Source organism: Cryptomeria japonica, chromosome 4, assembly GCF_030272615.1.
Source record: "Cryptomeria japonica chromosome 4, Sugi_1.0, whole genome shotgun sequence".
In the NCBI taxonomy this organism is placed as follows: domain Eukaryota; kingdom Viridiplantae; phylum Streptophyta; class Pinopsida; order Cupressales; family Cupressaceae; genus Cryptomeria; species Cryptomeria japonica.
Genome location: NC_081408.1, coordinates 488907948 through 489052126, shown reverse-complemented (window position 1 = coordinate 489052126; position 144179 = coordinate 488907948).

Here is a 144179-nt window from a genome sequence, read left to right as displayed (position 1 = left end):
TTCGGGTTAGGGCAACACCCAGTCAAGTTTTTTTTTAAAAAAAAGAGTGGGTGTGTGTGTGGGGGGGGGTGGGAAAATATATGTATATAAAAAGCAAAAGGGGGTTTCATTACCTAGGGAGGGACAAAATTTGAAAATGGTATAATAAAGAATGGTTATATATATATATGTATGTATGTATAAGTATATATATATATATATATATATATATGTATATATATATATATATGTATATATATATATATGTATATATATATTTTTACATATATATGTATATATATATATATATATATATGTATATATATATATATACATATATATATATATATATATATATATATATATATATATATATATATATATACATACTATGTGTAAGCATTTACAAGAAAATTATATTTGTATGGATGGCTAAACAAGCAAAGTGGTTAATGGTAACAAAAAAATAATAATATAAAAAAAAAAGAGATATATACTTATATGTATTTATATATATACATACCAATATGTAGGTATATAAATATATATATATATAGGTAATTTTAAATTTGTTGTAGGCGTTTGATAACTCAAATTGGTAGTTGGAACATTACCTAGAGTTCATTTAAATTAAGAAGCATTTTAAATTATGGAGGTCTCAATTAAATAAGGTGTTTTAAATTATGATGATAATTGACTTAGGAATCCTAGCAGGATAAGAAAGATAAGATAAAATTTAGAACGTCTAAATGGAGATTAAGCGTCATATTTATTTATGAAGATTAGAGTTAATCCATTTGGGAGAGATTTTAGCTCGTAGATGACTTAGTAAACCTTGTCGCCCAACTGAGTTTAATTACCCGTTTTATACAAAATAGTTATGACCTAACCCAAAATGCATTATTTATTTAAGTTAATCGCACTCAGTTGATTATTCTAATTAAGTGAGTCGCTAATTAGTAAGTATTTTAACAAAAAAAAAATTTCCGTTCATGCCCAAAAGTTGGGCATGACATTTTGGTATCAGAGCAAGGTTGCCAACACTAGGGAACCTTACTCCATTACGTTTCGCTATAATTATTTAATTAATTAAATTGTATTTAATTTTATTTTTAATTTAGCTAAAATATTTTCTCCTAAAATAGATATTTATTTCATTTTATTTTATTTTCTTAAAAGGATGCCTCCGACTACGCGACAAGCTCGCAAACGTGGTAGAGGCCCTAGGCGTGCACGCATGGTACGTGAAGAGGTCATTAGGGAGGAATCGGTTCAGGAAGCGGACCCAGCAGCTCCTCCTGAGCAATCAGTTGACCCAAACCGAGACATCTTGGTAGCTCTTCAGAACCTGATTGGCTTAGTTCAGGATAGGCTTCCAGCAGTAGATCACAATGTTGAGAACCAGAACTCAGGAAGTCATAGAACAGTAGAACGGGAACGGAGTAGGAGTCCACCTCCTAACCCCGTAGAGAGTCAGGCTGTGCATGAGCCCGAACCCATTCACCTACCAGCACCACCTCCAGCCGTAGCACCAGTGTATATTGAGAGGGCACGTCGAGACCCAGGGGATCTAATCAGAGAGGTTATGCGTCTTCAGCCACCATCATTTGGGGGATCTACCAATGGGGTAGAGGCAGAGGCATGGCTTTTAAGCCTAGATAGGTGCTTTGCATTGCGCTCTTATGAGAGCAATCTAAAAGCACGTGCAGCGGTCCACCTATTGCGAGGAACAGCCTCCACATGGTGGAGACAGGAAGAATATAAGTGTGGCTTAGAGATAGAGACCCTCACTTGGGAGATTTTCACAGAGAGATTCAGGGAGAGGTATTTGTCAGAGCATTTCAGACAGCGTAGGGTGGATGAGTTTCATGACCTCCAGCAGAAGGGTCTCACAGTGACACAGTACGAGAACAAGTTCTTTGAACTCTTACCTTATGTAGACTACCTGAAAGATGAAAAGCTTCTTGTCAACCGATTTATCAGAGGATTGAACTCCGACATAGCAGGACCAGTGAGAATGGCCGCTCCAGGGAGCCTCCGGGTTGCCGTGGAGAAGGCTTTGATAGCCGAGGAGATTCAGGCCAGACCACATGACTCGAAGGATCAGTTCCAGAACTGTAACCCTTCACCACAGACTTATGGGTTTCAGAAACCCCATTGGAAAGGTAACAACAGGCACTCATAGGGGTTCTCCAAACCCCCTCCTCCGCAGCAGTCACAGCAAAACCAGAGGCAAAAGCCTCCGCAGAATCAGTAGGGCACAAAGCCCAAGTAGTGGTAGTCACAGGGTCAGAGGCGAGATCAGAAATCTCAGGCTCCTTACACACCTCCGGCTAGGACTCAACAATCCTCTAGAGGTGAGTACAGTGGTTCTAGTAGGACAGGGGGACAGTCTTTCTCCAGACCACAGGGAGTACAGTTTCAGGCACGAGGCCCTTGCTTCACATGTGGAGCCATGGGAAACATAGCGAGAGAGTGTCCTCAGGGTCAGATGATAGGGAATCAGAGGATGGTAGCGTCAGAGCCGACAGTTGGGGACATGGGCAAGTCCCACCGAGTTTTCGCAGCGGTTGACAACCGCCAGGCAGAGCATCAGGCCACGGTTATTGAGGTAGCAGGTATGATCAGAGGTAGCAGTGTATCTATATTATTTGATTCAGGAGCTACTGATTCTTTTATATCTCCATTGGTTGTGGAGCGTTGCGGGCTAGTGGCAACTAGGCAAGAGGTCAGTTGGGAAGTGGAATTAGCTTCAGGGGCTAGAGTGTCAGTGGAATCAGAGGTTAAGGGATGTCAGCTTCAGATTGGCAACACCACCACCTTAGTGGACCTTAGAGTTACACCACTTGGATCATATGGTGTTGTACTTGGCATGGATTGGCTTTATGCCCACAGAGCCAAGATGGATTATCGCCTGAAAAAGATCGAGTGTGAGGATGATCATGGCTCTCCTATAGTGATCACTGGAATTCAGAGACCCGTGTCTCTTCGTATGATCTCCGCCATGCAGCTTAAGCGGAGCATGCGAAAGGGATGTCAGTTATTTGCCATCACCATTAGTGATAGAGAAGAAGAAGAGGAGAAGGAACCATCTATTGACGATCATCCTATCCTTAGAGAATTTGCAGATGTTTTTCCTTCAGAGTTACCTGGTATGCCGCCCCATAGAGAGATTGATTTTCATATAGACCTTGTTCCAGGAGCCGAACCAATTTCAAGAGCACCATATAGAATGACTACAAATGAGCTTAATGAGCTCAAGATTCAGCTTGAGGAACTCCTAGAGAAGGGCCACATTCGCCCTAGTGTATCCCCTTGGGGTGCACCAGTCATCTTCGTGAAGAAGAAAGATGGATCTCTCCGATTATGCATGGACTACTGTCAGTTGAACAAAGTGACCATCAAGAACCAATATCCATTGCCCAGGATCGACGATTTGTTTGACCAACTTCAAGGTGCCAAAGTATTTTCCAAGATTGATCTAAAATCAGGGTACCATCAGTTGAGAATAGTGGAAAGTGATATCCACAAGACCGCATTTCGCACCAGATATGGCCACTATGAGTTCACCGTGGTTCCATTCGGTCTTACGAATGCTCCAGCAGTCTTTATGAGTCTCATGAATGGAGTGTTCCGTACATTCCTCGACCGCTTTGTGATTGTGTTTCTTGATGACATTTTGATATATTCACGGAATGAGGAGGAACATGAGGAGCACTTGAGACAGGTTTTGCAGTGTTTGAGGGAAAATCAGTTGTATGGCAGTTTGTCGAAGTGTGCTTTCTTTAAAACTGAGATCAAGTACCTTGGTCATGTTATATCCGGTGATGGGATCTCAGTAGACCCATCAAAGATCAGAGCCATTATGGATTGGCCAGCACCTACCAGTGTGACAGAGGTCAGGAGCTTCATGGGCTTAGCAGGTTATTACCGACGTTTTGTTGAGGGATTCTCTAGAATTGCCCATCCTATCACTTCTCTTCAGTGCAAAGGGAAGAAGTTTGAATGGACAGAGAAGTGCGAGAAGGCCTTTCAGGAACTTAAAAAGGCACTTACTACCGCACCTATCCTTGTAGTACCAGATCCATCAGCTGATTTCATGGTTTGCATAGATGCTTCCCTAGATGGTTTAGGAGCAGTACTTATGCAGAATGGCAGAGCTATAGCTTTTGAGTCTAGGAAAATCAAGACTCACGAGCTCAATTACCCCACTCATGACCTTGAGCTTGCAGCCGTAGTGCATGCACTTGTGAGATGGAGACATTTCCTTTTGGGTCATCATTTTGAGTTGCACTCAGATCATCAGAGCCTTCAGTACATATTCACTCAGCCGAATCTTAATGCACGACAAAGGAGATGGATGGAATTCTTGTGTGAGTATGATTTTGACGTTCACTACATCAAAGGGAAAGAAAATGTAGTTGCAGATGCTTTGAGTAGGAGACGTCACGAGGTATTCACCATGTCTATGAGCACAGATTTGAGAGATCGGATCATGCAGCGACTGCCAGAGGACAGATGGTATTTAGAGGTTTGCCAGGCTATTCGATCTCAGGAAACCTTAGAAGGGAAATATGTGGATTATTCCTTAGAGCCCGATGGTTTATTACGCCATAGAGGGCGCATCTATGTACCTTCTTCCGGGGGATTGCGGGAGTTCATTATCACAGAGGCACATAGAGCTCCTTATGCAGCGCATCCTGGGGTCAAGAAGTTGCATGCAGACTTGAGAGAACTATACCATTGGCCAGGAATGCGACAGCTTATTGCCGAGTTGGTAGCCCGATGCCTTGAGTGTCAGAGAGTCAAGGCGAAGCACTGCCATCCAGGTGGGTTGCTCCAATCTCATGCTATACCAGAGTGGAAGTGGGACACTATATCTATGGATTTCATCATTGGTCTCCCTATGTCATCTCGCCGCCATGATGCCATCTTGGTGACGGTTGACAAGTTGACCAAAGTGGCTCACTTTTCACCGGTTCGCACCACCTTCACAGCACCAGTAGTAGCACAGGTGTTTTTGCGAGACATTGTCAGACTTCATGGTGTTCCATGTAAGATCATTTCCGACAGGGATTCCCTCTTCACTTCCTCTTTTTGGAAGGCGTTACAGGCAGCTATGGGTACCAAACTCAATTTCAGTACAGCCTATCATCCGGAGACAGATGGCCAGACAGAGAGAGTTAATTAGGTGTTAGAGGATATGCTTCGCATGTATGTCATGGATCACCAGACCAGATGGGAAGAGTATCTTCCCTTAGTGGAGTTTGCCTATAACAATGGGCATCACACGTCCTTGGGGATGCCACCCTATCAGGCATTATATGGCAGGCCTTGTAGGACACCATTGAGTTGGGACCGCATAGAGGACAGAGTTGCTATTGGTCCAGAGATAGTTTGGGATATGGAGCGGCAGGTGGATTTGATTAGGCAGCGTCTTAGAGAGGCACAGGATAGACAGAAGAAATATGCAGATGCAAAGAGGGTTGATCGTAGCTACTCAGTTGGGGACAGAGTCTTCTTGAGAGTGCGACCGCATAAGAGTCCAATCCGTTATGGAAAGGGTTCTAAGCTCGCACCTCGATTTGTAGGACCATTTGAGATCCTTGAGAGGATAGGGCCAGTTGCCTACCGTCTAGCATTGCCACCTAGCCTGTCACACATCCACGATGTGTTTCATGTTTCAGTTTTGAGGAAGTCTATCTATGATGAGTCTCATATTCTAGATTGGGATGCCTTGCAGGTGGAGTCGGACGGGCAACTAGCTTTGGAGCCCATTCGCATTTTGGCACACCGGACGCTAAGCCTTCGAGGGCGAGAGCTGGACCAGGTTAGAGTCCAGTGGGATTGCTATGATGAGGTCACAGCCTCATGGGAGGATGCAGCACTTATGAGATCATAGTACCCCCACCTTTTTGATGAACTCCAGGAGGAAGTTCATGCCTAGAGGGGGAGGGTGTGAGGCCCTACCCCGATTCAGTTTGACATTTTCAATTATTTGCATATTGAGACTATTATGCATGCTTTATTTTATGCATTATGGACTTAGAACTTATATGATTCCATGATTTGGATCACACTGACATATGTGATGTTTTATTTCATGCATGATGATTATGAAACTTTAGATATGATTTCTAGAATAGAATTACATTATGATGGTGAATGTCATTATTGGAAATTTGCAGGATTTTATTTTGATGAAAGAAAAATGATGCATATTTATGAATGGTTCATTTTTGGGAAATTATGTTAATTGCATAGGTAAAATTGAATTTGAAACAAATGAGATATTGAATTATCGATGTCAAATGTATGAGTGTTTGATGTGTAAAGAAATCCATGTATTTGATTTTGTATAATTGTGATTATTTGGAGTTACTAATGTGTTAATTGAGATGCGCAGGAAAATTATCCATGTGACCATGGAATTTAATGGAGAACCAAGCCTAGACCAATGTGCGTTTGTTAAGCCGGGAGTTGTCTATTTGGAGAGACAACACCCCCCCCTTGTAATGTATTTTATTTGTGATGTGTATAATGCTTGAGTGTAAAATTTAATTTATATGTAATTGTGTAATCCTTCAAGAGACCAATTTTCCATGTGTGATTTTTATATTGTATTTTTGTTGTGTCACTTGACACATGTGCTGATTAAGTGTCATTGATGTTGACTTGTCTCTTGGAGGGAGTTTTGTTTCTACCAAAGCCATTCAAAAACTTGAGTGTGGTCCCAAATCTGCCTTGGGTAGGGAGTCTTGGGAGTGGTCCCATAGGTAAACTTCAGTGGGGTTTCCAAAGGGTTTAATGGACTCCTAGGGTAAGTTTTTAGGCTTTTCCAAAGGTCCAAAGGGTATACCTATGGGTTAGGGGTGTTTTGAAACATGTGGCTTCTCCCATGTGACTATGAAGTCACTTCAAAAAGTGGTGTTTTCAAGATGCACGAAAATTGAACTTAGAAAGTTCTCCCTAGGATAGAGAACCTTCCCTTTAGGAGTTAAACTCTCTTCCCCATCCTCTTCCACCTTTTCCCTTTCCAATTTGAGTAATGTGCAAGAGTTTGGGAAGGGCAACCAATGGGAACTCACACCTCACCCAAGGGGTTGGGAAGTGTGTGAGAAGCCTTCTTAGGCAAGAATTTGCAAACTTAGTGAGTAATCACCCACTCTCCTTTCTGGGAGATTTTGCTTGTTTTGAAAAAAAGTTAGTAGGATTTTGGCATTTTAGTGGAATTTTGGAGAAAGTTAGTGTGGAATTGGGCAGCTCATCCCCAACTAAAGTTAGCAAACCTTTTGGCAGAATAAGGTTGGTTACTTCTTTCTTCCTCTTGTTATGTTGTAAATGTTAGTTTGTGTTGTTTTGTGAAAGAAAAGAGTTGCTTGTAAGATTGTGCTTATGAAGTTTTTAGTTGAACTTAATATGTGTTGTTTTCTTTTCTATGTATTGGTTTGTGTTTCTTGTTGTTTTGGGAGTGTCCAAGGTCTCCTATCCTTGGGAGGGTAGGAAGATCTTGGGGTGGAAGGAGTATGACAGCCATGGGTGAGAGGCTCTCCTTGTGGAGAGTGTTCTCAAGGGTGTCCTTGGTGACCCTTGATGCATAGCCTTGTGTATGCATTTGGGGGTCATAAGGGGAGTAAATATGGCCTTGAGCCTTTTGGGGGGGCATAAGGAATGAGGAAGAATTCTTGGTTGCATTTGTGTTGCCATGAGGTGGCTTATGTTGTATTGTTTTGGCATGCATTCTCACCATAGGTACTTGGTCCACTTCCACCCATGGAAGAGTCACCATGAAAGTGGTGAATGTGAAGCTTGGGAAGGGAAATTTGAATGTAAGTGTTTTCCTATGTTTGTGTAGAGTTTGTATGTTTGTAGTCCATCTAGTGCTTGGTTCTCCAAGCTCGGGGGTGGCTTCTAGTAAGCCTAGGCTGGGAGGTGAGCTTCCCATGGTCAAAAATGTGTTTTAATGCAGGTTGCATGGGAATGGGAAAAGAAGGAATGAAGAACTAAGTTGCTGTTTTATGTTGCAGAAATTTGTTAATATGACAATATATTCCCTTTTGGGGTTGTAAATGAAAAGAAAAAGATAGGCAATGATGTATTTATTTTCCAAATAGTAAAGCAATGTATTGGAAAGGAAAAATGTAAATGTTTATTTGCCCAAAATCCTTGTGTTTATTTTTACTTGTAATAAGTTTCAAAAAAATATGTATAATGTCCTCACTCTAGTTAGTGTTGCAAAGAGGTGAAGGAATGTACTAAATAGGGTATGAATCTTCATGATTTGCAAAAGAGGAAATAAAAGGAAAATTTTTACCAAATGCAAACTTAAGATTTCTCCTCCTAGATGTAGTTTCTTACTGTATGTTTCTTATGCTAACAAGCTGCTGTAAATTTGTTTTTTAAAAAAAAAAATCTGTCTTTCATCTTTCTGTTTATTGCAGCAAAAGAAATTATTTAAATGTTTATATCTTGCATTTAGACTTAGCATTTAGTTTAGTATTTGGTTACAAGGAAAAATAATATGCCTTCTTGAATGACAAATAACCAGATATAAATATATATATATATATATGCAGATATAAATATATATATTTATATACATTATTAACACACTAAGCATCATTTAAAGAATCTGGTTTATACAAAAAAAAAAATATAAATGACAGTAATGTATACATAAACAAATTCAAATATTTTAACTCTAAAAATGTTATCTTGAAAACTGTTCAAACAACAAAAAAAAAGTATTTACAAGCAGATAATATTAAATATCAGGAAAAGAAAGTCTGCTAGATTTGTTAAGTAGGTCATTTAAAAACATGGATATACATATATATATACATAAATATATATGTATATAAATATATATATATATATATTTATATATATATATATGTATATTTATGGATAATATTTAATAATAAACCTACCTCTGTTTCTTTTAAAAAAAACATAGTCAAACTATATCTATCCCACCTGTTATATATATATATATATATATATATATATATATATATATATATAAATAAATATATATATATATATATAAATAAATATATATATATATATATTTGTATTTGCATTTAAATCCCAAAACAAAAATAAACGTGTTTTTTGTTAACTCGCGATAATGTTTTTTTTAGCGGCTGAGGGAGTGTTCTGCGAGCAAGCCGAACTACTGTGTACACAGTGGCCGGCGGTGGCGCGGGGGGAGCCCGGCCGCCACTGTGGTTACCCACAGTGGGCGGCGCCCGACCGCGCTATGGGTAGCCACAGTGGCGCCCGGGGGGAATACCCCCGCCCACTGCGTCCCCTCCGCCCGCGCCTCACCCTATCTTCACCCACCGTTGCACCGCCTGCGGATAACCTAGATCGCCGTTGAAACCCGTGCTCCGCGGCCGTCAAAAGAAACTCGCACCGCCCGATCTCGCCGCTTAGCCTGCATCACTGCACCGCTAACCCCACTCCCCACGCCCTGGGATTTCTAACCAGAAAAAAAAGGAGAATAATATAACATAAGCACCGTGGGGATAAAGCAAAACCTTTTCCCCGCTCGGCCCTGTTCCGCCGCCCCTTCCTCACCCGCACACACACTCACAGTAAGGAGAAAAGAAAAGATGATATTTTAGATGCCCTAACCCTAGTTCGGGTTAGGGCAACACCCAGTCAAGTTTTAAAAAAAAAAAAAGAGTGGGTGTGTGTGTGGGGGGGGGGGTGGGAAAATATATTTATATAAAAAGCAAAAGGGGGTTTCATTACCTAGGGAGGGACAAAATTTGAAAATGGTATAATAAAAAATGGTTATATATATATATGTATGTATGTATATGTGTATATATATATATATATATATATATATATATATGTATATATATATGTATATATATATATATATATATACATATATATATACATATGTATATATATATATATACATATGTATATATATATGTATATATACATATATATATACATATGTATATATACATATATATATACATATATATATATATATGTATATATGTATATATATACTATGTGTAAGCATTTACAAGAAAATTATATTTGTATGGATGGCTAAACAAGCAAAGTGGTTAATGGTAACAAAAAAATAATAATATATAAAAAAAAGAGATATATACTTATATGTATTTATATATATACATACCAATATGTAGGTATATAAATATATATATATATATATATATATATATATATATATATATAGGTAATTTTAAATTTGTTGTAGGCGTTTGATAACTCAAATTGGTAGTTGGAACATTACCTAGAGTTCATTTAAATTAAGAAGCATTTTAAATTATGGAGGTCTCAATTAAATAAGGTGTTTTAAATTACGATGATAATTGACTTAGGAATCCTAGCAGGATAAGAAAGATAAGATAAAATTTAGAACGTCTAAATGGAGATTAAGCGTCATATTTATTTATGAAGATTAGAGTTAATCCATTTGGGAGAGATTTTAGCTCGTAGATGACTTAGTAAACCTTGTCGCCCAACTGAGTTTAATTACCCATTTTATACAAAATAGTTATGACCTAACCCAAAATGCATTATTTATTTAAGTTAATCGCACTCAGTTGATTATTCTAATTAAGTGAGTCGCTAATTAGTAAGTATTTTAACCCAAAAAAAATTTCCGTTCGTGCCCAAAAGTTGGGCATGACAGATTATATCAACTTGTAATTGGGTTTTAGAGACTCGATTGCATGTTATATGCCATACACACTTTAAGACTTGTAGTCAGATCTCTAAAACCTAATTGCAAGCCTTTATTGGTTTTTTTCCTAAAATACGTATGTTTCCCTTACATTTATTATCATCTTCTTGATGTCATATTTGACCCTTCCTATTGTATCCATCTCTTTGTGTTAGTTATCCATGTTTGCACACATTATCTACTCAAATCAATAGGTCAAGATATTGGTCTTGATTCTAATGTTTATCATGGAGCTTTATGTTCACATGAAGATGTTCTTACCTTGTTGGATTTTCATCTCACCCTTACAGATCAAGCTTAGATGTTTGGAGAACAAGCTACCATGCCATAAATGAAGATGAAATATAAATATCAGAAATACCAAATGCTATCTTTCCTTCTTCAATTAGTTTGAATGCTGAGGAAATCAAGGATATAGAGATAAGACATGTTGATATGTTTGAATTTCTCAAAAAGAACGAGGAAGAATCATCATCATGAGGCATGCAACATTGCCTCAGTAGTCACATCCATCTAGTCTCGTCCTTTCCAATAGCTATTCTATAACCAAAATTCATTCTTGCATGTGCTTTTGATTATAACAAGGAGATAGGGACTATTAGGGATGATGATGGTAAAGTAATTATCAGACTAGATCCTGAAGCAATTGATAATTTTTTTAGATTTTGGATCCTCCTGCACATGCTAACATCACTATAGAGAAATATCAAACTCATTACAATCAAAATGAAGAGACTTGTAAGAAAAATATCAATACCAATTGGCTCTTGAAGTCAAGAGCCACAACCACCAGATGACTTAAAATTTACTGGAGTGCCTTAAAAGATGCAATTAATGATATGATTACTCTCCTCAATTTACTTAAATATTTGAAGAAATCTAATATATTTGAGATATGGATGCATAGGTATATGTCTATCATGAAGAAAGGTGTGCAATAGATTTTTTGGGGCAAGAAAATCAGTGATGCCCTATGTGAACAACTTTCACAAGTGCCCATCACTCTTTCATTCTATATTAATTCCTATTTGATATACATGGTAGCTTCATTCAAATAGTTCCCTATGCTCACCATAGAAGGAGACTGAACAAAAGAGCCAGTATGGACATACTATAACCAACTAACCATGAAGACTAGTTGATATCATTATAAAATGATTCAAGATGCTTTATATGGCTCATATATGTGCTCTTTTCACAAGAAACTCAAGAAGAGAAGAGTATTATAGGAAACTTGGAAGAAAGTTAATGAGTATGGGGGTTGGCCATATGATGGAATTGATTATGTGTTGCATTGATATTTTGTCATTGATGTCAACACTTGTTGTTATGGTTGTTTACTGACTTCTAGTAGAAGGATTGAACTAGGAAGATTATTAGTTGATTGCCACCAGTATGATCTAGATGATGAAATAAGTTTGTATGGATGGCTCATATGCTTTTGAAGTATGTTTTAGTTAGGTGGTATTAACTTGATGATTGGATGCTATCTTATATTCTAGTAAGCGTTCTTTATTGTTGCAGTAAGGGTTTCATTGACAGAGCTTTTTGAAGATCTTTGATGTAATGCATAAGTGGTGTTGGTGTAGATTTCAAAAGGGATTTAGGATGCTAATGGTAATTGTGTTTGTGCCTCGACTGATTTGTGTCATTGCTTCGATATGTGTGGATCTAATTTAGGTCTGGTGCTATCTAGGTTATGGACCGGTTTGCATGAAACATGTTGGTGGATCCTTGGATGTGCTTCTAGGATGTTTTATTGATTGGATGATGTTTGTTTAGCCTTAGGATGACATGCTTTATGATTTTATTTTAGGATTATGTAATGGATATATTGAATTATCATTTTTGTGACTGACCTAATTGGTTAGGTCCTCGGTTGGTATAAATATATGTAATATCTCATTGTAGATCATATGAGAATGGCAAGGAACAAATACTGTAATAATCATTTGTGTAGAGGATTTGGTCAATCAATGGTGATCAAGTTGGGTTTATGTAAGACATTTTAGACCTCTAGTATTGAGCTTAACCAGAACTATAATTTGGCATGTTTGATGCTATCACCGACAGTTCTTCTCTCTAGATTATTTTCCAAATATCTTGAGGTGGTTGACATTTTTGTAGTCAGTGAGACTCCATTGTGATGAGCAGTGCACTCTAGGTAGTGTGCCTTCTTGCATGTGTAGGCCCCTATTGTAATCATATACTTGCTATAGAAGTATCATCTGACTATGGGTAGGGTTTCCCACCATGGTTTTTCTCTTTACCGGGTTTTCCACGTACAAATCATGGTGTTATGTGTTATGGTTGCATGGTATTGATTCTCTAATTTTCATTTATGCTTTAATGCTTAATCAGTTATTCTAGTATAAGGTTTTAAGTGCTTTAATTCTCATAATCTATTAACAACTAATTCACCCCCCCTCTCAGTTGTTCACCGGTTATCCTAACAACGGGTGTCTCTTCTTGTAGTTTCCTACATTTACATACATGAGAGTAGGCTATTTTGATGATCACCCATATGTGCTCCCAATGTATTCTACTGACAAGATTATTCTAATGGAGTTAGCAAGGCAAATAATGACCTTGTTCATGCAAAACACTCAGTTGCTCATAAGGCGGGTTTGATTATATCTATTCAAAATCCTCTCACCATTGAGAGATATTCATGACAAGGCTAAAGCTATGGAGATAGAGCTCTAGGACATCAAATTGAAGAAATTCAAAATCAGACAAGATTTTGACTATAGAGGAATGAAAGATAAGATTAAAAGAGCCTTCACTCGTGTACACCGGATTTCAAAGATGTTTGGATTGATCTCTGCACTGAAGAGGATGTTAGAAGAATGGACTATAGAAAACTCACTTTGGAGAAAATTGTTGACCTAGATCTAGCTGACATTCCAAAAGGTATGGAAGATGATACACAGGTGGTTCATCTAGTCTATGAGCAACAAAGAATTGCAGAAACTCCTCTTCCTCCTATTCATTTGTCACAAAAAGAATGTACATCCATTAAAGAAAGGTTTCACCTTGGTATAGTTAACACCAATACATGGTTGAAGAGGAAAGTTATAAATTTGAAAAGGTTCAAAACTGAATCAAAATATTATATAACAGGACTGGTTGGTTGGAGTTTGAGCTAAGGCCAAGAATAGAGAAGATGCTTCCTCTTCCAAAGGAACCAAAATTAAAGTTAATATTGGTAAATACAAGAATAAGTCTCAAGAGGGAACACACTTTAAGGAAAAATAACAAGGTGCTGATCAAAGGGAGAAAGATAAAGAAGATGAAAGACAAGTATCTCCTATTGCCTTGTATCCAGAGATTCCTAGTGGTAATATTTATTGAGTATCCACTCCTGCTAGTGTTCCCAAATTTCCTCTAGACACTAATGTTGGTTCCTTCTCTACTATGATGATGAACTCAATTTATCCAATGGCTCCCATCGAAAATATATCTACTCTAGCTATCGAGTCTGTCCTAGATGCTCCACAAGATAACTTGGATATCATTTTTTATTCTTAGACCTCATACCTAAGCTTCTCAGATGAACCTACCTCCACCCTTATTGATTTTGATAAGTTTATGTTTGGATCTACATATCATGTAGTGATTGAGAAAAATTCCTCTGCAATATAGATGGATACCTTGTCTATTGTGTCTACTATGGTATAGATAGAATCTACCCCTTCACAAGCTCTTATTGAAGCTACTCAACTTAATGCTTATAGTCTTCCTGTTTGGTTGAGAACAATCACTCCCAAAAGGAAGAAACATGAGATATCTCTGAATGATTTTGATTTCAAGTATCTTATTTTGGCAAAGTATAAAACTACCAAGAGGGCTATGATTGTTTCAAGGGTATTGGTGAGTAAGGAGAAGGTGAAGTATGTTGAGTGTAATGTCCCCTTCTCTATAGTGATTAGTTATGTTGGTTGTTAGCCTAGTTCTGAGGCCCGTAGGCTAGTCAGGGGAAGAGATTAGGGTTTCCTATTGTCTAGGAGGATTCTTTGGTGTTTTCAGGAGGTATATGTGGTAGTTTGATAGTTTGGATTCTAGATTCCTTCTGGGTTTTCAAAAAGCTTTAGGATGGTTTGACATGCATCTGCATCGGATGACTTTTTCCACTTACTATTTTTAGTAAGTGCGACGACTAATCAGAATGTGGTTAAAATCACTTTGGAGACACTTACTATTTTATCAGTATGTTATTTTTAATAAGTACTATTTTAGCAGTTCTATTTCTAGTAGGATGTTAGCATGCCTATTTAGATGGTTGTTTTTGGTGGATTGGTCTGCGCAATTGGTCTTCCAACATTTTTTGTGCTATTCTTGGCAAGGATTTTGCAGCTCAACTTAGTGGCTATTTCTGGCAGTATTATTTAGGCAGGATCGTGTATTCACTCAGATGACTACTTTTAGTAGTTTAGTTCAGAGCCCTAACTCAATTCAGTTTGGTGATTTCCAACACTTTAGTCTCCAATTCAATTTGGCAATAATCAATATTTGAGAAGATATTTTTAATATATTAATACCGTAGGCATGAGGTATTAATATTTGATTATTTTATGGATGGATGACTTAAGAAGGGAGAAAATATTAATTTTATCCTAAGTCTATTTGGGCGAAATTTGCATATGACTTCAAGGGGGTTGTCATGGTGTTAATAATTAAATTATAACTCAAGGGAAATGGGGCAATTTTCTAAGTATATTGCCTTAGTAATATTTTTTATTTGGAAATCATAGTTGGGTGCCCACTTTACACTTTTATTTATAACACTTATATTTATTAAAAAGGGCGATTTTGGGTGAATGTGAATTGGGTGAACTTGTGCAAGGAAATGAAATGAAATGCAATGCTAAATGTGGATGAAATGGAATGGCATTTGGTTTGGGTGTATTTGGAGTGCATTTGAATTTGAATTTGGTTGGCAAAAAGTTATAAATAAGTCATTTAGGCTCTCATTTTGGTATCTTAGACAATTTACATTGTTATGTTGTTAGATTGACTCCAAACAGTCTTCAAGGGTGAATACCTCCTAAGGGCTCTTGACAGACTTCGAGTGTGAGATATTACTCCTAGCTATGATTGGATCTTTTGAATGTGTGGTTTGATTTTAGTGTGCATTTTTCAGATTTTTAGTGTTGTGTGGATTTCAGTGTTGTTGGTTTTTTGTGTGCTTGTAGCACATTTTAGTTAATAACTCTCAGTTCGTGTGTCAAATCATTCTGGGTAGTGGCTCATTCTCTTCCTGTACCATAAGCGATCAAGTCTGTAAGTTTGTAGAGATTACTGTTGAGTATTTAATTTTTAAATGCAAATCATACTTCTTTCCTAGCTGTACTATGCTAGGCTTCTTAGGAATGTGTGCATAAATTCATTTGGAGGTTTTGGGTGTGTTGGTTCTAATCTCATCGCCTGTCTTGTATCTCTCATTTGCATCTATTTGGGGGTCATTTCATTGAGTGTGAATAGAGTTATGAGCATTTTTGTGAGTTTCTAGGCTGCTGGTCTATGTGTTCACAATGCATGGGTTGCATATCAAAATCTGAAAAATTGTTAATTTGGAGTGTTGTGTGGAGTTGGTTTTAGAGTGTGTGGGTTCTTTGGAGTGTGTTTAGAGATAATTTGAGTGTGTGGGGAGTGATTTAGAAGTGTTTGTGAGGATTTTAATGTTGCTGGTATGTATTTCCAACCTACTGTTCATTCATATCAGATTTAGTTTTTTGTGGTTGAAGTTGGTTTTCGGGTGTGTGAGTCTATGGGTGTGGTGTGAAGAATCTTGGTAATAAGTTGTCGTTGTTAGTTTGGGTTTTGGCATCTGAATATCCATGATGAATCAAATTGTAATGCTTGTTAGTAGTACTAACAACAATTTATTTGAACTCTCTTAGTCCCATTGCATAAGTAATCACTTGGTTCTAGCATTTCACTTGGTGAAAATAACAATGTGTGGAAACCAAGAGAAGATTCAAGATCTAAGTTGGATGATACTTGGAGCTATGGTGAGTACTTTTTAACCAAGCAAAGTAATCAGCCTTTTAGTATTTGGGATCTAGGTGTGAAGGAAGGTAAGGATGATGAGGAGACCATGTGGGATGAATTTCCCTTTGATCTAGATGATGAAATGGAACTTGATGAGGATTCTATATTAGCAAACAATGGCGATGTTACACTTGATCTCGGGGTCGCCTTCTCATTTGATAAAAGTGACACTAAGGTGGAAGCAGATTTAAAAGTCTATAAGGCTCCTGATATTGAAGGGTTTGATGGTGTTCTTGATTATAAATCAGATCTATTAGTACACAGTGTTGATCATGATTTTGGTGTTGAGAAATGTCATCACATGGATGATGTGGGGTGTGAAACTAGGGACAACCAAGGAGTAGTTGAAGATAACAATGGAAATTTTGATTGTAATCAAAGGCCTGAAGAATTGGTGAAGTATAATCCTATTTATGATATTGAGAATTTTGAGCTAGTTGGTGGAGTTAGACAAGGGTCTTGGAGCGGCTATGTGAGTAGCAATTGCAAGAAACAAAGTTCTAATTTTTTCTTGTAGCCCATCAGCATTACACCATCTCTATATTCTTATGAGTGTGATGGCTTCCAACTTCTTGATAACCCTTTATTTGAAGTGGGTATTGATAAAAGTTATGAAAACCCTCTCTTCATGATGGATGATAAAATATGTGTGGAGGTGATCGAACATGAGACTGAGTATGATTTTCAGTGTATGGATGATTTCAACATCTTTGGCATCAAGGTGTTGTCTAAACATAGTTGAGTTTCTATCCAAGATTTCCTTGTAGCAACAAGGAGTGAAGATTCCAGACTTGTTACTCATGAAGTAGCAGAGAAAGACGGACCAAAATGTGGTGATTGCATGCTTGATAACCTAATTCTTGGGTTGAATGATAATAAGGCTCATACCAATCCATTTTGGGAGTTGGATTTGGGGACAACATTTGTTCCATACTCCAATGTTGTTGAAGCTTTCATGGTTAGGCTTCAAGGATTTTCTCAAGGAGACATCAATTTCTTAAGTATGCTCTTGGTCCTTACTAGCATTTTGGGATGTTTGGAGTTTTCTTTTCAGTATGTTGAAGATCACTATTGGTTGGGTGTCCAGGCTCGAGATCATCAACATAGTTTGAGGGAGTTTATTAAATGTGGAAAGAAGGATCTTTGGAGGGATAAGAAATAAATTTTCATGCTTGATGGTGTTGTTCCCTTTGCTCATCAACTAGTGGATTGGGAAGATATTCTAAGAAAAGGATAGTTCCATGTAGAGTTGGAGTCACTAGAGAAGATATTTCCAGCCTTGGACGTGAGCATATGTGTTGTTTTGGATGACAATTTCGTATGTTGCGGCAGCTGTTCATCTTCTTGGATGTTGATTTTCCTAAAATCAAATCTCAAGTCAATCATTTTAGAATTGGTGGGCTACTGTTGTACTCTTTTTCAAATTTCATAGTCTCTTGGAAGTACGGGTTTATGGTCTTAGATGAGAGGTATGGAGAGTTGGGGCAATCGGTATCTGTGTATGGGAATTGTTTGATCTCTAATTAGTGGTTCTCTTTATCCCCTCTCTTCTACTTATTATTGGGACAACGAATCTTTGATTTCTTTGATTCATCATTATGAGGTGCTTGGAGTAGGAATTGTAAGAGGTTTTAGAAGTCTCCATGGTTGTATCAGAATAATTCAATTGAGGCCTAGTAGATTCATGTGGAGTTATAAGAATGAGTTTGTTGAGCTCCTGCAAAGGATTAGTTTCCTCCTCATAGGGAGATTTAGATAAGTCACATTGACAGTTGTGGCTCTATTAGATACCATATGGAGATTTGTTGTGGAGTTTGATCATGAGTTGAGTAGACCTTATTTTCTATTGGTGAAGCTTGTGATAGAGAGTGGCACTATTGATATTGATTACTTAGAGCCTTATGAGCATCAGATGTTGCATGATGTTGATTTTAATCCTTCAAGGATTTTCAGCTTGAGTATCATGGATGGTAACATTTTGGAGTTACAAGGGAGGCTAGTACAGTTTTGGCATGATGTTTTCATTGATGTGAGATCAGATTTTTTCTATTGTTGCATCTTGGTGGATGTGCTTGCAATACTTGAGAAACTTCTCAGTTCAAATTTCAAGTGATGAAGTGCACTGCAAGTATATTTTATAATGTTCTATCTAATGCTAGTGTTGTCAAGGAATTCAGGTATGAAGAAGTATGTATCAATTTGGTTGTGCTAGCCTATTTTGGGTTTGTTAGTATGAAAGAAGTGTATGGAAGTGTTGGTGGATGTTCATGAAATATTTATATGTGGTCCACATGATGTTGGTTAATCTATTTGGTGCCACATATTGTCTAGTGTTGGTTTTGTTGGCATATGCACACTCCAATGAGACATTGTATGTGATTGAAGGTTTTGTCATTGATGGAAACCTTACAATCCTATGGCACCAGCAAGGCATTACACCGGCAAGGAATTACACCGATCACACTCTACACCGGCACTCAGACCACCGGCACTGGCACAAAGAAAGGAAGCATACCGGCACAAAGGCCGACAAGATTTTTGTTATATTATATTTTGTTTATTATTGTAAAAACTTTGTAAGCCAACTTGGCAAGTTGTAAGATGACTCTTATATATAAGAGAGATCATTGTAGACATTTTGTAAGTAATGGAAGTGAAGAAAAAGAAGAAATATAGGTAGACCTATTATGCGAAATATAGGTTAAAGGTTTTATGTAAAGAACAAAGCAGAAACCGATACTGGATTAGGCATTATAGATGCTATTGTAAAGAAGTACAAGATATTGGATTTGTATAATCCACATTGTAAGTCAGTGAGACTTCTCGTTGAGCAGTGAGCTCTAGGCAATTGGCCTTCTTGCATGTGCAGGCCCCTCTTGTAAGTAATATTCTCTTATTGGCCAGTAAGTGGATATTGTGGGTCACAAATCCCACCAAGGTTTTTCCCACACTGGGTTTCCTCGTTAAATCCTTGTGTCATGGTGTGCTTTTCATGTGGATGTTTTCAATTCTGTTTATTACATTATTTCTTGCATACTGGTACACTGTTATAATATGTTCTGCATGTTTTAAGTTGAGAAATTCTAATAACCTATTAGATATTGATTCACCCCCCCTCCCCCTCTCAGTATTTGTGGGATTCCTAACAATTGGTATCAGAGCTTGGTCCTCTATTTTTAGAATCCTAACAACTTGAGGAAGATCTTGACACCGGTAGATATGGAAAATCTGATGAAGCAACTTGAAGGAGCTCTCTTAGACTATGATACAGAAAAATTGAAAAATATCAAACTAGAAGATGATCTAAAGGCAGCTCAAGATATCATTCAGGCACTTCAAGAGAATCTTACTAATGCAAGAAATAAGAGAAGAGAACTTTGTGAAAAAATGCAAAATGAGAATGATGAAAAGGAATCACTTAATGATATGTTAAGTAAGCTGAAACTAGAGAACATAACTACAAAGAATGAGATGTAGGATATGACTATGAGATTTTGTAAAGAGATTGAAGATAGGAAGAAGAATGAAGAAGAATTGACCAGAAGACTAAGTGATACAACAAATGAGAACACAAGACTTAGCTATGAAAATGATTTATTAAAGACAGATCTGATGCACACTCAAAATGACTCCAATGAATTGATGAGATAGAAAGAAGTCTTAGAAAGAGAACTAGAAACTACAAATCAACATAAAGAAAAATTCAAGAAAAGCTTAGAGGAACTTGGTAACTTGTTGAAGAATCAAAAACCTAAAGGTGACACTTTTGGAATTGGCTTTGAAGTTGGTGAAAGCTCTGGTATTGCAAACACATAGGATCATAGCAAACCAGTAAGACAATCTAATGCTTATAAGTATGGTCATAGAGAAAATGAATGTAGATCTAGAAATTATCAGAATATCAACACACCCACCCATCAATGTTCAAAATACAACAAAGTTGGTCACAATTCTAAAAATTGCAGAATGAATGTGAGATGTTATGTTTGTGGAAGATTTGGACATTTATCTAATCAATGCAGAACACAAACCGACATAGGTTATGGAAAAGTATTCAGAAGAATAATGTGACTTGTTATGCATGTAATAAGATTGGACATATTGCAAAATTTTGTAGAAGTAAAGGATCGCCAACATACAACAAAATTTCTAGCTTGAAAGGTAAAGAAAAAGTTGAAGAGGTTAAGCAAGAATTCTCAAAACAATGGATTAGAAAAGCTGATCTAAATGTTGGGAATATTCCTCCACTAGTAGAACCAATCAATGCTTCACTGGTAGGATAGAGTGATGCTTCACCGGTAGGATAGAGTGATACTCCACTAACAAGAAGTTCTTCATCAAATTGAAGAAAGTTTCCTTGAGGGTTTGGCAATCTAATGACACATGTGCTATTATTCCCTCAGTTAGAGATGAGAAGTTGGAAATTACTTCATTATCGGCAAACAATGTTAAGTGAATACTTAACTGACATGCATTAAATGTGGTAGATGGCAAATAAACACTATAAATTAATGGTTTTGGCTCCATTTCATTTCACCATGATTTCAAACATTCGTAGAGTGCGAAATTTGCAGAGCTAAGGAATTTCAAGAAAAGAGGCAAAGTACTTCAAGCAATCAATCCATCCAAGATAGAAAAAAGGTATTTATCATCATTGCATCCACCTCTGCGCTTGAATATATAGAAAACCCTACTGTAGTCGAGGTCATAAAATGCCCTAGGCTCATATTTCAACTAGTTCCCAAAGTAGCAAAGAAAGATGACAATATATGTGCTTTCTCACAAATACCAAAAGGAGTTGTTTATGCTGAAGACCCCAGAATTTACATTCACTAAAACATAGAGGAATTAGAAGAAAAAGAGAAAAAAACAAAACCTGGCTCCTCTTGACATACTATTGAATGAAATTACAAAGGAAGGGAAACTAAAGAATATAGAGAAATTGTATGACATTCTGACTACAGATGAAAAAGAACAAGTAGAAAACAGTGTTATATTGCATATGGACATGTATAAGAAATTTTTGATGGAAGTTGTAGATGAAGTACCAGATGAACTGTTCAAAAGACTGGAAGCAAGGAGACAAGCAGTAATAGAACTTGACAAGAAAATCAAGATAGAAAAGCTACTTGTTGTGTACCCAGTGAACTCACCTAAAGAAATTAATGATTTAATTGTTGAAGCAAACCGATTAGTATTCTCTACTACACACTGACACATTGCATTAATGGTTGGAAGAGTCAATGAGGTGACTGAAGAAACAGAAAATGGATGGGATATATTCCTAGTTGAAAAAGAAAAATAGGAAGAATACAGGAACCCCAAACCAATAAAGCTATATCAGAAAGAAAGAGACAAAGGAAAAGGAAAGGTTGGTGGACCTCTGAGTATCAAAGTAAAAGACAACTTACCCCCACCTCCTTTTACATCATTGGTAACAACAACTACAGAAGATCAACCGGCAGTTGAAAGTATGGATGTAGAGGATGTCAACCCTAATCCTGAAGTCCTATATACAATAGATGTTGATACACAAAAGATCAACATTGTGGTAGACAAAGATACAACTGGTAAGACTAAAATGGCTAGTGAGCCACCAGTAGTTGAGAAAACTAATAACACATAAGAGAAACTGACAGATGACAAAGAGCAACAGGCAAGAACTCAGACTAAGATAGAGAAACAACAACAGGCTCCGGAACAGGTACAGGAATAGGTTCATGAGGAGATAGTGCAACGGAAAATTGGAGAAGTACACAAACCATTTCTTAAAGAAATGCAAACACAAATAGACCTACCAGAGGTCACAACAAGCTTGGTTACTTCCTCCACCGGTGGAATTTAGAATGTTGGTTCCTCCTCAGTAGGCCACAAACCAACAAATGTAACTAAAGTACTTTTGGATTCAATCAAAAGGATAATAGATTGTAGTTCATAGGCTTATAAAGCTATAGATGAAACAATCCCAATTTTGAAGGTAATTGCTCCTAACTATAATATAGACAATAAAGATTCTTTAGGAAAACTTGATACTTTGTGTAAATACATCACTAAGAACATTGAGAAAATAAAGGAAGAGACATTGAAGGACAAGGTAGAAATTGAAAAGAAAAAATTCTTTGAAGATCAAATAAAGAAGTGTACTAGGGAATTCGACACACTTCTACTGGAACTATGCAACTTATTAAAGGAATACACAACTCTGTACAAAGACACCTGCAAGAAACATTTTGACAGTATACATAGATAAGAAAATAAGCAAGGTACAGGATGAAATCAATAAACTTGCTGATAATTTTGTTAACTCACCTGATACATTATCAGTTTTTGAGCAAGGGATAACAAATTTTGAGGAAGAGTTACTTAAATTAGAAAGAGAAAAGGAGAGAATAGTGAATAAGGAAAAGCATTTGAGATTAAAACTAAGTCCAAGATTGGACTATCTAGCATCATTGTGGAAGGAAATATTTGAGGCACTGATATAGGGACAAAAAACACTGTCAAAGCATATGCAGCACCTCATCAGTATAGTTAAAAGAACAAGACAACAATAAGAGACCGTAAAAAGTTTATGGAGAGTATAAACTTGATTTTGGTGGATCTATTTCAAATTGTAACTACCTAGTTACAAAGTTGAAACTACAAACTCTACTGACATCTTGACAACCTTTGTCATTGATGCCAAAGGGGGAGTAGTGGTATGAGAAAATTCAATATCACAGGAATCATATGCTTAGGGGGAGCACACATTTTTGGTAACATTTTTGGACTTCACAATTTTGGATACACTTTTAAAATTTCTCATGAGTGTTGCCATCAATGCAAAAGGGGGAGATTGTTGGCATATGCACACTCCAATGAGACATTGTTTGTGATTGAAGGTTTTGTCATTGATGGCAACCTTACAATCCTATGGCACTGGCAAGGCATTACACCGATCACACTCTACACCGACACTCAGACCACTGGCACTGACATAGAGAAAGGAAGCATACCCGCACAGAGGCCGACGGGATTTTTGTTATATTATATTTTGTTTATTATTGTAAAAACTTTGCAAGCCAACTTGGCAAGTTGTAAGATGACTCTTATATATAAGAGAGATCATTGTAGACATTTTGTAAGTAATGGAAGCAAAGAAAAAGAAGATATTAGGTAGACCTATTATGAAAAATATAGGTTAAAGGTTTTATGTAAAGAACAGAGCAGAAACTGGTACTGGATCAGTCATTACAGATGCTATTGTAAAGCAGTACAAGATATTGGATTTGTATAATCCACATTGTAAGTCAGTGAGACTTCCCATTGAGCAGTGAGCTCTAGGCAATTGGCCTTCCTACATGTGCAGACCCCTCTTGTAGTAATATTCTCTTATTGGCCAGTAAGTGGATATTGTGGGTCACAAATCCCACTGAGGTTTTTCCCACACCAAGTTTCCTCATTAAATCCTTGTGTCATGGTGTGCTTTTCATGTGGATGTTTTTAATTCTATTTATTACATTATTTCTTGCATACCGGTACACTGTTATAATATGTTCTACATGTTTTAAGTTGAGAAATTCTAATAACCGGTTAGATACTGATTCACCCCCCCCCCCCCCCCTCTTAGTATCTGTGGGATTCCTAACAGGTTTAAAAGATGATTTGTGGTTATCTAGGCAATAGGGCTTATTCTCTTTCATGTGCTATGCTTCTAGGGGTATGTGCCAACAATGGAGGTTGATTTGAGTTGCATTTGAGTCCCACTATGCCTTGTGATGATTCATTTGGAAGATGTGATTTTAGACTAACTAGTTATGTGATATTGTAATGGTATAATAGGGAATTAGAAAGATAGTAAAACCACTATCTAACCAAATTAACCATTCATTGAAAATGAGGGTGAATCCAATTAGATCTAGTTGAAATTCAACTAGGAAAAGGGTTGAAATGCTAATAGGATTCACTTGGATGTTTTTCACTCCCTTTTAGTTGAAATTGGATGGAAATTATATAGTTTAGGGTTAAACAATGGATAATTAAGATTAAACAATATTAATAGACTAGTACAATTATCAGACAAAGACACAAATAGGGATATGAGTAGAGGAATAAGATCGAAACCTGTTTTTGAAAGTTTGATCTAATTTTTTAGGACATAGAAGGTGTTTTGCCCTAGTTCTCTAACTCTGAGGTAGACAAGTAGGATCTATACTAGATTAGGAAGATGTACTGGATTTGTTGTCAAAAGTTTGAGAATAATTTATGGGATTGGGAAGGTAGGTCACCCTAGGGTCCTCATCTTTTCGATTTGCCAAAATCTAAACCTATTCATCATCATCAACTTTTTTGAGATCTATAAAAACATCTCCTAAGTCAACTACATGCACACAAAAAGAAATGAAAAGTGTTGTGGATAGGGGTTTTCCTTAGATCAATCCCTAGTTTGGGAATTAACCTTGAATTGAATCATGTAAATACTGAAGTAAATATTGTAATATACTTTAGATCTGCAATGTAGATGATAAGAAGATTTAACATGCAATTCTCTTTTAATATGATCACAAATGTTGGATGTAATAGCATGACAAACACATGAATATAAAAAACCTAACCAAACACACATGCTTACATTAATATTGATGTAACTTTGATCCATAATGCTTGAAGGATGAAATGTTGCCTTGAATGTCTAGAAATGCTTGACAAAAGCATGAATGATGGGGTATGTATGTGTATATCAAAATGAATGGATAGGATGTCTTTATATAGGGTTCCTTAGGTGAATTACTGATTAGGCTGAACTCCAATGGTCACATTGAGGCACAGGAACCAAAATCCTTCTAGGAGGGGGAATTCTCGCCTTCATTTAAAATAGGTCTTGATTAAGGTGGACCAAGGTGCCATGACACCCTGGTCTAGACAAGGGTGACACAATGCCTTCTCCTCCAAAAATATGACAAGAATCCATTAAATGAAGGGGGTGCAACCACACAATGGTGTCTACTCAGCCATGTATGCAAGTCACATCAAATCCAAAGTAAAAAGGGGCCAAAATGGACCTAGGGGTAATGGAGATAGGACACAGTAAGGTAGGAGCACAAATATGATGTGTGAATTGTACTAGTTGCAATTTATAAAGCTACATTTAGCCCCCACTTTAACGTGAGTATGAGCCTATGTATATACTCATGGTAAATTAGAGAGAGAGAGAGAGGGAGAGAGAGAGAGGAGAAACTAGGAGCAAGATCATAAAGAGATAAGACATCATTAGTTTTGAGGAACCAAGCCCCCAATATTAGGATATTAACTCATGCAATCACATGCAAGGACATGCAAAATAAGACAAAGACAAAAAGTCAAACAAAGAGAAATAAAGCAAAATGACACAAAACACAAGAGGGGTTAGTATTAACAACAAAAATATCTAGGTCAACTAATTTAATAAAACTCGATAAAAAATGTCTCCGCCACTATTATCACCCTCAGAATGCTATTACAAAAACACAAGTAGTCACATGAAAAAGAGAACGAGCATGCATCGAGTGATGAACCATTATCAAAAAAATAGAAAAGTTATGAGCTCATGGGAAGGACAAAGAAGAGAACATGAATGCCAAACAATAGCAAACTATGTTATGCTAGGTGATCCATGAGAGGGAAAGTATGAGAGATCGTGAAATCCACAGGCTAGCAAGTTGTATTATGATACATCTTTTAGAACTATCTTTTCCTTTCTTGTAAGAGTCATGCCTCTACATCTTAAATTTATGTACATTGTTGCCTAAAGGATATCTCCTTGGTGTTGAAGGTGTGTATCCTTGTTTGTAACTTTATTCAAACATCAATATACCGCTATGTTAACATCTTTAAGGGGGATATACATCACTACCTCCTTGTACCATATTTTTTTTATTTTGCATGCCTTATAAGGGTTGTTGCATGCTTGAAACTAGACCTAACTCTTAGATGAGATGCTTCATTCCAAAAACCTGATGTAGTTCCTTTACTATGTCTTATATGGGGTATACATGCTCGAAACCAAACCTGAATATTATACAAGATGTTATCAAAATGAGGCATATTGTTTTTCAATTCCAAGTCTTATACAAGTTGTTGCATTCTCTAAACCATACCTAACTCTTAGACTAGGTGACCCATGAGAATATGAATGCTCATAGGAGTGCCAAAATGCTCTTGTCCTCCAGAAATAGGACAAGAATCCATTAAATGAAGGGGACATGGCCATGGGATGGGGTCCACTCAACCATGTATACAAGTGACATTGATATATAGAGTAAAAAGGGGCCAAAACTAGCCTAGGGAGAATGGAAATATGACACACTAAGGTAGGAGCACACATATGAGGTGTTTACAATTTATGATGCTAGAACTACATGTTACTTTGTTGTTGACTTTGGAGGATGTGCGCTAGCATGGTTGGTGTTTGGGACAACTTTTATTGATGTGTTGAGATGTTTTAGATCTTCTCTATCCACTGGATTGGACTTCTTTCACCGTAATTATATTTTGGGGCTAACTTTTTGGGGTTATTACTTCTCCCCTATTTTGGACGATCTAATTAATATTTTGAGATGATGTGAATACTATATATAAGATCTAATCAATTGCAAGTAGTGTGGATTTGTGTAGTTTTTATAAGATCTGAAATTGAGGTAGAATATTTGTGGGGTGGAAGTTGTGGAGTTTGATTGCCAAATTGTGCAATCTTGAGAGAGTGGTTATATTCTAGGAAGATTTTTGGATGCACTAATGATGAAGACCTATTCAATGTAATTCAAACATTCATGTATTGTGCTTTGAGATAGTGAGTATTCTTGATAGGTCCTTATATCTTGTATCTTTCCCTATGGAAGTGATCTTCAACAACAAGTCCTTTCTAGGAGCAGTGAGCTTCCTTAGGTAGTAAGCCTTAAAAAAAATTATTTATTGTTCGTATATTTTGAGACATATATCACCATGGATTTTCCCTTATTGTATTTTCCACATTAATCTAGTGGTCTCTTGTGCATGTCTATTCATTACTTTGTGTTTCTTTATTGCTAATTGGATTAAGGATTTTGGATTTTGAGTTGTGCTACAAAGTTTTATGTTTTGTTCGAGACTAGTTCACCCCCCTCTCTATCTTGGGGTGTGTTCAATAGGAACTTTATGTTTTCTTGTTGGAAAGTGGTTATTGAACATTTAACTTAGTGTCTTGGTGATGGGTTAAAAGCATCTTTATGGGAAGACTCCTAGGAATGATACGAGAACTTCAATATTGATGGCAAGCTCATCGCTATTGAAGAAATAATTGAAAGAACACGAGGAATAAAAGTATGAGATTATTTAGAAGAGAAAGAGGTCAAAGGTTAGAGAGTATGGACATGGAAATAAATGTCATATTTGAATCTAACTTTGGCCCAAAAACAAATTTTGGTCAAATATCCTAAAAAGATGAAAGGTAAGTTTCAGGCAAGGAAATGATAAAGTAGTTTGGTGTGCCTATAAAAAAGGTAGCTACAATATCAAAATTGGATACAAAATACTAGAAGAAGCAAGGAAAGACCAGGATTGGCTAGGACAATTACACTAGAATAAAAATTGCTTACCAAAAGTTGTGGTATTTGCATTTAGCACTATAGGGGAGAATGCTCATGGGAGAGAGACTAATGAAAATTGCCTTCCAATGACCTTATAAATGTTCTTTTGTCATCAAAATACAAATACTTTGAATCATATATTTCTATATGTTGAGTTTTCTTCAAACTACTGGAACTTTGTGATGCAAAAACTCAATTAGCAAGCTCCCATTCTGAAACATTATTAGGCATGTACCAAGGCTAGAAATCTCATGAAAAGAAATAAACCTTCTTGAGAATATGGGAGGTAAGTGTTATAATTACAATCGTTATTGCACCAAAAGGTTGACCTATTAATGCCCAATAAAATTATAGAATCCACAAGAGGCAATTAAGCCATGTCATAAACCTGAGCGTTTCACTACATAGCACAAGGAGACCAAGGCCAGACACCTTGCAACAATCCCCCCTAGTGCAAGCGAGGGGGTTTGAATTTGTGACCCAAGCTTTGATACCACTTTTTAGAAATACAATTGTCATTGCACCAAAAGATCAAACTATTAATGTCTGATTCAACCACTAGACTTATAGAATGCACATAAGGCAGTTAAGTCATTTCACAAACCTGAGTGTTGCACTCCACAACACAAGGAAACCAATGGCACACACCATGCAATAGTAAGCCCATATTTAGTTATATGGGGAATTCAAAAAGAAAGAAATAGGCACATTTTTTAGGGACAAGACACAAATCAAGCCATCTTTCTCACCAAGATGAAATTTGTAATATCAAAATTTTTAAATTGAACTATGGAATGTTAAAATTAAAGAAAATGTAAAAAAAAAATTGCCATTATTAACATTTTCTCTTGCTCATGGGTTGAGTTGGGTCAAATCGGTTTCTCAAGGCCAAAGAAAAAAAAAACTAAATGGGAAAAACCAAAAGAAGGATGGTATAAATAAAATTTTGATGGAGCCTCAAAAGGGAATCCAAGACCTTTAAGAGTGGGTTAAACTAATTAGAGGATAGTATAAATAAAATTAATGACTGGAACATAATTGTGTCAAGCTTCCAAAAATTCGAGGATAGTACTGTAGACATCTAAAAATGTCTCATCAATTGCATATTGATTATTCGTCTAATTAATTAAGTAATTTTTTAATTATTTGATTAAACTAATTATTTCTTATGATCATCACATTCAACATTTCTAATTATTCTATTGTTATTCTTTAATCAATTTGCCATTTAATCAATCAAACATTTCTTAAATATTAAATAAATATTATTTAATTAATTAATTATGACTCATTCCTTATTTAAATAATCTTTATTATTTAATTAAACTCATTTCTAATTTTAAATAATTTCATTTAAATTATTTAAATAAATTCACAATTATATCTTTAATGCTCAAATTCTAATTCTAATTAATTTCACCTAATTTCATTTCATTCTTCCCCAACTTCAAATTTCACTTCTTCTAAATTAACATTTCACCAAATGTGAATTTCAGTTAATTTCTTGTGCATTTTAGCATTTGAAAGTCCAAATTCAAATCCAAATTGAAAATAAACTTCAAATTCAATTTCAAAAACCTATAGCACATGTTGAAATCAAACTAATTGATCAAATCAGTTATCTAATCAGTTAACTCAGCTAACTCTTCAATCACTCATTTTCACTAAAAATCAACTTTTTCTAACTAATCAATCAATTTAGTCTTCTAATCCATCTAATCAGTCATCTCCCCAATCAACCCAGTCAACTGGCTAATGAATTCAGTCTACTCATCAATCAATTCAGTTCACTGATCAATCAATTGAGTCAAGTGCCTAGTCAATCTGAGCTAACTATTCAATCTATTTTGTTGGTAGGCCAATCAATCTCAGTTCACTGATTAATCAAAATCAGTTCACTGTCCATCAGACTTTAGTTCTTTTTGTTACCCAATTTTGGTTGAAAATATATATAAACCAGCTCAATTTCTCATTTCAAACTAGAATCATAGTCTTCAAATGATTGTCTATCTTATGCAAGAATTTCAGTCCAACATTTGAGAGCCAAATCAACAACACAATTTGGAGAAGAGCAATGGAAGCTTTCTCAAATCGATTGAGGGAGTCTTAATTAGATTCATTTATTCAATTCAATTGATTATTCGATTGTTATTTAGGATTAATTCTAATTAGATTAGAGTTTGTGGTTGGCTCTTATAATCTAATTAATTATGATGATTTTAACCCTAATACAAGTACTAATAGTTAAGTAGAGGTAGAAGCAACATTGGTTGCCTTGAAAGTGACAAGTAATTTATTGTTTAAAAAAATTCATTTAGAGGGAGATTCCCATATTATTATTGAATTTCCAATGATATCTTGTTTACAAAAAATTGACTCCTAGATCAAAATTTATGGCTCTTAAAAATAAGTTTCCCTATTAAGGTATTAAGCATTGGTAAGTAGTTGTTAATGTGACCTATTATTGGAAAAGGAGCTACCATCGTTGGTTGGGGTCAAGAAACATCAACAAAATGATGGTGATGGGGTCAAAAAACTACTAAAAATTGTATTGCTTATGCGCCAATTTGTATTGTTGATAGTGGGTGATTACAAAGACACTGCATAGAGAATATGTCAATTACTATAAAATAAAATAATATTTTGTACCTTTCACTTGATTGCTTTGCACATTGCAAACTATATAGATCATATTGAGTTATATGCATCATACAATCATACAAACTATATGAATGTTTTGTTTGGTCAAATCTACAACCCTTTTATAAAATATCAAAAATGTTTTTAACACCTAAAATTAAAGATTTATATATGAAAATATAGGTTTTTAGGCCTTTTGGACTCAATGATAATGCTAGTTTGGCCCCAAAGTGCACCAAAAAAAATATCATGCCCAAAACACCATCAAATATGGAAAGGTGTTTGCAAATATAGAGCTTTCATATCATGTAAGAGTTGATAGTGGACTCCATGTTGGTATGTAGTGATTGATCATGCAAGTATTGTACACTCATAATGTATCCTTGCCAGGGTTCATTAAAAAAATTGGCATTTTTTTGAGAAAAAAAATTGACATTGAAAAAACCCTAAAAATGTTGACTTTGTATGTTGCCCTAAAAATAGCATGTTATAAGCGACTGGAATGTAAAAGACATTGTAATGGTGTTGTACTATTTTTTTGGATAATAATAAAATATTGGATGGTTGTTTTCTCTGGATGTATCCCATCTCGGGTGAACCACATTAAATCTTTGTGTTATTTTGTGTTGTGTATTTTTCTTCATCTTTGTGTATTCAAATCTACATATAATTGCTAATTTGTATTTGCTTTGGATTACCAAAACCCTAACAATTGGTATCAAAATCATGTATCTTTATAAATTGGTAGGGACTTTTAGATTTGAGTGGGAGCAATGGAAGAAACCAAATTCAAGCTTGAGGAGTTCAACAGCTAGTATTATCATTTATGGAAAATGCAGATGGATGATTACATGTATCAAAAGGCCCTGTGGTGGCCATTGAAAGGAAAGACAAAGAAACCTTTCATGATCTTAGATGGAGATTGGGAGATTCTGAACATAAAGGCACTAGGAACCATTCGGTTGTGCCTTGCATCATCTATAGCATTCAACATATCAAAAGAAAATACAAATCAAGCCCTAATGCAAGCACTGGCTAAATTGTATGAGAAACCCTTATTTCTGAATAAGGTATTTCTTATGAAGTGTTTGTTTAATAGGCAAATGAGAAAAGGAGGATCTATAGCATATCATTTAAATGAATTTAATATGGTTACCATCCAGTTAGCTTATGTAAAAGTTAACTTTGATGAATAGGTTAGGGCTCTCTTAATTTTATGTTCTTTGCTAGAAAGATGGAATAGCTTGGTTATGGTTGTAACTCTATCTCTGGTATAAGAACTTTGAAATTTGATGACGTTGTTGGTATTATCCTAAGCAATAAAATGTGATGGAAAATAATAGGTGAGACTTAAATATCATCAGGTACTGGTTTGAATGTAGAGAGCAGGGGAAGGCCAAAGGAAAGAGGAAAAGGCCCAAAAAATCATGAGAAGTCATGAGGGAAGTCAAAGAATGGATGTTGTCAATATAGAGGAAGAAAGGATTGTTGGTATTGCAAAAAGATAGGATAGATAAAGAAAGATTGTTGGTCTCAGAAAAACAAACAAGGAGACCAAAATCAAGATGACAGTAAGGAAGCCAATGTTGCAAGTAGTACTTTACAAGATGCCTTAATTCCGTGTTTAGATAATATTAATGATTCTTGGCTAATAGATTCAAGGGCTTCATTTCATGCCACATCCCATAGAAAATATTTTCTAGATTACGTTCACGATGATTTTGGACAAGTATATTTGATTGATGATGAGCCTTATCAGATTGAAAAGATAAGATAAAGATCAAGTTGCATAATGGAAATGACTGCTTGTTGTAGGAGGTAAGGCATGTCCCTAATTTAAGAAGAAATTTAATTTCTACATGAAAACTGGGTAGTGAAGGATGCATAGTTACCTTTACAGACAATGTCTAGAAGGTCACTAAAGGTGCATTAGTAGTAGCTAAAGGTGCAAAGGTAGGCACATTGTATTTGTGTACTAGTAATACTTATTATACCTTAGTCACTATAGAAAAGTTTATTGCAAGGATAGCTACAATAGATGTTTCAAGGATAGATACAAAATTGTGGCACCATAGACTTGGGCACATGAGTGAGAAAGGGATGAAAATCCTTCACTCTAAAAGTTTGTTGCCATGACTGAAGCAAATTGATTTAGAGTTCTATGAAAATTGTGTTTATGGTAAGTAAAAGCTTATGCATTCAGATGTAAGGGGACCAACTCGAGTATCATCTCTTGGTGGCTCTTGTTATTATGTTATTTTTTATAGATGATGTAACTAGGAAAACATGGGTGTATTTCCTAAAATAGAAATTAGGTTTTTTTGAAACTTTTAAGAAATGGAAAGCTTTGGTTGAGAATGAGATAGGAAAAAAGTTGAAGTGTCTCAGATATGATAATGGAGATGAGTATTGCAGAAAAGCATTTGAAGATTATTGTTCTTACAATGGAATCCAAAGATAAAAGATAGTTCCAGGAACCCCACAAGAAAATTGTTTGTTGGACTACCCTTACATTTATAGGTAGGTGTTGTACATACTATTGTTTATTTGATAAATGAGGGACCTTCAAATCCTTTGGATGGTGGCATTCAAGAGGGGGCATGGACTAGTAAAAAGGAAAATTATTCCTTTCTAAAAACCTTTGGTTGTGAAGCTTTTCTCCATGTTGATAAATAAAAAAGAAACAAGCTTGATGCTAAATCTGAAAAATGTACCTCCATTGGATATGGAATAGATGACTTTGCTTATCAATTATGGGTTATAAAATTAAAAAATAATTAGAAGTAGATATGTTGTATTCAATGAGAAGGTCATGTATAAAGAACAAATGCCAGAAAAGAATCATGAATAGGTTAAAAAGAAATATGTGGTGTTGGATGAGATTCCTGAAAATAAAAAATCATTGGTACCTGATGCTCAACAACAACAAAATATCTCACAAACTCCTACAAGTGTTAGACATTCTACAAGGTTAAGTAGACCACTTGAAATATTTTCTCTTTCTTTGTATTCTATTTTATTAATTGATTATGATGAACTAAAAGGATATGAAGAAGAAATGTAAGAGGATTTCAAACAATAGTGGGAGCTAGGCATGAAAGAGGAAATGGATTCCTTGATGCAGAATCAGACTTAGGACTTAGTCCCATTGCCTATAGGAAAAAGAGCCTTTCCAAATAAATGGGTTTTTAGGTTGAAGGAGGATGGAGGACATAAAAGATATAAGGCCTATTGGCAATATAACAAGGATATTGAGAAGGTTGTTGATGATTATGGACATAACTGATTAAAGATGTTTACTGTCTTGATATTATTATTTTGTCATTGATGTCAAGAAATTGATTTTCTAATTTAGTATGATGTTGCCATATCTTAAGAAATATGATATGAAGATTATAAAGAAGTTGGTAAAGACACAGGAAAGAATATGATGAATAAAGCGATAAGTTATTCAATGGGCAACTCTACCGAGTCAGACAATGATGAGATCATGATGTTTTAGATTGTTTTAACATCATACATATGTTGTAAAATGTAAAGGTTAATACTATACTATGTTATCAACTAAAGAACCTAGTTGGTAAACCCTAAGGAACCTAGTCAGTAAACCCTAAGGTTATCGCAGTCGGTTAATGAAGACATAATGTCTACTCAGTAAAGTTTAGTATTCATCGAGTTGTAACCGAGCTACAACAGAATGCATTGAATGTTTACATGTGATATTTAATGAAAGAAGCTGATGAGCTGGAGTGGATCAATGATTGGCAAGCCATGGAAGAAGTTTGTTAACAAATCTAAGGCAATGGAAAGTCGGTAAGAAGATCTACAGCTCAGATTGAACCGCATTACCCTAACAAAAGTTCCAAGATGATTGTGCAAGTTTTGAGGTAGGGTAAAACATTTTTCAAATCGTAAGATACAATGAACCTAAACAAGATTGAAGATCTGATGGCTATGATTGATCATGGGAAATGTGATCAAGGAGATTAAGCAGTTAGATGATTGTTTATAAATAAGGAACTGTTGATAAACAGTGTATGCGGGAAAGTGTATGCACAGGGATGCTACATAGTGATCACCGAGCACAGAAGCTTGAAGACCTGTTGGAATAACAGAGTATTGATGCCCAGTAAATAGACAAGATTAGTTCTATGTCTAGATTGTGTTGAAAAAATAAGAATTTGCTTTAGCATTTTAGATGTGAAGTTGCAGATAGATTGTATTACTGTTAGCTTGTGAAAGTAACAGAAAATCTCTTAACCGAGTGGACTTAACAATCTTATAAGTAAATCCTCTGACAAGGTGACATTCAAAATGAGTGTTTGAAATCCTTTGACAAGGTCACTTCTAACAAAGTGAAGATCCTAACAGATCTGAGGGAAATCCCTTAACTGGGTCACATCTAGCAATGTGTTTTGTAATCTTTAACATGATTGGCTTTTAACCGAGCATACTCTAGAAGAGTATATTTATTAGTGGGTCTAAAATCCCATAGTGGTTTTTCCCTATTTGGGTTTCCACGTTAAATCTGGTGTTATGAGGTTTTTATTGTTCATATGCTTTTGAGTTTGCATGTTTGACAGTTTTTTATTCTATGACTGATATGTGTTACTGAGGTAGAATCTGATGTTTTCATTGATGATTAATTTTGCATGATTCACCCCCTCCTCTCATCTTGTTGGCTATCGGACCTGTACTTATATTAATTATCAAAACTATCAAGGCCAGACTTGTGGGAAAAGGTTTTGCACAGAAAAAGAGTATAGATTTTGATGAAATATTTTCTCCAATTGTAAAAATGACTTCAATTAGAACTGTTCTAAGTCTTGTAGTTGCAGAAGACTTGCATCTTGAACAACTAGATGTTAAACCAACTTTTCTCCATGGGGATTTGGAGGAGGAAATCTACATGTAGTAACCACAAGGATATGAAGTCAGAGGTAAGTAAGAGTTATTGTGTAGGTTTAAGAAGAGTCTATATGGCTTGAAGCAAGATCCTCGGCAATGGTATTTGAAATTTGAAAGTTTCATGGGTGAACAAGGTTACCACAGATGTCATTCTGATTATTGTGTTTATTTTAAGAAATTGGATAATGGCAGTTATATTATCCTGTTACTTTGTGTTGATGACATGCTTGTTGTTGGGTCTAACACACAACATACAAATGAACTTAAACAAAAATTAGCAAAGTCATTTGTTATGAAGGATTTGGGTGCAGCTAAGAAAATAATTGGTATGAGGATTTCACGAGACAAGAAAAATAGAACATTAACTTTGTCCAAAGTGATTAGATAAAGGTGCTGAAAAGATTTAACATGCAGAATGCCAAAGCAATTGGTACACCATTGGCTAGTCATTTCAAATTGACTAAGGAGATGTGTCTACAGACACATGAAGAGATAAATAAAATGTCAAACAGTTTGTATTGAGTAGCTATTGGCAGTTTGATGTATGTGATGGTATGAACATGACCAGATATTGTACATGCAGTGGGATTTGTGAGTAGATATATGTGAAATACGGGAATGGAACATTGCAATGTTGTCAAATAGATTCTCAAGTATTTGAGAGGTACTACTACAAAGGCATTATGTTTCAGAGGATCAAACTTTTCTCTATGAGGATATGTTGACTTTGATTTGGCAAGTGATCTTGATACAAGGAGGAGTACTACATTGTATGTCTTTATTGTAGGGAGAACTAAAATTAGTTGGATTTCTAGATTGCAAAAGTTTGTTGCACTTTCAACCACTGAAGCTAAGTATGTGGCTACTACTAAAGCTAGCAAGGAGATGATTTGGTTACAATTTTTTCTACAAGAATTGGGTAAGATGTAGGAGGATAGCCATTGTACACTAATAGCCAGAGTGCCATTCATCTTGCAAATAATTTTTCTCTTTATTCGGGGACAAAACACATTCAGCTCGGGGACCACTTCATAGTATCCATTTGGTTATGATGAAAGAATTCACATGAGATAAGTTGGTATCCTCATAAGTTTCCATTGGCCTTCTTGACTAAAAAATCATGGAATTAAGGATAAGTCGAGTCCAGGTGTTTAATCCAGTGGGAGCTACAAGTGTAGTAGTGTCATCCAAGATCAATCTCCAAGTGGGAGATTGTTTTGGTATGAATCCTAATTAGTTTCCAAGTGGGAGATTTTTGGTATGTGGTGAGAGATCATGCAAGTATTATACACTCATAATATATCCTTATCAAGGTTTAGGGTCAGGTCAGTCCCCGAACAACGGTTCTAGGGTAGTAGCCCCAAAGAAAAAAAAATTGGCATTTTTTTTGAGAAAAAAACTGACATTGGAAAACCCCTAAAAAGGTTTCCTTTGTATGTTGCCCTAAATATTGCATTTTATAAGTGACTAGAATGTAAAAGGAATTGAAATGGTGTCATACTATTTTGTAGGATAATAAGAAAAGATTGGATGACTATGTTATATGGATGTAGAACAACTTTGGTGAGCCACATTAAATCTCTATGTTATTTTGGGTTGTGTATTTTTCTTCATCTTTGTGTATTTGAATCTACATATAATTGTTAATTTGTATTTACTCTGGATTTGCCAAAACCCTAACACTCCAAGTAGATGATAGTAAGCTTCTATAACCCAGGATCACCTGCAAAACAAAAAACACATTCCATAAAAGAGTAGGGAAAGAAGATGAATTGATTGATTATGGATGATGATAGTACATACCCCTATATGCAAAATGTACAATAATCCTTGCTTATATAGGCAAACTAAAAGATTGGATTCGACAAGATAATTACAAGTATCTAAGTCCTATGACATAAGACAACACATATTATATGACCTAACACACAAGAAGTCAATGCAATAAAATATGATATAATCTAGTGACAACTAAGACTTCTAGAAATATTCCTAGGACCTAAGTAACTTAACATGTGAATAGGACCCACTAAGTGTTGAGAAAAAGATTGTCATTGATTGTCAATGGTGTTAGTCAATTTTTTATTGATGTCAAGGCATCTAAAAGATAGCAATTACTATCACAACATATTAGAGCATCTAAGTTATAGAAAGATAGAATCAAGTATGTTTAATATCTCTCTTATTTTAATCATTATGCTTCAATTTTAGTAGCTCATGATTTCCTATCACATGCGTTGTTGTTTGAAATTATCTATGGCATCTTTCTGAAGTATGTAGCTTAGAAATAGTATCTACACTCGATTGCAATATCATAGTGTTTGGCTCTACATTCTATCATAATTGAGAGTTATGCCTTGCAATTTGGAAGTTACGTAAAAATGCACATGAAATATCATATTCCAAAGTTTCAAAGGTTGAGCTTCTGCAAACAAAAAGGTAGATGTGACCAAGTGCTCATCGTGTTAGTTGACCAACTACATTGATGTTCTATATTAATGCACCAAAGGATTGTAATGCATGTGCTAAACAAAGGTAATAGTTGAATGTTCATTGGGGCCTATAGAATGTATGATGGGTAATACATAGTATGTTCCCACTCCTAGAGTAATATGTGGCCTTTTGCACCTAGCCTATCACACATTAGGTTTAAGGATTATTCTTGTGGCTAACATGTGGATATTGTTATCATGTTCTAGGCTGACTTGTGAATGTAATTATCATTATAATGCATAGATATTGTTGATCAAGGTTTATTCCTAAAATGATCATTGTTGGGATTGTGCAAAAGGTGTGGACTGTTGAACCCAAGCCAAGACTGAGAGGGGGGGTGAATAAGTCCAAACAAACAATTACAACAACACATAAACAATTAATGAACAAGGAAAAACCAAACAAGGAAAAACCACAGTGGGAGTGAACCCACAAGATAATCCATTATAAATAGAAATGATTACAAAAGGGAGCTAATTGCTCAAGACTTTCTATCCAAGGCTAATTTCCCATTACATATACAAAGATAACTTGCAAAATTTGAAGCTAACTGCACTCAGGGAAAGACACAGAAAAATAATCTGAAAAGAAGGATCTCCTGATCATGAATATGTCCTTGAACTTTGCATCAAACAACCAACATCAACACACACAACTCTAATCTCAACTACCAACACTATGTCTCAACTCTTTGTCACAATCACAACACAATTGCATATCATTTGAACACAACTCTTGTTCGTTGCTCACACTATAGATATCTAAAATTAATTAAATTAAATATTTAATTAATTTAAGCCTTTCTACATAATTAATTACTTTAATTATGTTTATCCCATTCTTCCTAAAATTAATTAAAATAAATTTAATTTTTTATCACTATAGTCCAATAATTAATTTGTCAATAAATTAATTATTTCCTCATTCTTCTAAAGGCACCTAAATCATTATTTCTTCTAATTTTTACTTAATTAACTCTAATTAATTAACCTAACCAAGGTGATTCCTACAAATGACTTTCTCTAACCATCATCTAGCCTAATTAATTGCAATCTAGTCATACTTATCATTATCCCTCAATTTTATATTCCTCCACTCATTCTCTCCCCTCATGTCACATCCTCCTAACTTTCCCACTTGCATCCTAATCCTTCACTAATCTATTAGGAAAAATGGTGTCTCAACCTTGAATTTACACGAGGCTACTATTTATAGTAAATTTTCATTTGAGCATGAAATGGTGCGACTCTTCTTGAAGCTTCTAGTTGGCTGGACAAGAATTTTGATAAAATTATGTTGCAAGATCACAATAAATTTACAAGGCAATAGAGAACTTTGTGAGTTTTCTAGTGCTTCAAATGGTTTGTTAATAGGACACGCGATTCTAAAGTTATAGCCTCCGGAAGTTTGCACTCCTCAAATAGGAAATATAAAATGTATCAGACACATAAATGAGTTGTAAAAGGGAAGGACATGTGTTGATGTGTGTTTTCACACATCATATGGTATCTAGAAGTGAGGTAAGGTTATCTCTACTTTATTGGGTGGTTTTAGCCCATGGTTTTGTAATACCGTTTGACGGTTTCTTGTATTGTATCTCCTATATATGATGTGTGTGAGATAGAGGTTGTGTGTAAGAGTCATATGGTGTTTGAGTTACCTCCGAGTCTCTGATTAGTGGTACTCATGTGAAGATCGTTCTCTGCAAGTACATTATAATATATTATTGATTGTTGAATAATATATTGAGTTGTTTTTGGAGTGTGAGGTTTTTCTCTCGAAAGGCTTTTCCCCACATAAATCATTGTGTTGTTGTGTTGTGGTCTGCATGATATTTTGATTATTTCTTTTAAGTTTTGGTAACTGTTGTAGACACCTAAAATTGTCTTGTCTAATTAAATAAATATTTTTATGTATTTAATTATTTGAGCCTAATTCTTCTATTAATTAAATAAATCTTTATTTGTTTAATTAATTCATTTATCCTCTTCTAGACTTATTTCTCATTTAAATAAATACATTTATTTATTTAAATTATCTTATTTATAAATTAAATAAATAAGAGTATTTATTTAATTGATCCCACTTCTTCTATTAATTAAATGAATCTTTATTTATCTAATTAATTCATTAGCCTTTTTTACCCATGACACATGGCATTCATCTCTTAATTCCTACACTACTTACCCTCTCATTATTTTTTTATTTTTTTTACCTTCCCTCTAATCATAGCTAACCATTTATCTTGTACACCTCTTAATCTTATCCCTCCATTTCTTAAAATGTATTCTATATAAGGAGATGTTTCCTCCATTATCAACTCAAACTACTCTAGCATTCAAACTTTCATATGCAATCAAGCCTACTTGCAACCACATTTTTGTTCTTTGTTGAGCTTTTGTGCACACATAAAATTTGAGAGAAAATATATCAAGCAAGATCAATGGAGATAGGAAGAATGGAGATTCAAACCCTATTGGACATGTGATGGTATAATCTTTGTCTTAGGTAATCTTCATATGTTATGGTGGATCTTTGTTATTGTTAGGCTAGGGTTTTGTGGTTAAATTAATTTAGTCTTTCTATATTGTTCTTATCCACTTTCACCATAAACATTTTGGCACGCCCGATGGGACTCTTGTCCCTTTTGCATTTAACATCTTTTGTTGCAGATTTTGTGTTTTTGAAGTTGTAGATCTGACATTTCTGACAACATTTCAATATTTTCGCGTTTACACATTTTGAGATCACATTTGCACATTTTCTACCGCGTCTGTAATCTCTGGACTCGCGTCTGCGTCTTTGACACTAGTTTTTATTTTTGCAAATTACAAGGTCTCGTTTGTGTTCCTAAATTGTGTATGTGAAGCCTTCAGACAGGTCTGTGTTTGGTAGTCGCATCTGTGTTCAGAAGATGCGTCTATGACATATCTAGGCGCATTTGCATTTTTTTGTGTTGTTTGTGTTAGGTTTAACCGCGTCTGTGTTTTACCTTTTGTATTTCAGTTTTTTTTAATCTAGTTTTGAGGTTTTATTTCGTCATTCATTTTGTTGAAGGCCCCTATTTCACAAAGTCTTTTGGATCTAAAATTTACCTAGCTTGTGTGCTAGCAGGAAGGGGTGATCATTTGAAACAATCCAAACTACTAACAAATCTTTGTTGCAGGACCTTAACAAGGATTTTCTTTTGATCTTTATTGTGTGCCTTGTTTTCATAGATTATCAAACACTTCAATTGGTGCACTAAATTTAAATCAGTGTCTTTTATGTCTTGAGAAATAGGCTCTTTTTTGTTTAATCTTTAGAGGGCCTGTCTCCCCATATGGTCATTAGGACTACTAGTGAGGAGAGAACCACCCAAGTGGTAGTGAGGAAAAGCCATCCTCTTCCAAACCACTATAAACAACTGTATTCATGGTGAAAACCATGGGTAACATGTGCTGATTAGTTCATACTGACACTATGTCTCCCCATAAACCCATTTGATCAAATTTATTTGATCATTTATAGGGCGTAACCCCTACCAGCTGGGAGCCTTCTGTATTTACAAAGTTGAAAGTGTTGCATGTATGGCCACAAGAATGGATTCCCTTACTAGTACCTTTTTGTTTTAGAAAGCCAAAATCCTTCTAGTTGTTGGGTCAGGAGGTTGGACCTCTGGAGCGACCCACACACATATGGTTCTTAGTAGAGATATGATGTTTTCCACAAGGAGTTTTCATGGGGACTGGTGCTTAGCTGCCCCAGAGAAGTGAGTGTCGAGGGTGGAGCTAGTGGGGTCAAGCATCTAAGTATCCACTCTGAATAGCATAGCCTTGGGGGAAACCCCATGTGGAATCAACAACTATTATCTTGGCCATCCATAAGAATTGTGCTTGTCGTATTTTGAAAAATCAAACATTCAAGACCAAACATCAAAACATTGTGTCTTTGGTGTCTTCAAGTGTATGCAAAACATTTTTACATCAAACAACAAACTTTCTTTGGAGTCATTTTTGAGTCATTTTTGAGTCTAAACACTTGCAAACATTGAGTCTTCATCAACATTATGTCCTCTTGTCACAAAAAAAGTAGTCAAAAATTCAGATTTGGTCACAACAAGCAACTTCACACATTGGAAAAATTGCACAATTTCTGGAAACGCGTCTGTGTTTGATAGAATCACATCTCTGTCATCTAGTCATGTCTGTGTTCTCTTAAGAAACATTTCATTTACAAAATCTCATAAACACGTCTGTGTCTGACAAAACCACGTCTACATCATTTAATCACGTTTGTGAAGTATGCAGGCACATCTGTGTTCAAAATTGGAAAACTTTACAATCCAAGCAACAAGAACAGTTAGTTTCAGACTTATTGAGCTTCGTAGGTTATCTCTCTGGGTTTTCATCTAGCATTCAACCTATCTTTGGGTCTCACAAAGTTCATCATTGCTTTACACCTGGCATTACATTCACATTTGTCTAAACTTGAGTCAAAAGGTCACTTGCTTGTCCTCATCATACTTTGTCAACATATTACATATAACATTCTACTAAGTGGTCCCTCATCAAGGTCTATCACCTTTGGGTCTCATTTGGTCTTACTTAGAGTCAAGGTCAACTTACCTCATCAAGAGAAACTATTATCTCTTTGGAAGTCACACCTACTCTACTACATGCATACTTGGTTTTACACTTTGGACATTGCAAGTACACTTCAGATTCATTTACATTCCATCCAACTCTTGGTCTTCCATACTCTTTTCCATCTTCATCTAGTCTCACACATCTTGGTCAAGACCTAGTTCATGGTTGAAACCCATTCCCAAAAATCTAGGAGAGAAGCTAAAGAGGCTCAAGAGTCCATAGACATGAGTTCCTATGAGTATGACAATGATGTCTTTTTCAATTATGTTCATACCATATTACCTGACATGGATTCCTATAGAAACATTCCAAATGTTGAGAACATGGACACTACAAACAAAAATGATACACACAACGACAATATGGACAAATTTTCTATACATTCAGCAGAAGTGGAAGACTCCATTATGGATCCCCGTTTTAATCAATTGGTTGAGGAAATAATGAGGAGAGATAGACAATACTTCTTACAAGTGATGACACAAAGTGGAGCCAAGATTCCTCATGATTTTGACATGTCTTAAATAATGGAAAATCAACCTTTGCAACAACCTCACCTCAACATGGATCAAAGAAGGCCTAATAGTGGAGGCAATAGAGGACCACATAAGGTGCCTGAATCACCATCATCTTTGTTTCAAAAACCTGAGGTCCCATACACACATGGTCAAGCATATGATACTCACCTTCGCAGAGAATTATGGAAGTCTTATTCAGAAAAATATACTCAATCACACACCAAAGCTAAGGAACAACCACCAAAGTAATTGGATATCCAAAGGCATGATCAAAATTTGGGGCCAACACGCTAGAAAAAACTCATGACATGCCTGTAGAGTATGGTATACATGGACAAAGCAGATATTTCATTCCTTATCATGACTATACCAAGTGGTCCTTATACGCAACATCATTATAGACCTCCTCCATATGAACATGTGTATGATCAATACCATCCATATATGCAACATGGTCCTCCTCCACCCAGTGGTTCAGGCATGGTATATGGTCCAAGAAGTTGGTCTCCGCCTAAGAACAATTTGGAACAACAAATCAAGGACTTACAAAAGAAAATGGAGGACATAAATACACCAAAGCCAACTTACACAATGAGAGACATATGTCCCTATCCATTTGACAAGAGAATTTGATTGCCTCCATTTCCTACACATTTCATGACACTTAAGTTTGATAAGTACAGAGGCAAAGGAGACCCTAAGGCACATATAAGACAATTTTTCATAGCTTGCATTGAGGTAGCAACAAAAGAGACATATTTGATGAGATTATTCCCACAAAGCTTAGGTGATCAAGCTATGGAATGGTTTTCTCAACTCCCACTTGGAATTAAGTCATGGAGTGACTTAGCAAAGGCATTTATCCAACATTTCTCATACAAAATAGATACAGATATATTAGTCACTACTTTGTGCAACACCAAGCAAAAGGATGGAGAATCTTTTTCATAATTTTTACAAAGATGGAGAAATCTAGCTAGCAGATACTCTTGTGAAATTCCATAAAAACAAATGTTAGAGATTTTCACCCATAATGTTAACAAAGACATTTGTTATGATCTAAGAAAAGCTTGTTTGTCCACCTTCAAGGATGTCATTGAGAAAGGCTTAGTGATAGAGAAGGTCCTAATTGAGAAAGGCATCATGAAAATATTCAAAGAAAACAAAGAGGACTTTAAAGGAAAAGACAAGCCAATATTTTGGAATAAAAACAAGAACATAGTCAATGATGGTGTTGTTGATGCCAATACAGTATGACCCAAAATCATTTTTTCTGGATCAAGCTCTACAAACAATCAAGTGAATACTCAAACAACTTCAAAATCATGAAGTATGCCCCATTGGGAGAACCACTTGAGTCGACTTTCAAACAGCTAGTGGCAAACAAAATAATAACAATCCTAGATCTACATCCATATGAGCCAAAGATCAAACCAAATTGGTGGAATGATGATGAGTATTCTGAATTTCATAAGAGCAAGGGACATAAAATAGGAAACTATCATCGACTGAAGAACATCATACAAGATCTCATTGATAGAGGTGACATCGAGATTGAGGGACACTCATCCAATCAAGAACATGAAATGTTTAAAGAACCATTCCCAAAACATGACAAGGAAAAAGCTAAAGCCACAGATGACCAGACCAACTATACCAGAGCATCGTATAACTATGATTCAACTATTAATCACATTTCGATGGATAATTACATCTCTACCATTATCATCAAGGACAAAACACCTGAAAATTCTACCCAAAGACCCAAGATTGTCCTAAAAGGCATTGGATCTTCTTCCAAACCTACCTCTGAATGTAATGTTACAACTCATCGAGGTAATTTCACCTTGCAAGGTGCTCTAGCTAAAAACACCACTTCCTCATCAACCAAACTTGAGTATGACCTTGTAGAATAGTTAGGGAAGACACCTACGCTTATCTCCATCCTCGAGCTTTTACGCATATCCCCTGCACATAAATCCATTCTTGACAAAACTTTGAGAGACACTTTCATCCCTACTGATCTGAATGTGGACCAGTTTCAAGCCATGGTGGGATACCTTTCCATTCCACACTCCCTTACATTCACAAAAGTTTATGACGCCTCCATGAGCCAACCACATAATGAACCTTTACACATTGAAGCCTTCCTACACAAACATCGAATAAAAAAAGTCCTAATAGATGGAGGAGTTGGTCTTAACATATATACTTTGAAAACAAAAATACAATTGGGATATTTAGACAAAGCTATGAATGCTACAAACAAAATTACCATCAAAGAATATGATGATGAAGAGTGTTCATCCAAAGATATAATCACCTTGCCCCTTAGAGTTCGGCCAGTTACAAAGGATGTGGTTTGTCAAGTTCTTGACTTGGATCTCACATACAATATATTGCTAGGACATCTTTGGATTCATGAGATGAGAGCAGTCCCATCTACATACCACCAATGCATTAAGTTTCCTCACAATGGAGTTGAAATAACAGTTAATGATGATCCTAATCCATTTATATACAACAATAAATTGAGACCAAAAACTGAGACGATCATTCCAAGTAATAGGGAAGTTGTCCCTTCTTTTGCATACATTGATCCTGAATCATTAAAACCTTCAACATCAAAAAAAGGTGAGCTTAAAGGGAAATATCGAAACAAAGGTATGGGTGAATACACTTTGAATCAAACCATGTACTTACAATAAGTTATGAGTCCACCAAAAGAATATGTATGACCACATCCTACTAAACAAGTATCTATCATTACACTTAGGTGGGATCCTACTATCTTCCAAAAGGGGTGAAATGGAATAAGAAGATTTATACAAAATGCTTTACAAAGACCCTAAAAATGGTACACAAGGTCACATCAACATACCATGTGAAAAATATGGCAAAGGATTCAAGATCCTACAAAAGTTTGGGTATGATGGTAAAAGTCCTCTTGGCTTAAGAAATGAAGGTATCATTCAACCTTTGCAACTAGAATTGACATTTAAAAAGGAGTGCTCGAAGGGACTTGGTTTCATGTCTTCTAAGGTAAATACTCAAAAGACAGAAAAAGCATTACAAATCAAAGCTGCCAAAAATCAACAAGAGAACCGCTATTCCATAGACTGCAATGAATGGGAATGGGGTTCGAAAAAATCCTCCAGTGACTATGAACTCACCGAGACATTCAAAGAACTAGGTGAACCCACAGAAGAGGAGGAATTTTATAGAAAATTCAAAGTTGGTCAGGAAACAACCCCTGAGGATCCCACACAATCTTTGCTTGTAGGTTCTAGGTCAAAATCACAAAGAATGAGGACACCCATCCTGAAATGCGCTACTAGTGATGACAATTTGGATTCATTCACAATCAAGACAGATGAGGAAAGTGCCAATGATGACCTTGATAATTACCTCGACATACCTGAATATAATTGCATCTTCACCCTTAGTCCCACTGACTTTGAAAACATTGAAGGCCTTCCCCTTGTTTACCACCAACTTATTGACTGGGACCATGAAGGACCTATACAGTTTGACACATTCCAAAATGATGAAGCCTTTATTTACTATTTAGGCATACAAGATGATCTTCCTCCTGGGGACCATAAGGTAGGATACACTATAGAACTCAACAACGTGGCATATTTGGGTGACGGCGTTGGGCCTTTGAGTTGCAAAAATATAAAAAATAAATAAATCATGGGTCTATTGGTGAAAACCACGATGTGGCACCATTTGACCCCAAAAAAGTAAAAAGAAAGGATGCATCTGAGGGCAAAAACCTCTCTGAGGCACCCAAAGATGGAAGGCTCGACATTCTCCTGGTATCATATGAAGAAAAATAATTTATGTTAGTAGAGGAGACCATCAAAACAAACATTGGTACAAAAGAAATTTCACATAACATATTCCTAGCAGAGTCTCTGATAGAGGTAGAAAGACCAAAGTTCATAAGTTTCTTCATAGAGCAACAAATCAATTTTGCATGGTCATATGCTGATATGCTTGGACTAGATCCAGATTTAGTAATGCATCATTTGACAATCAAATCGGGGGCAAAACTAGTAAAACAAAAATTAAGAAAGATGCATCCACAAGTGGCATTATTAGTCAAAGTGGAGCTTGAAAAATTATTGGATGTCAGATTCATACGCCCAATTGATTATCCTGAATGGATCTCCAACTTAGTACCTATTAGTAAACTAGATCGTAGCATCAAAATATGCATAGATTTCAAAGACATCAACAAAGCTTGTCCTAAGGATGATTTTCCATTGCAAAATAGTGACCTAATCATAGATCTCACAGCAGGTCATGCGATGTTATCTTTGATGGATGGATTCTCTAGCTAAAATCAAATAAAAATCGCATTCGAGGATCGGCACAAAACAACATTTACTTGTCCTTGGGGAACTTTCTATTGGAATGTCATGCCATTTGGGCTAAAGAATGTAGACGCTACACATCAAAGAGTCATGACTACCATCTTTCATGATCTCATGCACATTACTGTAGAAGATTATGTTGATGACCTCTTGGGAAAATCAATAGACAAAGATACACATTTAGACATACTTTTAGTCATTTTTGATCAGTTGGAAAAATAAAAAGTAAGATTAAACCCCAAGAAATGCGTCTTTGGAGTAACCTTTGGGAAGCACCTGGGATTAATTACCTCAAAAAGAGGAATTGAAGCCAATCTAGCAAGAGCCAAGGCCATCCTAAAGATGCAACCACCAAGAAATATCAGTCAACTTTGATCTTTTCAAGGGAGACTCTAGTCCATACAAAGATTCATAGCACAACTTGCAAACAAATGTCATCCTTTTTAGCACTTGCTACACAAAAACATCAAATTCAAATGGGATGACAACTGCCAACAAGCTTTCCAGATACTCAAAGTTTATCTTCTGAATCCACCAGTCTTGATGCCACCAGTTCCAGAACAACCCCTATTACTATACATATTTGCTACTTCAATAGCACTAGGGGCACTCTTAGCACACCAAGATGCTAAGGGAAAAGAAAAGACAGTATACTACATCAGTCCTACTTTGGTGGGATATGAGCTAAACTACACACCAGTTGAGTGTGTATGTCTCGATGTGGTCTTTGCTTTGCAGAAATTATGACAATACATGCTAACTCATAAAACTAAGTTGGTCACAAGAATCGATCCATTGAATTACCTTCTCAATAAAGCAATGCTTACTAGTCGACTAGCCAAATGGGTGATGCTCCTAAGTGAATTCGACATTGAATATGTAGACATAAAAGCAATAAAAGGACAAGCTATCGCAGATCAATTAGAAATGCTCCCATGATAGATGATGCTCCTCTAACTTTAGAATTTCCAGATGACTCCATCTTGACAATATCACACACAAAGTCTTGGCAACTATACTTTGACAACTCATACACACAACATAGTGTAGGAGCTGGCATCCTCTTCATTACACCTCAAGGGGATTCTATACCAAAAGCATATCGATTATCATTTCCTTTCACTAATTACATAGCAAAATACAAGGCATTAACAACTAGATTATAGATTGCAGTTTAGTGGAAGATCCATGAACTTCATGTTTTTGGGGACTCTCAACTTGTAATTCGTTAAGAAACTGATGACTACCAAATAAAAGATGAAAAATTAATGCCTTACAAAAGAATGATGGATGGCCTGAAACAACATTTCGCAAAGTTAGACTTTGATCAGATACCAAGAGAGAAAAATTGAGCCGTAGATGCCATGGCTACCATTGCTTCACTAATTGATCTACCACATAATGAAACCCACTATGAGTTCTTGGTGGATAACCTTTTGGTTCCCTCATATGAGATCACTCCTATAGAGATAATATGTATCATTAGTCCCGATTCCCATTTATATGGTTCCATTTTCACATACCTTCGTAATAACACCCTTCCTCCTAACTTATCCAACAATCAATATCGCACTTTCATTCAGCAATCTTCTAGATACGTCATTTTAGCCAATATCCTATACTGTCAAGGTCTAGATGACACTCTTCTTAGATGTTTAGAAAGGGACAAAGCTCGGATTGCATTACATGAAGTTCATGAAAGGATATGTGGTCCACATTCTAGTGGTCCTACCTTAGCCAAGAAACTCATCAAGACTGGATATTACTAGCCCAATATGGAAAAAGACTCATATCAGTTTGTTAAGAAATGTAAACAATGTCAACTTCATGGAGACCTCATTCATGCACCAACACAAGAACTTCAACCAATTGTGACTCCTTGGCCCTTTTACCAATGGGGACTCGATCTCATAGGAAATATTCACCCTCCTTCCTCCAATGGCCATAAATTCATCATCACCACCACAGAGTATTTCACAAAATGGATTGAAGTTGTGCCTCTTACACAAGTCACTAGAAAACAAATTGCTACATTCATCCTCAACTACATCATTTGTCGATACAATATTCCTATTTTCATCATCACTGATAATGGGCGTCTCTTCAAAAATCAAGATGTTCATGAACTTTGTGATCGCTTCCATATTACCCATCATTTCTCCACACCTTATTACCCCTAAGGTAATGGCCAAGCTGAGGCATCTAATAAAACCATTCTTAAAATCCTTAAAAAGACAGTCGACGATGCTACCTGCAATCGGCATATCCAACTTAATCCCACACTTTGGGCTTACCGCACAAGCATCCACACACCTACAAGAGCCACACCTTATTCAATTTTCTACGGTGTTGAAGCTATCTTGCCTATTGAGGTTGAGTTACCCTCTTTACGAGTCTCTTTGCAAAACATTATGAGTGATGAAGACTAAAGGAAATTGAACTATTGGATGAACGAAGACAAACTAATTTTAATCATCTCAAGGCTTATCAACAATGAATGAGTTGTAATTATAATCATAAAGTCAAGCCTTGCACATTTGAGGTAGGTGACTTAGTTCTTAAAGAAAATCCTAAAAATCAGCAAGATAGAGAGAAGGGGGGAAAGTTCAAACCAAATTGGCTTGCACATTACATCATTACAACATCCTATGGATCCGATGCATATCAACTCTCAACCACAAAGGGCAAAACTTTGGAGGATCCCATCAATAGCATGCACCTTCACAGGTTTTACACATAGCTCTTCAGAGTATCCTAAGTCAAAATACAAAAAAATTAAAAATATATCAAAAATACAAAAAAATCATAAACATAAAAAAAATCATTACTTGGTGAAAACCTGGCAAACAAGTGCCTTATGACACAAAAAAATTGGAAAATGGAAAAATATTTTGTCCAATGGTGAAAACCACTTTGGTGGCGCCCTAGGCAGGTACCATGGTGAAAATCGGGTCACCAACACCATGTCTAGAGACATTGCTCCTCTCTCCTTCAGGATTCACTTTCATCCTTTCACTTTACACATACTCATAGCATATTCATCCATAATAAACTTACTCATTCTCATCATGGCTTGTTGTTGATCTACCTAAGATTGGTTAGCCATTCATAATAAAACCTCCCTTTTCACCCCTTTCCATCCATAATAAATCAGCTCCTATCTGTGGCTAAGGCAAACCCTACATCTAGTGATGCGTGTGGAACTAAGAGCATCACACATTCTGAGGAGTACAGTTTCTTCCAATTTTCTTTAGTCTATCAGTGTACAATCCATAATAAAGAAACACTTACATCGCCAGTCCACAATAAATTTCTGTCTTCTCTGCAAAAAGTATCAGTTTCATGGATTCAGTCAGTTTTAGATGAGACATGACAATAATAGGCTTCAACAAATCAAATCCTTCAATAGACTCAGACAACATTATGGTTTAGTGCTATCTATCCTTTTGTGAAAGTAAACATTGTGGCCACAATCAAATAATACTTATACAAGTGACAAGAGACACTAAACTTGAGGACTATAGTGCATGTTGGTGTCAAGTCTTGGTTTTCTTTTGATTTTATCTTTTGGTGACATGTCTTTTAGCTTTTCTGGTATGTCTCTGACTAGAGATTTTATCTCCAGGATGTCTTTGACTAGAAAGGTGAGGATGGGGTATCATCACCTATTTTTCTTTGTTGTTTGTGGATTGTCTCTTAGTAATGCTATGACTTGTCCAAGGATATGAGGACACTGTGGGTCTAGTATGAACTAGGGTATTCCTTATTTGCAACTTTCTTATCTCCATGCAAATAGGTACAATGACTTTCTAGGTCAAACATATGCCTTGATTGTCATAACCTATTTTGCCATAATAAAGCTCGATGATGATAATGCACAAGAAGCTCTTTCACTTTCATATCTTCTATCTTTCATCCCCCTTTCTTGATTGACCTCCATCATCCTTCTTGAGTCTGTGTAGCTTGCTATCACATGACTAAGTATAATGACACACCAAAAACATTTTCATTTCATGTAGTTTGCACCTGCATTACCACTTATTAGCATTTCATGCATACATATAGATATCACAATTACATCACATCCTGCACACAACACATGTTAGCACATTTTACATTATCATCATGTAAATAGTTCTTTGCATTATCATATTCATCTTCATTTCATACATCCACAATTGCATATGCATAACATATAAAACATAAAAGACCAAAAATATGGCATTTCATCATGTACATATTTGCATTCATATCATAGGCATCACATAGAAACATAAGCATCACATAGGTACACATGCATATAGCTGCCACAAGGATGAATCTCATATATATATATAATCATAAGTGTCATGATACAATGATGTCAAAAATCATATGGCTACAATCACCCGAAGGTGTCTTCATACAAAATGGTACACAACTGATACATAGGGAGCCCTCTAGGCTATGATGAACTCCCTCCCTCAGAGCCAGCTGGCCTCGATGGAGTCTGAGCCCTGGAAGGACCCGCCCCAAGATCATATCTCCTATCCCCTCTATCTGGTGGTGGTGGAGGACCCATGACCCCACTGCTAGATGCCTATCTCCTATCTCTCCTTCCAGTGGTTGTCGCAGCCTGTAATGGTCTACGGAAGCTCCTAGCCCATTGCTCTGGTGACACCGCTCCATAGTATAGGTCTCTCCAGTAGCCTATCTCATCCCCAGCCCATAGAACATAGGTGTATCTAGATCTTGTGTCCTTTGATACTTAACTCCCTACCCTCAGTGTTGTCTTAGCCTCTGTATAGCGCTGGATAGCCTAATCCCTCTCCTGCTCAGTATCCCTCAGCTGTCTCCTGAGCCTCGCCATCTCCTGCTCTAGATCCTAGATCTCAGCTACCTATCCCTGGTAGATCTTCCTCAAAGATAGTAACTCATCCTCCTCCTCTCCCCCTCACTATGCCCCTGTACCTATGGCTACTCTTGTGGCTTCCCCTATCCCTGTCCATGTCCCTTTCCCTGTCTAGGAACCTGTGCTGCTGGCACCTATAAAGGCAATCCACCCTGTCGAGCCTGCCTCTCCTCTCCACCCTCTCTCCTTGGAGCCACTCTCCTCTCTCCTACTGTACCCCACCTCCTTTGTCAACCTCTACCTCCACCATCTCCATCATCATCTCCATCACCTCTTCCATCTCCATCTATCGGCTCCCCTGGATCCATCAGTCGTGGAAATGGATGCTTTGCCCAATATGCAATATACTTTGTATCCATCCCTACATCATCTATGTCTAGCCACATATCCCAAGGCAAGGGAATCATCTCTACCAATTATTTCACTATCTGATCATAAGACAATAATGGCCCAAAGTGCACCTGATCTCTCACTATCTGCGCATACATCCCCAAACCCCGTGGCATTCGCTATATCCTGTCAAACTGCCTGCCCACCCTATTCACCAACTACCTCTCAAGAACATATGACATCTACCCAATCAGATATCTACTCCTAAACACATATGGAAGCTCCACTGCATCATCGTCCCACTCCTCACACTCTTGGTATGGGATACATACTACATTTTCGAGTTCATCAATGACCTTGCACCAGTACTCTAATCTCCCAATCCATAGCTGAGATGTAATCATATCATACAAATGCTCATATGCCCACACCTACAACAATGTAACTCCGCAGCCCAATCCTACTGATCCATGGTATACAAACTGATGTAACTCATTGTACAAGTGTACCAGTAGACACGGTCCCCATGCAAACCTCATGTGCTTTATCACTAATGTCTCCAGTGTACTCCCCCATCCCATAGCCAATCCTCGTGTCACCCTATTTGGATAGAGGAACCCATTGATCACCCCTGCCAACACCGATGGTAGCGCTAATCTTATCCATGTCATGGTATCCCAAGCCACATGTCCAGCCCTCATCTCCAATCTTGAATCTTGGAACACTCGTCTCAGTGCATCCCTGTCTCCATCTCAATCATAAGGAACTAACTCCCCATCAATTGGTATCTACAGTATCCTGTATACATCCTCCAAGGTAACTATCATCTCACCCATAGCCAAATGAAAAGTACAAGTCTTTGAGTGCCATCTCTCAGCCAGCGCAGTCAGCAATCCCATGTTCGCCCGAAACTTAGGCACATAAAAAATATGTCGAAGGCCCATAGCCTAAATTGTGGCTCTCTCCTCAACTATCAGCTTTGCTCCTAACCTCTGAGTTGACATGAATCTCTCTCATGCCTCCAGCATAGGTAGGTCCTCCTATAGTCAAGCAAATCAACTGTGTCAATCATAGTGGCATTCCCTGTTCATCACAAAACACTATTCTTTATCCTAGTGCTTATGGAAATTTATCCTAGTGGCACTCCCTATTCATCACAAAGTATTGTTTTTTATCCTAGTGGTACTCCATGTTCATCACAAAGTACTATGTTTTTGCACTCCCTATTCATCATAAAGTGCTTCTCTTTTTAGTACTCCCTGTTCATCACAAAGTACTATGTTTTGGCATTCCTTGATCATCACAAAGTGCCTCAATCTATACTATCCTAGGGCCTTTGCTTGAGTGTATCCTCTTGAGTAGTTTTCTAATTGGCAACGTATGTTCTATCATAGAATTGTCAATCCTAGCCCTATTTGCTATCCTAGTCTTCCCTAGAGGACCTTCTTGAGTGTATCCTCTCAGCAGCTTGTCCAATCAATAGTGTATGTTTATCATAGAACTGTCGATTTGGCCTAGAAGACAAAAACACACATTCATGACATAAACATGCTTGTAGACTACATAAACACACTCATACAACACAAAGGTGCCTACACAACACAAACATGCTTGCATCTAACACAGATGCTACTACATTCATAGACGTACCTAGCACAAACACAGACGCGCCTAGCCAATCTAGACGCACCTTAGCATTTTTAGCCCGCTTGACATTTTTTCTAGACATACCTAAAATACATTTATTGTGCTACCTATCATGCATTTATGACAATAATTAATGCGGCAAAGTAAAAGGAGGTTTTGTGGTACTCATCGTCTCTCCTGCATCTGATGGCCTCTAAAATCAGCGAATGTGATCGAATCTGTGAACCAATGCCATCGATGTTGACTGCTACTGCTCTATGCTCTCTTTGCACTCTGATCTCTTGGATGTTTGGATGACAATGAGGATGTTTTCCCCTCATGGTCTATCTTATAAACTACCCTAGCCTTAGCCTATCAATTCATATTATTTTCTTTGAAACAATGCAACAAGTTGCATTGTCTCAAAGAGGGGCAAAATGTAGACACCAAAAATTGTATTGTCTAATTAAATAAATATTTTTTATTTATTTAATTATTGAGCCTAATTCTTCTATTAATTAAATAAATCTTTATTTATTTAATTAATTCATTTATCCTCTTCTAGCCTTATTTCTCATTTAAATAAATAAATTTATTTATTTAAATTATCTTATTTATAAATTAAATAAATAAGAGTATTTATTTAATTGATCCCACTTCTTCTATTAATTAAATGAATCTTTATTTATCTAATTAATTAATTAGCCTTTTTTACCCATGATACATGTCATTCATCTCTTAATTCCTACACTACCTACCCTCTATTATTTCTTTTACCTACCCTCTAATCATAGTTGACCATTCATCTTATACACCTCTTAATCTTATCCCTCCATTTCTTATAGTGTCTTCTATATAAGGAGATGCTTCCTCCATTATCAACTCGAACTACTCTAGCATTCGAACTTTCATATGCGATCAAGCCTACTTGCAACCACATTTCCGTTCTTTGTTGAGCTCTTGTGCACACATAAAATCTGAGAGCAAATATATCAAGCAAGATCAATGGAGATAGGAAGAATGGAGATTCAAACCCTATTGGACATGTGATGGTATAATCTTTGTGATTTCATTTTATTTACATTGTCTTAGGTAATCTTTATATGTTATGGTGGATCTTTGTTGTTGTTAGGCTAGGGTTTTGTGGTTGAATTCATTTAGTCTTACGATATTGTTATTATCCACTTTCACCATATACAACTGCTATAAGGATCTGTAATATTTTTTACATTATCCTCCTCTCAAGGTTAGTATAGGAATTTTTTCTGCTATTTTACTTCCTTACAAGTGGTATCATAGCTTGGTCACCTTTGGTTCCAGTTGTGGGTTGTTGGGTTTTTTGAACTAATCCAGATTTGAGTGGGAGCTTGTGCAGGAGACACTTTTTGATCTTATTGCAGGAATTTTTAGATGGCAAGTTCTTCAGGGAGAATAGAAGTGGATAAATTTAATGCTAGTAATTTTGAGATATGGAAGTTGAAGATGGAAAATCTGCTAATAGATCGAGATCATGAGATGTTGTTGATGAAAATGTATCAAGACCTACAAATCTTATTGTCGTTGCTTAGTATGATGTTATGAACTGAAAAGCTAAGGGTCTAATTAGATTGTGCTTGGCAGACTCTATTATAATAAATGTCCACAAAGAGAATACTACAAAGAAGTTATGGACTAAGCTTGGTGAAATGTATCAAGTGAATTCCTTATTGAATCAGATTTTCTTGAGGAAGAAATTATATTCTTTGAAGATGGAAGAGGGTGGACAAATTTTAGACCAAATGGAAGCATTTAATATGTTGGTGGCTCATTTAGTATTTGTTGGTGTTAAGATAGATGAAGAGGAGAAATTCCAAATCTTGCTTTGTTCTTTGCCTGATTCATGGGATTATCTTGTTATGGCTATCAGTAGTACTTCTGTTGTTTTAAAGTCTAAAGATGTGGTGGGTACCCTACTTGGTGAAGAGATGTGAAGGAAGGTATCCATGAGCTAGAAGGAAGCCCCAACTATTTGTGGAAGACCTAAGGAAAAAGGCAAGAAGAATGAGAAGTGCAATGTCTAAATCCAAAGAGAGATCCAAATCTCCTGGAAAGTCCAAAGTCATATGATGGAATTGTGGTAAACTGGGCCACATCTGTAAGGACTGCAAAGAAGAAAAGAAGAAGAAAAAGAAGAAATTTGATTATTATTTTGAGTCCGAGAAGGAATATGGCGATGAATTCATTGTAGCTTTGAATAATCATGCAGGTAATGATGCATGGTTAATTGACCCAAGTTCATCTTTTCATATGACTTCCAATAAAGATTGCTTTTCTAAATATGAATAATTTAATGGAGGAAAGGTGTACTTGGTTGATGATTTACATTTAGACATTGCTAGTCAAGGTAAAGTTAGGATCAGGTTTCCTGATGGTAGAATAAAAAGGATAAGCGGTGTTTGGCATATACCTAGTGTAAAACAAAATTTAATATCTGTGAGAAAATTGATAGATGCGGGTGTGCAGGTAGTCTTTTCTAATGTAGGATGAAAGATGATTAAGGGTGTTATGACTTAATTGCTAGAGGTGTTAGGTCCGACACTTTGTATAAGCTAGAGGCATACACTATTGAGTGTAATAGAACTTCTATAAAAAGTAAATATGTGGATACTCTGTCGGAACATTTGAGAGTTTCACCTTCAGTGGATGGAAATGGCTTTTGGGTACCTAAGGGTACTCTTTCTTGTAAAGAAAAGTTGCCTATAGAGAAGACTATGTTATGGCACCAAATATTTGGCCACATTGGAGAAAAGGGTCTGAGGACCTTGAAAAATAAAAACCTTGTTGAAGGTTTGAATGATTGTATAATCTTGACTTTGATTTTTATGAGAATTGTATTTATAGAAAACAAAACCACGTTTAGTTTTACTTGAGTTATCATAAATCTTGTGGTGTTTTGGATCTTATTCATTATGATGTATTTGGTCCTATAGATGTTCCTTCAATTGGAAAATCCACATATTATGTTTCATTTATTGATGATTTTAGTAGAAGGACATGAGTATACTTTTTAAAGAGTAAATCTGAAATTTTTTCAATCATTTTAAAGAATTTAAAGCAATGGTTGACTTGTAGACTAAAAAGAAAATTAAGTGTTTGAGGACTAATAATGGTGGTGAATTTTTCTCTAAAGATTTTGATAGATTCTGTAAAGATTGTAGTATTAACAAATAAAAGACAATTCTACATTCTCCATGACATAATGGAGTTGTAGAAAGAATGAACATGACACTGATGGAGATGGCTAGGAGTATGGTGAGTGGTGTTGGTCTAGAACAAAAGTTTTGGGATGAAGTTATTGCCACTACATGCTACCTGATTAATAGGTCTCCTACATCAGCTCTTGTTGATAAAATGCCTAAGGAAGCATGGTCAGGTCACAAGCCTTCATTAAGACATCTTAGAATTTTTTTGGTTGTGAGGCATATGCACATGTGCCAAAGGAGAAACAAACACAGTTGGAGAACAAGGTTGTGAAATGTATCTTCATTGGATACAATTATGGTGTGAAAGGATAAAAGCATTGAGGCTCTATTGCAAAAAAGGTAATTCATAGTAGAAGTGTTTTCCCTTCTATGCCTAAAAGAGTTAAATCAAGACCACTTGATAGGCAAGAGGTTGAGGAGAGCTCATCTAGCTCTGAATCTTTAGAAGAGGAGGAAGAACCTCCAACTCAACTTGTTCAAAGGTCTACAAGACATAAAAAACCACCTGAAAGGTATTCACCTGATGATTGAAGATGTATTTTTTCTTTGAATACTAATGTGGATAAACCTAGATCTATAGAAGAAGCATTAGGTATGAATGATGCAGAATCTTGGAAGATTTCTATGGAAGAAGAAATGGTAGCTTTGAAAAAACTTTTCATAAATATCTTAAAAGCTAGCTATGATGGCAACTTTAATTTTGAGGACTTAAGAGGCCTTGAAACACCCTAAAAAGTGGTCATAAATGGCATATCCATTTAAAAGGGAAAAGAGCACTTCACGAGCTTTTCAGTGCTTCAAACGGTTCATCAATAGGACACACAATTTTCAAGTTATGGCCTCTGGAAGTTTGTACTCCTGAAATAGGAAATATTAAATGTATCAGACACATAAATAAGTTGTAAAAGGGGACACATGTTGGTGTGTGTTTTAACACATCATAGGGCATCTAGAAGGGAGATAAGGTCGGCTCTAATTTATTGGGTGGTTTTATCCCATTGTTTTGTAATACCATTTGATGGTTTCTTGTATTGTATCTCCTATACATGAGGTGCATGAGATAGAGGTTATGTGTAAGAGTCTTATGATGATTGAGTTACCTTTGAGTCTCTGATTAGTGGTACTCCTATGAAGATCTTTCTCTACAAGTATATTGTAATTTTTTATTGATTATTGAATAATATATTGATTTGCTTTTGGAGTGTGGGGTTTTTCTCCCAAAAGGGTTTTCCCCACGTAAATCATTGTGTTGTTGTGTTGTGGTATGCATGATATTTTGATTATTTATGTTAATTTTTTGTAAGTGTTGTAATGATCTGAATTTTTTTTTTGCATTATCCTCCTCTCAAGGTTAGGGTAGTAAGTTGTTCTCCTACATAACTTCCTTACATAATCCTCCTAATCACTCCTCTTAATCATTTGAACATTCTGAATCCCCAAGATTAAGAATAAGTCAACCATTTGTCATAAATGTTTTTTCCCTCTCCACCTCCCAAACCTTAAATGTACCAACTTTGGTCATGTTAAATGATTTCAAATCCTTTGACATCCACATCCCCAAGCCCACTCTTCCTAGGGAATTTTTAATTCGTATATTCTTTTATTCTTCCCACACATCCCTTATTTTAGAATTTTTGATTCCTCTCCCCTTTCTCCAAAGAATTTAATATTATTTTTTCCTTTCCCAATGTACTTAGGGATATCTTCCCAATGTACCTTGCAAGATGTGGAGACAAGATATGCCTTTATGAAAAATCTCTTGAACCCCACACCTTGTCCTCTCAATCCTCTCCCACTTTCTTTCAATCTCCACCCTCCATTCCAAATCAATATTGGCCATTCATTTGGACCTCCTCTAATATATAAATTGGAGTCTCCTCCTGTCATTTTCATATCCATTTTTTGTGCAAGTTTATGTTGTCCACTTGAGCTCTTAAATTCATCTATATCACCCTTATTATGTCCAAATCACCTCATACTTAGCTAATTTCCATCAACCACACTTAGTCATTCGTCAAATCTTTTTTTTGTGTAGTGGAGAGCAATCTGCATCCTATCAAGGAGCCAATCCAATTAATTGAAGAAGGGGCGCATTATTCACTACACTAAAGGCTCAATTAGAGGAGGAAGAAAATGTATAAAGGTTTCACTTGTGTATTTGATGATTGTTTTTTGTTTTTATGTTTATTATATGCATGTGAACACCCTAACCATTTTCTTGACCTCACAGACTTCCTCTATTCTTTACACTTCACCACACCATCTCCACTCTCATTTTGATTTCTCTAACTCAAACATTCAAATACCTTATATATGAGATAGATCATCAAAGCATAAAACTACTTGGCCTGAATCAAATATTTTTTCCAAACCAGAACACACATGTTGATCCACTCCAAGAGAAAGAGAGGACCAAAACACATCTTCCAAAAATTAAGTCATTGATCTGCAATCATCAGAACCAAAACCAACAACATATCCATATGCTATGCAACCATATAAGCAATTATTGATCAAAACATACTCTCCAAAGAACATAACTCAAATCCAGATCTCCACACGCTATGATGAGAACCATAAATTATCAAACATGCTTCCACAAATCATATCTGCACCTAGCAATAGGTCAAGCATAGAATCTCACAACCAACAATGAACAATACCACAATACTTGGAGAACACAAATGTGTTTTTGGACCTCAAAACCAACATAACCATGATACCTAAACTATATCTAATCAAGGTAACAATAATATTCAATACTAATAGCATATTCCAGATGCAAGCACTTTCAGAACAACCAATACAACAACTGCACCAACAACACATTAAAATAACTCTACACCAGAGACATTCTAGACCAAACCAGAACAAGAAGTTTGACATCAATGACAACCACAACAACACAACAACTCATATTTCCAACAATCTCTCCCTTTGTCATTGATGGCAACACTTAATAAAACCTACAGTTTGACCAAAACTCAAAGAAGAAGAATATTGCTTAGTATCTCTCAAGCTCTAATAAAACTGACACGATTTCTCCCAAAACACATTTATCAATATCTCATGAACTAAAAACTCAATATTTCTCAAACTTTCTCAATAAACAGCTCAATTTCTCCCCCTTTTCCATCAAGGACTGTGGAGGGGAAAAGGCAAGACTGGGTGACTAGGACCTAACCACACTTTTTCCAACACATTGGGAATACGAAAGAGCCTATAGAGATAGCTCACTTTAGATACTTCTTACGAGAAAGAGAGAGATAAGGATTGTATCTTAGGGTTTATATTCCTCTTGTTATATATGAAGAGAAGATGTGAAAAATAGGGTGTGATTGATTAACTGGACTAGGACATGAACAATGAAGGATATATGAACTAAAATTGCAGAAACTTGCAGGACTAAAATTGAGATACTGAAAGTAGAGAATGGGGAGGAATTTGAATTTGTACCTAGTGTTGAAAAATGAGACAAAATGACTTGGACAGGGGTGCCATGCCCTAGTCCTATTTTGTCTGACAAAAAGCTACAACTAAAGGCCTGCAAATCTGATGTTTTGAGCTTCCACCCTGCTGAAAATCATCTAAAAGTGGGGGGACCAGGGTGCCATGCCCCTATCCTGGGTAGGACCAGGGTGCCACACCCTTGTCACTAATGATTTTGGGATAGATCTGAGGCTTTGTAATAGTCTGTGTGCCATTTAATGGTCTTGAGAGACTTATGGATACCTGTACTTGTACCTGCACCTACAACTAAAAATAGGGTTTTGGGTGGCTATATGGGGTTTTGCTTTCATAAAACCCTTATTATGGTGATTTCCACCTCAAAAAATAGTCAATTTGTATAGTAAAATAGTGTGTGCAGGAATCTTGTGTGTGTGCAAGACCCTAAAATGAGAAAGATAAGAAAACTAGAGCTACCCTAGCTTTGGATAGTAAACCCTAAATGTATGTAAATATAAATGAGAATTCTCTAAATCAAATGTGCTAAATGATCTAAATCATGAAGGTAAATGTAAAATGAGTGTAAATAAGCTCATACAAAGACATGAAAATAATATGAAACCATACCAATCCCCAAGAGAGAGATAAAAGCCACTTGATCTCCTATTATTCTTCAATGTCTTCAAAGCTCCTAATTGATGATGAATACGTGATGAAAACTTGATGAATTCTTGATGAGTTTTGTTGAAGACTCCACATAAGCTTCTCTTTCAATACATAGAAGGCTCCTTGTGATTGCTTAGCCAAAAACTCTTCTTTTTCTTAGATCCTTACAAATGAAGAAAGAGAGATCTTATGTATGAAAGCCTATATCTCAATTTCATCTTTAGGCTAACCTACAATTTAAATTTCCTTCCAATTTCTTGGGGGTTAAGCATTATAATATCATATAATTTTGCTCCTAAAATTTCAGGAATTATTCTGGGGACTATGTGCAAATTACACACAGTCTGACCAAATTTGTAAGGTTGTTAGATATGATGATATTAAAGTGAATCCCAAAGTTAAAGCTGATTTTTAGATGTTTTGATATGCAAAATCGGGCCTTAAAGGTCGAAATAAGATATAATTAGGGTTTATGATTTAATGATTTATTGGAGGAATAAAATAAAAAGGGGCACACTTAGGGTAAAGGGCCCAATTTTATGATGTGGAGAGTGATGAAATATGACTTTATATTTAATTAAATTGATTAATTAAATGCTTAAGCAAAATTACAATGCAAGATGCAAACACACTAAGGCGGGTGCTAAACTAAGTGTAGAATTTTACAACCCTAGTAAGGGTGTACAATTTACACCGTTACATTTAGCCCCCACTTTAGCAGTCATATGACACTATGTTCATATCCAAGCTAAAGTAAAGAGAAGTAAACATTCATGAAAAAAGATATATCCGCAAGTTTTCGGACAAAGCCCTTAGTGGTATCTGCATTACACAATTAGGAACCTCACCCTACAAAACCACATGTTAGATAAAAACACAAAATCACCTAAATGCTTACTAGGGAAGGTGATAAAAATTCTAGGGTAGCTATATGCTTCCCCCCCCACCTTTTTCAGCTTCCTAATTTAGTGAGTTGAAACAAGGTATCATGTTTACCACATCGAAGAGTGAAAGAATATTGATGATAAATGCTCACAAGAAGATTTTATAAAAGATCAAAAACTAATGGAAAATAATTTGGTAAGAAAGAGGACTAAACCTCAAGTCCAACACAACAAAGACTATGAGGATTTGAGAGATCTCTAAAACATGATGAAAGATTTAAATGGAAAAAAATGCAAGAGATATAATCCAAAAATGAAACTCCATAAAGGAAATTGGAAAAGAATGGAGGATTGAAATGACATCAAAGAGATTATTTATAGCAACACTCTTCTAAAAGAAGGCAAGAGATCCTCATCAGGGACATGCACGTTCACAAAATAGAAGGGTTTATTATAAAAGATACTACTCAATGAAGAAAAGAAATTGATGAATGATTAAAGACTTCCAACACCAAGGAGGAGGTCCCAATTAAGCATATGTACTTAAGATCCCCATTAGAGATGCTTATTCTAATATGAGAGAAGGAATTCAAATATGAATACACCTCTACAATCAATAAGAAATCTTTATAGAAGACACTACTTCAGAAAGGGGAAATTTTAATCTTAAGGAGAGATATTTGAAATCACTCTTGCCCCCCATATATATAGGGAGAAGAGATGAGATATAAATAGGATATTATTTTGTTTCCAAAAGTATGATTGCATGTGAAATTGTACCATCATGAATGACAATGAGTCCCCATTAAGTGAGCTACCAATGTCACATAATGATGAGCAACATAATAGCCATTAATGCTATTTAAATACATAATATATTGAATGAGGTATTTGAATATGACATGTTAAATGCTCTACAATATGTGAGATTAAAATTATATATAAGATGACAAATGTTAAAAAGTCTTTAGAAAGAGAGAAGTTTATAGGAGAAGAATAGGCCACTAAGTCTTTTCGTACACACAAGAAATCTTAGGAGAAATATAGGTGTAATTCATTAGAGCCTTATTCCTAGAAGGAGGGATTTTATAATGAGTAGAAGATAAAGTCTCATAAGTGGGATTAGAAATCTCTTGAGGGGATTCGTAAAGAGATTTGTTCATCACCAAGATTTCCTTATGAGATAGTTGAGTGTTGAAAAAAGTAGAAAATGATTTAATTGAGGTGAGATCATCATCACTACTAAATATAGCATTCACATTGAGAGATGGTCATTTAGATGCTTTGGTGGGCTTAGAGGGATTATATCCAAGTCCAAATGAAGCTTCATGTGTGTTATGTTCTAAAGGAACTTTGATTCCTTGTTCATTTGCGCCACAACCATTGCCATTACAACAACTCTTAGATAAAATGTGAAAACTAGGACCATAAAGGGATGCCAAATCAAAAAGAGATGGTTGTGTCTCATAGGTCTTAGTGCTATATTAATTAGAGGATGTATTTGAAGAATTATTTGAATTAGAAGCAACCACAAATTTGTTACTTAGTTGTTTAGATAAAGTGGTTTTCTCTTTAGGTTCCTCCTTAGATTTCTCCTTCTTAGTCTTAGATTATTTCCAAGATAATCTATACTTTGCTATAAAAGTAGGGTTAAAGTCTAGAGATCCCCAATCATCATCTAAGAGCACTCCTTCAGGAGAAAAGATATCTTTGGGAGGAGATTCTGTTTGAGTAGAAGAATCAAAAGTACTATAAGGAAAAAAATCATTAAAGGAAATAGATGTATTTGAACAAGTAGGAAGATTGGGAGAAGAACAGGAATTAATTGATCAAGAAGATCCAGCTTTTAATGGTGCTTGAAGATTGATATTAGCTAACAAGGTGTATGTCTTATTGTCATAAATGAACTTGACTTTCCTATGCAAAGTTGAGGGGATAGCTTGCATGCTATGTCTAGACGTATAAAAATGACCATATTCCTAAATGAATATTTTATGTTCATTTCTCTATTTAATTAAATCCAATTTAATTGAATAACCCACATTCCTCTATTTAATTAAGTAAATTACTCAATTTATTTAAATTAAATTCACTATACCTCTTTTTCCATTTAATGAATAAATCATTTTATTCAATTAAATCCCTTCTATCCACTTTTAATTAAATTCAAATTTAATTAAATAGTCTACCCTAAATTAAATAAATCTATTTTATTTGATTTCCCAAAATTGCAACCAAAATTGAATTAAATTTATTTTATTCAATTAAATCCTATTATCCCTTCATCCACTTGCTTCCTAAACCCTATTCCTAACCCCTTCTAGACTCTTCTAATCACTTCTAAATTAACCTAACCCATTTCCTAAACTTTGTCACATTCCTAAACAAAGGGAAGTCACTTCTCAAACCCTCAAAGTCTTTGAAAACCCTTAAAGGCTTCAACCACTTAACTTTGAAAGTCTCCCAAACCATTAATGGTTAACTCAACCCTCTAGCATGATTAAAGAATTTCCCTAAACTCAACCTCCATGTAACCCAAGGGTCTCATCAAGTATTTATTTCTTTGACCATGGTTATCCTTAATCTTTTGCACAAGAGTTTGTCCTTTGGGTAAAACCATTATCCAATGGGTAATCCTAACTTAACCATAACCCTTACCCCTAAGATAACCATGAGATCTTTTGAAGCATTTAATGCTTCCTACCTCTCTTCTCAACCTAGTCTTAGGTTGACATTTGTCACCATTTCATTGGTGACAATTGCAAATATGGACTCCCAACTTTCAAACTCAACCCTTGATTAACTCTTTCAATCCTGACCATCCATTGCCCTATTTTTGCTATAAATAGAGCTCTCATTTCTCCATTTTGATCATCCAAGTCTTTAGCATCACACTTATACTAAAATCCATCCAATCTTTAATATATCATTTTATGCTCATCAATAGGTCTCTCTTTTCAATAGGAATTAATCTAAATATGCATGTTTAGAGTATTTTCTTTATCATTTAGCTTAATCATAGACTAATATAGCATGCTAGGATAGTCTTGTTACTAATCTTGTCATCTTATAACTAGTTTATTGCATTTATAGGATCATGCATAGCTTAGGATGCATTTCATCTTAAAATCAACCAAAGCATCCCTCGTTCTTGCATTTGTCATCCCTAAACCATTTTGCTCAGTGATCTAAGAGCAAAAATATTGGTTTGAGGGACCTTGTAAGATAAAGATCCATGGAACCATCGTTGGGAAGTTGAGTCATCCTTCATGACTCCATAACTTGCACCAAGAAGTCCTGTGGGTGTGTGAGCAAGGCTCCCTAGAACTCCATTTTTTTCACATTTTAAGTTCTATCAACCCGCTTTTCCCGCTTACATTTTTGGTGCCCACCATGGGGCCTAACCCCATATATCAAATTAGTTTTTAAATAACCTCTTTTGCAGGTATGCGGGAAATAGGAATCAATGTGTGTGAAACATTCTATAGCACTTCTGGTTAACAATATAGCACATGAAGCTTACTATTTAGCGCATGCAGTCTATCATATAGCGTGTGAAGCCTTTAAATTAGTGCATCATCCCACTAATATTTTCCTGTAGGTCTCGACGTGAGAGAAAAATAGCGCGACGCATCCGGAAACCACTTTAGCACTTTTGGAAAATAGCTTAGTGCATCGAGTCTATTTGATAGCGCATCTCGCCCATTCTGTAGTGCATATAGTTTGTCCTGTAGCACATCACCGACAGAAAATAAAATAAAATAAAATTATAACCGAACTTAAAAGTTAGACTTTTAGAAGTCCACCAGATCCAAAATCTTTCTAACTATTTTGAATTGATGTTTTGCAGGATTTCTAACATCTTATTGCAGGGATGAGCTTAGTTATTTTTAGAGTTATACATAGTTTATATTTTTACTAACTTAGTTAAGTTAGTTAAAATTTAAATTTTTTTTAACTCTTGTTAAATAAAATCAAACTCACCTTATTTGGGCTATAAAATGAACCACAACAATAATTTTTCTTGCTTTTCTAGGAGAGAAAATTTTCAATTTGGATTATAAAAAGAACAAAACAATCTTTCTTTTTGCAAAGATAGCTTTAAAAAGAACTTCACCATCCTTTGGTGCATAAAAGGATTCACTTCATTTTTGCAAAGTAAAAGAATCACACTTGTCCTATTTTGTTTAAAATAAAGAGGAAAGTTCTTCCCCTTTTCCAGTTTTCTTTTGTTGACCAGGTTCTTTTGCTAAATTAGATAATCATTGCTTTGAGGAAATAAAAGGAACACCATGCTTGTTGGAGCAACATCTCCAAGTAGAAGTTAGTAAATCATTAACTTGAAAGGTAAAAAGAACTTTGTTTGCCTTGTCTCAAAAGTGGAAGGTATATGCTCTCCCCTTAACTGGGTGACCAAAAAGCCAAACCACTCTTACGCTTTTAGTATTTCAAGCAATAAATCCTTTAGCAGGCCTGCCTTCTCGAGGAGTTGAAATCAACTCTTAAAGCCATTTATGGCTAGTGTGAAGGGAACGACCTAGGTGGGAAACGACTTTGATACCAAGTGTTCCAACCCACTATAATCAAAAGTGGAAAGTGACGAAAGTCCTTTTCAATGGTTGCACGCGGTGATTAGCCTTCCCCCAGTATCCTTGAGATACATAAAGCCTTTGTTCTAAAGGTTGGGAAGCCTCCTGAGGGATTTTATCACTAACAGCCGAACAAGAAGCCTGATTACGAACCATAGAAATAGAAACCTTGAGCCGAGTCAGTAACTAGACATTTGTAATATCATAGTGCAAGGGTGGGGAAGAATCCACCCCCAAGATCACTTACCATATATCTCCCAAGATAACTACTCAATTGTGAAGAAATTCACTTTGAGTTAATTTATGGCAAAAGGCAAAAAAATGGGCACCCCCTAGGGGGTGACACGACTATTTGAGCTGATGGAGTATCGAGACTAGTGGGCTATGATATTACTTATGACCTTTGAATAAAGAGTCTTCTTGAAGTGTATTGTTTGTATCCAAACCTGTTAAAACATTGGGAATTTGAACACGTCCTTGCAGAACATACACTTTTTGTTAGATTAAGCAAAATGGTTGTCTCTTTGGTGCTATGTTTGCATTTATTACTTAAGAAAATCATCCATCAAAACTAAAAAACTCATAACAAAAATCCAAAAATTGCAAAAAACCAACCAAAGGAAAATATCAGGACGGTCTAGCGCATGAGAGCAACCTCTTAGTGCATGTGGTACATTTTTGAGTGCATCAGAACATCAAGTTAGTGCATCCAGTTTAAACAATAGCATTCTACCAAAATTTCAAAACAACATTAAATAGTTAGCGCATCCGAAAAATAGCCTAGTGCGTTGAAACATCAGCTTAGCGCGTAGGAGTCAAACAGTAGTGCGTAAGGTTTAACAGTTAGCGCGTAGCAGGCCCATATTAGTGCATAAATTTTGGAGCAAAGTAGAAAACCAGATAAGCAATCTAAAATAGTTAGCACATAGCTAGGGGCAGCTTAGCGTGTGTGGTCTTTCCGTTAGCACATTGAAAACTTTCTGTAGCGCATCCTGTCTCTGCTTTAGTGCGTGACCAAACCCAAAAAAATAGGGGGTAAAATAGTGAAGAATTTTGAAAACTTAGAAGACATTTTTGGAAACCTCTTTTCATCAGCTTCATTTTTCATCAAACCAGACTATCAAAAATAGAGCTTTAAAAACTATTTCTTGAGCAAAATTTGTGTCAAACAAAAGTTGTAAAAATCCAAAACTGGTTGCACGATAAAACATATCTATCCTATCAAAATTAGGAAACATCATCACAAGTGATAAATAGGTCCTTTATCATCTCGTGAATTTTATCTCAAAAACACTTGTTTAAAACCTCAGGTTGTCAAATCAAGTTTCCATATCGGGAGACTTTATCCATATCATTTGACACACTTTGTCGTGAGGGGGCATCTAAACCTTCACTTTGATAAAGTAAAACTTGAGTTTTCAAAGCAAGATCAACTGAATCCAAAACAATTCAAAGGAAACCATTGATCATTTATGCATGACTAATCCCCATATTCTGAGAAGAAAGAACATTTATTGTAACACCACGTTGAAGAAACAACAACCAAGTTTTTCCAAATTTGTCAAAAGAAATAAATTTTTATATATCAATCGTCAACTCTTCAAATCTCATCGAACATTCCTTCATCACGTCAAACTATATGTCCAGAACAAATCCAACGAAATTGACAAAGAGCCTTTGAAGACTAGGGCATATTGTCAAAAATCCGCATTCAGTCAAATCATAAACCGTGGAGGAAAGATCAATCCTGCATTCTTTCTTAACGAGTGCATCACTTACAACACACCCCGATTTGAACCACCAACCCCAGAGCAACATATCGAAGAGGATTTTGTCCCCTTTTTCACAGAAAGATTCTACTAAAATGCCTGTTACTCACTCTCAACAAAACAAACAAAGCGAGGCACAAACAGAATCCAGTATGAATAGAAGGTTATCAAATCCTTTTGAAGGTCCACATCTAGAGGATACTGAAATTTCTGAAGAACTTCTTCAGGAATGCCAAGAAAGTGCTTCATTCCAAGAACTTGTGGAAAGACTCATGGAAAATGACAAGGAAAAATACTTGCTCATGCTCACAAGCAAAGGCGTCAAACTCCCTAAAGACTTTGACACAGACATGTTTAGAATGAGACCTCAACATTACAAATATCAAGAATGACAATGAGAAGGGGAAGCACATGACTCAAAACAAGATATTCCTAAACAAAACATACCAGAACAACATACACCAGGGCAAAACATCCCTGAGCAACACATCGCCAAGCAAAACATACCATTCCATACACCATTTCAACCCAGGATTAATGCAAGGGAAGAACTCTTCCCTTGGCAAAACAACACACCTTTGGTTGCCCTTACTCAGTAAATGCAAATGTTACAAAGACAAATGCAAGACATGCAACAAGGGATGACAGTACGGTACTCATTAAACAAAATTTGTCCTTATCCCTTTGATAGAAGATTGCACATGATCCCTTTTACTCCAAACTTAGATGTTCCTAAATTTGACAAGTACGATGGAAAAAGTGATCCCTGTGATCATGTCAAAGAATTCTATACCATCAGTCTTGAATTTGCTCATGATGACACCTATCTAATGAGGTTGTTCCTGAGAAGCTTGGGAGGACAAACAATGGAATGGTTATCCAAAATTACACCTCCTGTCAGATCATTTGATGAATTGGTCAATAAATTCATAACACAATATTCCTATAACATTCAACATGCTATAACCATGCTAGACATCTACAACACCAAATAGAAAAACAATGAAACATTCATGGTATTCCTTCAATGTTGGCAACGTATGGTTTCACGATATCCTCAAGATATTCCTAAAAAGGAGAAAATGGAAATTTTCATCGACAACTTGAATGGTGAGATGAGTTACAAGCTCAAACTCCAATTCATACCGTCTTTCGCTAAACTGATTGAAAATGACATCCAAGTAGAAGAAGCATGTGTCAAAAAGGGAAGGCTTAAATTCTTCAAAGAAGGAACAAGTTCATCAAACTACAGTAACCAAAACAACAACAACTTAGAAAAATCTAGATTCTGGACTCAAAACAAAAACAAAGGCGGCAATGAATCACATGATCCAAAATCTAAGCAACTAGTGCTCGCATTATCAAGAAATCCTCAAGCTACAAAGAATCCTAAAGGTGCTAACCCAGACGCTAACACATATGCATCGAATACCAATAAAGGTCAAGCCAACATAGACAACATCGACGATACTCAAAAAAAAACCACAAATCGAGGACCTAATAACAATTCATGAGATGACACCAACAATTTCCAAAAACATGTCTTCACACCACTGGGACAATCATAGGAGTCAGCATTCAGAGAACTCCTGGCAAACAAGATTATCTCTTTGCCCACAATCAGAAACTATGAACCCCAAATCAAACCACCTTGGTGGAATGACTCACACTTTTGTGATCTTCATCGCAACAAAGGTCATCGAATGAACAATTGCATGAGATTGAAAAACATTGTTCAAGACCTGATTGATCCAGGTGATTTAACAATGGATGGTCTCAAAACAAATGATGACCATGGGGCCTTTAAAAAATCCTCTTCCAAACTACAACAAAGATGGAGCTTCAACCTCGAATGATACATGTGGATCTTGTATCAATCACATGTACAATAACACCATCAATCACATATCAGCTGAAGACAATCATGTAAACGTCATCACAATCGGAGACTAGCATAATCATGAATCTATCAATGTAACAACTAGAGCTTAGAAATATGTCTTGAAGGGCCACACAACAATGAACACTACACCAAAAATCCAATATGATTTAGTCAGCCAACTACGCAAAACTCCTACTCAAATATCTATACTAGAATTGTTGAAACTGTCGCCAAAACACAAAGACATATTGGAACAAGCACTATTGGAAACCAATGTACCTCAAGATCCAGATGCTGACAAATTCCAAGCCATGGTCGCTCATATGATAGGGCCTCATAATCTCACCTTCTTAGAGCATGATAATACTTCCTTAAGCCATCCACATAACACTCCCCTCCATATTGAAGTCATTGTCTATAAGCACCGAGTAAAAAGAGTATTGATAAATGGAGGAGTTGGACTTAATATATGTACCTTAAAACTTATCTGTGCATTAGGCTTCTCTGAGGAGTCTATTGATCCATGCAAAAAGATTACCATAAAAGCATATGATGATGAAGAAAGGTCATCTAAAGGAATCATGATGTTACCCATTCAAGTTGGACTAGTGCAAAAAGATACTATGTGTCAGGTCTTAGACATAGACCTCACCTACAATATTTTATTGGGTCAACCCTGGATACATGAAATGCAAGCAGTGCCTTCTACGTATCACCAGTGTGTCAAATTTCCCTATAATGGACAAGAAATTTCTATATCAGCTGATCACAATCCATTTCAACATTGTAATGCAATGGGGGCAGCCCAAGACAGTTTGGTTCCCCATAATAGGAAAAAACATAATTCCTCAACATCAAATCTACAGAAGGTAAAGTCTGAATCATTACCTGGAGATTTCAAGCAGAAAATGTGAATCAGAGAACAAGGGATGGGGGAATACTCTTTGGAACCCATGTGTTTTGCCAACTTACCAACATCACCCAGATCTCATGGATTACCTACAACATCAACACATCAGGTAACTCATCCTATCACCAAATTTGATGGTACCTTCATCCAACTCGGCACTCTAGCACATGAATCAGAGGAAAAGGACATCCTTAGCTGGTTATACAAAGATGAGGAAGAAGATAACAGAGCAGCTGCTCTGGACATAGTTCTACCAACACACCTCTATGGAAAGGGTTACTTAATCATGCAACAAATAGGATATGATGGTAAAGCACCTATTGGAAAATGCAAAGAAGGAGTCACTGAACCAATAGACCTTCCTTCGCAGCTCAGTAGAGACAAAATAGGATTGGGCTGTAAACTCACTTTCCTACTAAGAAAGATACCTCGCATAACTCCAAAACCTCAATGGAAAGAAAAGAAGAAGTACAAAGAAGAATCCTGGCAGGAAGCACTATTTGAGTCAATAGAAACAATCTGCAAGGACCGTAAACGTAAAGAACAAAAGCAACATTAGGAGAAACTCCTCAATCACAAGAAAGCCATATCTACAGTAGTAGCTCATATTCAAACACCAATATCTAAAAAGCCAAAACTACTTCCTGATATCATTATTACTCCTCAAGGAGGAACAGTATATGAGCAAATACAAAAGGTAGAAGCAAGGTCCGACATAGAATCAGCAAAGACTATCAAACTTGTATCAATTATCAAAGATCTATTTTCACCATATAACATACCTATTTACAGCACTAAAAAGATTTGGGATAATACCTCTGAGACTGATTCCAATGAATATGAATGGGGTAGTTGCTTAAATGCTACTAGAGATACCACTGACAATACTAGTTCCATATCCCTTTCTCAAGAAGAGCATAATGCAGGAGTTGGACTACCTGAATTTGGACCATAGAATATCTATGACGCTAAGGAAAGCAAATAGAAACATTAGGACAAGTCTATATAGAGGATGATACCATCAAACACCTTGACAGAATCCTGAACTTCTTTAGCACCCGAACCAATCACAATGAAACCTCTATCTTGACACTTACAATAGCAGAAGTTGATCCACCAAATGATTCCTTACCACTTGTCTTTCCTGACCTCATTGACTGGGATGAACCTGAAATACATGATATACAAATTTTCCCAGACAATGAATCTATTATCCACTACCTATGCACCGTTAACCCGAAAACAGGCTCTACCAGTGAACACGATAACAATGTCTGCAACCAAGGGAGTGCCAAGTCTCTCAGTCACAAAAATGAACCAAATAAAAGATCTGATGCTAAAAACTAGTCAATGGCAGCTCTAGATCATAAAAAAATAAAAATAAAGGATGCATCTGAGGGTGAAAACCTTTTTAAGGCACCTATGGATGGGAGACTTGACACTCTTCTTGAACACTTTCATGAGCGATCACCCATATTGATTGAGCCCACTCAATCAATCAACATTGGTACTACATAAGCAGTCAAAAACATACACCTGGCCGAATCTCTAACAGAGGAAGAAAGATCAACATTTATCACCTTTTTTAAAGAAAAGAAAATCAACTTTTCTTGGTCATATGCAAATATGCCTGGAATCGATCCACATTTAATCATGCATCACTTGTCCATCTCTCCAGGGGTTAAGCTAGTCAAGCAAAAACTACGAAAGATGGATCTGTAGGTGGCACTCATGGTCAAAGTTGAACTAAAGAAACTATTGGATGTCGGATTCATTCGACCCATTGACTATGCAAAATGGATTTCTAACATAGTACCAGTATTAAAACCATACGGCAGTATCAGAATCTGCACTGATTTCAAAGATGTCAACAAAGCCTGTCCAAAGGATGACTTTCCTTTGCTCAGTATCGACATAATTGTAGACCTCATAGCAGGCCATGCAATGCTCTCACTAATGGATGGTTTTTTAGGCTATAATCAAATAAAAATAGCCCCCGAAGATCAAGATAGAATAGTGTTCACCTATCCTTGGGGAACGTACTGTTGGAATGTTATGCCTTTTGGCTTAAAGAATGAAGGGGCTACTTATCAAAGAGAAATGACAACAATCTTTCATGACATGATGCATACCTTCATGGAAGATTATGTGGATGATTTACTAGCTAAATCCTTCACCAGAGTAGAACACCTTGGCATCCTAACAAAGATCTTTGATCGATTGGAGAAATTCCAAGTCAGGCTCAACCCTAAGAAGTGTATCTTTGGGGTTACATCAGGCAAGTTACTAGGCTACATAGTCTCAGCTAAAGGTATTGAAGTAGATCCCACAAAGGTACAAGCCATTATGGAGATGCCACCACCAAAAAACATTAACCAACTCAGATCTCTACAAGGTCGACTTCAATCAATCAGGCGATTCATCGCTAAACTAGCTGATAAAAGTCTACCATTCAATCACTTGCTACATAAGAATGTACCTTTTAGATGGGAAGCCAAGTGTGTAGAATATTTTTATCAAATCAAATAGTATCTAATGAACCCACCAGTTCTAGTACCACCAATAGCAGGAAAGCCACTCATTCTATACATTTCAACAATAAATATATCACTGGAGGCACTATTGGCACAAGAAGATCAACAAGGAAAAGAACGAGCTATATACTACATCAGTAGGACATTGAATGGCTATGAACTCAACTATACATTCATTAAGAAGGCTTGTCTAACAGTAGTCTTCACTTCTCAAAAATTTCAACATTATATGCTAGCCCACACAATTAAGCTAGTGGCAAAAATTGATCCTCTCAAATATCTACTCAGCAAGGCATCTCTTACAGAACGATTGGCTAAATGGGTCATGATTCTCAGTGAATTTGATATCCACTACATAGAACGAAGAGATATCAAAGGACAATCAATTGCAGACCAACTAGCTGAAGCACCGCTACCAGGAAAACAAATTATGGAGATTGAATTTCTGGATAGAGACATTCTTACTATTTCTACCAAACAATGGACCCTATACTTTGATGGATCCTACACACAACATGGTTTAGGTGTCGGCATTCTATTCATCACTCCTGAAGGGCATACTATACCAAGATCATATAGGCTTATGTTTCCATGCACAAATAATGTGGCTCAATATGAGGCATTGGTTATAGGCATCAAAATGGCCGTAGAATAGAAAATCACAAAGTTAAATGTCTACAGAGATTCACAACTAGTTGTCAATCAAATCATTGATGACTATCAGACAAAGGATGACAAGCTACTACCCTACAAATCAATGGTGGATGATTTCAAATAATATTTTATACACATCACCTTAGAGAAAGTACCAAGGTTGAACAACAAAGTAGCTGATCCAATGGCTACTATCACTTCATTACTACAAATTCCAGAGCAACAGAGTCGTTATGAGTTCTTGGTAGAGCAACTATTCTCCCTATCCTATGACCACTCTGAATCCCATGTTATCTATGCCTTGACTAGTTCGAATTCTCCTTTATATGGACCAATATATGATTATCTAAAGAACAATATCTTCCCCATTGACCAATCCTGTAACCAAAAATGTAATTTTATCCAACAAGCCGCCTGTTATACTCTTACTGTTGATACTTTATACCATTGAGGTCTAGATGGTACTCTTCTTAGTTGCCTTGATCATAATGAATCTGACTCCACTTTACATGTGCTTCACGAAGGTATTTGTGGTACACATTCAAGTGGTACAACTCTTGCTAAAAAGCTTCTCAGAATGAGATATTACTGGCCAACAGTGGAAAAAGATTCTTATCATTTTGCCAAAAAGTGTCCTAAATGTCAGATCCATGGCAATATGATACATGCACCAACATAGGAACTACAACCATTTACAACATCTTAGCCCTTTTGTTAGTGGGGACTAGACTTGGTCATCAAAATTCATCCTTCATCTTCAAATGGACACAAGTTCATTATAACCGCAACAAAATACTTTACCAAATGGATAGAAGCAGTCCCCTTGACCACAGTTTCTAGATAACAAATTGCCTCTTTTATCCTAAACTATCTGATCTACAGATATGGTATTCCAAGCTCCATCATCACCGATAATGGACGACCTTTCAAAAACCAAGATGTCTGAGAACTATGTGAACAATTCAAAATACAACATCATTTCTCTACTCCATATTACCCACAGGGGAATGGTCAAGCGGAAGCATCCAACAAAACAATATTGAAAATCCTAAAGAAAACAGTGAATGATGCAGGCAAAGATTGGCATATCCAACTTAATCCAGCACTTTGGGCATACAGAACTAGCATCCATAAACTTACAGGAGCGACACCATTCTCATTGGTATATGGATCAGAAGCTATTTTACCCCTAGCGGTAGAAATTCTATCTCTCAGAGTCTCTATAAAAGGCTTAATCCCAGATGAAGAGTATCGAGTCAACAGATTGCAAGAACTGGAACTATTAGATGAGAGACATCAACATGCTTATACTCATCTCAAATCATATCAGCAATGCATGTGCCAAAGCTACAATCACAAGGTCATTCCCAAAATTTTTTAAATTGGTGACCTAGTCCTCAAAGAAAATCCAAGAAATCAACAAGATCGAGAAAAGAAAGGGAAATTTGAACCTAGCTGGTTAGGTCCCTATGTCATCATATTAGTCTATGGGTCAGGTGCTTATCAGCTAACAACTTCAGAAGGAGATGTGCTCGACGAACCAACTAACAACATTCATCTGAAGAAATACTACACTTGAGTAGTCTAATGCATGGAAAAAGTAAAAAACAATCAAAAAAATCAAAAAAAAAATCAAGAAAAATCAAATAAAAAGGTACAATAAAAGCAACTGGTGAAAACCTGGTAACAGACGCTATTGTGAAAGGGAAACTCCTCTATCTATCTCCATATCCATATCTCCATAGTCCAACACTATCGGCCATCGCCCAACACTATATCACAAAAATCCATTCAGGACATACTTAGCGTAGTCACTATCCTGATTTATCCATATATCCTTTCCCTGCATTTCAACATGGCTTGGTAATCACTGTACATATCCACATTGAGAGACACACTTAGCTAGCGGCAATCATCGTCAAAACTTGCAGCATGTTCAAACCATCCAGACTATTTGCAAAACTCAGAACACCACATCCAACAACCAAAAACTTGCTCAATCACAGAGCAAAACATTGAATCACAAAAAATAATACAATGGATGATTTTCTGAAGTACCAAATGTTACATTTTGTATAAAGTCTTGACTATTGTTACATTTGAACTTTTTAAATTATTGGATTCTCTACATTTTCTCAACAATGCTTCCAAGCTAGAGATCATCGGGAAACTCTAATATTTTCTTAGTCTTCTGTCTGGGAGGTGATCACTTGTACTGTGTAAATACTTGTCTCAAGATGTGATTCACAACAGATCACTGAAGACATGATTCCACTTTACGCATACACATGGTTTAATCTTGTCTATTTATATGCAAACCACACTCTGGTCATCTTGGTTCAATTATACCTTGACGCTTGTGCTATCTTGCAAAATCAAACATCATGTAAATTTTTCTCAGGTTATCATGGTTCAATTATACCATTATGATTGTATAAATTTTCAACATATCAGAAGATCAATCCATGCTCAATGATGATACCTATATCGAAAGCAAATAACATATGGTTATATCGGGATGACAAATGGAGAATGAGGATGCTCCAAAAATAAGTAGTTGCATATCATTTTACAAGTAGTTGCATATAATTTTACAATTAGTTGCATATCAAATCATACATCTCATTTTCAAGATACATCTCACAGCATATCAAATCATACATCTCATTTTCAAGATACATCTCATAGCATATCAAATCATACATCTCATTTTCAAGATACATCTCACATCTCATAAAAATCATACATTTACATCATTACATTTCACTTCACATACATCTATCTAAGCGTTGCATCATCATAAAATAAACACAAGCATATAGAAAGCATCATCCATAACACATCACATAATCAAAAACAATGGTCTCGTATATATATATCAAAACTGATAAAAATGTATAATATCTATCATGTTTGTGCCCCGTACAATAAAAACAGTGATCCAAAATACAATAGAGACATCGTCTCTCAAGTATGACTATCTCCTGAGGGGGATGGTCTCACCGCTGATGTCCCAGCCCCTAGATCTCCAGGAGGATCCTGTCTCGAAGGCCCCATCACTCCTCTACTCTCTGACCGCAACCCAGTCTCTCAAGATCAACTCGATCTCGACTGTGTAAAGCTCTGCACCCTATGCTCCCTGGGCACCACATCCTCATAGTGGCGTTGATAGTACTTTGCCTCCTTGACTCTCAAGGATAGCTCTCTCATGATATCTCTCAAAGAGCCACCTGTTGCTGCTCTCTGCAAGTTCCCTGCTATCTCCTCTGCTTGACCCCGCCACTCTATCTCAGTATCACGCTCTAGGGTCAGATGGGTAATTTGACGCTGCTACATCAATAGCTATGCTTGCAGCTCCTATACTGTCAACTATAGGGTCCTAATCTGGGCATCCTCCACATGCATCAGGATCCAGACTCGTAGGGGCACCTGTGAAGGGGTACCCCCTATCCCTCTACCTGTCCTTAGTGCTGGTGGAGGTAACTCATCAGTCCTCCTCCTCTGCACTGGCTATCTCCACTCATCAGTCCCTCCCACCACTACTATCACCTCTCCCACTCTCCCCTCCTCCCCTACTCCAATCACCAAACCTCCTCTCCCTCTATCCATCACAGCTCATTGAACTGCTCTCTCCACCTGCACTCCCCTATCACTCCCATCTCTACCTCTATCTCCTCTCCTTCCCCGATATCTTCTCCCTCATCCTCGTCCTCCACCTCCATCATCTCCCTCATCACCATCTCTCCCTGCCTCATCCCAATCATCATTGAAAGTAGGTCGCATCTCCTCAGGATTTGATATCCTAGCCATGGCACGAGCTGCGAACAAACTAGCAAACTCATGTGTCATCCCATCATCTAATATCTCAGGAGTGTAGTCCCATATCTGTCCTGCTAAGATGGAAAACTCCTCTATAGCCACTCCACTATCAATAGTCAGACCCCAATCTGGAATATCCTGCGTTTAACACACATACAAACAGGTCCCCTGTGGTATCCCCTGCTGTCGACCATACTACCGCAAAACTCTGGCAACCTGAAATCTCTCGATCACAAAGGGCATCCACCCTATCAAAAACTGACTCATAAAAACATATGGCATCTCCAGCCCATCCTCGGCCCATACCTCACAATCTGTATATGGTCGCCAGATGACCATATTGATGTCATCCAATACCCTCCTCCCATGCTCAAGTTTTCCTAGCTTCCACTGGACAACTAACCCCCTGTATCCATATGCATATGCCCACCTAGCAAGCCTGTCTCTATCCACTAGTGGCCTAGCTACTAGAATGTGCTCCAAACACCATACATGTAGAAGTGTCACACTAGCTGAAAAACTGTCGTAACCCAGGTATACCACCTCATGTAAGTCCCTATACAAATGGGCTAGCATAGCCGATCCCCATGCAAATCTATGGCCGTGTATCACCTTCTCCTCTAACACCAATCCCCATCCTATAGAAAATCCCTTCGACCTACGGTTGGGACATAAGAATCCACCTATAAAACCTACTAGTACTGATGGAAGAGGCACGTAGTCCAAATCCAAGAACTCCTGCCAAGGGATCTCATATCCACAAACTGTCTCATCATGAAATATGCGATGCAGTGCCTCTGTCCCACCCTACTCTGTCTACTCATAAGACAATAATGCACCTACTATAGGAATCTGCAATATCCTAGAACAGTCCTCAGGAGTCACCATCATCTCACCTATGGCGAAGTGGAAGGTGTTCGTATCACTATGCCATCTCTCAGTGAGTGGTGTCAATAAACCTCGGTTCACAGTAAATCGAGGCATATCTAGTAGAGATGACGAACCACATCTCTCAAAAATATCTAAATCAGCCTGTGTCAACTGTGGTATTAATGCCCATGGTCTAGGGAACCGCTCACGTGACTGAACCACTCCCAATTGCTCCTGTCAAAAAGCAAAACAAGTCCAATATCAGTTTCCTCATCAAAATCAAAATCGCATAAAAAACTTGAAACATTTTGCAAATCTAATGAGGTTCCACATCATATCATTCTATATCAACTTGTAACACAACTCAATTTTTCAAAAACCATATCAAACTTGCAACACAACTCAAGTCTCCACATCACATAAACTTGTAAAACAATTCAAGTTTCCCACCCATATCAACTTGTAAAACAACTCAAGTTTCCAACCCATATCAACTTGTAAAACAACTCAAGTTCCACAATCATATCAGCTTGTAACACAATTCAAGCTCCACACATATTAACTTAAAACAATGCAAATCAAATCAAGTTTAGATCACAAACACATTAATATCTAAATAAATAACTTGAAAATTTGTAAATCAAACCAAGTTATATCAATACTCATATTGGACAAACTATCAAAAACATGATAGCTGACATAGCAAATGGCAAAAATCCACCTCTCTAGGCAAAACTGACCTTATCCTATGTAATTTTCTACATTCACAAATCATCCTATCTTGTAAAACCTACTGCATGCACTAATTAAATTTGGCTATGCGCTAAACCATATCCATGCGCTATCCTATTTTCTCCACGCGCTATCCTATCTACCCTATGTACTAGACTAAATCTACGTGCTACCCTTTTTTCTCCATGCGCCAACTAATCTACCCTAAGTGCTAAACCCAATCCATGTGCTAGCCTATCCCGTGTCTGCACTACCTATTTAACCTTATGCGCTAGGTCTAACCTACGTGCTACTTACCCCTGCCCATGCGACCCCCTGTGCACCCTATGCGCTAGGTTTACCCGATGCACTACCCCGTGTCCCTCATGCACTAATCTAAGGCCATGCACTAACCTAGAAACTCCATGAGCTACCCTAAACATTTTCAGATGCTACCCTAAATTACAACCCTATGTGCTATGAAATTTTTTGTATGCGCTAACCTACGACCCCTATGTGCCAAAATGTGAAAACCGCATTTCAAAATTCAAAAATTGACCAAAAATGACCAAATTAAAAATCAAAAAGGGGTCAAAAAGGTTGACTTACTGGTGGTCCATAAGTAGCAGGCCTCTGATACCTCCGAACATGCTCAAATCGATCCATAGAATATGGAATAGGCATTTTGTCTTCTCTCCAAAAGTCTCTTTCTCCAAGGTCAACAAGCACAAATGAGACAAAACAATGCACTTTTCCCCTTTAATAGGGTAAAATAAAACTAGGGTTAGGTAAATGAGCATGTAATTCTCTCATGGTCTCCCTCATACCCTCGCACACGTCAATTATCAGGAGATGAATCAATTTAAACATTCCACCTAGCCAAAATTTTGCAGAGCAAACACAATTATCAAATCAAATCAAATTTTCCAAAATTTTGATTCATCCCCCGAGGGGGCATTATCACCATCGATTATCAAATCTGGGGCACGACATGAAAATCCATAAAAACAAAATTGATCATAAAATCACAATGACACATCATTTTCTTTGAAATAACATGTGCACACACGTCACTTCAAAGAGGGGCAAAATGTAGACGTATAAAAATGACCATATTCCTAAATGAATATTTTATGTTCATTTCTCTATTTAATTAAATCTAATTTAATTGAATAACCCACATTCCTCTATTTAATTAAGTAAATTACTCAATTTATTTAAATTAAATTCACTATACCTCTTTTGCCATTTAATGAATAAACCATTTTATTCAATTAAATCCCTTCTATCCACTTTTAATTAAATTCAAATTTAATTAAATAGTCTACCCTAAATTAAATAAATCTATTTTATTTGATTTCCCCAAATTGCAACCAAAATTGAATTAAATTCATTTTATTCAATTAAATCCTATTATCCCTTCATCCACTTGCAAAATCCTACATCTCCCACTTGCTTCCTAAACCCTATTCCTAACCCCTTCTAGACTCTTCTAATCACTTCTAAATTAACCTAACCCATTTCCTGAACTTTGTCACATCCCTAAACAAAGGGAAGTCACTTCTCAAACCCTCAAAGTCTTTGGAAACCCTTAAAGGCTTCAACCACTTAACTTTGAAAGTCTCCCAAACCATTAATGGTTAACTCAACCCTCTAGCATGATTAAAGAATTTCCCTAAACTCAACCTCCATGTAACCCAAGGGTCTCATCAAGCATTTATTTCTTTGACCATGGTTATCCTTAATCTTTTGCACAAGAGTTTATCCTTTGTGTAAAACCTTTATCCAATGGGTAATCCTAACTTAACCATAACCCTTACCCCTAAGATAACCATGAGGTCTTCTCAAGCATTTAATGCTTCCTACCTCTCTTCTCAACCTAGTCTTATGTTGACATTTGTCACCATTTCATTGGTGACAATTGCAAACATGGATTCCCAACTTTCAAACTCAACCCTTGATTAACTCTTTCAATCCTGACCATCCATTGCCCTATTTTTGCTATAAATAGAGCTCTCATTTCTCCATTTTGATCATCCAAGTCTTTAGCATCACACTTATACTAAAATTCATCCAAGCTTTAATATATCATTTTATGCTCATCATTTAGTCTCTCTTTTCAATAGGAATTAATCTAAATATGCATGTTTAGAGTATTTTCCTTATCATTTAGCTTAATCATAGACTAATATAGCATGCTAGGATAGTCTTGTTACTAATCTTGTCATCTTATAACTAGTTTATTGCATTTATAGGATCGTGCATAGCTTAGGATGCATTTCATCTTAAAATCAACCAAAGCATCCCTCATTCTTTCATTTGTCATCCCTAAACCATTTTTCTCAGTGATCTGAGAGCAAAAAAATTGGTTTGAGGGACCTTGTAAGATAGAGAACCATGGAACCATCCTTGGGAAGTTGAGTCATCCTTCATGACTCCATAACTTGCACCAAGAAGTCCTGTGGGTGTGTGAGCAAGGCTCCCTAGAACTCCATTTTTTTCACATTTCAAGTTCTATCGACCCACTTTTCCCACATACAATATGAATCCACATTCTCCCTAATAGAAGGTTATATATATAATTACCAGTCATGACATGAATAGGTGTAGATAAAGTAATATAAACTACCTTAATAGGCAAGGTTATTATACCTAAATATTGTTTAACAACATTATCAAGCCTCAAATATAAATAGAAGAAGGTTTGATGAGAGAAGGATCTGCATTAATCTTATCCAATAAGTTCACACTACAAACATTAAGGCCAGATCCATTGTCCACAAGGGTTCATCTTATAGAACTATTATTGATAATAACCACAATCATAAGAGGATTGTATTGATGTTGGATTTAATGAGAAGGTGACTCATCTTATGTGAATGCAATTTGAGGTTTGGGTTTGCTTATAGGATCAATCAAAGAAGCCATGTTATTAGGTGTCATTGCAAGTGGGCATCTAATTTTTTTAAAGCATCTTGTAACATCCCATGATAAGAAGATGAACTTTCAACCAAATCCCAAATAGAAATCTTGCCACAAGTAGCTTTAAGTTGTTCAATGAGATCATACTCCTTACTAAGAGTCTGTGATATATGATGTGCTTGTGGAAGAGTAGGTTGAGAGGGAGGAAGTGAAGTTGGGGTAATTTGAAGAGGATTAGGTTGCTTATTGTTTCTTGTGTTGTGGGTATGAGCAACCAGATGATAACACTCTTTAGTGATTTTCTTAGCATACTCATAAGGGCTCTTAGTAGGATAACCTCCTTGCACAGTAATAACGGGTTTCTTAGGAGTACAAAAAGAAGCATTGGCATAACCACCTTGAACCACTAGGATATGCTTACATTGAGGACTTTGAGAAGGACAAGAACCTTGAACTATGAAGAGGGTTTATTAGGTGTTTCATTCATATATATCAAATTGATTAAAGATGGTTTAGGAATATTAAAGGTGTCCTTGTGAATTTTAGAAGAAGAATGGAAAATATTGTTGGAAGAATTGTTGATAGTCTCTTCTTTAATTAAAATATTATCATGGATAAGATCAATTTTAAGAGGTAGACTAGGAGTAGACATTGATGTTTTAGAAGGATGAGTATTAGTAGGAAAGGTCATATCATCCTTTATCATAAAAGGATCTACATGGGGAATAGACTCTCTAGGAGAAGGATCAACATTACTCTCTAAAGTTTCACCTTTGAGAGGAAGACCTTTGAAAGAGATGTTAACAATCTCTTCTTGAACTAAGGTATCCTTATGAATAGAACCTAGTTGGGGCGAAGGAGATGCCTTACCTTTAGAGGAAGAATGATTGAGATGCATGGAAGGTGAGATGCTATCAAGGGGGTTACTCTCATAGGGTAGAGAATAATCAATGCCTTCTTCTAATGGTTCATTCAAAATAGTGAGATCTTTGAGAAAATTATTAGAAATATCTTGCACAAAGATGTCCTTATTGTTATTGCCAATTTTGGGAGAAGGGATAACATTGTTCATTAATTCTTCATCCTTAGGAGGGAGAGAATCACTACATGTGTTTAAATAATCCTCTTGCCTAAAAATGTGTTCAATGGGATGTTTAGGGGAGAGAGAATTAAGTAAATTTATTATGATTTCATCTTATTTTTCTAAGGCATCTTTATGAATAAGACAAGCTTTGGGGCAAGGAGAAGCATTTCTCATTAATGCATCATCTCTAGTAGGAATTTTGTTGAAGTCAAAAGAGGAAATGCAATCACTAGAAAAAGTAGGGACAATACCATCCTCTTGAAAAAATGATCCTCATGAGGGGTGTATTCTTTCGGAGGGAGATGAACATCTTTCTTCAAAGATTCATGTTTAGGAAGGATATCTTTGAAAGAAGTGTTCATAACCTCTTGTTGCACTAACATACCCCCATTGGTAAGACCAAATTTAGGAGAAGATAAGTCAATATCCATCAATACCTTTTCACTTAGAGAGGAATCATGTAAAGAAGGTAAAGTAACACTAAGAAAAGTGTTTATGATATCATCCTCTTCCTCTAACATTGCTAGATGGGAAGGGCACATTTTAGGAGAATTGTTAAGATCACTCTTCAAATCTTCATCCTTAGAGCATGGGAGAGTTTTGAAGGGGTTGGTAACAATTATTTTAGGCACTAAAATGTTTTCATAGGTAGGAGGAGGTTATTTAAGAGATGGAAAAAATGAAGCAAGGGAAGCCAACCCATTATCACATTTATGAAATGAATGCATCATGACAACAATTTTCCTCTTTCAAATGATAACATATGCAAAATAGAAAGAAGTGTTCAATTTTAACCAATGCAAGCAATCTAAATTTTGATTTGGAAAATAAAATTTATGAGTGAAATGTGTTCCTAAATCAGATCTGAAATTAATGATCCAAATTAAGCTATCCACAAGTTCAATTTTGAATTAAAAAATTAGGGTTTTAGCAAAAATTAACCTGTAAATTTTTTTAAATTTGCAAGAAATTGAAACCTGTAAATGTAAATTTGAATTTGAAATAGGAAAAACACTCAGATCTAAGGACATAAATCAAAATTAAAGAAGATTCTGTTCACCAAAATGTGGAAGGGGAAAATGCAAGACCGAGTGACTATGACCTAACCCCACTTTTTCCAACACAATGAGAATACAAAAGAGCCTAGGGAGATAGATCACTTTGGCTACTTCTTATGAGAAAGAGAGAGCCAAAGATTATCTCATATGGTTTCTATTCCTTATGTTGTATATGAAGAGAACAAGTGAAAAATAGGGTGTGATTGATTAATTAGACTAGGAGATGAACAATGAAGCATATATGAAATGAAATTGCAAAAAATTGCAGGACTGAAACTGAGATACTAAAAGTAGAGAAGGGGGAGGAATTGGAATGTGTACCTGGTGTTGAAAAATGATCCAAACTGATTTGGATAGGGGTGCCATGCCCTAGCGCTATTTTGTTTGATAGAAAGTTGCAACTGAAGGCCTACAAATATGATGTTCTGAGCTTCCACCCTGCTGAAAATCACCTGAAAGTGGGGGGACCAGGGAACCATGCCCCTATCCTAGGCAGGACTAGGATGCCATGTCCCTATCCTTGATGATTTGGGGATAGATCTGAGGCTTTGGAATAGTCCTTGTATCTTCCAGTGGTCTCGAGAGACTTTCGGGTACCTGTACCTACACCTGCAACTAAAAATAGGGTTTTGGTGGCTATATGGGGTTTTGCCTTAGTCAAACCCCTGTTTCGGTGATTTCCACCTCAACAAATAGTCAATTTGTATAGTAAAAGAGTGTGTGCAGGAATCTTGTGTGTGTGCAAGACCCTAAAATGAGAAAGATAAAAAAACTAGAGCTACCCTACGCTTTAGAGAGTAAACCCTAAATATATGTAAATGTAGATGTAAATGTCAATGAGAATTATCTAAATCAAATGTGCTAAATTGTCTAAATCATGAATATAAATGTGAAAATGAGTGTAAAGAAGCTCATAAAAAGACATGAAAATAAAATGAAACCATACCAATCCCCAAGGGAAAGATACAAGCCACTTGATCTCCTATTATTCTTCAATATCTTCAAGGCTTGTAATTGATGATGAATACTTGATGAATACTTGATGAATGATTGATGAATTCTTGATTAATGTTGTTGAAGACTCCACATAAGCTTCTCTTTCACTACATAGAAGGTTCCTTGTGATTGCTTAGCCAAAAACTCTTCCTTTTCTTAAATCCTTTCAAATGAAGAAAGAGATATCTTATGTATGAAACCCTAGATCTTAATTTCATCTTTAGACTGACCTAGGATTTGAATTTACCACCAATTTATTGGGGTTAAGCATTATAATATCATAACTGTGCTCCCAAAATTTTGGGAAAAATGTTGGGGACCGGTCCGACCAACTTTTCACCAAATTTTTAGGGTCGTTAGATATGATGATATTAAAGTGAATCTCAAAGATACAAATAATTTTGAGATGTTTTGATATGCGAAATTGAGCCTTAAAAGTCTTAATAAGACATAATTAGGGTTTATGATTTAATGATTTATTGGAGGAATAAAATAAAAAGGGGCACACTTAGGGTAAAGGGCCAAATTTTATGATGTGGGGAGTGATGAAATATGACTTTAGATTTAATTAAATTAATTAATTAAATTCTTAAAGGGAAATTACAATGCGTGATGCAAGCAAACTAAGGCAGGTGCTAAACTAAGCATAGAATTGTACCACCCTAGCAAGGGTGTACAATTTACGATGTTATAAGGAAAAAGGTCACAACAATACTACATACCACTTTGCCCCCTGAGAGCAGCCACAACATCGATCCAGGAAAAGAAATAGGTATGAAAGCTCCTCCTGGAAAGATGCATCCCCATAATGCACATAGCTAGAAGGAGGGGCAATGGCCCCAAGCTTCTCCCAAAGAAACTCAAATGAATCCTTTGCTAATACATTAGTGAAATTATCTACAATTTTCTCCTTTGTCAAAATGTATTTCAATCGAACTTCCTTCTCAACCACTTTCTCCCTTAAATAATGATATCTGATTCAAATATTTTTTTTTCTTGAATGCATAATAGGATTCTTTGAAATGTTTATTGCACTTGTATTGTCACACAAAATAGGAATTGCTTCATCATATGTTACCTTGATATCCTTAAGCATTTGTCTCATCCACATCACCTGAGTACTACAAGATGTCAATACAATATACTCTGCTTCAACAGTAGATAAGGAAACTAAATCTTGTTTCTTACTCAACCAAAAAACCAATCTGTCTCCTAAAAATAATGCACCACCACTCCTACTCTTATGATCATCAATACTTTTGACCCAGTCTCCATCAGTATATGATTTCAAGATGAAATATCCACCTTTCTTGTACCAAAGTCAAAATTCCATTGTTCCTTTCAAGTATCTGAAAATTCTTTTCACTGTTTTCTCATGTGTCACCTTCATATTCACCTAAAGTCTAGCTACTAGATAAATAGTATGCATGATATCTGGTCTAGACATATTCAAATAAAACAATCCTCTAGTCATCGACCTATATTTCTTTTGTTCAACTTCCAAAGACATCATCTTTTTCCAACTTGCACCCAATGGTTAAAAGAGTACTTACCAGTTTGCAATCATCAAAAACAAACTTCTTCAATATTTCCTTCACATACTTGCTCTGAGAAATAAATATTTCATCTTCTAATTGACTAACTTGCAACCCAAGTGTGTAGGGGGAAAAGTGAGACTAAGTAAGAAAAACCTAATCCCACTCTCGTGTACACACTCATGGAATACGAAAGAGCCTAGGGAGTTAACATACTTTGACTACTTCTTGTGAGGAAGAGAGAGCCAAAGATTAACTTTTAGGGTTTCTATTCCCTTGTTGTAAATGAGAGATAGGAGAAACGTAAAGTGCAAATTTGAATGTTTAACCTAGAATGTAAGTATACACAAGTTGTTGGATTGTTGGCATTGTCAAAACCGGTCAATCTAGAAAATTGGTATATTTGCTATAGTTTGTCATTGATGTCCAACACTTACCGGTGAAGTGGTATAGGTAAAGTGGTGTTGCTTTTCAGTAAGCAATAGTGAATGGAAACAACATTGATATTGAATGATCAAAGGTTACTTCAGCTCAAGGTAACATACATTAAGTCAACCAATCTATCATTTAGGAAGATCGATCACTTTCATGTTGGTAAAGTTACAAAAGGTGACTTAGGCAAGAAAACTTGTTTTCTCCAACCAACGGGTAACTCATTGGCAAACAAGGGAGAGACATGATGCTAGCACAAAAAAACGGTAATGAAAGAACGAACTGGTAAAGTAAGAAGTGTAATTACATATCGGTACACCAGTATGATAGAAGGAAGATAGACAATCACCATAAATCTCAGAGCAGTGATTGGCCATTTAGTTGTCGTGGCAAAGAATGAGTTGGTAAGCTTGTGTCTACACCAAATCATTTGGTGGTAAAGATAAATTTCAGTTATCATGTAGTCAAGCATGATTACATGTGGATTCTCTGGTTTTGACTGAACTTGACTCAGATGTTTCTATCCTTGGGAGATGTGGTGGCAAAACTAGTTGAACACTTGGTGGAATTGGTGAAAGGCGCATAGAGAAAGAGTGAGAGAGTTTGAATTTAAAATCTTCTGAAATCCTTGATTGATCTAATTGAGGATATGCATGAAGATTTCGATAGAAAATGTATAAAGAGTTCTAAAGCTCTTTCTGAAAGTTTTGATCATGAAATTTGAGACAAGGAAATCTTGTTAAAGGCAATCCAAGGTGAAGAGCGAAGTGAGAGGAAGTGCCAAGAGGTGTTAGTACAATTGATTATGTGTGTTAGGTAGATTGACTAAGTGCAGAGTTGATGGACTGAGAATTGGTTGAGTGCAGAGCCGAAGGATAGAGAACTGACTGAGTGTAGAGCTGAAGGATAGAGAGCTGGCTCAGTGCAGAGCCAAAGCATAGAGGACCAGCAAAGTGTAGAGTCAAAGGTCAGAGGATCAAAAAAGTGCAATGTTGAGGGATAGGTGACCTGCTGAATGAATAGTCGAAGGTGTAAGAAGGAAACCGATGATGTGCAGAGAAGACACAACTGATGTGTATTAAGTGGAATGCATGTTGAGATGTAATCAAGCTATCAGTAGCTAATTATATAGATCATCCATCTATTATTTTCTAACAACTGCAACATAAATCCCTTAACTAGGTGGACTTTAACAGGTCCCTATTGTAAAATTGCTTAACCTGGTAATATCTTAACTGATGTTCTAAGTCCTTTAACTAGGCTGCCTTTAAAAGGGTAAAGGCACTAACTAGCCTTGATCAAAATCCCTTAACTGGGTGGCACCTAATAGTTTCTTTGTAATCTCCTAACATGGATGGCTCTTAACTGGGCATACTTCAGAAGAGTGCAAATTTTCTAAGTTCCTACTCATGCCATGATTTTCTCCCTATTGGGTTTCCACGAGTTAACTCCTTGGTGTCACTATCAACTTGTCATGCTTGCATATTTTACTTTAGTGATTAAGTATATTTTTTGATCTTAGATGAATGAAGATTTAAGATAAAAGTTAAATTGTGAAATTTTGATTAAGTGTTGATTCACCCCTCTCCTCTCAACACCGGTTGGGACTAACACAAGCAACCCTAATCTTGAAATGCAAAAATAAGAATAACTGATGTACTGCTGAAAATTATAGATTAGGAGATAAATTTAGAGGTGCACCTATGCCAAAAATATGAGCCAAAATGTCTAGGATAGGAGTACTATGCCCCTGTCCTGATTTTGCAGACTGGAAGCTGTAACTAACGGACTAAGACCTAAAGACTACAAACTATTGTTTTGCCAAACTCTACCAAAATCTTGGAGGACCAGGGCACCATACCCTTGTCCTAGGTAGAACCAGGGCACCATGCCCCTATCCCAATGGTTTTTGGTGAGATTTGGTCCCTGTAACTGGGTTTGTGTTCTCTGTCAGTCCTAAAATTTGTAGTGACACTCAGATCCCGAATCTACACTTGTAGCTGAAAATAGGGTTTTGAGTGGCTATGTAGGGTTTTGCCTTAGTAAAATCCCTATTTTAGTGAATTCTACCTCAACAAATAGCCAGTTTGTATAATAAAATAGTGTGTGCAAGAATCTTGTGTGTGTGCAAGATCCTAAGATGAATGCAAACAATCTAGAGCAACCCTAAAGAGTAAACCCTAAATGCTTGTAATTGACAAAGTAAATGCTCTAAATAAATTATGCAAAGTGATATAAAGCATGAATTTAAATAAAATTGATGTAATGAAGCTCATACAAAGACATGGAAACAACATGAAACCAAACCCAACCCCAAGGGAGAGGTACAAGCCAATCTTTAGTCGGTGATCTCCTATTGCTTTCCTAGATCTTCAAAATCCCCCAATTGATGAAAGAATGCTTGATGAATGCTTGATATGTGTTGTTGAATGTTGTTGAAGACTTCAAAAGACCTTCTCTTTCACTACATAGAAGGCTCCTTGTGATTTCTTCACTTCCAACTTCTCTAGATCTTAGATCCTCTCTCTAAAATGAAGAAAGAGAGCTCTTATGTATGCAACCCTAGATGTTAATTTCTCCTTTGGGTTGACCTAGGATTTGAATTTCTCACAAATTTCTTGGAGTTAAGCATTATAATATCATAGAATTATGATCCCAAAATTTTGGGAAAAATGTCAGGGACCAGGTGCAACTTGCACCCAGTCCAACCAACTTTTCACCAAATTTTTAGGACCGTTAGATATGATGATATTAGAGTGAATCTAAAAGTTATAGGTGATTATGAGATGTTTTGATATGCAAAATTGGGCCTTTAAGGTCAAAATAGGACATAATTAGGGTTTATGATTTAATGATTTAATGATTTATTGAAGGTGTAATGGGGTGAAAAGTGAATGATGGAGAGATCAAGAGGAAATATTTTCTTCCCTTCAAGGAGAGATGAAAGTTTCACTATGGACTTCCCGTCAAACACTATCCATAATATATTTAAAAGAGGGGGGAATTCACTAGATCCAACCTCTTAGAAAAGAGATTGAATATTGAATGAATTGATAATGGTGTGAAATGACAAGCTAACCCCTCTTTTAGAACGAGTAATGGTTGAATTATGTGATTTAAGACTAAGTGTAAAAGAGAAAGAAATGATTATAACTTGAAATAGAAGTGTGAGATGAAGCTGTGCACTTGGATCTAGCTATAATATGTCAAGATGAAGTTGCCCTACAAATTTGAGGAAAAGTTGTCAAGACCATGTTGAAAGTGCACACGGTCCTTCGAAAAAATCCATGAAATGGAAAGGGTTTTTTTGTCTCTGTGAATGGAGTCCAAATCTGCAAATACAATTGTTGGTCCTCACAACTAGAATGGCAACTAGGTAATAAAACACAATTAAGAGATTGGATATCTTTGAATAGCTAGCTTTCCTATAGAAAAGGCTCATTTACTAATTGGCCAGGGACGTAAACTTAGAATGGGCTAGCACTGTATGTGCACCAAGTTCATATCGCAACCATTCTATATTATTGTAGGAAAGGAAATTCTTTGAAGTAACTATGCAAAATATCAATGAAATAATACTTAATCTGAATTCACGACTGGAAATCACTCAAACAACTACTACTAAATGATAACATTCTCACAAGCGAATAGGAACTACTCTACCGTTGTGGTTGCGGGAATAGACACAAGAACTATTTCCAGTGGTTGTAGGAACAAACAATTTCTAAAACAACTACTATTTAAAAATGGAAGCTAACTGGAAAACATGAAGGATTACTCACCAAGTGGGCCCCCTTGAGTGAGCACATCCAGAACTTTCAGATTACAATTGTTAAGATTTTAAAATCACATTGATCTCTTTATTCCATTTTGAATCTAAAAATTTATAAAATACCAGAAGACTGAGTATTACAAATATTATGGTCATTCTCTTCTATCCCCGAGAGGAGAAAGAGACCCCTTTATTTATATGGAAACTTATAACAAATTCCTAATTGATCAACCACATTCCTACAAAATAGGCAAACATGATTCATAAACAAAAGAAGAAGTCAGTGCAGGAAAATAGAACAACATATGTCCTGCAGCTAAGAAAATATAACATGACTTTCTTCCTGGAGCTAAGCTCCACTAAGAACAGTTATAAATGTCCTATAAATCATTATGCTGAAGAACAGGCCAAGTGGCTTCAATCTCCCTTAATATTGCTTTTCATTGACTGGGTCTGCATTATGGCTACATACTTGGTGCTTCTTTAAACTACCACTTAGTCTTTCCTTCTTCTTTGTTGACCCTACATCATCATAATATTAACATGCACAAAAAGCATGTGTATATACTAATGCTAACATGATATAATTTAAACCATACTTAAGATTGATTTTAGATATTTGCAAAGATAAATCATTTAAAAACCATTATATGACAACCTTAAGTATAAGTCATATTAGTTTCAGAAACACCTAAAAGGTATCAACTAGGAGAGTATCCTGATCCAAATATCATCTAATCACAAGACCTAGGTAGGAGTATTATAAAAAAATCTATCAAAATAGAGCCATTATTTAGGCTCATAAATAGTTGTGCACCTGCAACTTACACATAGGAAAGAGAGGAAAAGGGGTTGGGATTGGAGGTTTGCCTTCAGGTCAAACCCTAGTTTTGGAATTAACCAAATGATGAAAGAAAGTACTTGCAAGTAAATGTAAATGAAATATTGAAATGTAATTCACCTCAAGGGAGGTTGTAGATAGAATTGCTGGTGTGAAATTGAATATTGAAATGGATCTCCTCTTCAATGGTTGAATCCTTGACTTGAATGCAACACCTAGCCTTGAAGGGAGACTTGAGAATGCTCAATGCTTGAAAAGAATGCTTGAATGCTTGAGCTTATGCCTACTATTCACTATTGAACTTATGGAAATGAGAGGACAAATGAGACTTACATATTCATCAATTAGGGTTAATTGACTAATTTTTTGTCATAGGGCAACATAGGGAAGGTTTTCCCACTTAAAATGCAAAAACCAATGTAAAGATAGGTTAGAGGGGGCCCCAAAATAGGTTAGTGATAGGGATGCCACCCCCTTGGTGCTACACCCCTTTCCTGCCCTTATCTTAGGACAAGAAGTAGGTTCAAGTAGTATGGGGGAAAAAATAGTGTAGTTTTAGGGATTGAGCAAGTCTCGGGTCTCTGATCACACTTGGGGATTTAATTCGCCATCGTGAAGACCCTAATGTGGTCAAAAATTGCAAGGGTCACAATTTTATGACACTACATTTAGCCCCCACTTTAGTGAGAGTATAAGCATAGGCCAATACTATGAATAAAGTACAAGGAAACAAGATTGAAAGACTTTTACCACATCAAGGAGGCAAGACGTACCAAGTCCCCAGTGGACTAATGATCTTACAACATCGATTGAAAAAGTAAAAGGGAAGATAAAAAAGGGAAAACCATTACTGCAAGTAGCAAGGTTCCCCTCACTATGAGTCATGAAAAGCAAGGATACAAAAAATTACAAAGCAAAACCCAATTCACTAAGTAACTTTAAGTATCAAGAAGGAAAATATGAGTGGAGTGTATGCCCCAACATTAAAGCGATCATGCATGCCTCATCAGGAGTGATTTCTTTAAGGTAGGATACACCCAAGAGAGAGAGAGAGAGAGAGCATTACTGCAAGGATTTAGCCCCCAATTGAGGAATAAACCCAAGGATAGTGAACACAAAACACGATGTAGTTTCACTTTCCTTGGGGTTAGTATGTTGTATGATAACTCATGTATATCATATATGTATGTGCATATAATAATAGTCATTCCCTAGATAAAGGACACTACCTATGAAGAAAGGAAATAGAGGATGTCTTTTGAATCAACATGAAAGAGATCAAAAGAGATATCAATGCTTTGTATCATCTGCAAGTAGACATTAAGGGAAAAATAGAAGAATAGGGATACACATAGAAGAATAGTTACAAAGAGCAAGAGAGGAGAGAAGGAGAAGATCTACAATGATAATGTTGCTAATCTAGCATGACATCCACCTCCTGATCTTGTTGATCACTATTTCGGGAAGGCAGGCAACATGCCAGAGGAGAGACATTGAGCACAACAAATGGAGCTATCACAAGATCCAAAAAAGGATTATGCTCATGTGCTAAGTCACTTTGTTCGATTCTAGGAGCTATAGTTAGGGTTTTTGAAAATTCTATTGATAAATGCTTGTCCACATCAACATATTCATAGTCACTATCAGAAGCATTAGGAGTTGTATCTTCATCTATATTTATAGAGAGAGGAGTATGAACATGATTAGGAGTTAAATCATCACATGTTTTTTTCAATTTATGATTTGGAGATGTAGGCTCAACATCTTGCATAGGAGAAAAGGGAATCATGTCGATTGTTGGAGTCTTGGGAGAATGAATGTTTTGAGGAATAACTTCACAAGCTTGAGCATGACACCTTCATTGGCAGTTTCTCGCACAATGATTTCGTCAAGTCTTAGCAAAAGGCTAGAAAGAAGGAAGAACATTTGTTGAAGGAGGAATAGTCTCCTCTTTGATAATTGAAGGTTTAGGTTGAGGTCTTTTAGGTTGGACAAGAGGAGAGGCGAGCCTCTTCTCTCTATAAAAGGAAGGAGGTGGAACTGCACCATATAAAGGAGGAAAATTAAGTGTAGGAAGGAGACTAGGTTCATCATGGGGAGGTGGTATAGGTCTAGCCTTAGAATAAATATTGTTGTTCTTTTGAGAAGGCATAGTTACATCCATAGGAATAGGCTGAGAAAGATTAGTCCTATCCATTAGGGGAAGCATTTCATCTTTAAGAAGAATGAGAATGTCAATTGTTCAGGATCTAGGTTTACTTAAGGATAAGATCACATCTTTCTTCCATTTTTGATAGTATTGGAAAAGAGAATCACTCCTTTGTGGAAGAGATTGAAATTGCTTAGGCCAAAAGAAATCAATAGGAACACTAGGGCTTCTTTCGGATGGTCGAAATAAGCTATGGTTAACAGTTATGATTTATCCATTGTGGGGAAATTTCAAACACTTATGGATTGGAGAATAAATAGCCTTCATGGAAGATATCCAAGGATAACCGAACTTCATACGAAATTACTCAGAGGAAGGAATGATAACAAAATTGACATCCATAGATTTAGTGTGAACTTCGGGTGATAGAACCAATGGTAGGACAAGAGAATCCATCAAATAACTTTGTTGGTGTAAATAATTATTGATCTTGGATATTATTACACTTACTTAAGTTTACTTAGAAAATACATTTCATAGTAGTTTGGGTATGAGACACTTGGGTGTTTGTGCCACATTGGGATAGTGTGTGTAGGAGAATTTCCACCTTTTATGGTGTTGATCTTGTTGTTACACTCCACATTCAGTAGGTGATCCACCTCATGTGGACTATTATAATGTTTCTCCTACCTACCCACACCTATCTCCTACCTACCCTTGTTTCTTATTGAGCCACATGTCATGTTTGTGTGCCCACATATCCTTAGCCTTGCCTATATAAGCAGGCTCATCTACATTGTATGTAAATTGAACAATTGATCATTTATCTATTGATGAAAATACAGTTTATTCTATTCTTATCCTATATTTTGTCTCTCTATTGTACTTTTCATTGAGCTCTTGATCTTGGCAAAATCTCACATGGTATCAGAGCCATTGGGGCTTCATTGATTGGTTTTTGGAGACATCGTGGAAGGCTTCTATTTTCGGATCTGAGGGACTGCATTTTTTGGAGGCATCTTAGAGAATTTTAAACCTCACCATTGCGTCTGGGAGGCCATTTCGATAAAAATTGAGTATAAATTTGACCTATTTTGGCAAAAATTGATTTTTGGGTGTGGAGGAAATTTTCTGCCCAATTTGGGTGGTACGGTACGGATTTTTCGGATTTTTTTTCAAAAAAAAAAAAATTTAGAAATTTTTTTTGAAAAAAAATAAATAAAATTTCTTTTTGGGATCTGTACTATTTGCACAATCAGCAGCACACAATCAGCACCACACAATCAGCACCACATCAACAGTCCAGTTGGCTGCCAATCACCCTGTCACATCAGCAACCCAGTTGGCTACCACATCACCTACCAAATCACTTGCACAGTCAGTGCCCAATCAGCCATGAAGTTTGGGTGATGGTCATACGGCTGTCAAATTTAACCCTGCAGTCTACTGACATCATCATTTTTTCAAAAATTTTGCAAGCCCCTCTCATTGAGCTTTTTGATTTTGAAGTTCAGATATCTTGCTCATGTTTGCTCCTTTTTTGGTTCAATTGTTTTTGAAATGGGCTATAATTTTGTGTACTTTCATGTGGTAGAATTATTTTCTGATTTTGATGGACAGATTTTTCAGAATTTGCATTTTTTGGTGACTGTATTTGTCTAATCCCCGTTTCTGCAACTTCCAAGTCTCCATTCGGGCTCATACGAACTCCTTTTCAGGTGTCATTTTTTTTTAAAGTGCATTACTTTTTGTCTACTCTCAGGATATGCTATCATTTTGTAGTAATTATGGGTAGAAATTGTACTTTCATCATATGGTCTTATTTGGCCAATTTGGCATTTGTATTGCATAGATCTATCTTTCTGATCTTTTGCTTTGAAGTTCTTAGCCTGTTGGGGCAGTTGTAAAACAAAATCAAAATTCTACCTTGCCATTGTTTGCAAGTGGCCTATTGTACATGCACTACATATAAAGTGCCAAAATCATCATTTTTTTTGGGGGGGGGGGGTACTTTGATTGAGTGAATTTGGGAGGGTGTCTCTTATGCTTTTGTGTTCTTGGGTTCCTTCCTTTTTGCTGCTATGGGTTCTTCTAAGTTTCCTCTCTTAACTCCTCATAATTATGCTACTTCAAAAATTGATGCATGGAGTAAACTTATGGAAAAAGGACTAACTCATTACATTGAAGGAACTATTGTTGCTCCCATTGATCCTAAGGTTGATCCAGTTGGTCACTTGGATTGGCTTACTAAAAATATCATGGCAATTGGTACCTTAAGAAAGTATGTATCAAAGGATCTCATTTTTCATATTGAGAAGTGTACTCTAATCAAGGATTCTTGGCAAAAGTTTCAAGACTTGTATGGTCAAGTTGATGAGATTTGGGGATATTAAATTAATAGTGATCTCACCATGTTAGATCCCAAGAACTTTGATACTATACAAGATTATGTCACTAAGGCAAATGAGTTGAGGGCACAACTCAAAGATTGTGGCATTGATAAGAAGGATACTCAATTGATATTCAACCTGATAGGCAAGCTTCCACAAGAATATGCAACATTTGTTTCTAGTTTCCAAACCCATAGGATGACAATGGGTTCAAGCTACACAATGCCTACATTTGATGCTTTCAATGAAATGTTGATGATGGAACAAACTAAGTTGATAAGCATGGGCATTCTTAAGGCTTCTAAGTCTCAAGCATTAGTGACAAATCAAGGGAACAAAGGAAATCAAGGAAAGGGCAACTCAAACAAGAAGAAATGGCAATCAAAGCCTAAGGACAAAGCACCATCTTTTCCACAACAAGGAGATTCATCCTCTTCCAAGAGGGACAACTCACCAAAGAGGGAGAGACCTACTTGTGCCTATTGTAAAAAGTTTGGTCATGAGGAGTGTCATTGGCATTCTAAGAAGATTGACAAGCTCACACATATCATCAAAAAGCATAACATTGATTTGCCTAATGTCTACAAGTAAGATGATTCGTCAACTTCCACTCCCTCACATTCAAAAGGAAAAGGGCAATTATTTATGGCTTCTACAAGTGGGAAGACTCACTCTTTTGGGACAAGAAAAGGAAAAGCTCTATGTGCTACTATTAGTCACAATTCAGAGAGATGGCTTCTAGATTCAGGGGCTTCTCATCATATGGCATCTTCACAATCTATGTTCTCTACATTTGAGCCTTGCACCATGCCGCAGATATTGATGGGCAATCATACATACATGGATGTGTTGGGAAAGGATCTATTGACATTGGGGATAACTCCTTCAATGATGTGTTGTGTGTACCCCACTTGACAAACAACCTCCTTTCCATCTATCAAATCACACATTGCGCAACTAAGAGAGTTGTAGAGTTCACACCTAAGTCAGTTTTCATTAGAGACTTGGAGACTAGAGCTATCATTGCGACTAGGGTGGTTGATCATGCATCTTAGTTATACTCCTTTTCAGATTTTGTTGATGATGATAATTTCACATTTGATGATTCTACTCATGTTGATCACACTTCTTGTGATGGTTCAGATTTTGAGGAGAACTTTGGGCACTTGAACATGGGGATTCTCACATGTGAACCCATTCTTGAGTCTTGTATTTCATCACCTCATATTGATATCACATCACCTATTGCACCTGATGATGCAGATAGTGCGACAGTTTTGCCTTCATGTGATTCAGTGTAGCAGGATATTCATTGTCTTCCAGCTTCAGATTCATAGGATGATTACTTGATAGACATTGCAGGTTTGCAGGTTTGGGAGACATCATTGATGACATTCATCTTCTCTTTGATGAAGGTGATCCTTCTTCAATTGTTGTGAGGGAACACTCTGACCCTCTTGTTCATTCTCTACATGATCATTCTTTCGAGGTTGACATGATTGTGGATACTTATGTACAACAGTTGGAGGAGGTCTCTTTATTTTTTGAGGAGACATGTGAGTCTTTGGGACATGTTCTACATACATCTCCACTAGATCTTTGAGTGCCTTTTTCAGCAGTGTGGCACAGTTTACCACCTTTGGAGGGGGTATCTTTCAGCATCGACATGGGGACACTTGAGCAGTTTTCAGAGATTCCTTTCATCATGAGTTTTCTTCATACATATTCCCTTCATGATTGGGGAGACTTCATGGATACACCTTTGGTTTTGTTTCTTCCTAAGGGGAGGAATATTGTTTGACGTTCATGGAGTAGTTTCTTCATACATCGAGCTTCTATCATTGGTGCAGATTCCACATTGAGGGGTGGCTTCCTAGCTTCTCTTCTTCTCTCATATGGGGGGGACTTTTTCCTCACATGGGGTATTGTCCTTCACATACTTCTATGAGAGTTCTTTGTATCTAGTTTTTCATCTCTCTTTTGGGGGAGGGTTTTTTCCCATTGGGTTTTTCTCTCTTTCCCCACTTTGTGAGAGATTTCATTGCATTGGTTTTTATGCATTCTCATTTGTACATGGGTACCTAACATGGCCTCGTAGCTAGGACCCATCTTGCATTGCTTAGTTGCATTGTAGACTTAAGTGCATTCCCCTAAGTTGCACTTAAGGGGGGGTGTTGGTGTAAATAATTATTCATCTTGGATATTATTACACTTACTTAAGTTTACTTAGGAAATGCATTTTATAGTAGTTTGGTTATGAGACACTTGGGTGTTTGTGCCACATTGGGATAGTGTGTGTAGGAGAATTTCCACCTTTTATGGTGTTGATCTTGTTGTTAAACTCCACATTCAGTGGGTGATCCACCTCATGTGGACTATTATAATGTTTCTCCTACCTACCCTTGTTTCTTATTGAGCCACATGTCATGTTTGTGTGCTCACATATCCCTAGCCTTCCCTATATAAGCAAGCTCATCTACATTGTATGTAAATTGAACAGTTGATCATTTATCTATTGATGAGAATATAGTTTATTCTTATCCTATATTTTGTCTCTCTATTATACTTTTCATTGAGCTCTTGATCTTGGCAAAATCTCACAAACTTCACAACCACATTAGTGTCATCATAAATCTATTTATGCAATTGTAAATTGAAAAGATACTCCTCAGTGATGACATTAACCATGCAAGAGGGATAAATAAGAGAACCACGACAAGGTATGTTCTTAACCTTCACAACTATGTATAAAGGGCCATCAGGTGCTTTAATGGTCTCACTAGGGTCAAATGTAATACAAGGGTCTTTAGGTGTCTCTTTTTTCTCTACCATATTCACTAAATTCAGAGTTGTGGTAGTAACATCAGAAGGAGAGAAAGAGGTATGTTCAGTCTAAATCACGTTAGAGGTATGAGAAGGCAATGGATCAGTAAAAATCTTAATATTTTGATTAGGAGGAGCTACTGATTTGTTTCCACTATCATTCACACCTGCCACACATATAGTATTATCATCAATCAAATCTTAAATCTTACTTTTCAATGCAAAACATTTCTCTGTATCATGACTAGGCTAACGATGAAATTGACAAAAGGAATTTTTATCAAAATAAGGGGATGGTAGCTTAGATGGGTCAACTAGTTTTATAGGAGGGAGTTAGATAACATTTCTTTGTAACAATTGAGACATAATACTATGTAAAGATTCATTCAAAGGAGTAAATTGTCTTTCTCTTTTGAAAAATTTAGAAATAGGAGGCTCACTTGTTGTAGCATTCACATTGTTGTTGTTGATTGTATCATTGAACTTTGCAAATGGTTGTTGAACACTCTCCCCCTTATCACTCGGAGCCATAGGAGTAGATTGCTCCATTTGAATCACAGTCAATTGAAAATTGTGGAGTGTTGCGTACAACTGCGGAAAGGAAGTAAACTCGAACAAAAGAAGCTTTTCCCTAATATATTTTTGCAAATTAGAAATGAAAAATCTTTGAATATCATTATCGGGTATAGGAAAAGAAATTTGAGCACACAAATGCTTATATCTACCAATGAAATCAATCACTTTTTCTTTAACACCTTGTTTACAATGCATTAAATCAGTCAAGGTGATTTTAGGACCAATTTTGTTTTGAAATTGTTGAATGAAATAATTTGCTAATTGTTGAAAAGAAATTATAGAATAAGAAGGAAGAGAACAATACCATTGTAAAGCCTTATCTCTTCGTGTTCTTGTAAACAATTTTGCAAGCAATCTTTAATCATAAGCAAAATCAGTACACAAGGATTGAAATGTTTTGACATGCATTAGAGGATCACTTTTTCCATTATAGAGTTCCAATTGAGGGACCTCAACATACTTAGGTGGCATGACTTTAACAATATCAAGAGAAAGTGGGCTCACAACATCAAATGTGGGCACACTAAAATTGGATTGACTCATGGAAGCAATTTGTTGTTGTAAGGAAGACACAATTTGAGCAATATTGTTAATGGTTGCTTTGGTAGAATAATTGATGTTAGACATGGTTGATTGAGAAGGTGGTGTGATGTTATTAAAGGAAGGAACTGATTGAGAATAAGGTGGTGGGACATTATGATAAGTAGGCATAGGTGATGATTGAGTAGGAAATGGGACACTTAAAGGAGGAATAAAATTATTGAATAAATTGCCCCATTGTATCACATTGATTGGTTGAGGGATAATAGGAATACTTATTGAAGACATAGGTATAGATGGAGGATTAAATGAAGAAGAGGGGTTTCCCCCATGACTAATTGTTGTAGGAATTACATTTTGAGTTGAAGTAGCCATAATGTTTGAGGTAAAAGTAGAAACACTAGTCATAGGAGTAGTCAAAGGATAGAAGAATTGATGTGTTGAAGATTGTGAATAACCTAGGGTTTTTGCACAATTCTTTATAGGCATGACATTGGAATCAACAATATGAGCAATGCCACACAATATATCAATTCCATTCTTGTCACTTTGAATCATGCATTTAAGGCCTTCAATTAATGGAAAATTTTTACTATTAGGGTACTCTTGGGACATCCATCATTGAAAGTTATCAAATTGATTGTCCACTTTTGAAACTTGATCTATGGAAACTCTAGTCAAAGCTTCTTCTTGTTCATCATGTGATTCATCAATGGGATAGATATGGACATTATTAGGATGGGAAGAATTACCATTATCCTCATTAAAGAAGTCACCCTAATTATGCTACATCTCCTCGTTAATTAAACCTTGGGAAGCCTTAATACTAATACTTTGTAAAATGGGGATAGTATAGGGAGGACTAATAGTGGTGAAACTCATGCCACAAAAATTGAATAATGCAAAATTACGGAAAATAATGATTAAACAATTTGAACTTTGTTGAAAGAAGAAAATGGCACAATTTCCAACAATAAATTTATGATAAATGAAAGGAAATTGGAATTTAAAATTAGGGCCAATGGGATACCACTTAATTTTAAAATTGATAAAATTGGAATTTTTAAAATCGGGACAGATTATAATCAACCCCTTAATTTTAAAAAAATTCTTGAAATTTGGGATGTTGAATTTTGAAGGTATTTTCATTTTTAGAGGAATAAAAAATTGACAAAATCAGCCAATCTTCTAGATTTAAGCTATTAAATATAGTCATAACAATCTCCCAAAATTTTGAGAAAAAATTTGGGGACCATGTTGAAAGTGCGCACGGTCTGACCAACTTTTTTTGAAATTTTTTGGATGATAGTTGATAGTCCTAAAAATGACGATGCAAAATATTTTCATGCCTTGATAAATTTTCTAATCTTTCAGAATTATTTTGCTCTCTGTTCTTGTCCTTAGAGGTTTAGGGTTTTAAGGTTCTATGCATTTTGATTAAATTTTATAAAAAACCCTAGGCTTGTTATAATTCGGTGTTACCTTTTTCCACTTAAAACCAAGGGTCGGTTACCATTGGTGGGGCCATTCTTTTTCCTAAGAATTAAGTTGCGTTCAGTTGATCCCTTTATGGTTTTTCCTAAGTTTCACACAAAATTACCCTAGGCGGCTCCCGTTTAATATTTTTTGCTAGTGCCTAAATTTTCATAAGTCTTATGTAATTTGGCAGTGACTTTATGTTAAATCATGGATAGAACATATAGTTCCCATAGCCACATGATTGAAAGTGCAAGGAAGATAAGACCGCAACATCACGAGATGATGCCACATGCCCTCGGTGGAGAAGGGTGAACCGGTGGTTTGACTTTAATCTCTCATGTTGCCAATTCCTAGTAGGTAAAATCCAAGCTACTAAAGGTGCATGTTTCTGCACATGGTAAAATTGAACGATGATGTTTTAATCCCTATCCAAGAAGTGCTCGAGAGTTAGCGGTCATTGTTAAGTGATTGCTGCAGCCTGCAAGAAAAGTGTGAACAGATCCGATGGTCATCGTAACCCTATGAAAGAAGATGCAAGAGGGTTAAGGACCACAACATCACAAGATGATGCCACGTATCCAAAGCAGACCAAGAAAGGTCAATGGTGGGGTCACTGAAAGTGGAGAAGTAAGCGGTGAGTTGGCTATGCCATGTCATGCTTAGGGTGGACCTGTTTTCTACATGTGATGGTCAATTTCAAATTGACTAAAGATGATCGTGCAATGTGCCATTTTGAAATTTGATCGACGTTTCAGTTTTAAACTTATTTCAAATGCAAGTTAAAGTCATTATTTCACTCACATGAGCAGTAATGGTGGATGAGAGTGTGTGTGTGTGTATATATATATATAATCACAAACATTTATAAATGGATAAGTTGAAAGCTTATACCCCATTTACATATATTTTAATTGGTTATTTAATGAGGGAGCTTCAATAATGTTAGCAAGTAAAGAGATTGGACTATTAAATTAATATTAATATAAAAGATCTATATTAGTATTAATATGGTAAATTGGAGATCTACAATTAAAGAACGTAGTTAATGTCAATATCATATGGGCATTATTTGAATTATTTTAATTAACTCTAAATGAAAATGGGATTAAATAGTTATTATAAGGGTTTGGATTATAATCCTTTGGAAAATTATAATTAAAGTGATTTGAGCGATTTCAAGCTCTGAGCTAAAATTCAATAAACAATTTAACTAATCAAAATGAAACATAAATGTCATCCTTGGGATAGTATCATTAATTAATTAATTTTAAAGAGCTAATCCCTAATGAGTAATATTAGTGGAATGGCTTAGGGGGTTAAATTTTACCCCACTTACCTAACATACGTACACATTTCCCCTCTAGATTTGATTTAATAAAATATTCTAACCCGTTCGTTTGACGATCATTATAAGTTGACACTTAATAAACTGAGTTAGTGAAACTAGGTGAGCAACCGCATCTTCACGTTATGTAAACACAAGTAATTAAGCCTTTTTTATAAATTAAAAAAAGATAAAAAATTGTTGTTGTGTTTTTGCCCTAAAGTTTGGGCATGACAGTTTGCAACTTTCTCTCTTGAGAAATGATACTTAATAAAAAAAATTCCTTGACTGCATTACCAAATTCTTTGAAATGTTCATGGAACTTGTATTATTACAAAGAATAGAAATGGGATCATCAAACTCTATTTTCAGCCCCTTCAAATTATGCTTCATCCATAATGTAGGCACCTAGAATTGTCCTCATTAAATAAACATTTATTATTTCTTTAATATTTTACCAATATTTTTTCTATTAATTAAATAAATATTTTTATTTATTTTATTAATTCATTATCATTTTATTTCCTATAAATTAAATAAATAATTTAATAACCTCATCTTTTTCTTCTATTAATTAAATAAATTCTCTCATTTATTTAATTAATTAATTATCCTCTTCTTCATAATCCTAGCCCTCTAATGTTTTTTACATGGATCATAATCATGTGACAAGTTTCTCATCCCTCTTCTCACTTTTTTCATTTCTCCAATGTCGACGTTCATCAAACCAAAAAGTCAACCCACCTCTATATCTTAGTCTTTCATCCAAATTAACCTCTTAATCTTATTCACTCTCTTCCACCTCTTAATCTCATCCCTCCATCTCATTTATGCCTCTTAATCTATTGATTCTCCCTTCTCCTCTTAATGGTGGCCATTATCTTTTAACCACTTAATCTAAGCCCTTGAATCTCTTGGACATATCTATAAAGAAGGCTTATTCTTCTCATTTCATCATCCACAACTCGAGTCTACATCTATTATGCTAAAATCTCTCTAAATATTTCATCATCATAAAATCATCTTTCTTGGATCAACAATCAACCACACTCCATTTCTTTATGCCATCGTGTACTAGTGCTTAATGTTGAGACAAAATACATTATATTCACAAGATCTTGAAGGATAGGAGAAAAATGGAGTCAATATTATTATTTTTGTGAGGTATAGTGTTGTTTTATTTTATTTACATGCATGTGATTTAGAGCTCCATTTGTGTTTTTGAATGGTTTTGTAGATTCTAGGTTTAAGGTTGGGCTAATTAGGAGTTTACAATAGGTTTAAAATTTATCATACACACATAAAACTTGAGTGAAAAAAGAAGTTGGTGCAATTTTCTCTACTTCTTTTGTAGATAGCGATATTGAGTTTTGCTTCTTCTTCAACGAGGATACAAGGTTGTCACCAATAAAGAAAGCTCCACCACTTGTACTTTTTGAGTCATCTATACTTTCATCCCAATTTGCATATGTGTATGCAGTTAATTTGAACTTTTCACATTTGGGATACCACAAATCAAATTCCAATGTATCCTTAAGATATTTGAATATCTTTTTTATTGCCTTGATATGATTTTTCTTAAGTTCTTCCTAAAATCTAGCAACTATACCTACCACTTACATTATATCTACCTAGCCAGGGCAAACTCATCATCTTTGCTCAATTTACACCCAGTAACCATATGTGTACTTATTGATTTGAAATCTTCCATATTTTCTTGTTCAATATTTCTTTTATATACTTGGTTTGAGATATGAATATACCTTTTTTTATTCATAAATTTGTAAACCAAGAAAGAAAGATAACACACTAAGAACTGACATTTCAAATTCTTTTTGCATAGCATCTCGAAACTCTTTGCACATTCCATCACTACTACCTACAAAAATAATTTCATCCACATCAACAAAAATGATCAATAATTCATTACCTTCAATTTTAATGTATAAATTGCTATCTACACTACCTCTCTTGAATCCTCGTTGACGCAAATATATATCCAATCTTCAATATCAAGCTCTAAGGGATTTATTGAGTCCATAAAGGTCCATCTTTAATATACACAAAAAATATGGTTTGTCTGAAAGAAGAACCCTTTTGGTTGTTCAATGTATACTTATTCTAACTCTCCATTCAAAAAATTTGATTCGGCATCCATTTGATATACTTGAAAATTCTTGAATGATGATAATGCCAAAAACATTCGAATTGCTTCCATAGTTTTTACTAGAGAGAATTTATTCTCAAAATCAACTCCCTCAACTTGAGCATATCCTTTACATACAAGTTTGGCCTTATTCTAGATCCCTTTTCCATCTTCATTCAACTTGTTTCTAAAGACTCATTTGATACCTATGAAAAAAAATTCTTAAGGTCTTTGAACCAATTCCCAAGTTTCATTTTTCTCAATTTGAGATAGTTCCCTCTTCATAGATTCTAACCAACCTTTATCTTTTCTCTCTTCTACATTAGTATTAGGTTCAATTTTAGAAAGTAAGGAAAAGTGCACTTGTTCATTTTTTTTCTCAACTTTTCTCTAGTTATACACTCCGCCATCTTTATCTCCTATCATTTGATCTTCAGAGTGATTCTTCTAGACATATTTAGCAAGTCTTTACAACTGTATTTTTTTATTCACTTCTAGTACCCTAATCTTAACTATGGAATGATTCATCAATGCAATCTTCATCTGGAGCTTTTGTTGATTGTATTATCTCATCAACACTCACATTATCACTTTACACTATCTTCCACAATATTTTACTATCACATATATATGCCTTGCTTCTCATAAAATAACCAAGAAAAATATCTTCATCAAATCTAGAATCGAACTTACCCAAATGTTCTTCATCCCTTTTGATATAGCCCTTACTTCCAACTATCCTGAGGTTCCTAATTGATGTTGGCCTTCCTACCCATAGCTCATATGGATTCTTAGTGTTCCTTGGTCTAATTTGAGCTCTCTTCAAAATATAAATTATTGTTTGAACAATTCTCTTCAATACATATCCAAGAAATTTTCTTCACTCAACATTGTTCTTTCCATTTCTTGTACAGTCCTATTTTTTCTTTCCACCACTCCATTTTGTTGAGAATTTCTAGGGGAAGAGTATTATCTTTATATTCCATGCATTTCATAGAATTATTCATATTTGTCAGAGGTAAATTCTTCATCTCTATCTGATTTTAAACATTTGATTGTTCTACTGGTCTCATTCTCTACCATTACTTTAAATTTTTTAAACTTCATAAAAGCTTCTAATTTTTATTTTAGAAAATTAGTCCAATTCATTCTATAATAATCATCAATAAGCATCATAAAATACCTATCACCTTTTAGACTCTATGTCCTCATTGGTCATCACAAATCTATATGTATTAGATCTAATGGTTTTGTAGTGGAATAATCCTTGGTTGGAAATATGATCCTTGTCTTCTTTCCTTCATGACATGGTTTGCAGCTATAGATGAACACTTATTGATCTTATACATGTCCTTTATTGCAAATTTTAAACTAATCCTCACAAGATCGTCAAAATTGATATGTCCCAACCATCTATGCCAAGGCCAACTCTCTTCCCTCTAAATTGAAAAACAATTCTATCCATTGACTTCACTAAGATGATACAAATCATTGTTAGTCTTGCTTCCTTCCACAACTAATTCATTGGTATTAGTTTTCCTAGTTTCAAAACCCTTTGCATTGAATGAGAGATTGTAGCCTTTATCACACATCTAATTTTCAATTACCAGATTATGCTCCAAACCTTCTACATATAGGACATCATAGGTTTTTTATTTCCACCATCAAGACTCAAAGTTCTCTTACCAATAATATTCACAATAAGATTATATCCAAGAGTTATATCTCCTCCATCAAATTTTTGAAAGTTCATGAATTTTCTCTTATCTATGGTCATGTGATTCGAACATCCATAATTAATCATCCATAGATTTTTTCCTTCTAAGCATGTAGTGCATTCTATGCCACCATGGATTTTTTTAATCTTTGTCCTTTCAATTCATTCTTCCAAACCTTGTCTATTTCACTCTTCTAGTTTGTTGATGTGTTTCCTTCTCGATCCATCTTGGGAAGAGTTACAAAATGAATTCTATAAATTATTGCACTAAGCCCAAAATTGTGGCACTTATGAAAATAATATGAAATTCAAACAGAGGTGCAAACACATTTCTATTAACAAATTTATTCTTCTTCTAGGAACATTTCTACAATTTATTGGCTTATGACCAAACTGATTGCAATTAAAATGGTAACTAGAAAAATAATAATTGAACATGGTATTGTATTATTTTCTTTTGGATCTCCTATTGTGTTTGTGCACTTGAGTGAAACCATCGTCTACCTTCTTGTTTTCTTTGGGTGCCTGCATTTGTTCTTATCTTGAACTTTTGGACCCATTGTCTTCCAAATTCTCAAAAACCGATTTCATGGACTACTCTATCACCTTATTCTTTTGTGTCTCATTGAATGAAACACTGATTTTTATATGTGGTGATATTTGGCTACATATGATCTCATCTAAAATCTCTATTCTTTTTCCAAACTTATTCACTTTTAAATGATTGTTTTCTTTATCTAGTTCCTTTTTCAATGCAATTTTTTTTCCTTGAGTCTTTCACAGTCCTTATCTTGTCATCAACCTATCTTACATGACTTCTATTCTATTTTCTTCTTCCACTTGTATCTTCAAGTCAATGACTAGCTTCTGTAACTTCTCAAGGTTCTTAGACAACTTGCATTTAGCTTTTATTTCTTTCATAATCCTCTTTAGTATTTTAATTTCTTTACCAACATAGTATAATTCTTCCACAAGATCTACCTCATTATCTTTACTTATATACTTCATTCCTCCTACATCACCCTTAGTAGTATCTAAAGCTACGAATAGAGATGTTTTTCCCTCATTCCCAAAAGTGCATTGTGTTAGAAATATATGTTTGGTTGTCATTGATGTCAAACCCAGTGATTTGGATTGGTCTAGATATAGTGTATAGAGTGAAGGTGTTTCAAAGTAGCAGTATGTGTGTATGAAGGTGATGAAAAATAGTGGAAGATAGGTATGTATTTATGAAAATGAAGAACTTTGTTGTTTCAGATATGTTATAGTTGTTGCAGATGTGTTTTCAAGAAGGATGTTACTCCAAAAATGTATGTTGACAGTATGTGGATACGTTTTCATGTTGACCAAGTTTTAGATTCCATTGTGGAAAATGGATTTAGTGCTTCAAAATTTGTGCTTCAAAAGTGTATTTTGTGTTGATGATGTTCGATAGTGTTTGTAGTGCTTCGCATTTCTCTGCATTTTTGGTTCTGATGATAATATTTTAAATTTATGCTACTCATGTCTTTATCTATGTTATTCTTATTCGAGACATGATGATGTGCTTCAGATTCATCATTGAGGATGTGTTCATTCTGGGTCTGGTTGACCTTGGATGTTCTATTTTTGCTCTGATATTTGTGGCATATAGATAACGTGTTGTTTTGATCGATGAAGTACATTGTGGTGTGGTCCACTTTTCATTCCTTTCTACAACAAGAATGTTTATTGTAAACCTATTTCAAATTGTGTTTTGGTAAATTCTTTATCCAACTTGGGAGACTTCTTATTAAAGAGATCAGTATAAATAAAGGATGATTGTAAAGAGAAATATACAAAAAAAAAAAAAAGAGAATTGAAAAAAAAATTGTTTTCCATTGTTATGAATTTATTCGAGGTTATGTGAAGTTGTGGTTGAGAAATGTGGTTTCTTGTTGTTACTGTTTGGTACTGGAGGTAATGAGCCAAAGGTTTCTTATGGAATTGCAACATTGTGGTAGTTGTTCTTCACTGGTGGATTCTTTCTTTTTCTTTCTTTTTCTTTCTTCTTCTAGGTAGTGAGCCCTTTTCTAGTGGTTTTAGCCGGGTAGTGAGCCGCCATTTGTAAAAAAACACTTTAATCGGTGTCACCCTAATGGGTTTTTATACTTGAGAATTATCATTCTTTATGGTTTTTCCCTTCTTAGGTTTTCTAAGTGAAATGTGGTGTTTCATATGTGTTCTCTCTCATGCTTATATCTATTTATGGTTAAGTAATTAGGAATTAGTTTACCATATCTATTTTTATAAAATAAGTAAAATATTTTAATTGTCAACTGATTCACCCCCTCTCTTAGTTGTCTAGGATATTCAACACATTGATCATCATCGTCAGAATAACTTTCCTCTTTAAAGAAAAAACTTTTCTAATTCTTTTGAAAACATTTCCTTTTTAAAAGGGCCTTTTTTCCATTCAAGGTTTTGATCTTCATTATTCGAATCTCGGTATGGACACAGTCATGAAATGTCCTACTTCCCCATAATTAAAAAATTTAAAAGGTAACTTACCTTTTTACTTTCTAGAAGCTCTCTCCAACTTCTTGAAAAAAAATTCTTCTTCTATATCAAATTCATCATTAGAGTTAAAATCATCTTGCTTCTTGGACACTTTGAATGTTGCCTCTTTTCTTACAAATTTTTCATTATCAATCCTCATCTCAAAAGAAGTTAAAATTCAATGTAACTCATCCATAGTTAGGGTATTCAAATATTTAGATTTTTCAAGTACAAAAACCTTGGGGAAAAAGATCTAAGTATCTTTATCATAGTCATCACATCTTTTAGATCTTCACCAAGTCCTCTAAAGGAGTTGACAACTTCATCAACCCATAGAAAGCATGTATAATTGCTTTAGTCTTTTTTTCATTTTTAAACTCTCAAATTGATCTTGATAGGTCTAAAGATTTGCTTGTTTGACCTTGTCATCTATTTCATAGAATTTGTGTAATTTAACCCATACTTCCTCCACAGTCCTGCAATGCATTATCTTTACAAACTCAAAGTTAGATAAGCCACATAGAACAATATTTATTTCTTTGGCATTATTCTCATGAGCCTTTTTTTGCCTTGATCTCTTGGGGGACTCTTAAGGAATTCATATCCATCCACAACTAATTGCCAAACATCAAACCCTAGGGACATCAAAGCCAATTTTATGCAAATGAACCCACAAATGTCGGTGCTCTCTAGGAAATCTTGTCAAATTTAACTGATCTCTTTTGAGGTTTAACTCTTAACATGTTGAACACACTTGGATGTTGAGAGGAGGGTTAATCAACATATACCAAAAAACTTAAACATCAATTTGCAAATTAAAACCTTAAATCAAATTTTTTGAATGAAATAACTGAAAATAAACATTCACCACAACATTCAACACAAGGACACCAAGATTTTTAAGTGGAAAAACCAATGAGGGAAAAACCACAGTGACAACTATCTCACATTATAAACAAACAAGTTTACAATATTTGTTTTAAGAATCACTGCCTAAGGATTCTCACTACTACTTGAAGGACTTGTTGAGAAGGATACAAAGACAAATGGACCTACTGAGGAGATATTTTATATGCTAGCAAGATACATGAAGATAACAATACCAAACTAAGATGATCTACAATAAAGAATGCATTTGACTTATCCAGATGTGGTAGTCCAGTTTTCACCAACTATTATGTCTCTCATAACTAATACACTTCACAAATGATTTGTTCTTATTTATATATCCTCTACAACACCTCAAAACATGAAATAGGTTAGCTCCAAAAAGACATTTAGATGAAACATGTAGTATAACATAGGTCAACTTCAAGCATATACAAAATGAAATAAAATAATTTATTAATCAACCTAAAGCATAACTAAACCCAAACATGTCACAACACATCCTTCAAAGAAAATAATATAGGTTAGGGTCAACAACAAATGAAGGAACCAATGTTGTCAGGCCAAACAACACCAAAACTATGAACTATTTATCTTTGCACCACCAAAGATAAACCAAAAACAACATGCAAACCAAGATATTAAAAATGTAGACCATATAAAATATTTCTACAAACATCTCCTAAAGTAATTGATCATCAAGTGGTGGCACAAGTGGGAAAACCTATTAAACTGATAAGAACAAAGTGTCTTGAATAAACTATGACACGTCAACACTTGAGATATTGTAGTGTGGCTCACCAACTCAACTAAAACCAATATGGGTGAAACCTTACACATTTCTAAACATATCCCCAATTATGCATAAGCATACCTATCACTCTGGAGGAATGCAGAGCCTTTTGGTGAACATTCAAGACACTAAACCCTATTATACCATTATCTGAAGAACAATAAAACTTAATTTTTGTTGTAGAAGATATTATGACATGAAAATATGGAAATGAGCACCTTAGTGAATAAAAAATGTATCATCAAAACCCCAAGGCCAATTCATGCAAGGAAGAGAAATGTAGACCAAAATAGAGAGTCGTTGACATAGGAAAATACATTGTTTGACCCATAAACATTTTTTCCAAAATAATAAGTATAATTCTAAACTCAATTGTCAATCCACTAACTCCTTAAACAAGTAGACATCAATCAATGCAACTACAACCCTAAACAAAAGGATAAAGAATGTGTAACAAATTGTTACCATATACATACCATACATCGAGACTATCATTGTGCCATGGATACACCAATTGGTCATTTGGAATGACTTTCTTGACTTCAATCATGCTAATCACACCAAACCATCTATCTCAAATATCTCATACTGAACTACATAATTTATCAGCCTCTTCAACAATATTAGTCATCCTCTATACAAGTCGGATTGTCATGCCCCTCCATGATTATACTCTATGATGGTTATCATAGATGTTGATGGACTCTTCTCATGTCTTGATACTTCTTGTTTCATGATTTTATCTATCTTATTTTGAGATACTTTTACATATCAATGGATACAATATGGTATTTATGATGATGATTATAGACTTAGGGTTACTCAGTAATGGTAGGGTTTACTATTTGATGGACCTTGTGATAATCCATTTCCTAGGTTTTATGATTTATGTTCACTACTTAAGGTGTTATATCTTATCTTAACCCTAATTTTAATAGTCTTATTCGATATGGATGATAGTTGTTTGATTATGCTACATCTATGTTTATGGTGTTTTACTGTCTGTAAGTGTGTTTGGGATGATATCACATCACTCATCATAAGAAGGATGTGATGTTATAATTCTCTTTCACCTGACTATGTTGATATGATGAATGCATATATGCATACATACATATATATACATATGCATACATATACATATACATATACATATACATATACATATACATATACATATACATATACATGTATATATACATATATATGTACATGTATATACATCTATATATACATGTACATATATATATACATCAATGCAACACATAATCGATTCCTCCAAATGGCCAATAATATATACATTTACACATGTACATATACATATACATATATATACATGTATATGTATGTATATGTATATGTACATGTGTAAATGTATATATTATTGGCCATTTGGAGGAATCGATTATGTGTTGCATTGATGTTTTGTCATTGATGTCACAACTAGCTGTTTTGGATGCTTTACTCGCACCCTTCTGGTCTCGATAGGATGTTTGGTTTCTGGTTTGATTTGATCTAGTATGATTTGGTATGCTCTAGTATGTTTGGATTATGGAATTGGCTTATTCATGCTCATGTTTAGTTAGTTGGTTTTGATTTGGTGATCAGATGCTATCCTGTATGCTAGCAAGCTTGGTTTGTTGTTTTGGCAAGGGTTTCACCGACAGATCTTTGATGAATTGCATAAGTATTGTTGGTGTGGCTTCTAGTATGGATTCAGGATGTTGATGGTGATCATGTTAAAGACTTGGTTGATTGGGATTATTGCTTTGGCATGCATTGACCTAAAATGGGTCCCCATGTATCTAGGTTATAGACTGGCTTAATGTAATATTTGGATTGGACCTCTCGATGTGTTTCTAGGATGTCTTATGGGTTTGATATTATTTATTTGGTCTCTAGCCAACATGTTTTGTAATTATGTAATTATTTTATTGTCTAGTGGCCACCCTTATTGTTTATGGTCGAGGGTTTGTATATATATGATGTAAGATCTCATTGTATATCATATATGGAATGGGATATGGATATGTAAGGAGCGAATAATGTAATAAACATTCGGGCAGAGGATTTGATCGATCATTAGCGATCAAGTTGGGTTTATTTAAGAGGATTTAGTCCTCTATTATTGAGATTAACTAGAGCTATATTCAGGCATAGGAGATGCTATCTGTGCAGTTCATTCATTTCTCCAGATTGTAGTATGGATTTCTATGTAGTCAGTGAGACTCCTTTTATGATGAGAAATGCGCTCTAGGTTATTGGCCTTCTTGCAAGTGCATGCCCCTCAATTTTAATTCACATACTTACTGCAAGAATATTATCTGGCTATGGGTAGGCTTTCCACCATGGTTTTTCCCTTTACCAGGTTTTCCGCGTATAAATCTTGGTGTCATGTGGATGGTATTTATTCTCTGAATATTGTTTAAAATTAATTTGTTTATCTTGTTGGGATTTTGAGTTTATTGGTATTTTGCATAGATATTGCATTAATGATATGTTGTCATTGATGTTAATTAAACTGGTAATGGTATTTATGTTATTTCTGATATTGTTGTTTTTTATATTGGATAGTAATCGATAAGGAGAGCTTTGTGGAAGATGTTGTAAACCACAATGTTAAGTTTGTGAGTTGAACCAGTGAATCAGTGTAAAGGGTTAAACCTTTCTATGTAATGTAACTAGTAAACCCTATCAGTTGCAAAACCCTAACTGATCAAGTTTGATGGTTTATTATCTGATAAGCAGTAATGATGGAGACACGTGTGATCATTGAATGAGGATATGTTCAAATTGTTTTGGCATATTTGTTTTTTGTCTAGGGAAGGAGAAAAGTGGATTGCATCTAATGCATAGCACGTGATGAGTTGCAAAGTCTGATGAAGTGGTGATCATGGAGCAGTTGGAATTTTCTTAAAGAATGTGAAGAGATTGTCATGATTTCTAACGGTCAAGATTGTACCGGCTTATTTGTAATCTTGATGATGAGAATTAGGTTTTTTTTGTGTTACCAACCTAATTGATTTCTATTTAAGGTCAATGAAGTTGTTTGAAAATGTTGTTGGCAAGATTGATGAAAACCTGTTGAGTGTGTAGTTTCCTAACTAGTGAATGGATCTACAGTTTGAGTGAAGGCAGATTGAAGTTTAGAAGGATCTAATCAAGAAAATCTAGTGCTACTTAGATAGATCAATAAAACTTGTTGTTTTCTAACAATTACAACAGAAATGAAATCACTTAACCGGGTAAGCTCTAACAAGCTTTGTTACTCATTAAATCCTCCAACAAGGTGGTCCATTAGCTTGGATTCTTAAATCCTCCAGCGAGGTTACTCCTAACAGGGTATTATGCTTTTCATCTAGGTATTTGTAAATCCCTTAATCAGGTGATTCCTAATTGGAATTAGTTCTTAACAGGACTTATTGTAAAGCTTTAAAAGGCTTGGCTCCTAACAGGGTGAACTTCAGAAGAGTTCAGATAGCTATCCTTGTGAGTCTCATCTCATCGTGGTTTTTACCTATTTGGGTTTTCCACGTATAAACATTTGTGCCAAGTGGTGAATGCTTTTGTAGTTATGATCTTATTTGTTGACGTGATTAATTTCTGATAAGGCATGTTATGTAGAAGCATTGAGAGTCAAATATATTGAGTTATCATTAAGCATTGTTGATGTTTACAAGATTGAATTTTCCTGTTATAGTTGTCATAACAGTTAAATCGGTTGATGTCAAGTATTCTTATGAATATTGATCTTGACTGAGATATGTTTACTTTGTTTGACTGAGTTTGAGTTTGGGAACCTTGTATCAATTTTTCAATATACTGATTCACCCCCCTCCTCTCAGTATTCTACCAGATACTTATTCTTTCATCATACCATCAATTGGTATCAGAACATCTCAGGTCCTCTTAATTTAAAAGCCTAACAGCTTGAGGAAAAGATCTTGTAGATCATGATGAAGAAAGAATGTTTGAAGTTCAACAAAGATAACTATAGAATATGGAGTGACAGAATGAAGATTTACATTAAGAGTCTTGGTAATCAGTATTGGGATCACATAGAAAATAACTATACTACACCTACTGGACCCCTAACTGATGATTAGAAGAAAGAACAACAAGAAAATCACTAGCCATTAGAAGCTATTATCAGTTCCCTGTCTGATGTTGAATATGTAGATGTTCATGGTTTTGAAACTGCATATGAAGTATAGAAGAAATTAGAAGAGATTTATAGCGGCGATGAACATGTTAAGATTGCTAAAGAGGAGAGTTTAAGAGGAATGTTTGACGATATGAGAATGTCTGAAGGTGAGAATATCCAGCAGTACAGTCAAAGGATTAAAGAGATAGTTGGTGAGATAAAGAGTGCCCAAGGGAAAGTGGAAGATGCCACAGTAATTAGTAAGATATTGAGAACCTTGTTGCTGGTCTATGCTATCCGAGTTGCATCTATTCAAGAGCTAAAATCCATTAACAAGACAAAGGTAACTCTTGACTCTATTATTGGCAAACTTACTACTTTTAAACTAAATGGCTATGATGGTAGTGTATAGAGATCATAATATGCATTTAGAGCTTTCGTCTCTAACCCATCTATGAGAAGAAGTAGAGATATCGGCCATAACTATGAATCTAGATCTAGCAGAGATGTTGAAGATGAAGACAGCTTAGTGGAACTTGAAGCATTCTTGGCAAAATGACTGCCTAGAGGCATTGATGAATATAGAGGTAAGCTACCTTTAAAATGTTTTGCATGCAACAAAATTGGTCATATAGCATAAAATTTCCCTAATGGTGAAAATGAATACAAGAGAGACAAATTTTTATGCAATACAAGGGTAAAGGCAAGAGAGATTTTCTTTTAGCTATTGACAGTGGTATTACTAATGAAGAATTTGATGATGATGCTAGTGAAGATATTGTGTTTGTAGCTATTAAGGAAGAAATATCATATCAGAAGGCACTAGTATCCAAAATGGATAACTCTGATGATTGGATCATTGATAGTGGTTGTTCACATCACATGACCGGTGATCGGAGCAAATTTATTTCTCTGGAGGAATTTGATGGCGGTGTTGTTAGATTTGACAATGAATCGCCCTATATGGTTAAAGGTAAGGGAGTTATTTCTCTTAATGGGAAGAGTAGTGTTGATGATGTCTATTGGGTTGAAGGCCTAAATCACAATCTTTTAAGTGTGGCACAAATTAATGACAGAGGATACCCACTAGAGTTTAGAAATGGAATGTGCAAAATCTTTAACAACAAAGGTGAATTGATTGCAACCAGGAAACAGACCAAAGTTAATCTATTTCATCTCAATCCTAAAGTTAGCAATTGTTTGATTACAAAAATAGATGATAGATGGCTTTGGCATAGGATATTTTGTCATATAAATTTTGACAATATTGTTAAAGTAAGCAAGTCTAAGACAATAAGAGGTCTACCTCAACTAGACAAACCAGTTAATGCTCTTTGTAAAGAATGTCAACTAGAAAAGATGACTTCTTTAACTCTTAAGAGAAAGTCCTTCTCAGTAGAGCACTTGTTAGATTTGGTTTATACAAACCTATGTGGACCAATAAGAACAAGAAGCATTCAAGGTGACAAATACTTCATGATCTTCACTGATGATTGTCCAAGGATGATGTGGGTCACATTATTGAAGGATAAGAATGAAGCTTTTGGTAAATTCAAGGCATTAAGAGCCTCAGCTGAGAAAGAGAGTGGCAAAAAGATAAAATGTCTAAGAACATATCAAGGTGGTGAATTCACTTCTGTGGAGTTCACTAAATATTGTGATGATAATGATATCAAACGACAACTTTATGAACCAAGGACACCACAACAGAATGGTATAGCAGAGAGAAACAACTGATCAGTGGTTGAAGATGCTAGGACTATTATGATACAAGGAGGTGTATCAAAACCATTTTGGAAAGAAGTTGTAAGTACAACTATGGACATAGTGAACCAATTTCTGGTGAAAAGAGGTAAGGACAAGACCCCATATGAGTACTGGTACAGGAGATCACCTGATGTTATATTAAAAGAGGTGATTACATAAGCAAGTTTGAAGCTAAGAGTGGTGAAGGCATATTTCTTAGCTATTCCACCAAGAGTAAGACCTATAAATGCTTCAACAACCGAACACAGAAAATTGTTGGGAGTGTTGATGTTTGTGTAGATGAATGTCTTGAAATCTTAGAAGGAACTAGTTCTGAGAAGAAGGATGAGGATCCTTGCATTTTTCTTTTGGAACCTGAAACTGTTAAATCTAAAATTGGTAAACAAAATCCTGATGTACTTGTTCAACTGAAACAAATAAATACAGAGGAAGATGATAATGAAGAAGTTGAACCTGAAGAGAATGATCATGTTATTCCTAGGTATGTGAGACTGAATCACAGTCCTGAACAGATAATTGAGGATAAGGATGTCGGTGTACTAACTAGAAGGAGAATAAGAGAGAACTCTTACATGATCTCCACCTTTGAACCTAGAAATGCTAAGGAGGCATTTGGTGATGGTCATTGGGTGAAAGATATGGAGGAGGAGTTGGATCAAATTGAGAAGAACAACACTTGGAACCTAGTACCTCGAATAGTAAAAAAGAATGTTATAGGTACTAAATGGGTGTTTAGAAATAAATTAAATGAAGATGGTGTTGTAGTTCGCAATAAGGCAAGATTTGTATGCAAAGGATATGTGCAAGAAGAAGGAGAGGATTATGGAGAAACTTTTGCACCAGTAGCAAGACTAGAAGGTTTCAAAACATTGCTTGCATTTGCAGCTCATAAGAAGTTCAAGGTATACCAGATGGATGTTAAGTCTACATTCTTGAATGGGATACTGGAAGAAGAGGTTTATATAGAGCATCCTGATGGTTATGCATTGACAGATAAGGAAGGCATGGTATGCAAATTGCATAAAGCCTTGTATGGATTAAAGAAGGGACCCAAAGCATGGTATGAACGACTTCATACTTATTTGATGAAGATAGGCTTTTCTAGAACCAGTGATGACAACAACATTTATCTCAAGTCTGAAGGAGATGAAATACTAGTCAGTGAAGTATTTGTAGATGACATTATATTCAGAGGTAATGATGACATTAGTAATTGTTTTGCAAATGAAATGAAGAATGAATTTGAGATGTCATTAGTAGGGGAAACCAAAAATTCATAAGCTTATAGAAACAACAAATGAAGAATGGCATTTTCATTACTCAATCCAAGTATGTGAAAGAGGTTTTGAAGACTTTCAGTATGAGTGACTATAAACCAGTTGGAATCCCAATGGTTACAGGTTGTAAATTGGCCAAGGAAGATGCATCTAAGTCTATAGATGAAAAGGAATACAAGTCAATGATTGGCAAATTACACTATGTTGTTCACAGTCGACCAGATATTGCCCATGCAGTTGGTATTATTGCTAGATTTCAGAAGAATCCAAAGGAGGCACATCTGATGGCAACCAAGAGAATTTTTAGATATATGAAAGGTATTGTTGACTATGGGTTATGGTATCCATATAGTAGAAATTGTGATTTAAAAGCATACATAGATGTTGATTGGGAATGAAATATTGATGACCAAAAGAGTACTACCAGTGGAGCATTCTTTCTAAGAGGAAGGCTAGTTTCATGGAGTAGTAAAAAGTAGAGTTGCACTTCACAATCTACTGTTCAAGCTGAATGTGTAGCAGCTTATATGAATTGCACACAAGCTATGTGGAGGAGGCAAATTTTGGAAGGTTTGAAGATGGAAATCTCAGAACCAATAAAGATTTTGTGTGATAATACAAGTGTAATAAAATTTTCTAAAAATTTTGTTTTGCATGCAAGGACTAAGCACATTGAATTGAAATATTATTTCTTTAGGGAAAAAGTACAATGTATAGATGTTATCTTGGAGCATGTTTCTACCAAGGAGCAGCTTGCAAATATCTTTACCAAACCTCTTCCTAAGACCACTTTCGATTATCTTAGAAGATAATTGGGGTTTGTCCCTCTTCATGAAGTTAGTTGAGCATGATGTTGATTGCATTAGTCCTTGAACCACTTACAAACTTTTACATGGATTGATGAAGAAGTGGATGTATTCCACAAGGGGAGCATCAAGTTGTAGAATGATGTTGATGAACAGTGAGAGAAGAATTACATGCTTTACTTTCACTTTGGCATTGCTATCAAAGGGGGAGAAAAATTATGTGATTGAGGAGAATAATTATGTGTCTGATCAAGTGAACCAGCAGTAGGCTGAAGATAGATAGAGCAAGGTGAATACTTGGTAATGTAAACCGAGATTCCTATTCACCAATCTCTACAACAATCAGAGGCGTTGATATTTGTATCGCCATCAATGCCAAAGGGGGAGATTGTTGGTATTTTGAGTTTGTTAGTATTTTTCATAGAGATTGCATTAATGATATGTTGTTATTGATGTCAATTGAACTGGTAATGATATTCATGTTATTGCTGATATTGTTGTTTTTGATATTGGCTAGTAACCGGTAAGGAGAGCTTTGTGGAAGATGTTGTAAACTGGAATGTTAAGTTTGTGAGTTTAACTGGTGAACTGGTGTAAAGGGTTAATCTATGTAATGTAATCGATAAACCCTATCAGCTATAAAACCCTAACCGATCAAGTTTGATGGATTATTAACTGATAAGCAGTAATGATGGAGACACATGTGATCATTGAATGATGATATGTTCAAAATATTTTGGTGTGTTTGTTTTTGTCTAGAGAAGGAGCAAAGTGGATTGCATCTAATGCACAGCGCGTGATGAGTTACAAAGTCTAATGAAATGGTGATCATGGAGCGGTTGGAATTTTCTTGAAGAATGTGAAGAGATTGTCATGATTTCTAACAGTCAAGATTGTACCAACTTGTTTGTAATCTCGATGATGAGAATTAGGTTTTTGTTGTGTTACCGACCTAATTGATTTCTATTTAAGATCAATGAAGTTTTTTGAAAAGGTTGTTGGCAAGATTGATGAAAACCTATTGAGTGTGTAGTTGCCTAACTAGTGAATGGATCTGCACTTTGAGTGAAGGCAGATTGAAGATTAGAAGGATTTGATCAAGCAAATGTAGTGTTACTCAAACAGATCAAGAAAACCTATTGTTTTCTAACAATTACAACAAAAGTGAAACAACAAGGTGGTCCATTAGCTTGGATTCTAAACCCTCCAACGAGGTTACTCCTAACAGGGTATTGTGCTTTTCATAGAGGAGTATTTGTAAATCCCTTAACCAAGTGATTCCTAAGTAGAATTAGTTCTTAACAGGACTTATTGTAAATCTTTAATAGGCTTGGCTCCTAACAGGGTGAACTTCAGAAGAGTTCAGATAGCTATCCTTGTGAGTCTCATGTCACCGTGGTTTTTACCTATTTGGGTTTTCCACGTATAAACATTTGTGTCAAGTGGTGAATGCTTTTGTGGTTGTGATCTTATTTGTTGATGTGGTTAATTTCTGATAAGGCATGTTATGTAGAAGCATTGAGAGTTGAATATGTTGAGTTATCATTAAGCATTGTGTATGCTTACAAGATTGACGTTGTTTATTGTTATAGTTGTCATAACAATTAAATCAGTTGATGTCAAGTATTCTTATGAATATTGATCTTGACTGAGATATGTTTACTTTGTTTGACTGAGTTTGAGTTTGGAAACTTTGTATCAGTTTTTCAATATACTGATTCACCCCCCCTCTCTCAGTATTCTATCGGATACTTATTCTTTCATCATACCATCATATCTCCTATTTTGGTATTTGGTTTATGCATTACAATATCGATCTTTTGGGTTTCGGTATTAAAGTTTTAAATTCTTAATATTTCAGTAATTTGGTGACAACTAATTCACCCCCCCCCCCTCAGTTGTCTTCTAGTTATTTGAACTATCTAACAATTGGTATCAGTTCTCTGGTCCTCTCTACAGAAGCTTAACTGCTTGAGGAAGATCCTATGGCAACTAATAGTTCAAGTTCATCTAGACCTATCTTTCAGAGAGATATTCCTAGGCTTGATGGAATAAATTACACAATATGGAAGATTTAGATGGAGACTCATATGAGATGTCTTGGTAAGGAGATTTGGGGATCACACAAAATGGTGTTACACCTCATAATCCAACATCTAGCAATCATCCTCTAGAAAATTTGGATAAGGAGCTTGAGAATGATTGTAGAGATAGAGAAGCCCTCTTGTGTGCACTTTTTGATCAACAAATAATGGGATTAACTGACAAATCATCTGCAAAGGCTATATGGGACAAGTTGGAGACTCTTAATTAAGGTCACCCTATTGTGAAGATTTCTAAACTTGATGGTTACGCAGTGAGATATGAAAACTTGAAGATGGAAGAAGATGAAAGGATTACTACATTCATGGAAAGGTTAAATGAGATTGTTATGGGAATTCAATGTTGTGGTGGAACTGTGAGTGAAGATAAAATAGTTTCTAAAGTTATGAAAGCTTTACCACTGGCTTACAAGATGAAGGCTACTTCAATTAATGAATTGGGAATAATGGCTAATACTTCTGTCAATAGAGATACCTTGGTTAGGAAATTATTTTCTTTTGAGCTTGAAGAATTTGAGGCTTCTAAAGTTGTGAAGTTTGAACCTGCTTTTCATGCATCTACATCATCAACCAGCAAGAAAGATTAGAAAGCTTTATATGGAAAGGAATTGGATGATATAAAGAGACAACATGAAGAATTTGAGAAACTCGAAGCCCTATTTGCTAGAAGAGTACCTAAAGGAATGGTAGGAAGTAAGTATGAAGGAAACACACCTTTTAAATGTTTTGCATGTAAGAAGATAGTTCATTTTGCATCTAGATGTCCTAAAAGGAATTCAAGATTTGAAGAGAGAGCTAGAAGATCTTTTAATTCTAACTCTAGATATCAGAGAAAGTATAAGTACAGGAAAAACTGAGATAAATCATGCTACATAGTGGATGAGAAAGGTGTGACTAATTCTGATGATGAACTGACATAAGACTCTACTAGTGGTTCTAGCAACAAAAAGGAATGGGTGTTCTTGGCTATCAAGGAAGATGTTCCGGCACTGGAAGAGAATGTACCTAAAGAGAAGGCACTTGCTTCTAAAATTGAAGATAAGTATGAATGGATAAATTGATAGTCGATGTTCACATCATATGACTGGAGATAAAGGGAAGTTTCTATCTTTGTAAAAATTTGAGGGTGGCCTAGTTAGATTTGGAGATGACAAAGCATGTATGATCAAGGGAAAAGGACCTATATCATTGGATTGTAAGCACAATACTGATAATGTTTATTATGTTGAAGGTTCAAGGCATAATATTTTGAGTGTAGGATAATTGGTGGATAAGGGATTTCAATTACAGTTCAAGGATGGAAAATGCAAAATCATTCATAGATTTGGTTTGGAGATTGCAACCGGTACACAGACAAAAAGTAACATATTTCATTTGAATTCCAGTTAGAAGACATGTTTGATTGTACAAATTGATGAGAGTTGGTTATGGCATAAAAGGCTATGTCATGTGAATTTTGATTGCATTGTAAATATCAGTTCAACTAAGGTAGTTAGAGATATACCTAAGATTGTGAAGCCCTATAATCCGGTATGTAAAGAATGTCAAATGGGTAAATAGGTCGGACACTCTTTTAAGAGTATGCAAGACAAATCTAATGATGTTCTTGATATTATTCATACTAGTCCTGCTAGAGTTAAAAATTTTCAAGGTGATAGATATTTTATGCTAATCATTGATTATTATTCTAGAATGATGTGGGTTACTTTTCTAAGGGAGAAATATGAGGCTTTTGAAAAATTTAAAATCTTTAAATCTAAATTTGAGATAGAAACAGGATTGAAGATTAAATGTTTAAGGTCAAATCATGGTGGAGAATTCACATCCGGTGAGTTTACTAATTTTTGTGAGAAGCATGGTATAAGGAGACAATTTTCTACTCCTCAGACACCTCAGCAAAATGGAGTTGTGGAAAGGAAGAACATATTTATCTTGAATGTTGCTAAAACAATGATGATGGAAGCTATTCTACCTCATATCTATTGGAGGGAAGTAGTGAGCATAGTGGTTTATACATTCAATAGAGTAAATATCAAAGGAGAAACTGATGCAGATTGGGCCAGAGATGTTGATGATCAGAAAATTATTTCTCGTGGAGATTTCTTTCTTGAAAAAAAGTTGTTTTCATGGATCAGCAAGGAACAATCATGTACTTCTTTGTCTACTATTGAAGCTGAGTATGTTGTTGTTTCTACTAACTGTACATGGGTTTTATGGATGAAGAAAATGTTGAAGGATATTAAAGTGCATTGCACTGGACTGGTAGTTATTCACTATGATAACTCTGCTGCTATTGACATATAAAAGAATCTGGTATTTCACTCTAAGACAAAGCACATATCTATCAAGTATAACTTTTTGAAGGAGAAGGTGGAAGAAAATGAAGTTAGAATTGTTTATGTGAACACTAAAGAACAAATTGCTGATATTTTCACTAAACCTTTGCCTAAAGAATCATTTGAGTACCTGAGAGATAGATTAGGGGTTTCTGCCCCTCTAGCAGAGAACTAATTGATGTTATTTGACATGAATCCAGTATGCATTATCAAAGATATCATTCATTATGGCATTGATGTGGGGATGCTACTACTCAAGGGGAGTAGTTAGCCTTGTGTTTCAATGGTTTTGGGTTTTTGCTTTGATATTTTTGTCAGAAATCTGGCATTGATGTCAAAGGGGGAGAGATATATGCGAAAAATAAGATTTTTATAGAGATATCATTCACAGGGGGAGTTTGGTCTTTATTTCAGAATTTCATTGCTATATCTTTGAATGGGAGATTGTTGGCTATATTCCATTAGGAGAGACTTGTTTGGCATTTCTTGGCACTTGGATTTTTTTCACATCTAGTGTTACCATCAATACCAAAGGGGGAGATCGTTGGCCTTTTGGAGGAATTGATTATGTGTTACATTGATGTCAACACTAGTTGTTTTGGATGCTTTATCGGCACCCTTCTAGTCCCACTAAGATGTTTGGTTTCTAGTTGGATTTTATCTAGTATCCTCCAGTATGCTCTGGTATGTTTGGGTTATGGAATTGGCTTATTCATGCTCATGTCCAGTCAGTTGGTTTCGATCTGGTGATCAGATGATATCCTTTATGTTGGCAAGCTTGGTTTTTTGTTCTGACGAGGGTTTCATTGACAGAGCTTTGATAAAGATCTTTGATGAATTGCATAAGTGGTGTTGGTACGACTTCTAGTATGGATTTAGGATGCTAATGCTGATCATTTTCATGACTTGGTTGATTGGGATTATTGCTTTGGCATGTATGGACCTAAAATGGGTCCCCGTGTATCTAGGTTATGGACCGACTTAATGTAATGTCTGGATTGGACCTCACGATGTGTTTCTGGGATGTCTTATGGTTTGGATATTATTTGTATGGTCTTTGGCCAACATGTTTTGTAATTATGTAATTGTTTTATTGTCTAGTGGTCGACCTTATTGTTTATGGTCGAGGGTTTGTATATATATGATGTAAGATCTCATTGTAGGTCATATATGGAATGGGATATGAATATGTAAGGAGCGAATAATATAATACTCATTCAAGCAAAGGATTTGGTCGATCATTGGTGATCGAGTTGGGTTTATGTAAGAGGATTTAGTCCTCTGGTATTGAGCTTAACCGAAATTGTATTCAGGCATAGGAGATGTTATCTTTACAGTTCATTCATTTCTCCAAATTGTAGTATGGATTTCTATGTAGTCAGTGGGACTCCTTTTGTGATGAGAAGTGCGCTCTTGGTTGTTGGCCTTCCTGCAAGTGTAGGCCCCTCAATTATAATTCACATACTTACTGTAGAAGTATTATCTGACTGTGGGTAGGCTTCCCACCATGGTTTTTCCATTTACCAGGTTTTCCACATATAAATCTTGGTGTCAGGTGGATGGTATTTATTCTTTGATTATTGTTTATGCTTAATTGGTTTATCTGCTATTTCAGTATTTGGTTTGCTCATTCTGGTATTGATCTTTTGGGTTTTGGTATTAAAGTTTTAAATGCTTAAGGTTCTGGTAATATAGTGACAACTGATTCACCCCCCCTCTCAGTTTTCTTCTAGTTATTTGAATTGTCTAACATATATATGCACATGTGTACATGTATATATATGTAAATATATATATATATATACATGTATATATACATAGATATATATATACATGTATATATATATACATGTTTGTTCTTGGATGATGTTGTGGAGGAGTGCAATTACTAAGCACCAACTCCACCTGGTCCCACGGGTTTTAGCGTGCATCATTTCCTAATGGTAGTTGATCAGAAGTGACCCTAAGGATCTACTACACCTAACCCTATTTCGTGTCTTGTTTTTTACCCTTGTCTTGATTTCTTTACCTTTGGTTTAATCTCCATTTTAGTTATGTGGTCTTGTGGACGACTATGTGAGTAATTGTGCTTTGTCCCTTTAATTCTATTTTATTTAATTTGAATTACGAATGATTCATTTTAGGATATGGTAAAATATTATTAATATTAATTTATAAATAAAATATAAAAATATTATTAATATTAAAATATAAATTAAATGTCTATTTTATAAGTTTAGGTACAATTATTAAAAGTGACCCTTTGCATTTTGTATATTTGTATTTTATTTCCTTTTACTCTATTTTAATTTATTTACTTTATTTGAGATTTATTATGATATTAGGTTAATTATTATTAATATTGATTTATTAAATTAATTAAATGTTATTTATATAAGATAAGAAGTGAGTTATAATAATATTATTCTTGTATTATTTATGTGTATGTTTTGAGTAAGCGAGGTTAAATAATTAAGGTAATTGTTTTCTCTATTTTCCTTCCTACTCTCTGGAGGAATTATTTGGTTAATAATTAGGTTTTATTGGTGTCAAATGAATATTGATATGCATAAAATATTATAAGTGGGATAATATATATTCTATGTTTATGATTATATGAATTTGGTTATGTTATTAATATTTTTAGTTGTGATTGATTGGGAAATTTGGTTGTTTCATGTACAAACACCAACTCCTATTTTTAGGGAAAGGTTTTGTGTTGGAAATAACATGTTTTTATGTGTGAATGCTGGATAATCCTAGAATCATTTCTGGAACAAAATTGAGTTTGAGAGGAGATTTGTGTGTGGCATTGGAGAGCAATATTTGCATTGAATTGAAGGGGATTTTGGTGAGAGTTTTTGTGAAGAATTGGGAGAGGGTTTTGTGTGGTTTGTTGGAGATTGGTTGATGTGATTTTTGAACCTAAGTGATTTCTAAAATTTTCTAAAATTTTTGTTCATGTGGAGTTGATCGTGCAGGAGTTGGGCTTCCATCTTTCTTGTCCATTTTATTCTACTTCTAGGTTAGAATTCTTATGCTACTTGATTTCTATGTATAAAAATGTTTTGTGGATTTGAAAGGGATATCTTCTCTAAGTTTTCTATGCCATTTTTTCATTGTGAAATTTTAATTCACTTATTGGTATTTGTTTGATTGAAAAATGAAGTATGTGTTCTGTGTAGTGTATTTCTAGACTATTATTAGTGTTTGGTTTTGTGCAGATTTATTATTTATCTTGAGGGTGATCTAAAGGAATTTATGGAAAGGGAATTCACCTCTCTCAAATTGGTTTTAGTTATATTTGATGAATACTAAGTGGGGGAGTGAATTAGTAGACAAAAAATAACTGAATTCAAATACTTAAACAATTTAGCAATAAATCGGTATAACAGTTTTTCTAAACCGGTTAACACAAATGCAAACTATATATGGTGAAAATGGATAACAACAATATTGAAAGACTAAATGAATTCAACCACAAAACCCTAGCCTAACAACAACAAAGATCCACCATAACATATGAAGATTACCTAAGACAATGCAAATCAAATGAAATCACAAAGATTATACCATCACATGTTCAATAGGGTTTGGATCTCCATTCTTCCTATCTCCATTGATCTTGCTTGATATATTTTCTCTCAGATTTTATGTGTGCACAAGAGCTCAACAAAGAATAGAAATGTGGTTGCAAGTAGGCTTGATTGCATATGCAAGTTCAAAAGCATAGTTAGGGTTGAATGCATAGTGAGTTAGCTAGGGTTTGATAATGAAGGAAGCATCTCCTTATATAGAAGATACTATAAGAAATGGAGGGATAAGATTGAGAGGTGTAAAAGAGGTCAGCTATGATTAGAGGGTAGGTAAAGAAAATAAGAAAATAATGAAAGGGTGGGTAGTGTATGAACTAAGAGATGAATGACATGTGTCATAGGTAGAAAAGGTTAATGAATTAATTAAATAAATAAAGATTTATTTAATTAATAGAGGAAGTAGGATCAATTAAATAAATAAGATATTTATTTAATTTATTAAAAAGGATAATTTAAATAAATAAATGTATTTATTTAAATGAGAAATAAGGCTAGAAGAGGATAAATGAATTAATTAAATAAATAAAGATTTATTTAATTAATAGAAGAATTAGGCTTAGATAATTAAATAAATAAAGATATTTATTTAATTAGATTGGACAATTTTAAGTGTCTACACAAACCAAATAGCAAATAATGCATTCACCCACAGAAGCACAATCACCATAACACAAGATATTTTGACATGGAAACCCAAATGGGAAAAACCATGGTGAGATGAAACTCACAAGTAACTATCTACAAAATAGTAACTAGACTGGTTAAGGTCATACAATGTTCTTCACTAGAACAAATCCTGTTAGGAATCTCAATCTCTGTTAGGAGATAAGTCTGATTAAAGACTACCTTGTGAGAGGATTTCAAATCCATAGATGTGAACCACCTTGTTTGAGGATTTACAAAGGCTTTTCTGGGCCTACTTGGTTAAGGGTTTCAGACTTGTCGAAGATATGAGTAATCAACAAGTGAATGATCTAGCAAATAGCACGGTCTACTTGATTAGATCCATGATAGCTCATTGCTAATGCATTTCAGCATCACTTCAGTCTTCAGTAAATCCACACTCTGTTACAACACATAGACTCAATCTTCTCTTCTAAGATCGCACATACAAAAACTCATCAACCACCAAAAACCCTAACAACTACACTTGTAAAACCCTAGACATGATGTCCTTAAAAAGGAATCTGATTTCATGTCAGTCCAATAGGATTACATTGCAAGTTCCTAGGTTCATTACATCTAGACACTTTTTGTAACACGACATAAAATCACCGTCAAAGTGTCGGTGGATGGTAACTCATCACAAAAATACCGGTTGGTAACTCATCACAGAGTATTACCAGTTCATACAACTTTACCGATTACCGGTTGTCAAAAAAGAAGACTGGGAAAATGATAACTACTACTTTAGATTCTTTGTTCCACTTGAGATCCTCGAACCGCTTGAGGTCTTCATACCGCTTGGGATCGGTAAACACTTTCTGCAAAACACCAATAGTCTAAAGAATATAATACATAATACCAGTTTAGAAGAAATACTAATTGAGCATAACTCAATCATACAAAAAGTAATCTCAAAGCAAGTGTGTATCCATCAATGACAATCACAACATAATCATCAAAAATTCCAACAATATTTTTCTTTTGGGTCGGTCTATTTGTTGAATTCTTATCCCAAAGTCAACCTAGTTTAGCTTCTCAATTTAGTTTTTGGGACCTGTGTCAGTACGGGTTAGTCCAGGGGTTTGTTCTTGGGTTTGTAACTTCTGATATGAATTTTCTAGAGGATGAGTGAGTGGTTTGAAATGGATTCATGTTTATCCTTTCAGTTATATGCATTCATTCATTATGGTTTGTTGATTTTGCATTTCTGAAGGTGTCTTGAGTACTTTTGGATAAAAGAATGTTATGTGGTTCAAAAGGTGAATTATGGTTAAAATTTTAATATAGAACCAATGTGATGTGAGATCTCTATGGTCTTTTTTATGTATGGATACTTGTTTTGTATTGTTTATCATAGGCACAATCCTATACTTTGTTGTGAATCAATGGATTAATGACTTAAGCATTTTGTTGATTGGGATATTACGGAAGTCTTATTTTATATTATGAGATCTTTATTTATGAGATATATTGTGAAGAATCATTATATCTTTCTTTGATTTGTATGAGGTTGTTGTGATCCTTTTTTTGTACTCATAAGTAATGGTTTCTAGGTGCAAGTTGGGGGGAGTGTCTCTCAACTGGGGTTCTAAAGTGGTTGTCAAGGAATCTATCAATTAATCAAGTGCTAACATTAAATTAAATGAATTAATGGATGGGTTGTACACACATTAATAAGATAATTTTTGGTGCCCTATTCATGCCTTGTGTACTTGTATAAACAGGGGATGAGATCTCATGGCCTACAGTGCTCATTTAGACTCAAGATGAGATTGGGAAGGCCTATATGGAAGTTGAACTTCCTTGCCTCCATGGAAGGATTGATTGGTTCAACATGTGCAGTCAAATGGGTGTCGGGGTTTAGATTTTGGAGAGGGTCAAACTACCAGTGAAACCCATGTTTATGCCATGTGATGACACTCTTCCCTAGTTGTAGCCTAGTGCCCTAGTCTATGTGGTGATGTCCAAATACCTCTGATAGTCAATATTATGTATTTTTCTAGTCCTTGTGATTGTTGCATATGTGTGTTTATTGCACTTCCATGGTTGTGTTAGTGTCATACTTAGTGGTATATCTAGTGTGTGGGATCTTATGTCATTCTCTAGAGAATGGGGGTTGGACCCTAGGGTTCCACATGGTTGAGTGGTTGATGCTTTCTTCCATTGGTATTTTTGGTGTTATGTTTATGAACTTCATGGATGGATTATGTTTTCTTCATTTGCAAAAGCTTTGGATTCAAGATGTAGTAGTAATCTCTTATGTAATGTTTAATGCATGTTCTTAGAATATATTTCCATTTGTGTTCATTATGTAATAAGAATACCCTATTTGAAGAGTAAGATGTAATGCAAATTTAATGTAATGATGTTAACTATGTGGTTGTTTTGTGAGTTTAGATAATACAGTGTTGGTATCATCTATCGCTTGTCAATAATTAGGTTCTTAGTGAGTAGATGTTAGTTGTAATACATAAAATGATATTTCATGAGCATAGTTTCATATATCTAAGTTCAATTGCTATGGTTATATGATAATGTGAAAAATAATATTAGAAACATTTGGATTTGGGATTTAAAATGAACCTAGTTCCTAGGAGTAATCATGATACTTAGTTAATTTATGATATCATTACTATGTTTAATTTTCATATATTTATGTTGAGGCATTATGTTATGTAATTGATAGAATATCTTTTATTCCCATTCCTTAGTGTGTTATAGAGTTGCCTTGTAGCGACATTAGGGGACCTTAGAGGATGTAGGTGTTATTGTTTTAATTTATTTCTACTTGTTCTTCGATAAGTTGTTCTCATGTTAAATATTATGTTATTCATTATTATAGTCTAATGAGTTAATGTATCTCTTAAAATAAAAAAGTTTTGTCTTATTGAGGTTCTTTAGTTAGTTGTGTTGTCCTTTGGGGTTCCCTATTGGGGAGTTACACTGATAGGTCATCAAGTTTACTTGAAGTTCACATCAATGACGACAACATGTTGAACATATTGCCAACATAACAACACTTTTTCTCCTACTAAAAATAATCGAGGCATATGATTGGCATAAACATAATTTTTTTGCTTGACATTTTCTTCAACTAACCTCTTTCTATTCCTCTTGATTTTTTATTTCATTTTCAATAGAATTTCAAGATCAAGACAAATCCTACCTTCCAATTTATCGTAACTGATAGGTGCTCAACATCTTTAATTATGTAATGCCTTGAATCATGTCATCTTGATTATAGAATGATAGGAATTTTTGTAATTAAATTTGACTAATGGAAGGTATTCCTCCCACTTATATTGACAATCTATGTAGTACATCCATAACAAATCTTATAGAACCTTGCAATAATTTTAATTTGACCATTTGTCTCTAGATGATAAGTGAAGCTTACCTTCAATTTGGTTCCCAATGATAAACACAATGTTTGTCATATATAAGATTATTTTCTCTAGAACTTTGTGCAACCTAAATAATCCCCTCTCAAATTTGTTTGCAATCACTGGACCCCATCTATCACTTTTATTGGTATAAATTGGGGTACTTTTGTGAAATTTTCAACCACCACAATTATTGCATTGTTCTTATCTCTGGACATAGGTAAGCCTTGGAAAAAACCTATACTAATCACTTTCCATTTCCATTCTAGAATATCATTGGGGTAAAACAATCCTTCCAAACATGTTTATGCTTAGCCTTGAATCACTATCATTCTAAACACCATGCCATGACTATTGTACCTTCTTTCTTTTTTCCTTTTCAAAATATAGTTATTTTAATTTTAGCAAAATCTTACTCACTCTTGGATGACCAACCTATGGAGCACAATGTGTCTACTTTAGAATAAAATTTATTAGTTACATACTATCCTAGGGGTTGGTAGCTAATGCTTCTTTTACTTTCTCATAAAACCCCTCTCATGTTGAATTTTGTAGCACCTACTCTTGGAGATAGGAGAAAATGGAGACTATTGTAGAGATATACCTTTTGTGACTCAATTCATCAACAACTTCAATTGTCTTCTATTTTATATAATAAATTTCAAAATCATAATCGAATATCAAACCTATCACTTCTAGTGAATATTCTAATTTAACCTAGAGAATAAATCTAAGCCCTTTACTATCTGATTTGTCCTTGAATGGTTTACCCAACACGTAACTCCCTTATACTTGAATAGAATACATAATTGCTACTAAATCTAGGTCAAGTGATGCATAATTCTACTCACAAGTCAATAATTTTTTAAATAATAGGTCACAACTTGACCATCTTTCTATTAGCAGCAACCAAGAAGGAAAACTGAGAGGGGGGGTGAACCAGTTTTCACCATATTTATCAAATCAAGCACAATCTCAGATCTAAACAAATACAATAAGAATAAAGATAGACATAATAGCACCAACACATATGACACTAATAATACTGCATAACATGAAAAATATCACCAGATCAACAAAATCACCAAGAATGCACACAAGAATCAATGTGGACCACCAATACAAATATGACACAATCAAGAAATTCCAACAAGCACATTGGAAAAATCTGCAATAGATGCACCAACACCACTTATGCAAATCTTCATTTGATCAACACGCTAGCTCACAGTAATACTCAACAATAGCAATTCGAACTAGAAATATAACATTGGGAGCACCAAATCATAAACCATTTGAAATAAAGATACACATGAACATCCAAAACATTATCCCAAATCCGTAGCTAAAGATATGATCATATTGGACCTCACCGAATCAAATACCAAACTTTGACAACCACCACACAAAAAGACTGAACTATAAACCGGATCAAATAATATGATCAAGAAATCTTCCGGATCATTGAAACCAATAAGGAATAAAGTATTCCAACATCTCAAATAGATAAACCACCCATATCAGCTCAATTAATCACTGAAACACCAAATAGCTCTTATGCAACATCAGAATATATTGACATCAATGACAACAACATATCCTAGCAACAATAATATCCAACAATCTCCCCCTTTGGCATCGATGGCAACATATGAATGTGAAAAAAAATCAATGAAAAGGAATGAATCATCACTAGCAAACTCCCCATAAAATCATGCACACAAATCTCCAAAGATAAGGAATGTTTTCACATGACTTTATCCCCCTTTGACAGCAATACCAAACACAAAATACAAATTATGCTCTCTCTTTTTCAAAACTCATCTTCTAAGAAGGACAATCTCCCTTTTAGGATAAACCCACAACTAAAAAATTTGAACCACACACTGACTACTCCAACTGAGTAGCAACACCAATTCATCAACCCAGACAAAGAGATAAGGCTTTGAAATTCACCGAATTGATGCAACTCCATGCATCTAGTTCTCAACAGGAGGGGTAGAGACCCCTAACTTCTCTCTCAAATAAGAAAATATATATGCAGGTAACGACTTAGTGAAAATATCTCCAATCTGATCCTTTGTAGATACATATTCCAATCTAACTTCTTCATCACTAACTTTCTCCCTCAAGAAATGATACTTTATGGACACATGCTTTGTTTTATAATGCAACACTGGATTCTTTGAAATATTGATAGCACTTGAATTGTCACAATATATAATAGTATGCTCATCATAAATTAATTTGATATCCTTCAACATCTGCTTCATCTAGACTACTTGAGTACGATTACTAGCAACAACAATGTATTCAGCTTTAGCAGTACACAAACATCTTGTCTCTTATTAGACCATGAAAACAATTTCTTTCCCAAAAAGAATGCTCCACTAGTAGTGCTATTTTAGTCATCAACATCACCAGCCCAATCAGCATTAGTGTAAGCACACAACAAGAAATCATCATTCTTCGGATACCATAGGCCATAGTCAACAGTCCCCTTCAAGTATCTGAAAATCTTCTTCACAGTAGTGACATGAGTTTCCTTAGGCTATGATTGAAATATAGCATAAAGACAAACAACATGCATAATATCTAGTCTAGTTTGAGTTAAGTACAACAATCTAAAAACCATAGATCTATACAAAGTCTGATTACCTTTCTGAGATTCGTCATTCTTAGATAATTTGCATCCAATCACCATCAGAGTTCCAATAAGTTTAGAATCCGCTAATCCAAACTTCTTCAACAATTCTTTCACATACTTAGATTGAGAAATGAAAACACCTTTACTGGTCTGAGTAATTTAGAGTCTTAAAAATAATTTCATTTCACCTATCATAGACATCTCAAACTCCTTTTGCATATCATTAATGAGCTTCATACTCAAATCATCATCACTACCAAAAATGATATCATCAACAAAGACTTCAAAAATCAAAATGTTATCTTTCTCAACTTTGAAATATAATTTATTGTCAGCAGTACCTTTACAGAATCACAACTTCAATTAATACTTATCCAATATAGCATACCAGGCTCTAGGGGCTTGCTTCAGTCTATACAGAGCTTTCTTCAATTTGTATATCATATCTCCTTAATCAGATAGAGAAAATCCACCCAATTGCTCAATGTAAACTTCCTCTTCCAAATCACCATTCAAAAAGATTGACTTGATATCCATCTAATACACCTTAAAATTCTTATAAGCAACATTTGCAAGCAACAACTTAACAGCTCCAATTCTAGCTACAAGAGAAAAAGTTTCTTAATAGTCAATACCTTCCATCTGAGAACATCCTTTACATACCAATCTTGCTTTTTCTGACAACTTCACTGGCTTCATTCAGTTTATTATGTAACACCCATTTAGTACCAATCACATTCTTGTCTTTAGGCCTCAAAACAAGCTCCCAAGTGTTATTCTTTTCAATCCGATTCAGCTCTTCTTCCATCGCTTTTAACCAATTTTCATCCTCACATGCTTTTGCAACATCCTTAGGCTCAATCTTTGAAATCAAACATATCTCTTCAGTAGAAATCCTTCTCCTAGTCATTACACCTTTATTCTTGTCACCAATAATCTGATTTTTTGAATGATTCAATCTTACATACCTCGGTGTCTTCTGATTGTTCTGATTTTTAGGTTCTTGGATTTGTTCACCATTAGCAACAATATCTGTATTAACTGTCTCCGTTGAATCAATCTGCTTCAAGATCTTCTTTCCAAGACACTCATCCACCTTCACATTTTCACTTTCAACCATCTTCTTCAATCTCTTATTATAGTACCAGTAGGCCTTGTTCTTAGTAGAATATCCCAAGAAGATTCCTTCATCACATCTTGCATCAAACTTTCCTATATCCTCATCTCTCTTGTTATGACATTTTCTTCCAAAAATTTAAAAATTTCTAACTATAGGAATATGACCACACCATAGCTCATAAGGAGTCTTACCAGAATCACCTTTAATATGCACCCAGTTGAATGTGTAAACAACAGTGCTAACAACTTCTCTATAAAAGATATGTGCAATGTTTCCTTCAATCAACATAGTCCTTGTAGAATCTACAATAGTTTTGTTTTTCCTTTCGACAACTCCATTCTACTGAGGGGTTCTAGGAGCAAATAACTATCTTCTAATTTCATTCCTCTTACAAAATGTAACACTCTCTCCTGATGTAAACTCTCCTTCTCTATCCGATCTTAGGCATTTTAGCTTCAAGCATGTCTTACTCTCCACTTTGGCTTTGACTATCTTGAATTTCTCCAACACTTTTGATTTCTCCCTTAGAAAGGTCACCAACATCATCCTTGAATAGTCATCAATCAACAACATGAAATATATGTCACTTTGCATGCTTTTTACTCTAGTAGGACCACATAAGTCAGTATGAACAAAGTCATGAATAAATGATGAACAGTTAGTACCAAACCGGTACTAAGAGGGGGGTGAATTAGTATAGGCAAAAACACTTTCCTTGAACTGGTTTGACTACAAACACTACACTTGACTGGCAAGCAATAACACCAGTCTAAATCAGATTACTGCCGGTTAAACACAGTGAGAATGTGAAAGACATAAACCGATAACTAAACCATCACATGAAAGGCATCACATATGACACACTAATTTTTCATGTGGAAACCCAACTGGGAAAAACCACGGTGGGGATGAATACCCACAAGCTATTCTTGAACTCTTTTGTAGTCCGCTCTATTAGGAGCCTAGTCTAGTTAGAGACTTTTACAATAGGTTCTGCTAGGAACTGGTCTTGTTAGGGATCACCTAGTTAACGGATGGCTAAATACCTGGTTAAAGGTTAGAACCCTGTTAAAGGTTACCTCGCAAGAGGATTTGAAGAACTCATTGAATTGAGTCACCCTATTAAAGGATTTACATAAAAGCCTTTTAAAGCTACCTGGTTAAGGGATTTTCCAATTTCTTAAATGGTTAGAAGTCAATAGGTAATATACTAATCTGATAACAACATTCAATGCCAAGTAGATCCACTTAAGCTCCTCCTCTTCTGCAATTACACTCTCCATGTATCACCACACTTCTCTGATCTAGCAAGAATCAAGTATCACTCACTGGGATACACACATAACATTTGCCAACAACATCAAAATGAAAAATATCATTGGCCTTATAGGAAATGGATAGGTTGGTAACATAAACCCTAAACCCTAAACATTTAGGTTTTATAATCCAGTTGGTTCAATCCTAACCATTAATCACACTGCATTGAATACAACAGTCTTGAACAGATCTCAAGACGTTCTCCAATGTTCATTCTTTATCACTTCAGGAAGCTGATAACTCATCACACGCTCTCCACCATTTATAGAGACTTTGCACATTCTCAAGGTAGATAGGATCAATCTCCATGCAAGATTCTCAAGGAAATCCCTCACACGCACAAGGCTGACTTGGAAACACTTATGTGGTCTCCATTACAATGCTAAATCATCACAGGATGTCATCAGTTGAAATGCACAATCTTGGAATGCATCAACTAGAAACCCTGAAGCTAAGACTACAAACTGGTAGTCACGCCAAATGAAACCTCGATACAAAACTTCCATATACCGGTTCTCATTCCAACATATCGATTCACCTTGAACAAGCATATTGTTTCACTTTTTCATAAATATGGGTTTACATCATCATATTGGTTCTCTTGCTAGTTTGCTTACTACAACATACCAGTTGATACTTCAACATATTGACATCAATGACAACATACAATATCATCATGTCATCATGCTCTGCACACATGCCAACAATCTTCCCCTTTGGCATTGATGGAAATATACAAAGATATCTTTCTGCTTCTACTTCACATCTCCCCAATATGATAGATATCTTTTTCGCTTCACATCTTCTCCCCCTTTGACAACAATTCCAAAGTGGTGGCATACATATCTAAGTTCCACTATGCTGCTCCCCCTGAGGAGTAGCATCCTTCAACACACCAATCCTAAAAAAGATATAGCAATGTAAGACCTGACTAATGTGGAGCACACACCTTTAGTTCACCTCTTGAAGGGGAAGCACCCCTAATTCACCTCTCAAATAGGTAAAGGTAGCCTTCAGTAGAGGCTTGGTGAATATGTCTGCTAACTGCTCCTTACTGGAAACATGTTCCAATACAACCTCTTTGTTCTGAACCTTCTCCCTTAAGAAATGATACTTGAGCTCCAAGTGCTTGGTTCTAGCATGTAAAACCAGATTCTTAGAGATGTTAATTTCACTTGTGTTGTCACAAAATATACTTACCGGTTCAGATACAGGAACTTTGAAGCCATTTAATACATGCTTCATCCAAATTGTCTGGGTGTAGTTCATAAATGCTACAACATACTCTACTTCTACTGTAGACTGAGAGATACAACTCTGCTTCTTACTCATCCATGAGACTAGTCTACCACCAAGAAAGATTGCACCACCGGTTGTGCTCTTCTGATCGTCCACATTACCAGCCCAATCACCATCTGTAAACACTTTCAGGTTGAAATCATTATTATATGGATACCATAATCCATAGTCAATAGTTCCCTTCAAATATCTAAGAATTCTCTTGACTGATACCAAGTGGGATTCTCTTGGTCTTTTCTAGAACCATGCAGTAATGCCCACTACATGTGCAATGTCCAGTCTCCTATGTACTACATAGTGCAACTTACCAATCATTGATCAGTATTCCTTCTCATTTACCAATACTGAGTCATCCTCTTTTGATAATTTACAACCGGTCACCATCAGTGTACCAACTGGTTTGTTGTCTTCCATGCCAAAGGTCTCCAACACCTATTTGACATACTTGGACTGAGTGATAAAGATTCCATCTTTCATTTGTTGAATTTGTAGTCCAATGAAGAATTTAATCTCCCCTGTAAGTGACATCTAAAATTCCTTCTTCATCTCATCTGCAAAATCATGACTCATCTTATCATCTCCACCAAAAATTATGTTATCAACAAATACTTCACAGATCAGAATTTGATCTCCTTCTAGTTTCAAGTAGATATTGCTATCTTCACTTGTTCTTTCAAATCCAATCTTCACAAGATGGGAGTGCAAGCGTTCATACCATGCTCTAGGTGCCCGCTTTAGTCCATACAAGGCTTTATGTAGCCTACACACCATGTCACTATCTTCTAATAGGGTAAACCCATTTGGTTCCTCTATATGCACCTCCTCTTCTAGTATTCCTTCAGGAATGCAGATTTTACATCAATTCAATATACTTTGAATCCCTTGAAAGTTGCACATGCAAGAAGCATACGAACTCCTTCCAATTTGGCTGCTGGAGAAAATGTTTCTCCATAGTCTTATCCCTCTTCTTGAGCATATCCTTTACACACTAGTCTGGCTTTGTTTCTAACCACTGAGCCATCTTCATTCAGCTTATTTCTGAAAACCCAATTGGTACTAATGACATTTTTATGCTCAAGTCTGGGTACCAAAGACCATGTACCATTCTTTTCTATTTGGTCAAGTTCTTCTTCCATTGCCTTGATCTAGTCTTCATCTTTATGTGCTTCTTTAAATGTTTTAGGCTCAAATTCAAAGATCATGCAAGAATTTTCACTGACCTTTCTTCTTGTAAGAATTCATGCATCCTTGTCTCCTATGATCTACTTTGGATCATGATTTAGCTTTACATACCTAGGAATGATCGTAGTTGTTTTCTCTTGCTTTTCTTCTTCATCCTCATCTTCATCAGCATCGACATCTACCAATGTAGGAGCACTGTTACTGGTGCTAGGTTGTTTTGCAACTTGTTCCCAGATGGTTACTACCGGTTCCTCTCCTACTTGCTCACTACCAGTTTCCTCACATTTCGTAGAGGTTTCATCAATTCTAACATTGATACTTTCAACAATTCTTTGATTCCTATTGTTGAAATACTTAAGAGCTTTACTCTTGGTGGAATATCCTAGGAATATTCCTTCATCACTTTTTGCATCAAACTTGCTCTGATGTTCACTCCTCTTGATATAACATTTTCTACCAAGAACTCTAAAGTATCTTACCATGGGGGTTTTACCAGTCCAATACTCATAAGAAGTTTTATCCTTACCTTTCTTGATGAGTACCTAGTTCATTGTGTAGACTGCAGTGCTCACCGCTTCTCTCCAAAAAGTGTGAGCAACTTTTCCTTGGATCAACATTGCTCTGGTTGCTTCAACTATAGTCTGGTTGTTTCTCTCTGCTAGGCCATTCTGTTATGGAGTTTGGGGGGTAGACAGTTACCTTTTGATGTCATTCTCTTCACAGTTTTGTTGAATTCACCAGAAGTGAATTCTCCTCCTTGATCAGTTCTTAGGCACTTAATCCTCTTACTGCTTTCTTTTTCAACCAGTACTCTGAAGTCTTTGAATTTTCCAAAAGCTTCAGACTTGTCTTTCAAGAATGTGACCCACATCATTCTCGAGCAATCATCTGTAAGAATCATAAAATACCTATCTCCCTATACACTCCTAGTTTTCATAGGACTACACAAATCAATATGCACATGATCAAGTAAATTGTCTGCAGTGAAAGATTTACCTTTCAAGGTTGAGGAAGACATTTTCCCTAATTGACACTCTTTGCACAAAGGATTCTCCAGTTTGTATAGCATAGGCAATCCTCTAACTTCCTTAATCATACTAGCCTTCACAATATTATCAAAGTTTACATGGCAGAGTTTCCTATGCCATACCCAGCTATCATCAAACTTAGCCATTAGACATGTACTAATATTTGCATTTAGTTGAAATAGGTTACATTTGGTCTACATACCGGTGGCCATCAGTTCACCATTCTTTCCTTTGATTTTGCATGCTCCATCTTTGAATTCCAGAGTGAGTCCATTATCATTCAGCTGGGAAACACTCAAAAGGTCATGTCTGAGACCTTCTACCCAATAAACATTGTTAGTAGTGCTTTTTCCATTCAAAGAGATGGACCCTCTACCTTTTACCATACATGGTGCATCATTACCAAAATGAAACACACCACCATCATACTCTTCCAGAGATAAAAACTTACGCTTGTCACCTGTCATATGGTGAGAATAAACACTATCAATAATCCACTCATTGGAATTATCAAAGTGGGAGACAAGAGCCTTCTTGTCTGACACATCTTCCTTAACTGCTACAAATACAATGTCTTCACTTTCTTCATCTTCTGATTCCTCATCAAGGACACCTTCATCAACTGCTACAAAATAGTTTCTCTTATTTCCTCCTTTGAACTTCTTGAACTTCTCTGGTTTGTCCTTATTATCACTATTAGGATAGTTTACATCAATGTTTTCTATCCTATTGCAAGAGAAACATTTCAAGGGAAGCTTAACTCTGTATTTACCAGTTTCCATAGGAAGTCTCTTGGCAAGAAGAGTTTCAAATTCCATTAGGGTCTCCTCATCATCCATTTCTCTGCTTTGTCTTGGTTCACAACTGGTACTTGCTTCTTTTCCTTTTCTAGATGGTGCAGCACATGCTCTAAAATTTGATTCAATTTGTTGAATACTACCATCATAATTATTTAGCTCATATGTGGTCAACTTTGCAATGATGGAGTCTAGGGATACCTTTTTCTTGTCTATAGACCTCAACTCCTGAATAGCTGCAACCCTTATTGCATAGACCGATAATAAGGATCTCAAGACTTTTCTAACAATAGTGGAATCATTTATTTTACCACCTGCACTCTTGATGTCTCCAACAATAGTTTTGATTCTTATTCCATATTATTGAATGTTCTCTCCTTCAACCATCCGCATGTCTTCAAACTTTCCCCTAAGGCTCTCTTCCTTATCTTGTTTCACATGCTCATCACCACCATAGATATTCTCAAAAGAATCCCATACTTCTTTGGGATTGTCTTTATCTTAAACATTAATAAACTCAATGTCAAATAGACTGCTGATTAGGGCTTCCATGACTTGCCCATTCTCCTGAATCTCTCTCTTTTAATTGTCGGTGAGAGTACTAGTAGGGATAACATAAGCATTCTCAACATAGCTCTAGTGTTGAGCACCCATGCTTCTGATGTATATCTTCATTCTATCCTTCCATATTTGAAAGTTGTCTTTGTTGAACTTTGGACCTTCCCTCTTCATCATTAAAGTAGGATCTTTTCCTCAAGCAGTTAAGCTTACAACATAGAGGACCTAGAAGATGCTCTAATACCAATTGATGAATAAATGATGAACAGTTAGTACCAAACCGGTACTGAGAGGGGAGGGTGAATCAGTATAGGAAAAAACACTTTCCTTGAACTGGTTTGACTGCAAAACACTGCACTTGACTGGCAAGCAATAACACCGGTCTAAATCAGATTACTACCAATAAAACAAAGTGAGAATGTGAAAGACATAAACTGGTAACTCTTAGATTTTCACACAATTTAATACCTCGTATCCACTTCACCCTTATGCATAAACAAGTAATCTATCATCAAAAATATAATGACTGCTAGTTCAACATATTTTACCACTTTGACATAAAACACTAAAAAATCACATGAAAGGCATCACACATGACACACTAATTTTTCACGTGGAAACCCAACTGGGAAAAACCACGGTGGGGATGAATACCCACAAGCTATCCTTGAACTCTTTGAGTCTGCTCTATTAGGAGCCTAGTCTGATTAGAAACTTTTACAATAGGTTCTACTAGGACTGATCCTATTAGGGGTCACCCAGTTAAGGGATGGCTAAATACCCAGTTAAAGGTTAGAACCCTATTAAAGGTTACCTCACAAGAGGATTTGAAGAACTCATTGAATTGAGTCACCATGTTAAAGGATTTACACAAAATCCTATTAAAGCTACCCAGTTAAGGGATTTTCCAACAACTGAAATGGTTAGAAGTCAACAAGTAATATACTGATCTGATAACAACACTTAATGCCAAGGCAGATCCACTTAAGCTCCTCCTCTTCTGCAATTACACTCTACAGGTATCACCACACTTCTCCGGTCTAGCAAGAATCAAGTATCACTTACTAGGATACACACATAACATTTTCCAACAATATCAAAATGAAAAACATCATCGACATTATAGGAAACAGATAGGTCGGTAGCATAAACCCTAAACCCTAAACATTTAGGTTTTACAATACAGTTAGTTCGATCTTGACCATTAATCACATTGCATCGAATACAATAGTCTTGAACAGATCTCAAGACATTCTTCAATGTTCATTCTTTGTCACTTCAGGAAGCTGATAACTAATCACATGCTCTCCACCATTTACAAACACTTTGCACATTCTCGAGGTAGATAGGATCAATCTCCATGCAAGATTCTTAAGGAAATCCTTCATGCATACAAGGCTGACATGGCAACAATTATTTGGTCTCC